At 42.9% G+C, this 108,661-nt stretch overlaps 4 protein-coding genes and 1 non-coding gene across 6 annotated transcripts; 1 reads left to right on the top strand and 4 right to left on the bottom strand.

Annotated features, from left to right (window-relative positions):
- Window positions 1-5,585: 5,585 nt before the first annotated feature.
- CNOT11 (CCR4-NOT transcription complex subunit 11) lies at window positions 5,586-18,788 on the top strand (the record flags this gene model as incomplete). Its single annotated transcript, XM_054190324.1, has 7 exons — window positions 5,586-6,012; window positions 6,727-6,891; window positions 10,740-10,892; window positions 11,455-11,657; window positions 12,436-12,638; window positions 15,590-15,686; window positions 18,423-18,788. Coding segments are annotated over 7 exons (1,446 nt in total), but the record flags the coding sequence as incomplete, so codon positions are not given.
- Window positions 18,789-26,099: 7,311 nt separating this feature from the next.
- LOC128904695 (small nucleolar RNA SNORD89) lies at window positions 26,100-26,215 on the bottom strand. Its single transcript, XR_008464611.1, has one exon. It is a non-coding gene; the product is annotated as a small nucleolar RNA SNORD89 (small nucleolar RNA).
- A 2,066-nt stretch (window positions 26,216-28,281) lies between these two features.
- Window positions 28,282-47,711, bottom strand: RNF149 (ring finger protein 149). 2 transcript variants are annotated; one of them, XM_054215453.1, is made up of 8 exons: window positions 47,075-47,710; window positions 39,088-39,338; window positions 35,490-35,558; window positions 32,514-32,596; window positions 31,938-32,034; window positions 31,371-31,400; window positions 28,987-29,182; window positions 28,282-28,612 (listed from the first exon to the last, which is right to left on the bottom strand). In XM_054215453.1, the coding sequence occupies exons 1-8, from the start codon at window positions 47,535-47,537 to the stop codon at window positions 28,554-28,556; spliced, it is 1,248 nt and encodes a 415-aa protein (XP_054071428.1). In that variant the 5' UTR covers window positions 47,538-47,710; the 3' UTR covers window positions 28,282-28,553. The 2 variants fall into 2 exon arrangements, with proteins under 2 accessions (XP_054071428.1, XP_054071436.1); XM_054215461.1 differs by lacking the exon at window positions 31,371-31,400 and having other exon boundaries at window positions 47,075-47,711.
- A 2,212-nt stretch (window positions 47,712-49,923) lies between these two features.
- On the bottom strand, window positions 49,924-70,003 carry CREG2 (cellular repressor of E1A stimulated genes 2). The gene is made up of 4 exons (XM_054188589.1): window positions 69,590-70,003; window positions 67,001-67,170; window positions 55,132-55,245; window positions 49,924-53,528 (listed from the first exon to the last, which is right to left on the bottom strand). The coding sequence occupies exons 1-4, from the start codon at window positions 70,001-70,003 to the stop codon at window positions 53,381-53,383; spliced, it is 846 nt and encodes a 281-aa protein (XP_054044564.1). The 3' UTR covers window positions 49,924-53,380.
- Window positions 70,004-77,123: 7,120 nt separating this feature from the next.
- On the bottom strand, window positions 77,124-106,750 carry RFX8 (regulatory factor X8). The gene is made up of 15 exons (XM_054187854.1): window positions 106,701-106,750; window positions 102,771-102,894; window positions 99,990-100,051; window positions 98,389-98,475; window positions 94,646-94,708; window positions 93,061-93,124; window positions 91,903-92,037; window positions 91,740-91,817; window positions 91,112-91,225; window positions 90,340-90,490; window positions 88,379-88,437; window positions 83,750-83,906; window positions 82,086-82,180; window positions 80,822-80,936; window positions 77,124-77,383 (listed from the first exon to the last, which is right to left on the bottom strand). Exons 1-15 carry the CDS (start codon window positions 106,748-106,750, stop codon window positions 77,124-77,126), a joined length of 1,614 nt encoding a protein of 537 aa, XP_054043829.1.
- Between the last annotated feature and the right edge of the window lie 1,911 nt (window positions 106,751-108,661).

Below are 108,661 nucleotides of genomic sequence, written 5' to 3'. Positions count from 1 at the left end.
CAAGGAGACTGAGTGTCAGTAATTTAAGTAAAGCCCCAATCCCTTTATCCTTCTTTCGGAACTCAAAGCATGATTTTTACTGAGGTTCCTACTCAAACCCAAACATAAAGGACGACGGGTGTATTTTATGCTTTTATTGACCATTTAATAGCTATTCTATAAGCCATCTAGAAGAAATGGAATATGCTCAGCCTGCTCCCAGAGGAGCTATTCTGCAAAGGCAGAAAACTGAACCCTTCCCTTTACACCACGAGACTGTGCTGCAGTGATGTATCTCCCGCGGAATCCAACCCCCCCAGACCCACTGAAGTAGCTGGGGCCCCAACCTTCCGCTTTGAGTGTAACGTGATCCATTTCAGAAATCAAATCTGGCTGAGAACTCATTTATTTGAGTCTGCACTAGTATCACATACTCTTGCTTCTTCATTACACAAGTTTTGAGCCCAAGAATATTCAGCGCACATGCCCACAAAATACAGCACCGTGTGCAGTTACAGGAACCCTCTTTTGCAGCACATTTGCTATACGTCCTGCCCCATGAGTATTTTATCCCCATCTTTTTCTTAGATTAAGATTTTTGCTATCCTGAAACGGCAATCTGTTCTAAAACCATTGTGACTTCAAAATTCCCTTTGTCAACTGATGCTTGTGCCCACCCCACTTCCCATAAAGCATTCCATCTTCTAAACTGTTAGCTTTCCTGCTCTGACCAGAAACCTTTTATTTGGCTGGAATAAATTCAGATGGCTGCATTAGCCACATATGAGTCACACGATTTTTTTGCTATCTCAGTCATTGGGGAAACTTTTTATTGCTCTGAAGTCCATTTCTGCAATTCTACATCCATTATTCCAGTAAGTACGCTGCCCAAGAGTGGCTTACATTTCTGAAATTTATACAAAAAGAAGAGACAGCTTTCTTTTTCTAAACAGGTTTCTTTTTTCTTTTTTTTCCCCAAAAAATTCTTTTCTCCAGTATCTTTAGCAGAGTTTGTTATCAGGAGCAGGCTGTACAGAAAAGACCACCTGGATAGAAGCACCACAGGTGTATTTGGCTGTGGATTAGCACCCAGCAAACCGTCCCTCAATTTATGGCACAATTTTAGGCATGATCATTTCTAACCTTAAACTTAATCCCAAAAATGAATAAATACAACTTTTGCCATCACAACAGAAATTAAAAATCTGCTGGTGAGTCTGAGGTCAACAGATAAGCACAATGTACAAAAGCATTGAGGGAAGAGGCTATAGAAAAGAAGCAAAATTAATTATTTGCATTTATACATGGGATCTTGGAGACATTCCCAGCAAAGAACCTTTACTAAAGGGGTACAAGTCAAGATAACTGTCTCACAGTGAAGTGTTAGTAAGAGATGGGAAATGAAATGCACAAAATGAGTCACTACCATCACCAGTATCAGATGGGATTCACCCAAGAGGTTTGTATCAGCTGAAGGATGAAGATGCTAACCAATGAACTGCCATGTGCAATCTGCTCATAGCAGTCTCAGTATCAAAGAAATAAGGGTGGTAAGTCTGATACCAATCTTTAAGAAGTCTGTGGAGATAATCCAACAAACTATAAACCACCAAGTCCAATTTCTGTACTAAGCAAATTGCATGAAACTACAGCAATGACCAAAACTTGTGTGCACAAAGGTGAGGCTGAGGAGTAACCTCCCTGTGTGTGCGTAAAGGGACGGATGAGGCACTCTTCCCAGGTACATGCTGAGTTTCCTGGTGAGAAAAAATCATTCAGGACTGTAAAAACAAAAACTGGCAGGAAGGTGCTGCAGGAGATTTTCATAATATTGCATGACTGAATTTAAATGGCAGTGACATCAAATATTTGATAAATGCAAAGTAAAATACCGCAATGAAGGTGGTATGGAAAGGCAAGCAATCCTTCCCTTTTGTAGTGGTAGCTGCTACCTATCTATTCCTGCTGAGAAAGTCATTGAGGACAGTTCTTTTATAGTGTAAGGTTCACAGCCCAAGGAGCAAACATGAAAAAGGAAAAGAGAAATAAACAGGATTGATACTACAGAGGTGTATAAATCTACGGGACACTCACAGCTTGGACACTGCATGCAAGTTTGGTGCCCCCTTCTCAAAAAGGATACAGCAGAAGTAGAAAAGACAGAGAGGGTCAACAAGGATGGCAGAACGAGGATGCCACAGAAGGGGACATGACCTTAGAAAGGAACAACCAAGGTAAGACACAGTAAGAGATGCACAGAATGATGAGCAATGAACAGAGTGGAGAAGGAAGTACTGGTGTGCACAGCACGGTTCTTAAACTGAACTAAACTGAAACATTGCCACAGAGTCTTATGCATGCCAAAAATAGAAACAAATTCACAGAGCACTTAAGAGGAGCTCAAGGAAAAAAATTTCCTTGGGGCTGGGAATCACAGTGATGAGGATTCAACCTTTGACTCAGGAAGCACCTAAACAGCAGACTGCCAGAAGCCAAGTGTATGCAGGTGAAAGCATCGCTCTGGGCTTTCTCTGACAGACACTTCTGCTAGCAGTCAGATGGACAAGATGCTGAGCTAGATGACATCATCCTATGTTTTTGTGTAGTGTTATGGACATTCATAGCCACAGTTACTCACACGAGTTTCTTTCATTTAGACCAGCAACTCCCATCAGGAAAACTTAGTTTCACTGCAATAAGCTACCGCTCTCCCAAGTCTTTTACACCCTTGTATCAAACTCTATCTCTTGGTCTCTGAGAGACCCAAAACCAGCCACTTGGGCCTCTTCCACTCTGCAGACCACTGACATGGTTTCAACTTCCCAATCTGATGCAACGGGTCTTCAACCCCACAGAATCAAAACTCATTTTGACAGGAACAGAGAACTAGTTTCTCTCCAGGTCAGCAAGACAAAGTTGGCCTGTTCTGTATATCCTCAGCTCCTCTGTAAGCTGAAATGTCTTCTCATAGACGGAGCATTCGAGTCAGCTGCCAAAGTTCATCTTTCTACCTATTTATACGGAAATCCATTTGAGTTATGAGGAACGTTTTTCTCCCACAGAGTCCTCCTCTCTCAACAACTGAGCTTTCACATTATTTGACTGACAATATTCAACCTCTTCTCTCTATGCATCGCAAGTGTGGGTGGAAAGCTCTTGTTCATGTCCACGCTGTCCCAAATGCTCCAGCTAGCACTGCTGCACACCTACACAGATTACTTCCTCAGCAATTCACAATCCTTTGATTTTCTTCCCAAATGTTAGCTAAAGTCCTTGCTGTGGTTGCTAGTAAATTCCAAATTGGCACAAACTCTCAAGGAACCCAGTGTTTCCTTGAATATGCTGGCCGTGGCAGGAAGCTCACTGGCATCCTCTTCCCTCTGCTTTACTATTCTGCCTGCGTATCTTGCAAGAAGACCTCTCACTGTGATCTAGTCAGCTAGTGAGTAGCTGCTCTAATCAACAAGGCTTTCAGACCACACCTCACATGGCTGCAGACCCCATTTTTTTCCCAAAGTCATCATTTTTTAATGTCTGTATATGTATGCGAAGGCTTTACACCTCTCAGATCTGGGTTTCTTTCCCATCACTAATGTGAATTAAAGAACACATCTATTACTTGCTTTATATTCAGAACATTAGCTTTCAATTTATATCAAATATTTTAGAAACTGAATCCCATCTTTTAGAAAAGCATGGATAACTAGAAAGCCAAGGTCTTCTGGGCTGGGTGACTTGGAAGGAGTACTGATACTAGAAGAATCAGACAACAGAGGCAGTGTCTGCTCCCAGGACTTCACAAGCCCTTCTCTCAGCATGTATCACAGAAAGCTCTTCCTCCAGGCCATGCCCTTGGCACTTCTTCAGGCTATGCCTGATGCATCTGTGAGTTGCTGTCCCTCAAGGTGCATTTCCACAAGGTAAGCTGGTGAAACAGATCGTTGCACTTAACAGGGATGTTCTTCTATCCCTGACTTCCAACCATACATAGAAGTGTGTGTCTCATGGAAGAGATGGATGAACACTGCCTCCAGGATGCCCTCTACACAGGGCAGAGGTAAGCAGTGAGAGGAGGCGAACACCACCTTTCCATTTTATCACCAGAGACAAGGCAAGGCAAGGCAAGGCTGCCACAGCTGCTGACTGAAGCACAGCCTTGGCATCTCTCTCTTTGCTGTCACGCTCCCAGGGACACACAACCCTGCACAGTTGCTGGCTGGTCCATGCATGCTTGGAACATGTCTTCATTCCCCTTCGGGGTGATGACAGGGGAAGATGTCTGGGGTGGAGGCTTCCCTTCTTCCAGATAGTGGGATGATCTCGTAGCGAGATGTAATCACAGAATTACAGAATTACAGCATGATAGGGGTTGGAAGAGACCTTTAGAGATCATCTAGTCCAACCCCCCTGCCAGAGCAGGGTCACCTAGAGCAGGTTGCACAGGAAGGCATCCAGGTGGGTTTGGAATGTCTCCAGAGACGGAGACTCCACCACCTCTCTGGGCAGCCCATTCCAGTGCTCTGTCACCCTCAAAGTAAAGAAGTTTTTCCTCATGTTGAGATGGAACTTCCTGTGTTCCAGCTTGTGCCTGTTGCCACTTGTCCTGTCGCTAGGCACCACTGAGAAGAGTCTGGCCTTATCCTCTTGACACCCGCCCTTTAGATATTTATAAGCATTGATGAGCTCCCCTCTCAGTCTTCTCTCCTCCAGGCTAAACAGACCCAGGTCTCAGCCTTTCCTCATGAGAGAGGTGCCCTAGTCCCCTGATCATCTTAGTAGCCCTCCGCTGGACTCTCTCCAGTAGTTCCTTGTCCTTCTTGAACCGGGGAGCCCAGAACTGGACATAATACCCAAGATGTGGCCTCACCAGGGCAGAGTAGAGGGGGAGGATGACCTCCCACGACCTGCTGTCCACACTCTTCTTGATGCACCCCAGGATGCCATTGGCCTTCTTGGCCACAAGGGCACATTGCTGGCCCATGGTCATCCTGTTGTCCACCAGGACTCCCAGGTCTCCTTCAGCTGAGCTGCTCTCCAGCAGGTCAGCCCCCAACCTGTGCTGGTGCATGGGGTTATTCCTCCCCAGGCGCAGCACCCTACACTTGCCCTTGTTAGACTTTATTAGGTTCCTCTCCCACCCAACCCTCTCATCAAACGTGTTGTGTTGTTCAAGGAGACGGCGGTGAGGCCTTCCCCGGCCAGAGGCAAACGGCCGTTCCCGCCGCCGGGGGGGAACCTGCGGCCATGGCGGGCCCTGGGGGCGGGGCTCCGCCTCAGCGTCGCTGGGCGCCCCCTGCCGGCCCCAGCCGCCGCCGCGCCCCCGCCCGGCCAATCCCCCGCGCCCGCCCCGCCCGCGTCGGGCGGACAGAGCCAATCCCGTTCCTCCAGGTGGGGGCGGGGCCGCGTCCCGCCCTTCCCCGCCGCCCGCCCAATCACCTTGCGCGCCTCCTCGTCGCCCCGGCGCCGAGCCGGAACACCCTGGGCGTCTTACGGCTGCTGCCGTAAAGCGAGGCCGGCGCGATAGCCGTTACGGCAGCGGGAAGCGGCGGGGCCGGGCCGGGCCGGGCCGGGCCGGGCCGGAGCGGGCGGCAGCGGGCGGGGGCGGATGCCCGGGGGCGGGGGGGAGCCCGGCGCCCGGCACGCAGGTGGGAGCGGAGGCGGGGGAGTCGGGCGGCGCGGCAGGCGGCGGGCCGGCGGGCGGCAGGATGAGCCTGTCGCCGAAGGAGCTGTCGAGCCTGCTGAGCATCGTGTCGGAGGAGGCGGGCGGCAGCACCTTCGAGGGCCTCTCCAGCGCCTTCCACCACTACTTCGGCAAGGCCGAGCACTTCCGCCTGGGCTCCGTCCTCGTCCTGCTGCTGCAGCAGCCCGACCTGCTGCCCAGCCCGGCCCAGCGCCTCACCGCCCTCTACCTCCTCTGGGAGATGTACCGCACCGAGCCCCTCGCCGCCAACCCCTTCGCCGCCGTCTTCGCCCACCTCCTCAACCCCGCGCCCGAGCGCGGCGGCGACGAGGCGGAGCGCACCCCGCTCTCAGGTGCGTCCCGGCGGGGGGACGAGGGACGGAGGGAGGAGCCCTCCCGGGGTGGTGGGGCAGGGCAGGCTATCGCTGCCCGGTCTCGGTTTCCCGCCGGCCGCTTTCGCTTTCCGCCTTTGGAAAAAGCGGTGGGGATTTCTCATGGCAAGCACGGCCACGCTCCGTGTTAGATAGGCCGCTTGGTTGGACCGTACCATGGAATTTTTTTGGGAGAAAGCCGTTAAAAAAACTGGAGGTTACAGGAGGCTTTTGACAGCTTTAAAGCTGTGAAACAAACCTCTCAAAGAAATACGTGAATGAAACACTTTTTCCCACTTCAGTAAATACAAGCATGACAGCGATGGGTAAATCAGTTTCTAAGAAAATTGCTTTTGTAACTGACAGTATGAATTGCGATGTCTGGTCATATTTCATAGCTCACTAGTTGCCTAAACGGGAAAGCATGTAAAGAAAACACTGTCACTGACTTAGCCTCAGGTGTTGTATGTCGAGATGCATGACGCTGACCAAGATAACAGTGTATTTTACATCACTTTAGGAGCTGAGTAGGTAGCAGTTTTGTATGTGCTCACAAAGACTCTTCAGCTGCACTGATATTGTCATAAATCATGCGTTAGTTTGCATTTTAGTTTTGCTTGTTCTATGTGAAGCATGTAGAAGCTATTAATGCTACTGCCTTAAAGTTCAGGGATTGTTTCCACTGTGTCTCCACAGGCTTCTTACCTCCCATAACTCCTCCAGAAAAATTCTTTCTATCTCAACTCATGTTGGCCCCCCCTAGAGAGCTGTTCAAGAAAACTCCTCGGCAGATTGCTTCAATGGACGTGGGGAACATGGCCCAGTCAGTGGATATAAGTGGACTTCAGCTGGCATTAGCAGGTAAGGAAGATTTGTGGCTGTGGTTCAATTATGAATGGAAATGCTAATTGTAATGTGGCTGTGAGTTACCTGAGAAACGCTCTTGTCTGTTCTAAATATGAAAACAATTGAACTGTGCTTTATGGCCTTCACGCTCATGTTCAAGGACAAAGAGAAACTTCAAGCAGAGACTACATCTTAGCTGTTTTATTCGACTTAACAAGCAGTTTTTTAAGCACTGCCTTAAACATGAGAACATTTTGCAAGTATAGGAAGATTTTTTTCATCTAAAGCTTTTCGTTCTTTTTCTGTGTGTGTATTTTTATCCCTTTTCACTCTTTGCAGTATTTCTATTATGAGAGAACAAGCATAATTGTCATGCTGTCATGTACTGGTATTTCAACTGCACCTGGCAAATTGGCTATTACAATTATATCTTCAGTTTTATACAATAAAGTCAGATCTTAACAGTGTTAGCTCAAGAGTGGGAAGATGGTCGTCTTTTACTAGGTTGAAAAGAAAAGCAATGTGATGCTTATCCTTTGACAGGAGAAAAGAAGCAGGAACATGATTGTTCTGATCACGTTGACTGATGAGTCACATCTGGAGCTAATCTGAAATAGAAAATATTGTTGGGAACAAGGAGCCAGTTTGAACACCAAAAAATAGTGTTTTTTTTCCTAGGTACGTGCAAATGAACCTACTCGCTTGAAAACTGACCATCCCACTTCTATATCTGTACAATGTGGTTTACTGCTGTGAGGTCAGGCACTAACTAGGCTTTCTCCATCCTGCAGTTATATCTTGATATCATAATTTTTTTCTGTTTTGTTTTGTTTTTTTCTGTAGAATCTATTACTGGCTTGTTATGGTGTGGTATACTGTCCCTTAGTCACAGTGTACAAATGTCCTCTGGTGTCCTCCTTAGCTACTATTTCTGAACTGCGATATCTTTTGAAAATGCAAATTGAATGCCTTAAGGCATCCTTCAAGGGGGAAACAAAGCCTTCTGGTTCTTGTTCCATTCATCCTGACTGTGTTTTCTAGAATACTCTTGTGAGTTCAGATTTTGTGAAACTTCAGGCAACTTGCGATTTTTAGCATAAGGCATATGAGATGCCTGGAGTTTTTTCACTCATCTGTTTTCCCCTTGGTACTGTGGCTGCCTTCTGAGTAGTTCTCATTAAAAATAAAACATGCAAAGAGCCTCAAAACTGTAGCCGTGTGGATGGGTACTCTAGGCTGTGCATTTTAATTTGTCCTTTTTTTAAAATGGAAGACACTGATGGTTTAAAGTACAGTACAAAGTTATTAATGGGGCTTTACAAAATTAAGACCTTGTAAGATGTGCTTCTATCATTATTTACACAATCCAGTAAACATGCATAATTAATTACTTAAGAGCAGTTGTAGGAATTACGTAACAAAACAAGCTGCATCTGAAGAAGGTTCATGCTGTCTTTCTCAGACTTCTTGCTCTACCTCCCTGGAATAAATGTTTGCTTTCTGTTCGCTTTCTTAGAAGATAAATCTTTTGCTCATCTTAATATTGTGATGCTTCTTGACTGTCTATTTGTCATGTTTCAGAAAGTCTGAAGGTCAGGTTTCAGAAGTTCTTGGTATATTTCTCCTAATGACTCAATATGCAGGATGAAGCTGTGCGGCTGTCAGTGCATAAACACTTGTACTGTGGTGCTTAGATATGATGTTTAAGGGGTTGCATTTACACCCTTTCCCCTCACATATCATGGAACATAATAGTTTAAGACTTGGTGACCCTTCAAAACTGTGGTTCCCGAGATGAATTCAGGGCCTTTTGGAGCCAGATGATATTTAATTACTTTAGAGTATACCTGCAAATTCAACTTAAATAATTTAGAAAGCATTCATTTTTTTCAGTCAGTGTATCTATAACAGTCTTTTTGTAGAGGGAGGAAAAAGTTCTTGGCATGTCTTCTGAACTTGAGCTGTTTGTGACAATTCACTTGCAACTGTATAGTGGTTTTTCTGGCTGTAGTTTTCTTTTTTGTTTGTTTGTTTTGGCTTTGGGTGTTTTGTTTTGTCCCCCCCCCCCCCCCCCCCCCCCCCCCAAAAAAGTAAAGTGTTGGAATAGAGCATCTTGGGAATGATTATTAAAATTTGCTTTGTTCTCTTCCCCTTTTGGTCTACAGAATGTTCATTCAAGCCTCTGTCTCTTCCTATAACTTGTTTTTGTTAATCTGGTGTGTTACTGTATCAAAAATGTCACTTTCTCCTAGTTGTGGAGATGGGTCTTCTGGCAAAGTGCTTGTAACTGTTTGTCACTAACCCATATTTGATCTAAGAGTAATTGACCTGTGTTAAGTTTGCAATGCATTGTAGAGCTTTCCTTTAGGAATCAAACTAAGTTTCTTTTTACCTGTAAAAAGAAAAAAGAAGTTAGCTCCATATTGATTGTTTTCAGAATATTTTTTTTTTAATTTAAATGTCTTGTTTCAAGATGCTGTGTTGTTTCCTGTTAAATCAGCATGTTCTGATTCTCATTTCTGCTCACCTGAAACTGTTGATCCAGCCCTAATTCCTGAAGCAGTGAGGGTGAGCTTTTGAGCTTCAGTGCATATAACTAAGGGCTTATATAAGCTTCTAAAATCGGTAAAGGACTGTATCTTAAACTTTTATATTTTTAATTAAGCATCATCAATCACTTGAGATTATGGGCATACAAACAAATTGGTGATTTACTTCTACCAACTGATAGATTTAAGTTCTAGATGATAAATAAAAAGATGCCTAATATTTATTTCTTTTTTACATAGCGCTTTATTTGTCAAATCAACCCCTCTGTGGCTAAATGAAAATACTCACAAGCTGGAGTTTGAAACAGTTTATGAAGTCAAAGACATGTTTTATAAAACAGCTCATTTGGACTTTGATTTTAAAAATTATTTATTTCCTTTTTAAACAACTGAGAAGTATGCTAGTTATTGCCTTTAACAAAAAAACATACCCTGCTGTAATGCTTCAGCAAGCATATATGCAAATGTTTGCATGATCTGAAATAATTGGATAAAGTAAGACAGAAAGCCAAAAAATAAATTAGCAATGAGTGGTACTTTGTTTTGATGATCCTGTTGTCATTCTCAGTTTCAGTCTCTCTCACGGATTTGGTGGGAGTCATGAAAACCCCCTAGTTTCTTTTTGGCCAGTTTCAAGTCTTCAGTTGTATATACTAAATTTACTATTATTTTTATGTAACTTGATTATGTTCTGTAATTTGGCCTTTAAAGGGACTTTCAGCTTTTCTTAGGTTTGCTTTAATGCTGATATATGTAGAATCATGTAACAACTAAACTGCATCTTCTTCCACACAAGTACTTGCTGGAGCTTGACAGCAAATGCAGAAGTAGCTTACACAATGCCACTGAAATGTGTTGGATAAATTTGAGTAGCTGACTTCAGGTCTAATATGGCCATTATCATTGCGGAGTCTGTAAATGTATTTCTGTAGATTTTTCACTTCCCCGCTCTGAGAAGAAGCGATTGCAAAACTAGATATAGCATGTGAACTCTTTCAGGAGTACCATGTGAATCTACTAATGGGCTTTTAGATGCAGATTGCATCAGTCAGATACTTTTTCTAAAGTCAAGGCTATGTTTCAGATTAATTTCTATTTCTTCTTTGTCCTCGCTGCATGCCTCTGTCCCTTGCCTGTCAACTGGCACTCCGAGTACTAGCTGCCTGACACAGTACTAAATTTCACCTTGATGATATCTGGGTTTTTTTTTAAGCTAGTTCTTCTCTAAAGCTGATTGTTTCTCACTACTTTTAGTATTCCAGGCATCTCTGTTTCAATTTTATGCTTTAATATTATGGACTGGCCTTCTTTCAGAACGTCAGTCCGAGCTGCCAACACAGAGCAAGGCCAGCTTCCCCAGCATTCTCAGCGATCCTGACCCAGATTCTTCCAACTCTGGTTTTGACAGCTCCGTTGCCTCCCAGATCACAGAAGCCTTAGTGAGTGGACCAAAACCTCCTATAGAAAGTATGTGCATTTTCACGTCTTTCTTCTCTGTAACTCATGCCATGCTACATTGTTATACTTCTTCAGATGAAATGTAATGTAATTCAGAAGTATTTTCAAGGTATGAAATAGGAGTTAAGAGGAATGAAACGGTACAAAACTGTGTCAGGCTGTCTCCAGATCAGACTCCGTAGTGTTCACATTTCCAGACTTTTAAAAATCTGGAGCCTGTCTTCAAGCTGTTACCTGTATCATCTGTCAGCTAAAACACTGGGTCTGATGCCCCTCAGATCTTAGTCCCCTACACCAAGCATTGACTGTTAACACCTTCCAAGGAAATAGTTACTGTAAAAGGAAAAAAGACCGTAGAATCAGTAACTTAGTGATCTGAATCAAGAGGAAAAACAGGCTGATATAACAGCATAACTAAAAATCAGAAATAAATGTTTTTCTGTGAGGCACATAAGATTGTCATGCCTGTTCTCAGTATTACATAGCTTGAAGAAATGGGGGCTTCCTTTTGCGCTGATGTAAAACTGAATACCTGAAACTTAAAAAACATTTCACATCATTGCCATTTCAGGTCACTTTCGACCAGAGTTTATTCGACCACCGCCTCCACTCCATATCTGCGAGGATGAACTGGCATGGTTAAATCCAATAGAGCCAGATCACACAATTCAGTGGGATAAGTCAATGTGTGTTAAGAACAGCACTGGAGTTGAGATAAAAAGAATCATGGCAAAAGCTTTTAAAAGTCCCTTGACTTCCCCACAGCAAACACAGGTAAGTATCACGCACTTACTGTCTAAAATGATTTTCTAGCAGCTATTAACTCATGTATTTTAAAAAAGTTATATCACTTTAATTGATCTGTGTTTAGATTCAGGAAACTCCAAGGACTTTAAATTGTGTAAAAAAAAAAAAAAAAAAAAAAAAAAAAAAAAGTTTTGACTTGGGTTTTCATGAATACAGAAGAAATCTTTAAATCTCATAACATTGACGGGACATAGTTACAGTCGATCAATAAGTGGCACCAATATTTTTCTGCATAGAAAAATTTTCTTAGAACAAAGTCGTTCATGCTTTTGTGGAAGCTTTTGATAAGTAATTACTTGAGAAATGCCAAGCCCAATTTTCCTCAATTTGATAGTATTACGCCTGATTTCAGTGGGCTTTTTGATAATCATTATGCTAGCAGTATAAAATATTCTTTATTTGCAGAACTTTTTCTGACAACAATGAAACTGAGGTTTCTTTCTGCTGGACAGGAAACAAGAAGGCTGAACCTTCTCATGCGTGTTGGGTTTTTTTTTTTTTTCCCACTCTTCCTTGCCACTCACTGATGAAAGACTAGGAAATGTCTCAGTAAAGGTCTTACGGGCACAGTTGCCTTTGCATAGAAATTTAAAAGTATACCTCCAGTGTCTTTCAATAGAGATGCCTAAATCTAAAGGAATATCATTCTCCTTAGCTTAGATGTATTACAGCAGTTTCTTCAAGCAATAATGTGAATAGTTAAGGAAAAAAAAAGGTAGTATCTTTTTTTTTTTTTTCTTTACAGCTCCTTGGAGAACTGGAAAAGGACCCCAAGCTTGTTTACCATATTGGTCTCACTCCTGCCAAATTGCCAGACCTGGTTGAAAACAATCCTTTAGTAGCTATAGAAATGTTGCTGAAACTGATGCAGTCTAGTCAGATAACAGAGTATTTTTCTGTCTTGGTCAACATGGACATGTCCTTACATTCAATGGAAGTTGTAAATCGGTGAGTACTATCTCAAATTTAAGGTGGTTTCCTTAAGTATGTAAAATAAATAAATGAACAGTTAAGTGATTGTGAGGCTGGCCGCAGGGCTGTCTTTGGATACATTCCAAAGACTACCAAAAGTAACAGGAACTGAAGAAATTACTAGTCACATTATAGTAAAGGAAAAGCCTATCAAACTGTCATTCCCGTCTCAATTTGTCTATGCTGTTTGTGTTTTGTATTTTTTAATACCCTTTTAATAATAAGACTTAGTGTGCTCTGATTAATCCTGCAGAGGAAGTACGTGCTGTGGATTCATTGCTTTCTACAACTCCCGGACCATCCGTTTCTTTCATAACAGCTTTACTTGCTTTTCCTGTAGTTCCTTATTGGTGATACCTGTAGTTAAAGGGAAAAAACCTCTTATTTTACTCCAGACTAAGTTTCTGAAGTTAGCTGTGGGTTGGCAATAAAGAATTGAACCTCTCAAACATCTTCAGTGTGAAGTTCAGAGAACACTGACAATAATTTTAAGTTCCGTTTTACAGTAGTGCTATTTTAAAATATTACTGTAATATTAGCAGCGTCCTATTAGCAGTAGCAAAACTGCAACTTAACAGGAAAAAACTCCACAATTTCCCAGCAGAAAGATGTGTTGGTGGAGGCATATATATACACTTCATTTTCTATTAATTACTTATATAATCAAATATTTTGTTTTAATTAAAATTATAGTAATTTTATATTAACTATTTATAACATACCATATTTTACCATATCAGGTACGGTAAAAAGCACATTTCTTGCACAGGTGCTATGTTAGTTAATCTTTCAGTCCCTGTTCCAAGAATGGAGAGGCTTATTCAAAGAAAACACTGTGTTACTCTTTAATACTAGAAAAGTGTTTCTACTTTGAAAAGAATTGTGTGGCGGATAACTTCAACTGGTGTTGATAATTACTAGAAAATCACTTTATCAATCTCTTTGGTACATTCAGTGCAAAACAAAACAGTATTTAAAATGGTTTTCACTTAAGGGAGTCTGTCACTGCAATCTATAATATACCTAAAGTTTTTTTCAGACATCATGTTCCTGGTTGATGTATAAATTTCACTAGCAAATATATGTCCTACGTCACAGGAAGCTGCAAGTTTAGTTACTGACTTGCCAAATGACCAGTTAGTGGATCTGTATGGTTTTGTCACTGTACTGACTGTCACCCCAATGGGTCACAATCCAATAATTCCTGATAAAGAATTCATGTTCTTTTCTCATATCTTAAAAATTAGCCTCATCTGTAGCTTCTGTCATCTCTTTCAACTGAGGTAGCAGTTGTGTTTCACTAGGACACCTGGAAACGTTAGTTTTGATCTTCTTGAGGTGTGCTTGTGTGGAAGATAGAGGACTACAGTGGGACAAAGGGCAGCTATTGTGAGAATCCTCAATAAAAAGTGAATGCCACACAGCTAATCTGCTTAAATGCAACTTGCATTCTTGATGTGGCTTAAGTGAACAAAAGGTGGTATTGTTAAGTAGCCATCCTGGTCTATGTTCACACCCTGTCCTCATTGGGAATATCTTCTGCATATAGGTACAGCCCATTTTCTTAAGAGAATGCTAGTCCCTTCAATGGGAAAACTTCTCGGACAGCTCATCTCCACAAACTACAAAAGTACGTCTCTCTCACTTACTTTCTTCCATTTCTTGGCAATTATTGAATACAAACTCACAAATCAGCCTTGTTCTGCAGTCCCTTTGCAGCGGAGTTGAACTCTACCTTAATAATCGTTTAAGGAAAGAAACATTTTATTTCTGAAATAAATTCCTCCCTACTGGTGCAGGCTGACAGCAGTTACTGCCCTGAAGTTGGGCTAATGATTACGACATGGGGAAACAGCTGTAAGAAAGGAGCTCTTACTCCTGTCCAGGATAGCCATGCTGCCAGTCGGGCGTGCTGGTTCTCCCACAGCATAACTACCATAGGAACAACTTTTCTTAAACAGCAAAATGGCTGTCAGTGCGCACAGGGAGACACCGAATTTTTAAGTGAAAGAAGACAAAAACTTGAAGCTGACATGTCTAAAACATGCACTGTTTTCCCTATTGCCCCCGCTTTTCACTACTTGAGATAGGACTGTGATTAGAGTTACTTAGGTCAAGTTCTGTTGTAACTTTGACAGTTGTACATTTAATGTACGTTGTTGCCTAAAGCTTGAGAGCTGTATTGCTTTTCCAGGTAAGAAACAGTGGCAGCTCGAATACTTCAGTAGCCAGTATTAAACCACAAATAGGCGTGCTTTGTTGTTAACCCTTAAAAATACACTAAAACCGTTCTTTGATGCAATAGTTCTCCAATTCTTCTGTAGTAAGAAGCTTTTGAGATTATCATGCATCATTAATCTCTAGTTAACACTTTCATCTAGTTGGCGTCTCCTGTATTTGAGCTCCAGGTATTCATGTCGTTTCAGTTCCTAGGAATAAAATTTCAATCTGAAGGAACTAAGGAAACTGATCTCTTGACGCAACAAAGGAGTTATTCTTGTTGTATGCTTAAGGAAGGAGTTCAGCATCTAGATTCAGTACCTGAACTGCAAATACGAATAAGCAAAATTGTATTGCAGTGCTTTTTGCAGAAGAATCCTGGTATTCAGCTTGGGGGCCTTCATTATAAATTGGAAACTACTATCATTGACTCATTTGTATATTATATAGCAAATGTTTGTAGGTATGTTATTGGTTTCTAGCCTATCTAACTCATCCTCTGTACTGTGTCAGAGTTTTAAAAAGTATTGGACTTCTAATGAAGATACCTAAAATGTTTAGAAGTGTATCTGTGGAAGCTGGCAGAAATCAGCTCTGTATTACATGACTGGAAGTAAACTAATATCACACGTCTAACTCATTTGTTTTGCAATGGAATCACTTGATTTATGGCTTCATAAACCACTGTGTATTTTTAATTTGAACAGGCTTACTACTGCAGTTGATCTCCCACCCGAATTTATTCATCTTTATATTTCCAACTGTATCTCCACTTGTGAACAGATTAAAGACAAATATATGCAGGTGAGTACATTAGGAAATTGCTTAGGAAAATGGATCCCATATACTGCTCTGTGTAATATGTGTTCAGATTTTATAAGACTGATAGCATTAAGTTACTCTGACTTACTGCTTCTTTATTTCAAAGGCACAATTTTTTTTCCTAACGCACTATGCAGTTCTTTATAGTGTTTAACAAATGTTTCTTTACCTCTTTACGTGACTTCACAGGTAACTACTGTTCCCTGTTTTTCTGTAGACATAGTACACTTCTCCCTAGCAAAACTGCAGTTTCTTGTGACACAGGTCCTTACCTACAAAAGGTTTATCTGTCACTGTGTGCCTTTTCTTCACCCTCAGTATTAGCTGTTTGCCTTCTACTTAGTTTTAAGCTTCAAGCTTCTTTCTGTACAAGTGTACTCCCCGCTTCCAAACCTTTGAGGTGATGTTACAAAACACGTGGAAGTCTTGCCCTTCAATCAGGACTACTGTCAACCTACAACAGTTTGCAGATCTCCTCGAAGACCTAAAAACCTTCTCTTTTCTTCCTAACACCATACTTTCCACTTCCCAAGCCTGTCATACTTCCTCAGTACCAGCCTGCAAGTTGTAGCTACTTCAAGGATCTTTATCCCCCGGGTGGTTTCCATACCTTTGACACGTAAGGTTGTCTACATGCTGTGCAAGGTACTTCCTTCTATCCTAAACCAACCTGTTTTTTTCACCAGCTGCCCAGTAGATCTTGTTTTCTTGGATACGCCATTGGTGAAAAACAGTTCGTGTTCAGTTTACCCAAGGCTTTGTGAATCTTCACCAAGTCCTGCCTCAGCTTTTTCCTCTCAATGCTGAAGGATTGCAACCTCTTTAATCTCTTGCAGCAAGGCAGCTGTTCCTTCCCCTTAAATTTTTTTGGTCTCCTTCTCTAGATCTACTATATCCTTAAGCTGCAGAGACAAAAACTGCGAGCAGTACACAGGATATGGGTGCAATGTGGTTTTCAGATAGCAGCAAAACGCCCTCTGTCTTGTTCTCAATACCCTTCCAGATGATGACTAACCCTTTGTTATCTTTTGGTGGCTGCTGCTGTTTCTTTGCTTTGAGACTCTGCCAGATATACATGGGTGGCTCGGTCTGTGACCTGCTGAATAGCTGTGCCTATTACACTTGGTAGCAGAACAGGGAAATAGCAGCAGGGCTGGGCTGCGGCTGAGGGTGTCCCCACAGAGGGGGACACTGTGCTCAGAGGGGCTGCTGAGAGCATACAGCAGCTGGGCTTCAGGCACACTCGGGAGAAAAAAAGAACAGAGCGTCAAGGAACACGCACTGATCACAAGTAGCGTGCAAAGCTTGTGAGATCTAACATTTGTTAATGCTGCACATGAGGCCTCACAGCAACTGAGACACAAGATCTTTTGTTTGAAAAGCACAGTACACAACCATTCCTATTGGAAGTAAAAGAGGCATGATCCTCAGAGACTGGGAGTCAGCCAGCATCTTGCATTTCTACTTTTGTTCTGAGTTTCATCTTCCTTAATTATTAAAGTTACTCTTGTTTTCTCTGCAACACAGATTTGTTACATGTGATGCCTTTTAATTGCAGTGAAGGAAATAACTTGTTCAGTTTCTGAATTCTCTTGGTATAAGTAGTAAGCTCAGTTCCTGTAAACATAGTTGATAGCTTATTTTCAGAGTTAAATAATCTAATATACTTTGGACACTTAATCTATCAAGTCCCCTCAGTTCTGTCTGATAATCATTCATGTATATAATTGCTGTTAGAGAAGGGCATCGGTTCAGCTCCTTCTCGCTATGAGACCACTCTAATGATAAAGATCTGCTTTTTGTCCTTGAGGAATAAAGTACTTTATACAGTACTATATAGTGTGTGTGTGTGTATATGTGTGTGTGTATATATACACACACACACACTATACTATGTAGTCTATACAGTATAGCATACTGCTTTATACAAAGCAGATGGTTAGTGACTGGATCTGTGCATCTAGGTCTCCGCTTCCAACTCCCAGTGTGCTCTTCAAGGTGTTACCTAAGCAGCCCTTAGGAAGGAGGAACACTTCCCACATCCCATCTCTTCACTGGAGCAGGCAGGAAACAACCCATGAACTCTGAGGCATGTTCTTGGATTAGATGTCCCTGGTACTGTCTGTCTTTCTAAGGTAGAGCGAGAGGGTCACATGCTAATTCAGCAACAGAGCACTTCCCATGAAGCAAATTTGGCATCAGGTCTGTTGCTGTCATTTCCCATCTGGAGTGCCTTAATCATGTGGTGACTGGGGAATTTTGAAACTTGAAGCTTGTTCATTTTTTCCTCTACGGTGTTATTGTAGAAAATGAGACTAAGCAAGACCCTGGTGATGGCATCATCTTAAGCTATGATCCTTTCTTTCTGACTTTATTCAGAGATTACACAATAAAGAAATCAAGTACAGTGCATAGGTAGGTCTGGTGCTTCACTTCTGCCATCCTGTGATTTACGTGTGGGATTAATCTTGAGAAAGCTCCTGTATCCAGAAGTGCAGTACTATAAAGCAGAGGAGTCAATTTTTTTAAATACGGTAGTAGTATGGGAGATGGAAGAGCAGGGGCAGCGCGTACAGAGCTTGGGAACAAGATTACTGCTGAAGCTAAAATGCTCCTGAACTGCCTCAGCTCTCTATAGTGCGGAGGGCCGACTGTCCTTCAACTGACTTGGTTGTAAACATTTGTTTGGATTATGAAACTGTATTTCTTCTGTTTCAGAACCGCCTGGTACGTCTTGTTTGTGTCTTTCTTCAGTCTTTAATCAGGAACAAAATTATTAATGTACAGGACTTGTTTATAGAAGTGCAAGCATTCTGTATCGAGTTCAGTCGGATACGAGAAGCAGCCGGCCTTTTCAGATTGCTGAAGACACTAGACACTGGGGAAAATCCATCAGAGACAAAAACATCAAAATAAAACCACTGCATCACTGGCAAAAAAAAAAAAACCAAACCACCACCAAAACCTGCCAGTGTTCTATACCAATTAATTGTATATTTTAAAATTAAATCACTGGATTAATGATGTAATACACTATAAATAGCATTTTATGCATTTAAGCAATAAATGTTTTTTTTTCTGATACACATGCTTGAGTTTATGAAAGGTGTTAGGCCTTACACTTATGCTGTTTTTTACTATGGGTTAAACTCTGATGGTCATATGCATATCCTGAACTACAGGCTCTAATTCCGCAGTGAATGTAAATGATACTTGCTATTTCACAGCAAAATTAAGTATTCATCTGGTACTCGCTGTCTCTGTGTCCAAAACTGTTTGTGAATAACTAAAGTCAACTTCTATCAAGGTAAGTTCTACTCTGCATGATATTTGAAAAATCATGACAGTCAGGTGAAGCCCCTGGCACCTGGAAAAAGGGACACATCGCGCCCATTTTTAAAAAGGATAGAAAGGAGGAACCCGGGAACTACCGCCCTGTCAGCCTCACCTCTGTGCCTGGGAGGATCATGGAAGAGATCCTCCTAGAAGCTATGCAAAGGCACATGGAAGACAGGGAGGTGATTCGAGACAGCCAGCATGGCTTCACCAGGGGCAAGTCCTGCCTGACCAACCTGGTGGCTTTCTACAATGGAGTGACTGCATCTGTGGACAGGGGGAGTGCTACGGCTATCATCAGTCTGGATTTCTGCAAGGCCTTTGACATGGTCCACCACAACATCCTTCTCTCTTAAGTTGGAGAGAGATGGATTTGATGGGTGCACTGTTTGGCAGATAAGGAACTGGGTGGATGGTTGCAGCCAGAGGGTGGTGGTCAACGGCTCGATGTCTGGATGGAGAGGGATGACAAGTGGTGTCCTTCAGGGATCCGTACTGGGACCAGTGCTGTTCAACATCTTCATCAATGACTTAGATGGCGGGATCAAGTGCACCCTCAGCAAGTTTGCTGACGACACCAAGCTGAGTGGTGCGGTCAATGTGACAGAGGGACCTGGATGAGCTAGAGAGGTGGGCCTGAGCAAACCTTGTGAAGTTCAACAAGGCCAAGTGCGAGGTCCTACACTTGGGCCAGGTCAACCCTTGTTATCAATACAGGCTGGGGGATGATGTGATAGAGAGCAGCCCTGTGGAAAAGGACTTGGGGGTACTGGTGGATGAAAAGCTGGACATGAGCCAACAATGTGTGCCTGCAGCCCAGGTGGCTAGTTTCATCCTGGGCTGCATCAAAAGAAGCATGGCCAGCAGATCCAGAGAGGTGATTCTCCCCCTCTACTCTGCTCTCATGAGACCCCACCTGGAGTATTGCGTCCAGCTCTGGGGTCCCTAGTACAAGAAGGACATGGACCTGTTGGAGTGGGTCCAGAGGAGGGCCATGAAGATGACCAGAGGGCTGGAGCACCTCGCCTATGAGGACAGGCTGAGAGAGTTGGGGTTGTTCAGCCTGGAGAAGAGAAGGCTCCGGGGAGACCTCATAGCGACCTTCCAGTACCTGAAGGGGGCCTACAAGAAATCTGGGGAGGGGCTGTCTGCAAGGGCATGTAGCAATAGGACAAGGGGCAAGGGCTTTAAACTAGAGCAGGGCAGGTTTAGATTAGATATTCGGAAGAAGGTCTTTACAGTGAGGGTGGTGAGACACTGGAACAGATTGCCCAGAGAGGTGGTGGAGGCCCCATCCCTGGAGACATTCAAGGCCAGGCTTGATGAGGCTCTGAGCAACCTGATCTAGTTGAGGATGTCCCTGCTTACTGCAAGGGGGTTGGACTAGATGAGCTTTAAAGGGCCCTTCCAACCCAACACATTCTATGATTTAAGTAACTTCAGTTCCTGTTTGTCCTTTCTTTACTATGTTAGACCTTCTAGAAGCTGGATACAACTTTGATGCATGCTGGTTTAGGTGAGGAAGGGAAAAGTCTAGAAAAACCTAAAGGCTTATTTTTACATGGCAGAAATGAAGTGTTGGGTGCTGCAGGCTCAGAGCGGTACTCTCTTTTCAGGATCATTAAATCTTTCCTGAAAACTGGCCTCATACCATCAGTAGGTCGAAGTACCACACCTACTTCATGCTTGTAAGAGTGTTTCACTGAGGAAAGAAGGTGCCATTTCTTCCATAAAAATCCAAGTCGTGAGCCTCTTCTCACTTCAGAATTTGCATAAGCAACTGCTCTGTGGCTACCAAAACTGAAATAGCCTTTTCCTTCTAAAGTGTAGAGACTGAGTACCATTCAGGTGTTGGGGGAACTGGGTAAGTCTGCTAAAGTATTATTTTAAGCTGATAGAATAGCTGCTGTTATTTAAGCCCTGAGGCTGAATAGGAAAATAACTCGAAAAGCCGGCTAGTTCTAATTTAATGCTGCTTCATAAAGGAAAGCTGTTTTAAATCTGCATCTGCTTCTCAAATTTTTATGAAGTACAAGATCAATAATGCAAGGTCAGGACTGTCTTTTGGCTCTCTCTTTCCAAGTAATTTAAGTTGCTAAATTGCTTGGATTGAAAAGCCCATTGATCTCACATTTCATGCAGCATAATCTTTTGGTAAGAAGTCCTGTGAGAAGTGTTCCCCAGTCATTAAGGGTTAGACTTGTCTGGCTTCCCAGAGTTAAGATAGATGAGGCCAACTAAAGTAGCATTTATTTAAGATCTGTTCCAATTCTAGACATTCCTTCTAAAACCCAAGACATTTGCAGTAAGTCACTGTTAGCAGCAACAGTTAACTGAGCTCGTGCTCTAAATTTGTACCTTCATGCTTTACATCTACTAAAGTTGAAGTTCAACTTGACTATCTTGAAAAACATGGTTTAAAAAACCCCACTTTCTATAGACGTTAGGCTTTTGTTTAGAACTTGGTACTACAGCTTAAGATGATGTAATGTCTCCATCAGAAAACTGATTACTACTGCTTCAAGGCATTGCAATCTACCTTATGATTTACAGAATTACTTTAAAAGAATTTAAGCCTTGCAAAAAAACCAAGAAGTGGATTGCTACTGTGATAGTACAGCAAAAGCATTTGCTTGAGTTGTACTGACATACATTAATCCCCAGTCCCTGGATTTGTCCTGTAAATAAAGAAATTATCAATTACCAAGAAACAGTCTTAAGATTTTTATCACAGGCACTTCTGTAACGTATTTCTTTACGAGGGAAATAGGCAGAGCCTAATGTACAGAGCCCTGTACATTAATGAAAACATTCAAACTTGTTACTGAATGTGCTGCATGCTTCTGCCGTGTTTGCTTGTTAGGAGGGAAGATTCCCACATTCCCTTGTACATTGGGTTTTCGTGGCAAGGCTGTGGTAGTGGGGGGCTGCAGGGTGGCCTCTGAGGCAAGGCTGGGGCTGCCCTGTGCCAGACCCAGCCCACGCAAGCTGTCACAGGTGAGCCCCTCAGCTGGGCTGGTGGCACCTCTGTGATAGCTCCATGTACCCCACGGAAAGGATCCCGACTGGAACAGTTCTTTAAGAACTGCAGCCCATGACAGGGACCCCCCCACTGGAGCAGGGGAACGGTGTGAGGAAGGAACAGCAGAGAGCAGATGTTCTGCACTGACCCCAGCCCTCCTTCCCCCGCCCCTGCCACCCATCCCAGGGAAGGGAGAGGTAGAAGAGGCAGGAGTAAAGGTGAGGCTAGGAAGACTAAGGGGAAAGAAAGGTGGGTTTAGTTTTGTCCTTGTTTCTCACTCTTCTACTCTGTTTTTGAATGATGGTAACTGTTGATCTTGACCCACGAGTTTTTCCTATCTTATTTTCCTCCCCTGTCCTATTGAGGAGAGGGAGTGAGGGCAGGTGGGTGAGCATCTAGGTACTGGCTATGTTGAGAAAACTCTACAACATGCAGGAAGTTAAGCTTGCTTTTTTTTTAAGCAGAAAGTTAAGCTTGTTTTGTGCTGGGCTACTTGAGTGTCTCAGATCCCTTTACGTAAGTATAGCAAAGGAAACAAACCCCTCAGGCTTCTCAGACATTGCTTTTTAAAAGGTCTGTATAATTTATTATTGAATTTGAGCTTTTAGCCATTAAGTTACAACAACAATGCATAACTTGACATTCTTACAGTTGTACATACACAATGGAAAAGACATAGCCCAGGGCTTAATCCAAACGATGGAACCAAGTTAGGAGAAAGTTACCATAGCAGACAGTCAATGGTGAGTAGTTGTTGACAGACTAGCAAGTTCAAATGGTTCTCTGCAGTTGTGTTTACAGTAATTGGCTTCAAAGTTTTGGACTTAAGCTTCAGACTAACAAAATGATGGAAACTCAAACTATTTTGCTCTTCTGAATTAAGTAGAATATGCTCATTTGAAAATGCAGTATCATTACCGTGTTTCAGATGGTGAAAAGTAGCTTCAGGTCCAATGGAAGTATAGCGGACATTTTCCAGGCAATGCATTCTTCACACAAACACATGCAATTATAGTGACATTCTACTTTTAAAACTTTCTCAAATCAAGTTTTGCAATACAGCAGGATATCCGAGGAGAGAGATCAGGACTCATACTGAACAAAAACAAAAGCCTTCAGCTTGATTTGTGCATGTTTAATCTACAATTCCAATTCCCAAATCTTCACGTATCACCTACGAGAGAAAAGAACACATCTAGTAAAGATCAGTCCCAAGGACTGAAGACATGTACAATTTTTACAGCCGTTCAGGTTAAAAATATATATATATAAAAAAAAGCTGATGCCATCTTCCATTTCAGTAATTGTAATTCACCCTATCATCTGCATCTCTTCAGTTTACCCAAGGGGAGAATCTTGCTCTTCCCTCTTCTACCCCAGCTCCTCAGTCCCTTCGCCCAGCTCTCAAACTCAGTTAATTGCACAGTAAGGATATTTAGTTTCCTGGCTTGTCAAAACACAGCTTTGATAAGACTTAATTTTCTGCCACTTACGCTAAATTAGTTCATCACATACTCTTAATCTGAATGTGAGACAGAGCAAAGTAAATAGAGCAGAAGAGGAAAACCAGAAAGGACCACTCTATCTCTTCTTGTAACAGCAAGCTATGAAATGGGTCCAAGCCATTGTGCGAAGTCTCACCCAGCCCGGTGGCTGAAGGGAGACATACAGAAGACAACCGTCTCTTGTCAAGCTGCCAACAACACAATTTGATTCACCCAGCAGCAAACAAGAACTCCATTCCCTCCAGGTTAACCCCACGAGATACTGCCAGCTGACTCCTCTACCAGATTTCAGTTCCACCTCTCCTTGTACAGCTGCAGGGACAGTACATCCTTATTGACCTCAGTATCTTCATCCAGCACAGAAACACTGCATTCAATGCCAAGTGCTGAAAATCAAACCAATGAAAACTACACATGCAACCTCTCCACTCAAGAAGAACACCAAAAAGACAAAAAAACCCAATAACAACAAAAAAACCCCCACCCCTCCCAAAAAGCAAACAAAACCCCCAAACACCCACCTAACCATCACCACATCCATCATCACAGGCTCAGTTCAGGGTGCTAAAGTCTCTGTTGAGCAGGAGTTCCCAGTTCTCCCAACACTTGGGATGTTGATGCGTAACAAAGACATGGTTTTATTACACGTTGTGGCAACAACTGAAGAAATATTCCACAAATTCAGAATGCCATTCTTAACCTGCTGGTGTATACTTCAAAGCACAGCTGGCATTGCTAACAGCAGCTGCGCGTCTAGGCTTGCCTAGACAGGAGAAATGTGCTTTCATGGGGCAGCTAAATAAATCAGCCTGGCCTGTTGTGTCCTATCCATTGCCATCATAATGCAAAACTAACACCTTTCACTGCTGATCAAGCTCATCACGACCTGCAAGCGTGGATACTGCCTCTGCCTCAGACACCCTCTGAGCCACAGGGCACAGGCAGCGGGGTGACCATCACTACGCACATGCCGAGCTCCCCCCTGCACAGCTACTACTGGCTAGCCTTAGAGAAAGCTTAGCAGGCAGGGCAGAAAACCAGGACAACCACTACTTTATCAAGTGATAAAAAAAAAGAAAGTCTCTGCATGTTCGACAAAGTGCTTGCGTGTTTGACAACGGTGTTTCTCCGTGCCAGTTACACCCTGGCACAGGACCGGAATTCCCAAAGTGTAACAGCCCAGCTTTGGCAAGAATATACCAGTGCCCAGTTTATGAAGTCGGCATGGATTAAAAGCATTCTCACTGTAGTTAAATTATCCTACTACTCCTCTGGCACACCTCCAGAATCCAGCACTGATTACTGGCAACAGGTTACCAGACTACATTCACATACGCGAGGGGCAGGGGGAAGGCGTTACAGCTATCTAATCAAACTTCCCTGGGACATGCAAAGGAGCTCCTCCAAGCATTGCTCAGAGCCAAAGAAGAATTCAGCCTAGGGGTAGTTAGTAAGAGAAAATCCAAACTTTCTAGTTAAATTGGTACTGCACATAATTAATAATAAGGTGCGTTTAGATCTGAAATGTCGTTGGTTCATTTTTGCTTGCTATCAAGTCTGAAAGCTGAAGCTAGTTTAAACAGTTATTTACTATCACATTTATTCTGTAATTTGGCATTTATAGACTATTATTAATAAACTGAGATTTCTGAATAAAGAGGGCTTCCAGTCTCACTTTAAACACTAGTGCATTTTGAAATGTTCATAGCTCCTTAGTTAAAAATAAAAAACCCACAAACCACTTGGACTTTACAAATTTTCTCCCTAACAGCAACACCAGAACTAAGGAAGCCATACCAACGGACATGATACTAACAAAACTCATTCTACAATAACATCATCCCCTGGTCCTGGCTAGGGATCTTCCCCAACTGATTTATTCAGCATCTCCATTGGGGGGGCTGTCTGCTTCGTCTGGGCACCATGCTCTAGCTTTGTATAATCATGCCACACGAATGCCTCTACTAAGAAGCCCTCTGCCTGATTTCAGCAAAATCTGACAAAGAGACAGAGGTCTCAGACAAGTTCCTGCATGTTTTATGAAAAATGTATAGCTAGGACCAGAAAAAGATTGGGGGGGGGGAGAGGTGCAGAAGGAACATCCAACACATCTATCATCAGCCCCCACGTTAGGCAGGCCATAGCCTAAGCAGAAGAGGCAGATTAGGGATTCTCCACAGGGTAGGGAAGGGAGTCGCAAGGGACCTATCCCGCAAAAACATTCATAGCAGGGAAAGACTCATTAGTTCTGACCTTCACGTAAACTTTCGGTAGTTAAAGTGCGAGAAACTTGAAATACCAGTTTGCTCCAATACCAGTTTGATCCAGATCAGCAAAATCTGAGAACCTGTATTTACCTAGGGCCACTTACAGCCATTTACTCAAAAAGTAATCTATTTGAGTTATAACAGTAGGTGACAAGCTTCACGTTTCTAATCCTCCCTTGCTACTGTTTTAAGCTCTGCAGATTGTCTCTTTCCCGTCCTGTACTTTCTAACCTACCCCTTTTTGCTAATGCGGGTCAGCTTTTTGACTGAGGTCAGACTAACGATTCGCTTCAGGAGATTTTTGTCATCGTGCTTCCAAGGAGAGCAAACTGCTTGCTGGAGGCACTGCAATTCGGCCTTTTATTGTCATCATTCCTCAGCAGCACAGCTGGCCTTACGAGACCTAACTATATCGAAGATGAACTACGTGCAAACCAATTTGACTCTAACTATGCTTGTGAAAGGCTGAAACGGAACTGGGATAGTGCCAACATGAGAAACATACTCCAGGAATCTTCATACTCTGATATTTTTCCAAGTCAGCAGTATTACTTACACTTCAGGTTTTATAAGCACACTTTTCAATTTGCAGGTTCTTTAGCTTTTCTTCCAGCTTTCTGCCAGATTTCAGCTTTGATTCTTAAGAGCAGCTTTTGGTTTTATAGGTATTACATAAAAGCTGAAGTACTTACCACATTTCTCCCCTCCAGCGTGAATATTGCGCTGCAGGTATCAGTAAGACACAATCCACAGACTGACAAGACTTCTCTCGATAACGCCTTTTGGTTCCTCCGTGAGCTAGAGTTTAAACCCTCTCAACATTTACTACATCAATGTTCAGTTTTGTGTTAAGGAAGAGGGAGAAGACTTAGATTTTAATATTGAAGAGATAGTTAAAAAGGCAGTTCTGGAAGTGTTGACAAGCTTCTTTTGGAGATATAAGCGTCCCTATGCATTGTTTGGTTTAGTTGTGGGTTGTTTCTTTATTTGTTCAGTTTTGGAGATGGTCGGTCAGTCATATTCCATTCTCATGTGCTTCTTGTAAGATAAAGGCATCACAAAAACTTGCACCTGCTGGTGACATCAGAACGACAACCTGACAATTTTCCAGTAAACCTAAAAGTTACACTCCTACAGGGAAGAGGCAGATTTATTTTTCTTTAAAGTAGGCATTAATAGGAATACTTTGAAGGAAATTTAGGGTGAAACATCTGCTCTGCAAAGTAGAAGTTCAGATTATATTTCCCCAGCTGAAACCTCTGTCATTTCTGGAACATTCATTCTAAAATTAAAAAGTTATTGCTTCTATTGAAGCTCAATATAAGTTAGAAAAAGAATTGCATATTTTCTTAAAAACATTCCAAATATACATTTTAAAAACAAAATGCACTCTAAAACAAATGTCTAGTAAAAGACACTGTTTTAAGCAACCTGTAATAACAGCTTTACAAAAGAAAATTGAGGAATGTAGCATATTATTTATAACATGACAACGCTAAAATCCTAAACAATTCACTTAACACTCTTAATAAGTAGTGTTTTAAATATACATATTTCTTTACAAAACAGTTTAGCAATTCCTTATACCACTTACAATATATAAATATTTGGATAAGAGGTCATAATGGGAGATGCCAGGGTTTATATTTACTCTCAGATGCTTCAGGTTTCTTAAGTGTTTTGCTATAAGGCACAATACTGCTAATCTAAAAGAAAGGAATAAAAGCTAACGGCAAACCCAGTCAAAACTCCTAGTGTGGAATATCCAAGAGAAGAATTCCAGCATCTCTACGCAAAGGAAAAGAAAAAAACAAAACAAAATCAAGTTTTGTAGATCCTAAGAAACAGTTTCAATTTGTACATAACGAAGTGGGACAGGATGGGAGCAGGAGTAAGAAGGAATTAAGTAAATTCTTATAAATAGACTAATAAATATATTTTAGCCATAATTAGCCCTTTACCTCTGTTCTACTGAGTTGAAGATTGAAAGAGGTTACCAGTGTGCATATACCTAAATAAGTCTACATGCTCAGCACGTGAAGACCACCCAGCACAACCTATTACTGCCAAATTCAGTATAAAAGCGCGCAAAATGGAGAAAGTCTCCGTTTCTCTCAGCATCCACTCCGAGTAGAACACATTACAAGATCAAATTAGTATTTGTTACATGTAAGGAAAGTTGCAACTAGCAATTTCTTTCCATCACAAGAAAGGATATGCAACATATCCATGAAGTCATTTGATTCCTTCAAGGTTAGATTACGTCTTTTCTAAGAATATCCACCTCCACTTACAACAGATCAGAACTTTCAGAACATTTTAATAGTTGTAGTCTTGTAAGTGTTCTCCATGTGTACATACTGAATGTAAATAGTGCACCCAAAATATTTATCCGTTAGACCTTCTACATTGTTTTCACTGCCTAGTCTTCATCTTTGTTACAGCCCTCTGGAACACAATGACATTGTAACAATGCTTACAGAAAAAGGGTTATTGCATCTTTTTTTTAGGATGAGACATCCAGAGGAGATTTTATAAAATCCTCCTGTATACAAAATTCTTAGTTATTAGCCCTTTTGGAACACCAGCTAGAAAAGTTTGAAAGGTAAAATAATTTACATTGTTATTTTTTTCCATTAACTAGACAAAAGTCCATACTAATTAAATAAAAAATAACAATTCTTCAACAGTCTATTCAAGGTATCTTCCATGAAGCAGTTCAGTGGGAATTTCCATTAGATAGATGTTCTCCATGACGGTTATTACTGACATCCACATCTAGAAGCCAGGAATTAGAAGAAGAATTGCTTGTTGATTTACCATTTTAATACATTTTATCCATTACATTAATCCAAACTCTGGCAACAAAATTAATATTTATATATACTTAGGGTTCTCAAGATTTTTCTGTGTAAATAATCCTCCTAAAATGCTGTTTATATCCTTTTTTTTTTCTCCCCCCTCAAGACCAATTTTCTCCAGCTCAACAGAATTCTCTCAAAATCTAACTGTTTGTATTTTCTGAATGTCAGAATTAAGTCACACCACTCAGTCTGCTCTGCAGTGCAATACTAACACTACAAAGAATGGCATTAGAAGAAGCCTCGAATGGCGTAAAGGATTGTCAAGTGACAAACTAAGTCATTACTCACCAAGTAATGCTGTGGTTTCACCTGCGTCCTCTTTTAAACTGGTACATTGCAATACAGATTCATTAGTGGAAGAAGCTGACAATTCGCTTACTTCATTTCTGTCATCATCCTGTAAAGCAATACTCAGACTTCCGACTGAAACACTGCCACTTATTGATTCAGGTATTGGAACTTCAAGTACATCTTCAGGGTCCCCCTTCAAAATTAAATATATTTAATTGACACTTTTGTCTACCATTAGGCATCAACATTCCTCCATGTTACCAGTTTGTAACCTCACCTTATTGGAAAGAAGACCTTTTTTTGCCTATTATATGTGTGCTCATGGGTACAGTGTTGAGCAGCGCCTGCTTTCAATGTTCTTGTCTGACTGCACAGAAACAGAGCCAAGCAAAAGAAAAGCCGCTTTTTCAAAGCCACCCCAAAGCCAAGAGCAGCAACAGGAGGAGTGAACCCAGCCAGCCTTTTGGATGGATGGAATATTTCAGCAGCAACAGTATTGTTGCAGGCTGATTAAGAGCAGGCTCAGCACATACAGAGCCTTCAACTGAGCAAATCTATTGATCCTTTATGAGTTTGTGGAAGCCTCTGTTTTTTCATGATAGTAGCTGGGCAAGCTTAGACTTTTTTTTTTTTAAACTTGGGTGAGCAAATATTTGACATGAGAACAAACTTCCCTCCTCCTCTATCTCCAGCCCAACTTTAAGTCTGTTCCAAAAACGCAAATATGCTGGCTTGTCACTTTGCAGGAACACACCACCTGCAGCACAGGCAAAGGAATTTATGTCACCTATTGTATAGCATGAGCTATTTCTGATCCATCCTGAAAGTTAATTTGAAGTCCTACATGCACAATTCTGTTCCTAAAATTAAACAGACTACCTTCACTAAGCCATTGCCATTGATATCCTGACATTATTTATACATAAGCAAGTATACTGTGGTACAAGTAGCTATTTTGTGGGCTTCATAATGAGTATTTTTCCCCTCCTCAAACAATTAGCAAAGGCCCATCTTAAGAAATTCTAAGCCAATTCTTTCTCTAGCACCAAAGCAGCGTATTTCAAAATGTACTGAATATTAATAAGCTATAGAACTGCTACAATTGAATGCAAGTTAAGACACATGTGATATTAATCTCTACATGTGTGGGCAGGGGGCATTAGTGATCTTGGTTTCCAAAACTTAGGCAGTTAAATAAGCACTGAAACTACAAGATTCAGCAATGCTCTACTGACAGTCAGACATGCTGAACTGCAGTTGTTTTTCCTGGAAGAAACAGCATAACGCAGAACTAGACCATCACTGAAAAACTCTTTACAAGACAAAAGCCAGGTAATAGGACTCCTTTCTACTTCAAGCCTTGAAAAATATTGATGCATCTGAAGCATTTGTTTTCCATAGAACTGAACTGAGCCTTCAGCCTCTTTGCAGAAGGTTTAGTAGATTTCTGTAATACAGCTGCACGTTCTTGTCTGCAGTTATGTCACTCAGCAAGCGCACTGCTCAAAGAAGCTGCCCTGCTCTTCGCGCTTTTTCTCCTCTTACATCAGTAAAAAATTCACACAATCACTCTACAAACTAAATTGTGCAACCTGGATCAGGCTGCAAACTAAGCCAGAAAAAAAAAAAAACCAAACACACACCACTGAATGATTTCCCACATTAGCAGCTTCAGTAGTACTTGAATGATTGATGCATGAGCAAGACACATTTCTCCCATTCCATCAGAAAAAAGAACTGGGCTTCTGTATTTAATATAATCCCATTCAACCTGCTTTCCAACATTCATTTTGCCTCACAAGCAGAGGAGGTATTACTCCTCCTGGTTACGCTTGGCATCAGTATCCTCTGCAACAGCATGAGCTCAGGGAATAGAAGTGTTTTGAAGGTTCTAGCATTTCAGTTTTCAGACCGTATACAAAAGGATATATCCTTTTGCACATAACACAAGTTACATCAACTCCAAAAAATTGGAAGTGCGCAAAAAATAAGCTGCTAGCATAACAATATTACAGTAATAATAGCTATTTCACATGATAAAAAGATTGCAATTCTTGGGTAATGTCTGACTTAATACACAGAAGCACCACAATCTGGTGTGTGTGTATATATATATATCACATAGCAAGAGTATTGTCACCTTTGACAAAACCAAAAAAATTCATAAAAATCTTCCATAGGTCTGGTAAGTCTCTGACATGAAATAAGAGGAAAGCTAGTTCAAAATGCAGACCTAGTCTATGAAAGGAAGGTCCCTGAAACCAAGGAGCACCCCTATTTTCCAAAGATCTCTGGTACATCGGTAGAAGAGAAGTACATTCATGCCTATGGCATTTTAGTGGAACTCAAGACTATTTATCAACAGTGACCAAGTAACCTACCGCATGTGTCTTCATCTCTCTTTTCTGGTGCTGTCAGAAAGAAATGAGAGCACATCATTTTCTCTACTTAACCAATCTCTGGTGAATGTCTTTAGGAAGATTCTAAGTACTGGCTTGCTTACAGGGATAAAACACTGAGAGCATATGTGGAAGTACACAAACACTCAAGATTAAAAAAAGACCTATAGTTTCTTCCTTTGAATCGCAGTTCTCAACAAGATCAAATATATGCTCTAAATCTACTGAATTAAGTTATGTTTTTGCAGCTTGGGCAAATTGCAAATTGCACCTCTGCTTCAATTTCCTTACTATCATCAGCTGGAAACAGAAAAAATTGGTTATCACAGAAGAGTACACAGAGGATTCATAAGCTGGTTGATACACTGTTTAAGCTCTTACCCATAAGATTCCCTTATTTTTCTGGTTCTCGCTCAACTACCCTTGCATCTTTGCCCAGCTTCTTCAGCCTCATCAAGTAACAACTGTTCTCATTCTGAACAGCTACATGAAGTCTTGCCTCCTGCACTGTATTTCTACCTGGAAGATTAAAGCAAGTGTGCAACATACCCAGTATCCCAAAGCTTTGATAACGTCTAGTTTACACATTGGACAAGTTCGGTGGTCCAAAAGCCAAGGGTCAATGCACGTTCTATGGAAGATGTGCCTAAGGAAAAGAAACGCCCTTTAGAACTTATCATGAAGGTCGCACACCTTTCCTTCAAACGATGTGCAAATTACTACAATAAAAAAAATAAACCCATTCCTTCATAACCTTGACAGTTAGGTACTGCTTGATTTACTAGGACAGACATAGCTCTGGAAGGATCTTCTTTCATGCTAGCTTTCTGAAATAAGATATGTCACTAACCACAAGGACACCACACAGCTACCAGTTCAACAGTATACAGTTCTAACTTAATATTAAGAAAGCTCTGCTTCACTCCTATACTTCTCCCCATTGCTCCTTTATCCCCACACAGATATGAAGTGCTACGTGATCTCCCAGTGCCCTCCAACATTTAACAGGGGATACAAACAAACTTCAGTTCTGCCAACAGAGTTTCAGAAGAGTTTCCAGAAAGGTCATCACACGTTTCTTAGGGAAAACACACTAAAGAAGAAAGAATATTTACAGCAACTTACTTGCATGGCAGAATTCGAACCGTGTCTTTCAGTTTATAGTTCTCAATGCACACAGCACAGTTTTCCACATCAACATCTAAACCCTAAAGATGACAACACATTTAAATGCATTACATCCATATTTCATTACAGAACAAGCTTTTTGTAATAGCTAGCTTCACAGTATGTAAAATGTACAAGAAGGTTTAGCAAATAAAAACCATCTTCCTCATTTAATTCAAGCTTCCACCAAGAGGTGATTCAAACAAGTAATACCAAACATTAAAAGCAGACAAACTCAGATTTTCTAATTTAAATAGTGATACATGGTACCTGAAGTAATTTTTTAAGTCTCAAACATTGGCTTTGTTCATGGGAGCAAATTAAAATTTCAATTTGAAGTAACTACAAAACAAAGAAATCTTAAAAGATGTCAGCTTAGATGAAAGCGCACGATCTCATTCTTAACTGATGGTCACAAGGACTTGCAAGTGCTTAAGCAGGACGAGATTCTGGGATTGAATACTGCAAGCTTCTTCCCAACTTTTTTTTCCTTTTTTTTCTACTATATCCTAGCAGATATCCCTTGGTAGCTAGAAAAGAACTGAAATATGCCATTTGAGTTTGTGTTTAAAACTTCTCTCCAAGCTCACACCAGGGAGACAGTCAAAACACAGTATTTCCCCACCTCAATTTATTTCTTTCCAAGGGTTAAAATATTTTTCCTAACAGATCTTACTGCCTTCTTGAAGCCATGCTTATAGTTGCAATGCAAATATGATGGATATCTCCAAATACAAGAGAAATAATTCAATGTTAATTGGGTTGTATAAAATGTAACTATTAGAAGAACAGACAGTGGGCCAGCTTCTTCCCTTTCATCCCCCACAAAATAAGTACTTTGTATTTTACTGCTTACTGAAGCACTTGAATTTCATTATCACAAACGCTCAAATGAATTAATATTGCAAGTAAACTTTCAAGTTAAAGGCAAGTTTTACCCTCCTTCGCATGCTATCAGTATGCATAATTGATGCCTTAAATTCCCAAGTAAATCAATTTAAGACTGTTTTTTCACGTAAGCAAAGTTAAGACAAGTATTTATTCTATAACAAATATTTTTTTGTTCTGTACAAGAGGTAAAGTCCAAGCATACCATATGTAGCACATACAAATGAGTGTCCATTTTACAATAATCCCATAAGCTTCTCAAGAAAGATCTACATGATAGGAAATACACTTTTAAAATATTGACCCATTTTTAGTTAAATACCTCAAACACAAGTAAAGTGATAACAAAAGAGCGTACTGTGTCACAATAAAAGAAATATACTGTTTTAGTCATAATGGCTGAAAGGAAATATTTAAAGAAAAAGATGCACATTTACAGAGTAGACGGGACTGTATTTCCAGATAAATTTACATTAGTTCATGAGAGTACCTCTGCATCATTAAGTTACATACATTAGAAGACATGATTTACCAAGTAGAAAACCTCTATTTTAATAGAGATATTTTAATCTAATCTCATTCTACTTTGATTAATTAACATGGCATTCACAGTTACAACCAGCATACTACGTAACAACTTAATTAACTTCCCCCATTTTATTTATTTTAGTCAAGGGTATATTATTGATAGGAAGCAAACCACTTGCTACGCTGCAAAAACTTATAATACAAATCCTCGTTAGAGGTTTACTCAACATCGACTTAAAAAGCAGTTAAGAGCTTCCTCGTGGTTCTCACCATAGGTTTCATCATGGCCCTTTTACATCCATTTCTTCCTATGCTGAGGTTACGCTTTGATACTGTTTTACACAAGTTTTGGTTCAATTCCATCTTTCTTGATCTCCGATCTCACCATTGTATGAACAGATGTATGAACATCCTTCCGTTCACAGCTTGAAACAGATTACTTTGATGAAATTTAGAATATAATTAAAAGTAGCAAATACTCCTAAAATGCTACTTAAACATGCTGAATGCATAAGAGGAAAAGAGGCAAGTTCAAAGACAGTTGAGGTTTTTTTTCATTTCAAAACTGATTTACTAAGTGAAGGACATATTCTCTGGAGCATGTGATCTAGCTGAAGAGCTCCTGTTGAACCACAGCTTTTAAAGTTCTTACTCAAAAATGTCCTATCACCTTAGTTTTAGTCAAGAATAAAAAAAAAAAATCCTTGTTTTTCATCTCTAAGCAAGTAAGTCCTTAAGTAAAAAGTAATCAAATAAGACAAATAAGGGTGAGAAAAACGTCTATGTAGTAGCAGAAGTCTAGCCATAAACTAATTCAGCATCTAGGATCAGAGCTGCCTGAAACTCCAACTAAAATAATATTTTCTTTCAAAACCTTGGCTTTTCCTACTTCAGTTATTCTAATACAGCTATGAGCTTAGGCCGTATGCTGTCAAAGCTAACTTTTTGAAAGCTGTTTAATTTTTAGAATAGATTTGTTTTAATACATAGAAATGTACTCCTAAAAAATTTATGCTTCAATTAAGTCTATACAGTTCCTTAATGTTTTGTATGTCAACAGATGAAACAAGTGTTTCATTTTTCAAAGCTTTTTAGATTTCTAAGGCCTTCTGATCAATAAAAAGATGAATGTTCTTTTAAGAAAACAAAACATTACATCAGCTGTAAGAACTGTGCAATCAATAGGTCCTAGGAAGTATTTTGCAATCTGCTTGTTGATGTTTTCAAGTGCTGATAAGGTTGTTAGTGTTTCCTCATCCTTACAATATCAGCCCTGTAGTCTCCTGCAACATTCTGTTCAACCAGGTATTACTTGCAACAAAACAGCCTCACATTTCATAAGTAGTTCAAATTTGACTCTTCAATTTTAAACTTGGCCTTCTAAGCAAAGCTGCTAAAACGAGCCTAAAACTGTAAGAGCCCCACTGCAATTACATTGTGAGAATTTTAGTTTAAATTCTATAAAGACATTATAACAGGTTTTAAATCATACAGCAATAACCAGAGCCACTGAATTACCTTTTCTCCACGTTTCACAGTATGCAGCTGAAGCTGGCTGATTGCTTTCTTGGTTTCTTTCCTATGTCCCTTGAATAAAGATTTTAAGTATTAGTGCACAAGTTAGTTTGAAGAGTTACAATTCAAAGCTTTTAAATACTTTCCGTGTGGATTAGTAAATCTTCTGAATGCATTTAAAGATTCATTTCTGGCTAGCTAATTCATTTACATGAATCCATCAGATGTTGAAGAACTGCAAGTCTGGTATTCTTCGGACGCAGTAGCAAGTATTAGCTATAGGTGTAGCGCTCTTACAACAAACTCAACTAGTACAGAACTACACGGCCCAAGCTGACATACGTAGCCTCGTACCATAACTGCTTGCATTAAGGGCCATCCTGCACAGGTAAATTGACACTAATTTTGGCTTTAGAGGCATCAGAGCTGAAACGACAGCCATATAACCAGACCTTCTAGTCAGGCAAGCCCATGAGCAAGTACACGGTAGGTTTTGCACAAGCTTGAGAGAAGGTGGAATCCTGCCGAGCAGCCTACAGCTGGCCACGAGGTCAAAAGGCTGCTTGTAGCTATTAATGCCTCCCCTCAGTTCGGCACTGTCTCGGCACATTATACAAAGCTTTGCACTGAAAGGACACATTATGCAAAGGAGATGACAAGAAAGGCTTAACAGACATGAGACACCATACTGGACTTCTATACAGTAACAGTCCTAATTATGCTTAGAGAGGGAAGCAAGAAAAGAAAGCAGTACTGTATTCCAAGACAAAGTGCTAGCTACTGCTGGAAACTGAGAAACTAAGCACTCCCAATTAACAGATGTTGATCTGCCTAGCAGCAGCCCTCACTGATAAAATACCATAAAGGAATCCAGAAAAAACGCAATGGCAGCTTTTCTCTGTAATGGTAATTACAGCGACTCACAGCATTTTACAAACTTATAGTATTGACAATGGGGGTTTTTTTTATTATTATTTTTTTATGGTGTTAGAAAGAATTAGTCTGAAAGTTCTCTCAGGAACAAACGGACAACCAGCAGCAGTCTATTCCACCCTCTGATCAGCTCAGGGTTGTCTGCACAGTCCTTTAATCTTCAATATCAAGGAGGTCTTCCAAAGATTTACCGCTAAACTGATGTTAGAATAAATCTTATCATACCCATCTTCACCTTCTATTACCAGCTGCGCACAGTAACTTGCTGTGAAGCACGGCATACTTAACTCCCGAGTTTTAATTATACTGGAGTCAATAAGCCAAGCAAAATAACATTTGGGCTAGAAAAGTGGCTTTTTGTTTCCAAAATTCTTTTAAGACACCTAATGATATTTCTTGACCAAGATATTCACAACATTTTCAAACTTTGAATAGTTTTATCATTTTTTGTTTTCATTGGCCATTTCAAAAGGAGAATTGAGAAAAGTGGTATAACCTTCTAATGCTACACAATTTCATTTAAGAAGCACTTAGACGACAAACCCAATCACAAAATCTGTTAAGAGTTTGTGGTGCATACTTCTGGGAAACATCACATTCAACCTAAAAAACCATCTTAAAACTACTTACAAAGAATTTGAATTTCTCTTAGCATTAACTATCCTAATGCCAACATAACAGGAAGAAGCAACTTTCTTCTCAACCGTTACAATACAGAAACACACCCCTTTTTCTATAAATCCTTCTCCAAAGTTCTGTTTTTTTGAAGTATTCTCGGAACGTAAGTTCTGAGACTTAAAGCTTAGTAAAAATAAGATTCTAGGGAACCAACATTTCAAGCAGACTGGCAAGTTTAACCGATACAAAAGTCCCATGTGTTATCCTGTTACTGAAAAGAGAAATTGTTTTCCTAGAAGAGTCCTTAAGTCCTAATCAGAGCTCAGACTCCTGAAGGCAAACAAAAATTCCCTTCCCTCCCCCCTCAAACGTAGAATCTACATGTTTAAACAGAAGGCAGGGGAAGTCCACGTGATAAGCAGTCATTTGAAACTTTTTTTTTTCCTGAATGAGCATAAAAAAAAAAAAATGAGAGAACTGCTTGCAAAGAAAAACAAGTGCAATTTTCTCTTTCACTGTTAGTAGAGAACTGTGGTAGAACTGCTCATGACCGTGTGTGCTAGTTTTGGCTGGGGTAGAATTAATTTTCTTGGTAGTAGCTAATATGGGGCTGTGTTTTGGATTTATGCTGGAAACAGCGTTGATAATACAGGGATGTTTTTGTTACTGCTGAGCAGTGCTTACACAGAGTCAAGGCCTTTTTTCCTCCTCGGCCCACCTCACCAGCAAGCAGGCTGGGGGTGCACAAGAAGTCGGAGGGAACACAGCCAGGACAGCTGATCCCAACCGAACAAAGGGATATTCCATGCCATCTGATGTCACACTCAATATATAAAGGTTGGGGAAGAAGAAAGAAGGGGGGGACATTTGGAGTGATGGCATTTGTCTTCCCAAGTAACTGTTATGCATGTATCTCTTTCCTGGGGATGGCTGAACACCTGCCTGCCCATGGGAAGCCGGGAATTAATTCCTTGGTTTGCTTTGCTTGCGTGCGCAGCTTTTGCTCTACCTATTAAACTGCCTTTACCTCAACCCACAATTTTTCTCACTTTTACTCTTCTGATTCTTTCCCCCATCCCACCAGGGGGCACTGAGTGAGCAAGCGGCTGCATGGTGGTTAGCTGCCAGCTGGGGCTAAACCACTATGCCATGAAAGAAACTTAACCTATTTTTAAGAGCTGAAAAGCACAGGGAAGCACCATCCTAAGATATTTTAAAAGCTCAGCTGGACTAGGTCCTCAACAACTCCATGTAAGCAGCTATCTTGAGTGCAGGGGTTTGAACTAGATAGCCTCCAGATGTCCCTTCCAACCTAAATTATTCTATGAAGTACTTCCCCTCAGGGGAAAAAAAAATAAAGCTGACTTTTTTTTAACATATCAAAGAAGAACAGGGATTTGGAAGGGGCAAATTAAGGAGCAAAGTTATTCCTTCCTGATCTTCCCAGTACTCCCACCACTCTCAGTACTTCAGGTAGTCCAAAACAGCTGAATCACACCACACATGCTCCTTCTAGTCTGCTGCCATTCAGTATTCTACAGTGGAGTAGTAGGATTACAAGTATCAAAAGCAGGTTTTTTAAAGCAAAATTTTAAAATGAAAGTTTTAGCCCTAATTACTTGTGGGTCTTGAGGAAAAAAGCATATTACCACAGTACCTCTCCATTAGAAAAAAAAGATCTGGTTAGGGAAATTAGTACTTTCAGAACAAAAATTACTGAAGGAAAATTATTTTTCATGTCAAAAGGAAGGAAGTTAAGTTAGGTGACAAATCACACAAGAAGCTGCCTTTACTCAGTTGTTGACAAGTGGCTATATATATTTCCTACTACTTCATATAAGTATCTAGTAATTACTACTAGCCAAACTTGCGATACCAATTAGCACACTGCTCATTAGCCTCACTAACCATTACTGAGTAACATTCACAGATAATAAAGTAGCAAGAAGGCACAGATCTTCAAGAGTGCTTCAATAAACAAGCAAAGTTAGGCAACCGATTTGACATGAGAAGATGGTAAAGACTCCAAAGCATCATCATCTCCAATTACCTGGCTTCCAAACTGTGACCCTGTATACAGGAAACGTTGTATATAGTAAAATATGAGCCAAGCAAGTGATATAATCATCATGGTGATGAAGGCGATGGCCACAAACACAACCGACTGACCACTAATATATTCCTGCACGTGTCGCGTGCCAACAACAATAGTCATTTTTACTGGAATCCCTCTTCGTACTGGCTCCAATATCTCTATTCCTTTTGGATAGCCAACCATTATCACCACTGTATTTCCTGTTCCTGTTAGAGGGGGAAAAAGAAAAAAAAGTCAGTCACCACAGTAAAAATTTAGGCATTCTGGCTTGAGTGTAATTGGGGCCTCTTCAGTTAAGATAAGTGAGCAAAGTTATAGGAAAACCTCAGAGTTTTTTTCAGGCATAGCAGACTTGATATGAAGTTTACTAGTAAAGAACCCTCTATTTACTTTACGAAACTCTCAAACACAAGACAAACTTCAGCAGATGCACCTTTATTGTTCAAGGGCCCATACTCCTCATTCCACAGAGTGAGGTGGGATGTGGACGCCGTGAAAAGGAAAAAAAAAAACCAAACCCACACAAAACAGGCAAGTTATACACATCTCATCTTGAAGTTGCGTGAGTTCTAACATGCAAGTCAGGCACAGCTGGTCTTTCATTTGTTAGTGTGGGTATTTTAGCTGCAGCTGGAAACAGTATGTGAGTACCACAAAGAGAGACACATTCAATTAAGTTTGAATCTGAATTCGTAGCACAATTACATTGGAGAAGTGAACAAAAAGGAAAAAGATTCAGATATTTAATATTGAATTATATTAAACATTGAAATACCTAAAGACTCCTCAATACTAAATATTCAAAATGTAATGAGACTTCACAACAAGGACTTGTCAAGAAATACTTTGTGACTCTTTTGGGAGCATGGAACCAAAGGATTTTTCTATTCTATTAGAACTCAAGAGCCCTCAATCCACATGAAAAAGCACCTAATTCCAAAAAAAACTTTAAGCACCGTACTGCACCAAAAATGATAAAATACTGTCAAGACCAACTAGCAGAAACCACAGATCCTCTGTGACTAGATTTTTACTCCATTTTGTCTAGAAGCATCTCCAGTATTGTCTCAGAAATATCTAACCTAAGTATTACAAAATAAATTACAAACAAATGTCACCTTTTCACTGGTCTATGCTATGTTTATTGGAATAGTTCTTACTTTGTGTGTACCAACACTGCTATACACCCTTGATAAGTCATGGCTTTATAGCTTGCTTTGCATTCCTACAAAAAAATGAGAGAAAGAAAAAAGTGAAAAAGACAAGAAGTGAAACTAAGCTTGAGTCAGAGAGAAAGTAGAAGAAAGAAGAGAGGGGTTTTCCTAGCTGGAAAGCTACAGCTGTAATGTCACAGCTACCTTTTTAGATTCACAAGATTACCTACCTGCAACAAGACCTCCCACTGAAGACCTAAAGCCTTTTTGCCTCCCAGCTGTGTTAGATTCACTACTGAGAAGCTATGTCAACAGAAACGGTTGCCTAATTTATAACATTACCTCAAGTGGGGATTTTCAAAACTCAAAGCAGCATTCTGGACTCACCCACCTCTCTGCCTACTAAGACAAAGAGTTATTTTGCATGAAATATTTAAAACAGACTCCTTTAGCTGAGAATGGTTCTGGCTGTGACATCTCATCAACCTGGTCACTCCACTACCATGGCAAGGGGAACATGCAGAAGCTTCATTTCTGTACATAGCAGCTCCTCCCTCCATAAGGTGCAGACAGTCAGCTGTGGATGAAACACTAAAGGTTCCAGTTACTAGTTGAATAACCTTCCTGTCTCAGTGCCAGTTACCCTTTTTCAGCTTCACCTTATGCAACCATCCCACTTCTGGTCACCTACCGTAAGAACCATTACACCCGCCTGCCAGATCCAGGCCCAGCAAGAGAGGAGATTTCACAAACAGGGCTACCTTTCTCCAAGTTTTGAGGATGGTGCAGAGAGACAAAGAAGATGCTACCGGGGAAAGGCTCAACTCTCGCCTCCCCTCAGACAGTCCACTCGGCTCGTCAGCAGCGCCCACCCAGCACGTATTGCCTTGCCTGGTGGGTGCATTAGGAGACACGAAGCAGCAAAGCTTAAGACCAACAGGACAAACCCACAAGCAACTTGGCTCCGCCAATTAGTCCTACTCACCAACAACGTGCCGATCCACATGATACCACAAGTCCAAGCACACTAAAAATTGGTTAATTAATATTATTGTCCTCTCTAAACCAGCATGAAAGCATTACCAGAGAGACTCAGGAATCTCGTAGAAAAGAGTGTGTGAAACACTCCTTGCTTTCTGACCCTGCACAACACCACCAGGAGTTAACAAGAAAAGAACGTAAGAAGGTAGGAATTTATCTCATATTGCTGAGAACTGTTATCAACATACCTGAATCATGAGATTAGGGCTTATGTCCTTAACCAACTGTAAGAGTTACAAAGGGGTGCCTACGGATGGCTAGTGAACACTATAGGAGTGCTGGAAAGATATATGTGGTTTCATTCAGGCTTGGGGAAGAAAAGAAAGTTTCAAGATTAGAGGCAGCTTGGATTTTACAATCAATAAAGGTTTCCTTCTCAATCCTGAAATCTGAGTCAGTTTAATCCTGCTCTCTAGTTCTCTGCATGATTTCTAACAAAGAAGTATTTAAAAACCCCACAACAATCAGTAATGCCTTTCTCGGTTTTATCACTAGCATGTCCAACTATCAGCCAGTTATTTCCTTGAAATGGCAGTCAGGATACTTTTGTGCAATGGCTGCTAGACACTGTGACACCTTCTCGTTTTAGAACTAACACAAGCACGCCATACATTTTTAAATAAGTGACCATTAAAAGCATTTTAACAGTTTTAAAGACTTGGTGATGAACCTGCCATTAAAAATACATGCAACCAAACACAACAGCCTTGAAGGTCATGAGACAGAAGAAGGGGAAGAAGAAAAAAAAAATTGCGATCCACTATTACAAAAGGAACAAGAGCAGTCTCAGAGAAGCAGTTGCCCTGAGCAGCCTGTAAGACTAAGGGCTTTAACTCATTCCTCACTAATTTTAGACTTCTGTTCTGAAACACATTATTCAGAGTCTGAAATGCTGTTGAGTCATTCCATCAGCTTCTTCAACTGCAACACAACTCGGAGACCTCAAATCACACTTACAAAAGAACTCCAAGTGTCACATACACATAACTACTGAGAGCATGTTTTGTCGGCTTTACCTTTCTGTAACTTCCTAATTTTGCAGTAAATAACCACATTTTTACTCTCCTAGCGTAAACTTGTTTTCTTTTCTAGGTTTGAGTGATGCTTCAGTGGAATCAGATAGATTTGAAATTTGGTATGTGCTTTTTTGTTTTAACATTATCATCCAAATAAAGCAGTGAGAGCTGGCAGATCCTTAGGATACCTGGAAAGGAGGACAAATTTGAAACTCTGAAGATGAAGGTATGTTTCCTGACAATGTGCCAAGATCAATTTTGCTGCTAGTATTGCTAGTCTTCTCTTGAAAAAGGAAACCAACACTCTCCCGATGAGGAAAAGAAAAAAAAAAGTAGCACAGATATAGATCTTGATTCCCAGCATCCCAAACTATCACTTTTATTCCCATTCATGTCTGCAGATAACAAAGATCATTTCCATCATTCGGAAACCAATTGCAGACACACTCTAGTTTTTGTCCTCATGAGAAACACCAGAAAGCTCCCAGAGTTTGAGTACCTTGGTACTCAAATGTTTGAGGTCAGTCCTTAGATCTGTTTAAGCATAGGCACCCTACTAACATTGTCACAATTAACACTGGGTGTTCTTTTTAGCTCCTTGTCCAAATAAATGTCTCTGATCTTCACCAAATGCTTAACAGTACACTAGCCATCTGACAATAAGCTTTGTCTCGACCATCTACTCCAACCTCATCTCACCGAATCCCTGGTGTGTGTTGTGTTTTCACCTGCCCCAGGAAGGAGGATGCATATCCAGAAGACTCAAGTAGTCAGGCAATCGACACTGGCATACATTCCTCTTTCCATATGGGTTTCTAACATGTATGCCCTCCTACGTATAAAATAGGTATAAGCATTTTGAAGTTACTCCTGCTTCTTTAGAACAACATAGCAGCTCAACATCACACAGTCACTGTCTGAGTTAAGCAAGCCACTGATGTCAGTTCTGTCCTTTCAGCAGTACCAGAACCTTTCAGTAGAAAGCATCAGTAATACAGAAGTTATGCACCACTTGAGAATCCTAAGCAGTGCTGAAAGGAATGTAGCAAAGAGTTGAACTACATGCCAAAATAACCCTAACTCTGCTGCTCTGGAGCTGGCATGAACTTACAGAATCATGAGTATAAAGTCGTTCACATCTGTTTTGTTCAATATACCTGCATAAAAAACACATGACAATGAATGAAAGAACTAGTTGGGTGTATTCTGGCAAAGCTGACCATTTTCTTTACACAAAGTCATACACTCAAGTCCCAAGCTTCCCTTAAACCCACAAGCCATACACAAAAGCTGCACTCCAGACCTATCTCAAACTATTGTAGCCAGTCCTCCTTCCTCCCTTCCCCCTGTGTGTCAAGCACAATCATATTTTATTCCATAGTCTTCAAGGTACCAAATTTATGTTCTTATCAGGATCACCAAACCCTAGGTTGAGAAGGGATTCAGAGATGGCTGGATGCCCAACATGAAGTATAACATAAAAAACCCCAGAACCAGAAGACCCTTTTTTCTTCCCACTACAGTATACCCCTGCCTCCCCCTAATTTCTCAACCAGCACTGAGCCTCTAACTCTCCTTAGTCTGCTCTCCACAATACTCCACACCTTGCCTCTCCAGATTCTTCAAACTCCTCTCCAACCCACTCCCAGCTAATATTTACATACAATACTTATTTTGGTTTTGGAAAAAATGTGAAGCCTCTGTATTATATTAAGTTCACCACCACTATCAAAAATGAACAGCGTTAAGACTACCTGCCATGCCTATATTCCTGTAAAACTAACGTTTGAGTTTATACTTTTCAGATTGAATAACTGATGTACAACTCCTTGAGTCATTTGGGTAAAATGAGTATCTTCCACTGGAAAAAACCTCCTCAGACACATGTGAAGTTGTTTTGCTATTTCTTCCCTCAAGAAGGGAAGTAAGTCATCCAGCATTTTGAACAACATAATTCGGGCAGAGAGCAAAGGCCTGAAAAACATGAGACACACAGCAGAGTCATATTTGAAGAACCTTTTTTGGAAGGAGGGACAGGACTGCAAGGCTACAGATTCGAACTCTCAGCTCTCCTATTCCTGTTCCCTACTCACTGTACACACGAAGCTCACAAGGTACCCATGAAAAATAACTAAACTGCAGAGCATTTGGAATATTTGTCCTTTATCAAATGATTTGACACCAGCTAACGCAAATCACTTCTTTGCCTAATCAAGAATCTCTCTTTTTACTTAAATTGGAGTATGTCTAAAAACACCAAAAAAACCCCACCACCACCACACATGCACCACACACACGCATCACATGCACATGTCAGAAAGTTCAAAGGCTAAGTTTTTCAGAAGGAGAATGAAAAGATGAAACTTTGAGATCAGAAAAGTTACCCACTTATCACCCTCGCGTAATTCAGGCTGCACCTCTATCAGCCATAACCATTGCTCCATCTCACACCATTTTCAGTGCCACTAATTGCAAATCCATTAAGTGGATGTTCCTTATGCATGTAACTCCACTCCTTAGTTACAGCTCTGAAGACTTCCCAGAGTATTTATTCTTCCTCACAAAAACAGGGTTTGTTTCCTCATGTGTCAGTTCACAAATCCCTTCCCAGGAATGGCAAACGGATCCTATAAAATACAGCTTTACCTTCCACGTTCTTCCTTGCCTGTCTTCCACGGACACCCACACACACACACTTCAAAAAAAACAAGATTTAAAACTCTAATTCTTCCCTATATTACCAAAGTACACTGATAAATTTAAGTATTTACATGCCTAAAAGTTCTATCCATGAAACAAAGATTTGTGACCCCAGCAGAGCTAGTGATTATGTTGTGACATATTATTATATTCCTACCCCTTCCAAATCACCCTGAGGTTGCCCCTACATTTACAAAGTTAATATAAATAAGTACAAATGTATTCTTGTATATATACTATACTAAATCACACCCTTTACATAGGCAGAGCTTTTATCAGCAACATTCTGTCAGTTAAAGAAGAAAAAAGCCAACGAGCAGTCAGGGAGCACTTTTCTTTATACCACTCATAGATGTAACTATACAAGCAAGTCCAAACCTGAGCATAAGCCCAAGAAGGTCTTCTGCAGCACAGAGATGACAGCAGAAAAGAGAAAATCATAAAAATTTCATAAAACAAGCAAGATGATAAAAGGAGGAAGAGATTCCACAAAGAAGCAAACAATGTTTATGAGAGGCTATGAGGGGACATGGAAAGGACCATGGGAAAATTTCCACAAGGAAGAAAAAAATTTCGTACTGTTTGACCAATACAGAGTGACTGAAAGAAAAAAAAAATCTGTCAGCTGGTATGGAGAGAAGAATTATTACCCAAAGTACCTTAATTGCCACATGGGATCAAAATCAAAGGTACATCTTACCTAGCATCCCACCTCCGCTTTCACAGTGCATTATGAATGCAAGAGATGGGTCAGGCTCATCTACCCAAGCAGGCAACAGACTAAGAGGAACGGTAATCACACTTCCAACCTCCAGGTTGGTGCCACTTGGTATTACAAGAAGAGAGACTTGTTTTCCGCCCGATATATCATACGTGCTATGAAGCAACAGCTCCCTAACTGAGATTTTCAGCTCACTATATTAAAGAAAGTAAGTTTGTTTTCTTTAGAAATGCATTACAGTTCTACTTCACCCGAGTCCCTGGTCTTACCCTTCCTCATGATCAAGAGCAACAGCCTGGGCATTAACAAACTCATTGTACCAGGAACACGCGAAACATATTTGCACCATTTTTTACTTAAGTTTGCTTCAGAGGAGTATCCTCCTCTGAAGACCTTCCAGTTCCTCGAAGTCTACAAACAGATTTTATAGCAGAGTTTTGAAGGTTCCCCCTGCCCCCCCCCCGTCTTTGATTTAAGCAGTAGATGTTGTCATGCTCATAAAAACCCAGCAAGACTTCAGTGTCACAGCCCAAGCAGGAACTGCAGCGGCAGAACATCTCGGTTCTTATCTCGGTAAAAAATCACAGGTCCCTTCTGCAGGCTACAGACCATCGGCACGCTCAGACAAGCCAAGCCGACATCCTCTCCAGGCTTCGGTTCTCCTCCTGCATTCACAAGCCTTTAAGAATTACCTGATGCTTACACCTCTTCTCCCAGCCTTTACAGACCTGCGCAGGAGAGGGCGATGAAGCTATTACAACAAAACCTGTACCGAAAGCTGCCTTCAAACAGCTACGGCCATGCTTCACAAGCACCAGAAGGCATCTTCGGGATACCTGGCACATTTCCCCACAGCCTGCGGAAAACGGCCTACCTGTCACCGCTGTAGCTGTTCTGCCGGGGGGGGTAGAAAGGGAAAAGGTAGTTCTAAATGAAACCATAAACCCCGTGTCGTTGTCCTCCCCCCACCAACCCCCCCGCCCAAAGCTTCCGACCGCAGCCTGTCACACGGCCGCCCGTCCCCGTGCCTTCACCGCATCTCCTCCCCGACACCCGGGCTGCGACTCGGAAGGCAGAAACCGGTCCCTGCGTTCACCAAGTGGGGTTTAAAAGGAAGAGGAAACAAAAACCCGGCTCTTTGCACCATTTTTACGGGGATTTCTGCCTCCCCCCCTCTCCCGCTCCCGCCATCCCCATCCCTCGCCGCGCTCCCGCCCCACCGAGGGGGACCGGCGCCAGACAAAGCCACCCCCCGCCCCCCCCCGCCTTCGGGTCCCCACACCTCCCAAGCCCCTTCCCCGCTCACCCACCGAGGTGGGACATGGAGACGGTGCTGTTGCCGAAGCGAGCTTCGTTGTAGATGACCACGGCGGCCGCCCGCTTCCGCGCCGCGTTGGTGACCTTGTCCTTGAAGGTGCAGCCGCCGCGGGCCACCAGGGCGATCCAGGGCGGCGGGTCGCCCTCGGGCGAGGGCCCGCGGCCGCCGGGCGGCAGCGGCACGTCGTAGTCGGTGTCGGCGGCGCAGCCTTCCATGTGGCGGGGGGAGGCGCCGCGGGGGATGCCCACCAGGCCCTGGGCGCTCTCCTTGGGCGAGCTGTCGCCGTAGCGGCCGCTCTCCGTGTTGCCGCGCACCGTGCGGTTGCTGAGGGGCTCCACGTAGGCCGTGCTCACCCACGCCGTGTACCACTCCAGGGCCCGCGCCCCCTCGCCCACCGGCCACCCCAGCGCCACCAGCGCCGCCGCCACCAGCGCCAGCCGGGCGCGACGCACCATGGCCCCGCCGCCGCCGCCACGCGGCCCGCCGACAACGGGAGCGGGAGGAGGAGGAAGAGGCCGCGCCGCCGCGCCTCAGCTCTGCCCCGCGCCGCGCAGGTAAACCCCCCCCTCCGCCACCGCGGCCGCCCCGCTGCCCGCCCCAGGCGGAGCCGGCCCGCCGCCGCGGCTAATGGCGAGGGGGAGGCCGGGCCGCCCCGCCCCGCCCGCGCGCGCAGGCGCGGCCCCGCCCCAGCGGAAGGGAAAGGGGGCGGGGCTCTAATTCTCCCCGCCCCCTCTCGCCGGCGGCCCCGCCCCGCGGGGAGCTGGGTTGGAAGGGGTGGGAAATGGTAAAAGGGTCAGGAACGCGTCCGAAAACAAACAAAAAAAAAATATGGAGAGAAATGTGTTGATGCGATTGGTAAAGGTACTGAATAAACACGATAATTTTATGGATTTGTTTTCCGTTAATTAGAATTTTTTTTACATACCTCTTCTTAAATCATAGAATCACAGAATGGTTTGGGTTGGAAGGGACATTAAAGATCATCCAGTTCCAACCCCCCTGCCCTGGGCAGGGACACCTCCCACTAGACCAGGCTGCTCAAAGCCCCATCCAGCCTGGCCTCGAACACTTCCAGGCATGGGGCAGCCACAGCTTCCCTGGGCAACCTGTTTAAAACCTTACCTGTTTTTTCATACAAGACTTCTGTACCTTCTTCCAGCTTCTGGAATGGATCGCTGGTTTTCCCTGGCTGCCAGCCTTTTTGGAATGGTCTCAACACCCGTTTTCCCTTCAGAAGTCGTAAAGAGTCGTGTGATCACACCTCATTAACCTATGCCGTCAAACAACCTCATCAAACTTGGGTAATGGCCTTTCCTTCCTAATCATGATTATGTGTTGCAGCTGCTGACACAAACGGGCTCTAGTAGAGCCTGGAATGGTTTGTGCATCACAAGGTGGCATCAGACAAAAGTCACGAGCTCGGAGAACTGCCCTACCCTGTGCTGGCACCAAGGCAAACACGTTCCCATTTCTGTTCAAATAGATAAATAGAAAAATAGTTAAATAAATAAATAAATACATTTCAAATCCAAAGTATTCTTTAAAGTAACTCTTTAGCATTCTCCCAAAGCACCCAGCAGTGTTAGGACTCTCTCCAAAGGCACCGAGCATTGTGAGAACAAGATTAAAGCAGCAAAATCAAGGAGACAGCCAAGACTGTGCAGACAAAGTAATGTGGAAGGGGCTGTGGAGAAGGAACGGGAAGCTGAGGGAAGAACACAGAAAAACTAGAGTTAATGAAGAAAAAAAAAATAGGAAAAAGAGGATAAAGCAACAGAGGAGCAGGAGAATGTTGGATGGGAGACAGCACATGGAAGTGTGGGCCGAGTGGAGGCAGGTAAAGGGTGAGCCGTGTTGAAGGATGGCAAGTGACAGGCAATTCGGAAGGAGCACGGATACAGTGTTTGGCAAAAAGCAGATCAAGAAAAGTGACAGTACTTTAGTGAGTCCAAAACTGCTGTTCAAATGAGAATTTTTTTGGTAAAAAAAAGTGAAAGACACTTAGTGTAATCAGAACAGACATCACTCCGGAAACAGTATAAAAGTAAAAAGAGTCAGTACAAAGGAAAAGAACAGCTGCAGGAAATGTTCTTTAAAGAATATGGAGTCACTGGAAATAGGAAACCAATGCTGACTGTGATTTGTACAGGTTAGGAAACTGTTGTCACGGTCCTCACAGCCAATGCAGTCCAACCAGTGGCAAGACAAAGACCGTAAGGCGTAAATAGGAAACGCAAGCTGTTTCCTATAACCTTTATCGGATATGGAGCGGGAATTTTAGTGGGAGAACTTGAATTTTGTTGAAAGGAGACTGTGCGGGAAAGCAAGATGAGAAGGTAAATTGTCAGCCTTGGCTTAAGAAAACGTGCCAGAGGAAAGCAGACAGCGGCCAACAAGCTGTAACAAGAACTTGTAAGAGCAAGGCTAGCAAGGGAAGAAATAACACTGAGGAAACTTCCGAAACACCATTAACGCACACCGGAGAGGTGAGTGCTCAGTCCCCATGTGCAGAAAAGAAGAGCAAACGTTGTTAAGAGTGACATTTCACCACCACGGTGAAAGAAAATCTGACAGTAATGAGAAGACGAAGGAAAGATAAAAAGGTGCTTGGCTAGACTTTTCTCCCCAGAGAAAAGCCAGGCTGTACCACGGCAGATCTGAGTCTCAATTCCCAGGAGGATTTTGAGACAAATTAGCGTGGTTCAGGCAAGTGGGGGGAAAAAAAAAGCAAAAAGCAGATATTCAGATCAGACAGAAATTCTAATGGCTGTCAGGAAAAGGTCACTCACTTTGGCTAATGCTGTACCGCACACTCAAGAATATTCTAACTGCAGTTTCCACTTTGAAATTTGTTTTATTTGCATTTCTTCTCGATAGGCATTTTGTTAACAATATTCAGTATCTTTAGAAATCAAAATACATTGCAATTTGCAATACACATCCAGAAACAAGACAGGTTGCATTTCATCCACCAAAGTGATGAAAATTTCATCAGAAACGGAGCATTCTTTGGTTAAATAACAGCAGTTCAAACTAGCTGTGCTTAAATCCTGTACATGCATTACTCTTGCACAAATCAGAAAACCCAAGTTTAGAACTTTGTCTTCCTTTTTTTCAGCAAGTATACAGACTTGACTAAATGTGTCTCTTAAATATTGCAAAACCACAGTTAAAAGTTTTAAATGATACACGTTGCACAACAAGCTTTTTCGGGGAAGCTGCAGAAATAACTAAAATGCAGAACACATGGAAATAAATTGCACCTCAGCTAGTGGAAATGCTTAATAAATTCATAAGGGCTTATTAAGTCCTTTTACAAAAACACTTATTTGTTTTAATAATTCAAGCACAACAAATAAATAGGATTTTTGCTATTGACTTGAACTGAAGCAAGATCGGACCCTTTACAGTCTCAAGGAACTATGATTTTATTATATCTCAATAACACTCTTTGGGTAAAAAGCTTTAACAAACATCACTTACCACATGATGAACAATATCACTTGAGCCATTTGTCAGTTTCAAGAAAAATCAGAAGTAGTACATAATTAATAGTGTAAAGCCCAATTAAGCAAACTACCACCTCCTCCCCTTTTTTTTCTCCAGAAAATTCCATTCAAAACCCGCGGGTCATATTTTTGATGAATTTCTACAGACTTTCATGGACATTTATTGTAGCTATTCCTTGGGAGAAGGAAGCATGAAATAAGAACAGGTGATTTAAGACCGCGTTTCTTCATGAAGCCCCTTTTGTCACTTTACGTGCCCTCGCCATTTCATGTTTTGAGGTTCTGTCAAGAGCCTCCCGGCAGGTCCCTATAGAAAAGCTTCTTGATGAATGTGTCAATTTACAATACAGAAGCTACTCCAATTAATCTAGGTGCGCAGGGAGACAGCCGGTAGCAAGCAGGGTATTGTAAATTCCAAACCTTTCTTAGTGCACACTAACTTCTTAAAGAGTTCAAGCTCTACTGAGCGTTGTTGATACAATCCCTTACTGCTTTAAGGCAAGGGTGTTCATAACTTAAGCGCTAGGACATAGGACCATGTCACTGTTACCAGGCTGTCTGAGGATGTGAGTGAAATTGAGACCATAGTAACAGCAGCGTTTCTAAATTTCTTCTTCTCTTCCTCAGCTTGTTTAAACATTAAGCTTGTACGCTGGATTTGCTTAATCTGTGTGTGTGTGTGTTGTGGGGTGGGGGAGAGAATAGGCAGTTCAGGTTTCTCCGGGAATAGTAGTGAACTGGGATAATGGAGCATGTAATTAAACTTGCAGAGAAACGTTAGACCTGTGGAGATTCCCTTACAGGGTCTAGTGCTCTGCCTGTTGAACTCAGTTTTAAAAGTCCCATTAATCCTAATGGGCAAACTATCAAATCCATAGCGGACAAAGATCTCCACGGCAAAATTATATGAATCGAGGAGGATTTCACTTAATGGTATTCTACAAATCTGTACAGGATGGGCCGTTTTGCTTCAGTACTACACAGGGCGAGATTTGGGTGCAAACTCAAATGGGAAAATGCTGCTCATTTGCCAAGGGGAAAAAGAAAAGGAAATGGATTCAGGCAGGACGCTCCCTCCTTTTGCGTAATTACCTCTGCAAAAGATCTGCACTGCTAACAGAGTCTCTGTCAATGAGACAAGAAAAAAAAAATACTTGTAAGTGTCTAAACTAAGTTTTTCCCCCGCGTTTATTATCGTTTCTTACGGAATATCAGGAATGGTAGTGATGCCCGGAGACTTGAAGGGCTAAGCGGCCCCTGGTAGTTAAACCAGCATGGTGCCCAGCTCCGCTGCAGGAATGACTCCCTCTCTCCATGCCTGAACCAAAATAAGCTCGGCTGCACTTAATTGGCTTCCAGCTGTCAGAGCTGAGGCAGCTGCCTTTGAGCTCTGCCCGGGGATTAACCTGTATAAGCTCAGGTCGCTCGCCCGGGACCCAGGCTCGGGCCGGTTTCCAGAGCTCGGGTGCTCTCCCAGGGATGCTGGAGGCACCTGTGCCCCACAGGCACAGAAACCCCATCTCAACCTGTCTCTTTCTTAGTGCAACAGGGAGAACAGCTGTATAATTTGAAAACTGTGTACTGACTTGGCAGGTTAGCCATGGGACCTGTCTTACTCCGATACCCCTAGGAACTGCAAAATAACTTTAGCAGTACACCTAGAGAAAGGGCTGAAGGGGAATAAAATACCTTTGAACTCTTTCGGTATTATCACATGAGATGCCATAATCTGTCTGCAACAAAGTTTGCACTTTCCACGCTAGGAAAAGGAGTTTTTCACGGCCTGAAATATCTACCTATCTTTAGGCTTCTTTAAAAAATAAATGCATGAACAGGCCCTTTAAAACTTGATGAGGAAACAGAGTTAAGGGACTGGCTCCACCCCAGATGAGTTAGTGGCGGTTTACAAAAATCAGTTGCACAAACGAGTTAAAAATAAAGCAGTGGCTGGAGAAAGGACGCAAAAAAATAGGGACTACAGGCTATTAAAAATACTTTTCCTGTCCCATAACAAGAATAAGCTAGCCAAGAACATTTACTCAAATTCTTCTTATGAGAATGTTTATACTTGCATTGGGATAATCCTTGTGGGGCTGATTTGGTTTGGGCCCTTAACGCGTTTAACCAGCTTTGTGTTAGTAAGAGACAAGTTGTTCTGGAGGCGTGTTGTTTGAGCTGCTTGCATTTTTTTCTACTAAAAGGGATAATTTCTGCTCAATTCCCAAGTGAAATATCAAATTAGATAATTAGGGAAAAACACACATAGAAAATATAATTTAGCAAATGAGGACAGCTTTAGCAAAATATTTTTTTTAAAACTTAAATATCTAAAGTTGCAGCTATTAAGTTTATCTTAGAGTACTTACAAACCAAGAGAGACTAAGCAGCAGTAGTATCTCCACAATACATACAGGGTTCTGAATAGGCAATTTGCTTTTTCTGTAAATCAGAACATTATGTTTAGCACATACTGTAGTTTCCCTGTGGGTGCACAGCAATAAAAGTCAAAACAAACAGATACAAAGCATTTTTAAGCAGCGTTCAAAATGATGCATTGCTTGTTTGAAATGACACGTTTGTACATTGCAGGGTAGGGCTCGTATCCACCTCTCCTTTATAATTTGAAAGTCTGCGTTGGTTTATTTTCACTCCGCTCCCTGTAAGACAGGGCTATTTTGAAGCCTTTTGGGGGAAAAAACCCAACCCACTGTAAAGTAACCATCCAGCATGAAATTTTAAAAGCGTTTGGAAAGGAAACTCAGAAAATCTCTATCTCAAAGCCCATTCAATCATCCTTTGCTTGGAACTGCTTTTAAATACTCTTCTACTGCAATGGCAGAAACTTCTCCGTACCAGCTTTGAAGCCAGATGTGCTCAATGTTCATTTTCATGAAGAACCACTCATAGCTGCGAGGCCACTTTCTTACCACCGGGTGCCTGGAAGGACAAAGAAAAGAAAAAAAAATAAATTTAACAGATGTGCCAAAGCATATGCGTAGTCTGCTTTTTTTTTCCTCAGCCAAGCGTGCTCAGCCAGGGTGAAAACCTGAGATCTAAGAAACACCACCATTCATCTTTTTTGCCCTCCCTTGCAGTAAGTTTTGTGATCTTCCATGCCCCAGTCTGGTGAGAGCTCCAATGAAGGCAGCCAGCGAACACCGCCTTCCCCCGTTGCAGAACCCCATCTCTACAGGCAGACGTTGTTTGGTCTCCAAGTGAAAAAAATCCAGAGGAGATTCTCTGGACGGGTGTCAGGGAGCAGCCAGCAATACCGGGTGCAGACCTCTGGTCCCCAAGCCCCAGCGAGCGCATCTGCAGAGGATGCCATGGGATGCTCGGCAGCGGTGCAGGGAGCGCAGGGACACAGCAGCTCGAGCTGCAGACTTCACGGGAGCGCGGGGGGAAGCGGAGCAAGTCGGGGCAGACCCTGCAGAAGAGGTGGTGGGTTTGGCAACCTCTAGGTTGAGCTGGAGTTTCCCATCGTTTTCTGAGTTGTCCCTTTGAGCACCCACGACTGTGGCATTGGGAAGTGGCTCCAGCTGCTGCCGGCGTTGGATGGGTTGAGCCCCGGCAGCCCTCACTGTGTCCTCACAAAAAAATCTGGCTTTTGCTCCCTGACAGTGGAGCATCCGCTGCCGAGGCGCTGGTAGACTCTGGCTCGTGTAGGAGTCTGATTTCTGCAAAGTCTGTAAAAAAGGCTTGTGTGCCCCCGTCTATCCCTGGTCTCATTTTTGCTACTGATGGGACACCCGCTGACAGAGTCCCACCCTAACCCCTTCCAGCAGGCCAGAGAGAATACTGCCTCCAGGCTGGTCTGGATCCCAGTTCATCCCAGTTTCCCAGTAGTATTTGATTTACCAGGCAGGGTGCGCCTGGAGGACCGTCCCTGGCAGCCTGCGTGGGAGGTGCCTGACCCAGCTAAGTGATGTTTGGGCTTTTCACGCCTGTGATTCTGAAGACCCACTGGAGGGCATGGGGGCACACCCTGGGTGTATGCGGGTGTGTGTGTGTCAGGGTTGTGCTCACCTATGTTCAAAGGAGACTGTCCTGTAAGGATTACGGCGTTGGAAACAGTTGTCCTGGTAACGTCAGGAGAGGTAATAAAACCCGTAAGCTCCACCCTGCAGACAGGTGTAAACCCAAAGGCAGCAGAGCTCTGCTCTGAGTGGGGGGCTGTGGCTGAGGAGCACTACCTGTCCTAAGGGGGGTGGGGGGAAGAATCATTAAAGGTAACAAATACACCCTGGATTTATGGACTCTCTCCTCGGAGCCAGGTGAAATATTTTCATAACCCTCACATTATAAGCCACGTGCCTTACCAGAGTCCAACACTGACTAATTGCACTTCCATTATTTCATTACCTCAAGAGTTAAAAAGGAGGTCGCACCGCTCTGCCTGTTGTTCCGCACCACACAGGAGCTCCGTGGCTCCAAAGTAAAGATCAGGCTTGTTACTTCTCAGATTTTCCATACCAAACGGCCACATATTTGTCTCAAACCTGCGGGGTTGCACCCTACGACGTGCCTGTTACATACGGACCTGGAAAACATTGCTTGCTTGGCAAATTCCACTTCCTCCGGAGGCACCGTGACCATCTGTCCCGTGAGAGTCAGCCTGGCGCACCTCAGATCCTCCGGATCAATTACATTTTTTCTGTGCACAGAGAAAAATGCTCATGTGTAATAGCTTGCTTTCTTTGTTAAGAGCTTTGGAGAAATATGAATTCCTGCTTGCATATAAAAAGTTGGAATGTTTTGTCAAGGCTTGCAGGTCTTTTCTACACCCAGCAATAACATTTGGGCTCTTGAAGGAATACTCACCTGAAACGGATCTCTGCTGTAGAGATTTGCCTAATCTTAATTTATGCTCTTAAATTATGTTTTTATATAATATATATAAATATTATATATATAAAAATATATAATATATATAAAATATATAGATATATTTTAGACTGTAAAAAATGTGAAAATGGCAGTTTTCCCAAACATATATACAGACCTTAATTCAGGATTTTGAAGAGAAATAGTGAGATGGTTAGTCTGTGCCTATACCTACAAAATAAGTACGCGTACGTGTATTTGTGTGTAAAACGTAAGGTCTTTACCTTGTGCCTATCCTAGAAACTCAATCCTTGTTCATTTTTACCCATTTTTCAACTGCTTTACACCAAAGACTCAAGTAAGGTCTATTAAAAAGTATTCTCCCACTGCCTTCATCCTTCAGACCCAGACAGGGAAAGTACTTGTTGCGTTTTGGCTCTTTCTATACGGTAATAATAAATAACTCCCATTAGTAGCTGCGGGGCAATTGCCGACTCTGACATATACAATACAAGGATATAAATCATAAGTAAATTGACCAGTCGCAAAAAAAGTTGTATGAAATGATTGCAAAGGCCTGATCCTGGCAAGCGCTGAGCAGCCCCAAGTCCCATTGCCAGCAGCTTGAAACTGCTCAGCATCTCACAGGACTGTCTCCCTACATAAGAACATAAGCTCAAAAAACTACATTAGGAAATGAGGACCGCATTTCCTCTTCTCTGTGTTTTAATCTGAAGCAGCAAATCACAGCAAATGACATCTCATCTGTGTGCGATTTTACTTAAAGAACTTGGCTTGAGCCCTTTAGCCTTAACTGCATGCAATCTGCAGTGGCTTTTTTTTTTTTCTTTGGTAATAATTCTCAATATGTGTCTGTTGCATGCAGGAAACATATGGGCATCCTCCTGCAGCTAATTTAACACCTGCAGATTCCCCGCAGATGGTTATGAAAGACTGTGTAGCTCACTGGGTGAAGTATCTGCTTTTATAGATAGGGCCGGGAACAGAGATAGGCGAGGAAGGACGGGGGGCTGATTGATACGCAGCTCTGCCCGGTAAGCACTTGGCACCGTCTGTAGCCTGAGCTCCAAAGAGCCATTTGCAGTCACATCATCTCTGGGATGTTTTTTTCAGCATCCTGTTCAGTCTGGCGCTGCAGTTGTCCGAAGGGGGTGTTCAGTTTAACCTTAATCTGGACAAACTCCACTCGTCCTCTTTTTCTTCTAATGCGCCTTCTGCATGGGAGGAATGGCAGCTGCCAAGGATCAAGCTCAGACTTTCTGTTCACATCAATAAATAATGCTCTGATTTTCTCTAGTACGTTTTATTTTTTATTATGAAGTAATAAATGAATGGTGTTCTGAGTAACTGAAAATCCGCATTCCCTACCCTGGCACTGGGTTTATTTCTATCGGTGTGTATTCAGAGTACAAACTTGTCTACACGGTCACCTTGGCACGCTGTAGATCCTCAATGCTACCTCCTACGGCATGCTGGACTTTCCCAGCTGGCTTATAGTGGCCTGAGAGCATCCTGTCCCTAAACGGCTTCATGTCCTGGGAGACACCCATAGCTCCTGGCATTTCTTTCACATAGGCTTTGGGTGTTGCGTGGCCATTCAGCGTCTGTGGTCCAGCAAGAGGCTCACCCACCAAAACATGAATAAATATAGGCGAATAGAGCGTATGCAGCTGTAGAGAGAGGAGCTGGATCCCACTGACAAAGGGTGTCAGCCGAGGATCTTCATGTCCAGCAGCCAGGGCTGTGCAGATTCACACTCTTGCAGCTGTTGGCCCTGGACAGCCGAGTCCCAAAGTCCATTTGAAGTGATCTCCTCATCTATTGCTACCTTTTGTGCTCAATCTTAATACTGAATCAACACCCTCTACATATGTTTATATATTTAACTTGACAATTCTTAAAAATACAAAAGGGAAGGGACTTCTCAGTAGCAAAATTTTGGTTCAGAAGATGGCTTTAAACTAGTAACTGTGTGTATGAAACCATTTCCTCCGCAGCCTAACAGTACCGTAAAACAACCGAAGAGCCGGGAAAAGCAGGAGTATTTGCAAGTGCCTTTCTCGGGCACAGCTCCTTGGTAAGATGCTGTTAATTACTTTCAGAGGGGAATTAGAAAGGGATTGTTATTAAAGGATGTCTGCATCTCACAAAGCGGATCAAAGTGATAGATTTGGGCGTGATCAGGAGCAGTGGGAGATTTTGGTCTGACACCTTCTCAAATTACAATTATTTGATCTTTTTGTGCAAGTACGTATTTATTCTAAAAGCGTGCTCATTGATTTGGAGTAGGCAAGAGACCTGACGTTCCTGTAGTTAAGCAATGAATTCTGCTTGCCTTTGCTGAGACATTTTTGCCTGACAGGACTAGTGTCGGATGTGACTCTTCCCCGATTTACAGGAAAAACTGCTCTCCACATATTTGGCTGACAACAAAACCCACACACTGTACATCCATATCTGGAATGGTTTTATTTCTGTTTTTTCCCCTGGCTCCTTCTTCTGTTTGCATTTTTCTTTACGTACGTGTGAGTCAGGGTGTTAGACTGATTGTCACACATAATACTAGCTTCCCAGTAAAAGTTATTCAATCTGAATTTTGCATATTGGAATAATGTTCTGGAGGGCCAGTTTGTTTTTCTGGGTAATGAGGCGAACAAATTATTTGTTGAGATTATGTTAGATGAAGTTTTGGAAGAGCTGAACAGGACAAGGATACATTTGAGTTCAGTACGCTGTGTTATTACTTTGTTGGCTTTGCTTTTAGCGCTGCCTCTTGCCATAGGTTTTCTATTTCAGAATAGAAGCTTTGTACTCTAATCTTACATGAGCAATAGTATTTTCTTTATCAAAGGAGCCCTTCATAATGTGAAGTAAATCTGTTTCTGCATCATTTTTGGCATAGTATTTCCCTGATGACGTATGATTACTTTTACACTTTTTAAACCATCAAAAATCACTAAACTTACAGCTACGACTTCTAACTCCATTGTGAACAGGTCTTGATTTTCAGTGGTGTTACCAGTGCAACTAATGTAAATGCAGGCTTTGCTTCCTAGGAGTAAAGGGATATAGCCAGGGATATATCTCATATTTTTACTAAAGATAATAAAGGGATACTAGGGATAAATAGGTATATTTACTATATACCTCCTCCCTCACATCTGTAGAGGTCTAATCATGCCTTCACTAGTCATTTCTTGCCTTTTGTATAAATAAACGCATACTCAGCTCTCAGTCCTTGGGTTCCTTTTATCTTCGTTGGCACAAGAACAAGTAGGTGCGGAGGAGTGGCTTTATATAATATTTGTGCGCTGCTGACTGGGGGCTAGGGGGAGGCAGAGCCAGGGGGAGAGACAGTGACACACTGTCCAGGAAACCCGAGGTGGCTTCTCAAACCCTGTCTTCACCAGAATCAGGTCCTCTGTCTCCCTGGAGAGGGTTTCCTGAAGGCTATGACAAAAGACGAACTGAGGGGATGGGAAAGCAGGGAACTGTGGAAGGAGACCAAGCAATAGCAAACACATTTATTTTTTTATCTTATGTAGAATACATACACCTTGTTGCAGAAATTGAGGGATGCCAGATTAAAATGGAAGTAGATTCAGTTTATGCATTTTATAAGAACACAGTGCATCAAGAGAGGTTATCTTAATTATTCATCTGATTTGTGAAGAGGGAAGAATTGATTATCTCTGTTCCTCTGCTTACGGTGAGCAAACCAGGTATGCAGAGTTTGTCCAGGCAGTTGGCACTTCCAAGCGTGGGAGCTGAGCGCATGAGCCATGTTCACTTGCAGAGGTGCCAGCTTTACTGAGCTTAAGGAGAAGTCTGTGTCCACGTGAAGCACGTTTCCCAACAACGATGCAATGCCACGAAGCTCACCGCTGATGAACACGTCCCACTTCTTTTACTGCGTACCACTTCCGCACTTTCTGGGTCACGGTTCAAGAGCGGTTCAGAGTTAAGAGTGCCACCTACTCATTAAATTGTTTACTACACTAGCCATCTCTTGGATTTTAATTAGAAGGTTCCTATACAACAACTAGCCAAGTCCAGATCTGATGAACCCATAGTTGAGGCTAACGCAGTTATACTGGCACACGAGGTGATGATGTTGGGACTTTGGTAGGATTCCCTTTTGCAGTTGAGATCTCTGCTTTGAGTGACGATGCTCTGTCTCCTGGTTCCTGGGTTCCAAAACTATCCCTGGCGTATCATCTTAATTCTCAGCCTCAGCAACCCATTAGTGAGGTGAAACAGATTTGGCACAGATCAGCAGTAAAGGCAAAATCAGAGTTTGGGAGGCACTTGGGAAGGAGAGCCAGGTGTCCCCGCAAAGGAATCGGTAGGAGGAAGGTGGGAGGGTTCCAGTAATGCTCCAGGGACTAGGGAAGGAAGCAGGCATCTGTGGAGGGGAATTTCTCTTCTTTCTTCTTCCCCAGCCTCCTTTTCCCACAGAGAAGCTGCCGTCCTTCTCCTCCACTCCCCTGAGGTGAGAGGACCTTCCATCCTCCTTGTCAGGATCCATAAATCCTCCCCATGTCCCCTGAACGCAGTTTTCCCTGCCCTGATAGAAAGCACTGCTTTTACACACAGAATCACAGCATGGCAGGGGTTGGAAGGGAGCTCTGGAGATCATCTAGTCCAACCCCCTGCCAGAGCAGGGTCACCTAGAGCAGACCTAATTCTTGAGCAGAATGAAAGAGAAAAGAAGTTGGGAAAGAGCTTTCTCCTGTTGCAGAAAAGGAGAGCCAGAGAGCTGAGAAGAAAGACCCAGAGAACAGTTTTCCTACATTTCTGTCTGCTCTAGAGTATGCAGCTCGTGTGTGGCGTAAGGGCAATAATGACTGTCTCTACACATCCTCACCTTCCTGTGGTGGCAGCAGCAGCCGTGCAAAGCCATACAATTAGGAGGTGGTGTCTGGCTGCCGGAACAGCTCATCCCTGCTACCTCCCACGGACGATGCGAGGTAGGCACCCTGTCACCCTGTGCAGGGCTCCTCTTCGCCTAGCCCCAAATTGGGCATGAGGTGAAGACTCAAGAGTTATTCTCTAGTATAGATAATACATCATAGAACTTTTTGTCCCCTAAAATCCACAGAAAGGAAGAGAGGAAATGCTGTGTCCTCGGAGAATTATTGTAAAGTGCTTGCAATTTTGATTCATAAATGTGATTAATTTTGAAAAGCAAGTTATCCTCCTCGTACATTTCATTTGCTTGCCACTAACTACCGGAGCCTCTGAAGCAGAAAGAATGTATCGCTGCTGCTGATCTGCATGGCATAAACGTCAAACAAAATCTCTGCTGAAAGCAATTTCATAATCTGAAAAGCTGTTGCTGGCCTTCAGCTGGATACGGCTGGGCAGTTTTGCCCTACCCTGCTCTGATTTTGACAAGAATTTCTTTATCAGCCGTGTCTGAGAGGCAGCAAAGATCGCTAAAAGACACCTTTGCTTTTGCTTTTGGAAGAGCAGTCTTCTGTTCTGAATCTGAAGTCAGGCTTGAGAGCTGAGGAGTATTGGTACAATGGCGCTTCGGCATCCAAGTGAGCCTGTATTCATAGTATACCTGTTTTCATGTCTCAAATAATTTCACTCTTCCTAGAAGATAATCCTTCCTAAAATGTTTTAATTAGAATTTGTTAAGGGAAGTCAGTCTGTTTGTCTGTTTTCATTGACAATAACAACTCACTTCTTTAGCTGAATTCTATGATTCAGACAGGAAACTTTTATATAGTTTAACCATAGACAATTCAAAGGGGAAAAAAAAGAATCACAGCATCAACTATTTCTGTAAACAGAGTCAGAGAAATATATACTACTTCACTAGAAAGGGATTTTGGGAAGTTAGTTATTTAAGAATACAGGAAAAAAAATAGTAATTTAGAGCTATATTGTGTGCATTGGGTCATGATGATAGTAGGTTTCATATTTGACTTTCTAATTTGGTATCATCCTGATTTTTTAAATACAGATTTTTCAGGAACAGCAACTGACATAATTATTTGCATATGACTAAAAAGGGCCATATAAATACCAGAACTAGAAATGTGTCTGTGCCACAGAACCAGGAGGTGGATCTCAGAAATTGAGGGATGTCTGGATTGAGCCTTTGTCTTCTGTGTGCGTCATTTCTCTGTGTGTGAAGATGCAGTGCCGAATTTCTTTGTTCTATTCATCCTCATATTAACACACAGTGACTCTATACAAACCCAGGGGTAGCTATGGCCTCAAGTTGGGCCAGGGGAGGTTTAGATTAGATATTAGGAAAAATTTCTTCACTGAAAGGGTTATCAAACATTGGAACGGGCTGCCCAGGGAAGTGGTGGAATCATCATCCCTGGAGGTATTTAAAAGATGTGTAGATGTGGTGCTTAGGGTCATGGTTTAGTGGTGGGTTTGGCAGTGTTAGGTTGATGGCTGGACTCAATGATCTTAAAGGTCCCTTCCAACCTAGACAACTCTACCATTCTGTGATTCTATATATTGGATGGCCAACTGACATCTCAAAGGTTGTGCCTGCCACCCATGGCAAGCTTATCGTCTCTCAGGATTGACTGGGAATGGATGAAGTCAGCAGTTTATGCATGCTGCCAATCACCCACGCAGCAGGGACCCTAGCCCACCAAATTACTCTCCTATTCCTATGGCCTGCTGGTATTCAGGACTGCTGGAGAGGAGATGCTCAGTCCTTCCCATCAGCCTTTTCAATTAAGAGTTTAGGAAACCTATGGAGTCAGCTTATCTCCACTGAAGATGTCTGCCATCTTGTGCCGATCTGCTACCTCAAACCACAGATGAGCATGGTGGGTAAAATGGCTCTGATGGAGCCACCCCTGATGCAGGTCATAAACCAGGAGAGGAACCTGGGTCCCTCAAAAATCATTCACTGTCTGCAGCATGGATTTGAAACACCATCCTCCAAACTAATAGCACAGGAAAACAAACACATGGACTGACCCCACCGCTGCTTTTCTTTCCTTTTCCCTTGTGTGAAAAGCAGCTGTCGGCAGCCAAGTAACTGCTCCTTCTCCAAGAAAGCTGCAGTTGGTCCCTACGAATGTGCTGAACCTGATGTCAAGGAGGCGACACACATTTAAAATTAATTGCCTGTTTTCCAGACTGCAGCTGTAATGAGGCAGGCCCAGGAGCTTGCTTGGAAAGGCAGATCCTCTGAGCAGCCTGTGTGTTGGGCAATGCGTTTAGAACAATAGCTGCTCTATTCTTTAATGTCGGGCTCCGTCTTGCTCCCTCTGAAAGCTATAAGAATGGGACTCAATCTTTTCAGCCTGTCTGTGGCATAGATGTGCCCCCTTCGTCTATTTATAGCCCTGAACCATTTAATTTTTCTTGCTTCTATTATCCATTTATCAGCCTTCAGACAGGACGCAGTGTAGTTACTAACGAATGCTTTCTGCAGCCTGGCCATCAGAGAGCCTCCTCAGAGAAGTGCTGCCCGTCTCCCTCTGGGAAATGGCAGTCTCTAGGTCAGAGATGAGGAATCCAGACTGTAGCTGCAACACTATAATGTCTTGCAATTAGCGCCTATTCAGATGCCTTGCAGCTCTCTTTCTTTCATTATTTAATCTTATTTCTCTTATTAGTTTAGGCTTTTCAATTTTTCTCTCCAGCTGATTAAATATTAAGGCTGGAGCACCAAAAAGGCCACTCTGTTTTCCTCACATCCCCAGATGTGAAAATATGTATTGTCAGGGCTTGAAACTCGAGTCTGTTCTGAAACAAAACAAATGAAATTTGCTACTAAATAAATTTAATATCACACTGATGTACATGCACACAAGTCACTTGATACTCATTAGATACAAGAAGACTATTGAAATGTCAGCTATGTTTTCTTTCTAAAGGCCAGAGATTTCTTTTGCGTGCAATAGGTCAGAAGCATTTTTCAGGACAGTGCCAAATACTCCCAGGAGCATTGACTACAAGCATCGACCAGCTTTCACATTTATTTTAATTCTTACAATTCAGAGCAGGTTAATAATGAAATTCTAATAAAATTCCACATGAAAACGAGCTACAAAGGCATTGCTGGCGTACAAGGACATGAACTTTCTCACGTAGAGCATTATTCACTTAGCTATTTTGTATAATTATTTTGAAACCAAAACAATGATGCCCTTGGCTGAGAGAACTTTTGGTATTAAAACCATCTATAAACGACACTTTGCAAAGGAAACCCCACAGAAACTGTCTTAATACCGGCAGTGTAAAAGGTCTTGCCTCTGATACAGTGTGAGTAAAGAAGGGGAAGGAACCTGCTATACAAAAACCTGAGCCACCACGTAAAGCTCTGCACGAAGGATGCTACGCGCTGCTTGCATGGCACAGCCTGGCTACCTCAGCAGGTAGAGCTCACCCCGGAGGGATGCTCGGGCTACCCTTGGGCGGGCAGAGGTGGCCAGCTGGCCGTGACTAGTGCTGTGGGCAGTGCTGGGGACAGGCGACCCCGCGCACTGGCAGCGGGACCCCGACACCCGTGTTGTTTTCTTTGTCGTCGCCCTGTCCTCAGAAGCCCTCCCTCTCTGTGGGGTAACGGTGGGATGCTGTGCAGGGCTGCCGTTTAAAACGTTGCTAGTTTAAAATGTGAACTTCACCCGCAGCTTAAAATGGAAATTCATTTCTGACCCTGGTTACAGGGGGAAGGGAAAGAAGAAAGTTAAAGTCGCAGTGCCCACACGCGTCCTGGCTGTGAGACAGCCCCAAAGCTTGCTCACGTTCTCCTAACTACGGTCAAAAACACAAACTGCAGCTCAACAAATGCCCCAGCTTCTCATTCCCCGTATCGCTTGTTCTTTGCACTAATGCCAACAAACGTCTGTTCCAGATGAGAACTCCAGAAATAATGAAAAACAAACTGAATGCAAGAACAAAATAAATAATGAAAGGAGCACTGATCAGACTCCGAATCTGTGTACTCAATTCAGTAGTAAGCTCAATATTTAGAGTACGGTTACATGCCAAAGTGGGGATGTCCTATTTTCCTCCTCCTTCTCCTTTCCCCTCTCCTTTGCACTCCTGTGGCTCTCAGGGAGACGATTCAAGTTACTAACCCAGTAGAAATCTAATTTTAAAAAAAGGGGAAGAGGTTTCTGCTGGGTTACTGAGCTAAAATAGTCCCACCATATGGTCAGCTGAAGGGAGGGGGTGGGATTGCATGGCCAGGAGCAGCAGCGGCCATGGGAAGAAAGGAAGAAGGACCAGGAGAAAACCTTATTCTCATCGTTGGCATAATTTTCTTCAGATTTATGTTGCAACTCAAGGTCAGGCAAAGTCCAGAGCTGATGCAGGAGGGGGAGGACATGGCACACCATGCAACTGGTGGTGGGGAGCGAGAGTAGGGATGTGGCAACTGGTAATTAGTTTGGCCTAAGCTGTCTTGGAAAACCAGGTTTAGCTCCTTGGCGGTGCCCAGAGAGCTCTTCTCACCAGAGAGCATGCTCTCAGGCTGCGGAGGGGACCATAGAGTTGGGTGGCAGAATCCAGGTTGCCCTGGCTGCAAAACAAACAGCAGCACATTCTGGCACAGGAAAAAAAAGGGTAGTGGTTTGGTTTGGAAATTAATAGTTACTTAATAGAAAGAGAGCAAATAAATATTCTCGAAGGGCTGTGATGTATATGAATTTCATATTTCTATAAATCATGCAGCATTTCTCTTTTGTTGGTGAATTGGCACTTTCCAAACAGGTAAATCAGGCGGTGACGTTGCTAAAACATAAAAGGCAAAGCCTTTCAAGAGTGGATGTTTAAAGCCAGGGATGAAAGGCCACACTTAAGTGCCTAAACACGTGTGTAGTTTTCAGAAGTGCTCAACACCAGAAGTTCTCATCAATGGAAGCTGCTCTGAGTCTTGAGCCTCTGAAAATAGGGCATTGGGTAGGTTCGGGGACATTGGGCTTAACACACATTTTTAAGCACTTGGTCTAGATATTCAGCTCACTATTTGATTGCGTGAAAATGCTTAGAAAGCAGCAATAAGTTCCATTAGCCCATGAAGAAATAACAGATACACTTACTTAAATTTGAAATTATTAATTCAAAATATTTAATGAAATAATTTTAAGAAACAAGCAGAACCATTCTGGTCTTAACTTCACCGCTCTGTTGACCTTCTCAAGCCTTCAAAGCTGAATTACCTTAACAAATGTTGCGATAGAAGGTTCCTATCAGGTGTTTGACATTGCAAGAGGAAGCTGTGATTTCCATTCCTTGGGAACAGGATGCCAGCCTGAAATCACTTGTACTGCTTAGGCCTAAGAAACATTTCATTTTGACACCGTAGAACTCTTAAGAAAACAGACAGTAGGCTCCGGAGGCGAATACAGACAAGTGCAACAGTAACGTGCTTCATATTTGCCATTTTGCTGCTTTTTCCCGTGCTGTTCTCAGCTAGTGGGCTTGAGAGGAGGGATGATGCCCAAAGCAATCCCCAGCTGTGGAAATCTGGGATCCAGTTCTTACAATAAACCTCTCCTCCCTCAAAAAGGACCTTAAGGTGGGGTACAAACTTCCAGTCCTGTTTCTTTCTGAAGCAGCCTGCAATTACCAGTTCTTCTCTCTCTCTCCTTGGAATATCAGCTAAGATCTGCTTTGGTAAGAGAGTCCTGTCTGACACAATTTCGGTGTCGTGTACCTCGTCACGTAAAGAGGCCTTTGGAAATAACACTTCACACAAGGGTGACCCAGCCAAGTTTGCCACATGTTTGACTGTAAACAAACATATGGCAGAGATAATGTCTTTTTCAAGGAGACAAGCATGGAGGGGGAAACTGAATCATCTTTGAATTTCCATACATACATTTTACACACGTAGGGCTTCAGCGATCTGGGGTTATTCATTGTACATAAGATTAGGAAGAAAGAAGTCAAATCCCTGCTATCTCTAGAGAGACAAACCTAGGGCTGGCTGTAGATCAGAAAATCTCAGAGCCGGCTTCCTTTATGTGGGGGATCGTTTACCGACTGTTTATGGTATACAAGGTGACAAAAGTTTGTGACGATATCATATTCAATCGTACCCTCTGAAGAGGTGGAAATTAGGCTGGGTGGCACGGTCCTGAGGATATAACTTGTGAACTGAGAGCCTGAGATGCTCTTACAGACCCTGGAGAACTACAGCCCTGTCAAAGCAATCAGCAGGGCCTCCAGAGCTGGCCAGCAGAGCAAGGGTGTCTACTTTATCATGACCTGGGTAGCCCTTGAAACAATATAGACTGTATTGACTAGATCTTCATGGCCTAAAATGGGATCTTGAACACCTAAGATTTTATCTGGCACCTCCAAGAGGACATTAAAATTTAGGTACATTAATGTGCAAGCTGAAAGCCACTGCAGCTGTTGATGCTACAATATACATCAATGACACTTCTGCTTCTCTTTACCATTCTTTACTGGGGCAACTTACTGCAAAACAAAGCTAAGGAGGATCTTGTAGCTGATGGTGAGAGACAAAAATAAATGGAGGACATTGAAGGTGGGACCCAGAATTTTGTTCTGAGGACTCTGTTCTCACTGAAGGTGGTAGAAGACAGATAAAACTCTGTTACCTGCAGAAATTTCCGTCTGCCTCTGGCAGGGTCAGAGAAGCCACAGGATTCTTCAGGAGATCTGCCACAGTGTTATCCTTTGGTGTCACGTAAAAGAAAGGGATTCCAGTGCTGTTATTGACAGGACCGTCGCTAAGAAGTAAACAGTTCCCATAGGGCATACCTTGGATCTGCAAAATCCAAATAAGCAACTGGTTATATCTTTGCACATAGACGGTTTACAATGTTTGAAATTCCCTCAAGGGCTCTTGCAGAGAGGACAGCAAGCCCCTGCTGCTCAGTCTACCACTTTCTGTTGTCACGAGACAGACTTTCTTCTACATTAGATCTATCATGCTTCTATGAAAACAGATGTCTCCTCCATTTCTTCTTTCCCGTCCTGCCCATGATTTCTCTTCCACCAAATTAAAAACGTTTAAGTGCATTAAAATCAGTGCCATCAGTGTCAAGCAATGTTGACTCCACAATAGCGCTGATAAACTTTTCTCAAACCCAAAAGGATACAGAGCCTAATTTAGCCTTGATTCAGCCTGCTTTTTACACTAATTTTGCCTCCCCTTTTGTCCTTGATTTGCAATGTGATGGCATTGGTTTGCCAAGAGAGAGGAGAAGGCGTTTGAGCCAGAGTTGTGTTTAAAGTCAAGCTGGATGTCAGCTCAGCTGCCTGGGCAGGAACCTCAGCTATGGGACAGGTGGGACTCAGCCACCAAGCCAGCCGGAGCAAACCTTCCTCCCATGCCAGAGGAGGAGCACCAGGGAGCCAAGTTTTCTCCCATACACTGACCGGCGTACACACGGTGGATATAACGCATACAAAAATGTCCTTGCCCTGCAGTGACACACTTTAATGTTCTCCATAATGATTTATACTCCTACCATGCTTTTCATCCCCTTATAAATCGCAATGACAGATACTTAATGAATTACTGTTTTTTTCAGGTCTTCAGATATTTCCTTCCTTGTGGTCAATTAGATGTTAAATAGTAAAATCATCAGTCAATATATTAATTCAATGCAACTGGTAAATCCTTTACAGCAAAATCAAATTAAATATGAATAGTTAATAAGAAAAGTCTGGATGATGTTATTATCTGGATTGCATGCTGATTCTTAATGTTTATATGCCTTTAAAATGTTAATGCTTATAAACGGTCCTTGTTAGCATTCCTTAGAAGGAATGCTTTAATGAAGCTACGTAACTTAGAAACTAAAAATACTTGTTTATTATTAAGAGTTACAATGAAAGAAAAATAGGAGCTGTTATTAATATTGCAGGCCGCGTTTCCATTGCCTAAAATGTTCAGTCTGTCATGCCTGGTTAATGTTACAGTGGATTCTCAAAAAGAATTGCGATCACAGGCAGCGCAACTCAGCATTCAGAGCAGCAACACCCCCCTCATCAATTCCAAATTTTATTACAAATCCAATTTTTCTGTATTACCTCTGTGTTGTAACTAGAGACAGCTAACTGCAAGCTATATTACAGCCATAATTCCACCAAGGGTTTCTGGTGAGAGCATAAACCAGAAGAGTTAAGATCATATGATTTAATAGGATTTCCGACAATCTGATGTAGAATTACGGGCCTCGTGTGTGCACACAGATATTTATTTAATGGTATCTTTTTTTAAGCTGTTACTTTGTTTTTCACAATAACATAAACTGCCACTAACTCAGCTAAGCTTTATGAAGATTAACGTGCTTCCGTCTATTTTTTAAAATGCAAGTTAATTAATCTGTGAATACTTTCAAGAGAAGGTTAAAACTATCTTTTTTCTCTTGTTTTTGTTTGTTTGTTTGTTTGGTTTTGTTTTCTTTTCTTTTTCTTCTTTTGTCTGGGTGGTATCGGATGCTGTGTCTAATTCCAACCTTTCATTTTAAAAAGGGAAAAATGTTAAAGCCGGGAAAATTAATGACCCCGATTATCCAGCGCAGCCCAGCTATTTTTGCTTAATGCTTCTGACGGTGAAATCGTCCTTTAAGCCGGTGTAACTGGACCGCTGCGGGAGGGACAGATCTCGTGGTGGCCCAGCTGACTCTCCTCTTCACCCTCCTCCTCCTCCCGCCTCTCCCCCGCCGGCCGGTGACAGCCAGAGCCCGGGGAAGTCGGGGGGGGCTCGCACCCCGCTCAACCCCCGGGGCAGGGACAGGGACAGTGGCCGGGAGCGGGCTCGGCGATGCTGCGAGGGGTGGAAAAGCCTGTCTCCAAAAAAAAAAAAAACCCAACGCTGTCGCTCTGCTTCTGCCTTAAAGATTTTGCTTTTTCTGTGCCTCTCCGGTGTGTTTGTGGGTTTGTGTTTTGTTTGGTTTGGTTTTGTTTGGTTTTGTTTTTTTTTTTTTTTTTTTAGCGTGGCTCCCTTGCAGTACTCCGAACAGGATTCCTCTCCCCAGGAAAGAGTTTTTTACTCGTTTCCCCGCGCATTTGGTGCCCGCTGACACCGGCGGGACGGACCACGACGCCGCTCCCGGCGACAGCGCGGGGCGGGGGGAAGGGGGTTCGGTGCTCGTTAGCGCCTCACGCGTGACCGCGGCAGGCCCGTGGGCACCGAGGAGGGGGGTCGGGGGCGGGGGGGGGGGGGCACACCGTACCTTTCCTTGCGCGGCCCGCGTAGCCACGAAGCCCCAGGTGTTGTAGCGGGCGAGGAAGCGGGCGGTGCCGGCGCGTCCCACCGCCCCGCCGCCCTCCCGTCGGTAGGAGAACATCCTGGAGGGGGCGGCCCCCTGCCCCGGCCGCCTCCCCGCCGGCCCGGAGCCCAGGGCCGCATCTTCCCGGTAAGCCGAGGCCGGGTAGCTCTGCTTCCAGAGGCCGCCCGCCTCCTCCAGCAAGGAGGGGAGGGTGTCCTCGGTGGAGGAGCTGTGCAGTTCGTCCGCCGCCGCCCCCGCCTCGGGCAGCGGCCAGGACACCGAGCTGACCACCACGTACCCCCCCGCGCCGCCCCACAGCAGACACCACCACCAGGCCGGCAGCCACCGCCGCCCCGCCAGCCGCCGCCCCGCCGACATCTTCTGCGGCACCGCACCGCGCCCGCAGCACCCTCCTGCGGCCGCCGCCCGCCCCGCAACGCCCCGTCCCGTCCCCCCCCCCCCCCCCAACACCCCTCCGCCGGTTGTCCCAAATATTTGCAGCAGCCCCCCTCCGCCTTGGGCCGGGCGTCACGCGTTCATGTGGCGACACCACCACCACCACCCCCCCGGTGCGGCTCGGGCAACACGGTGTTGGGTCTGCCCGCGCCCGCCGGTGACACCCGTGGGGCAGCCGCCCGCGGCGTGGGCGCATCTCGGGGGGGATGGCGGCCTCCCTCGGCTCGCCGGCTACGCGGGGCTGAGGGGCTGGCTGCGGGTTTGCCCTGGGTTTGGGTGTCCTTGGCAGGGGAGGGGGCTCGGGGCAGGGAGGTGGGTGGGTGGGTGGCCTCGGGCAGGTATCGCATGAGATAATTCTCTGCGTGTGCCGCAAAAGCGAAAGGCACGTGAACCCACGGAAGCGGAGGCGGTGCGGTCTCTTCCATTTATTGGAGAAGAGAGAATCCAGGAGGGAGCGCGTCCACTTCAACGCTCCCGTTGCAGGGAAAGCTTCATTTGGACACCAGGGTCGAGCAACAGCAAGACCCGCAAGTCCTAGGAAGGCAGACCTCATTAGTTCCAGTGCTCGTGGGGTTTGTTTTGACATGGAAGTACGTGGAGCTGCTATTAAATGATATGTTTCCCAGGCAAGGTTTTAATTAGGCAAAGATTTGAATGCATCTTTGGGTTTATATCAATGGCTCTATTTAGTAAAGGCGCTTTTGCATCCTGCTCCTTTTCTGTTCTTGGCAGTAGACCCCCTCAGCATGGCAATGCAAATTTACAATTCTTTATAATTTCTGCTTGCAAACTTTCATTGTATTCACGCAGATTATTTCAGGAATACAGGTTCAATACGAGACAGGGAGGAATGCGTCTCAAAGGAGTCTTTGCCTTTCACCAGGTTGTCAGATACATCTAATAGACCTTACCTTTCCATAGCTGTGAAGAACAGATCACAAGGTCGTTCCACTCTTACAACTTCTGCTACATTGCTTCATGAGAATATGCTGCATATCTAATCTAGGGTATAAACTTTTTAAGATAAAAGCGGACTGAAATACTGAGCATTTTTAGCTTATGTTTTTCCTAGACCCTCTGTTTTTGTTTTTTATCTTCACCACAAAAACCTGAAGGAAAGGTGAAAATGGGTATAATGGGCCTTAAGGCTCAAATTCATTTTTCAGATTGTGAAGATACTTCCCTACAGTATGTAATTTCGCCACCAAACTCTTTATCTTATCAGCAAAACTGAATACGTGACTACCTATTCCTTTAGCACATGGCCTGGTCTACATCTGCGGTGATGCCACCCTTCTGAATTGATTCCCACTTCAGTGCTTGAGCTGAGACAGAAAAACGTAGATGCAAGTGGAAAATAAATGTAGATTTCCAAAAACAAAAAGAGTGAAAGCTTGATAAGCTCCTGACAAGTGCTTTTCTCTAGTTCAGGAAATGTCCTTTCTTGAAACAACGAAACAGTTGTCCCCTCTTGAAATAACAGACCCTGTAGACGCGCTCTTCGAAATTATTTAAAAACCCAGTTTTCCTGGTGTTTCAGGGAATTTCCTCATGCAATCTCATGCATGCAGGATAGAAATTTCGTACCCTGTATTTGCTATTTCGTACAAATTTATTCCGGGGTTTCTCTTTATAGTGTCTTATCTTGTACTTTGCTTATAGAAAAAGTTCAAACAACCTAGTGTCTGACATAAACAAATAACATTATATGCAACTTATTTTTTTCAGTTAATACTATTATATGTGACATATTGACTCTTGTATCCTGCAGAAATGGGAAACAAAGCAGGATTTTTTTCAAGACATAGAAATTAGTGCTAAATTCTATATGCTGGGATGGAGTTGACTTTCTTAGTAGCAGCTGATGTAGCGTTATGGTTTGGGTTTGGGATGGCCGCAGTGATGATAGTACACTAATGGTTTTGGTTGTTGCTAGGCAGTCAAGGCCTTTTCTGCTCCTCAAACCACCCCACCAGCGAGCAGGCTGGGGGTGCAGAGGGAGTTGGGAGGGGACACAGCTGGGGCAGCTGACCCCAACCGACCAAAGGGATATTATGCACCATGTGATGTCATGCTCTGTATATAAAGCTGGGGGAAGATGGAAGAAGGGGGGTATGTTCAGAGTGATGGCGTTTGTCTTCCCAAGTAACGGTTACGCGTGACGGAGTCCTGCTTTCCTGGAGATGTCTGAACACCTGCCTGCCCATGGGAAGCAGGGAATCATAGAATCATAGAATATGTTGGGTTGGAAGGACCTTTAAAGGTCATCTAGTCCAACCCCCCTGTAGTAAGCAGGGACTTCTTCAACTAGATCAGGTTGCTCAGAGCCTCATCAAGCCTGGCATTGAATGTCTCCAGGGATGGGGCCTCCACCACCTCTCTGGGCAACCTGTTCCAGTGTCTCACCACCCTCATTTTAAAGAACTTCTTCCAAATGTCTAATCTAAACCTGCCCTGCTCTAGTTTAAAACCATTGCCCCTCGTCCTATTGCTACATGCCCTTGCAAACAGCCCCTCCCCGGCTTTCTTGTAGGCCCCCTTCAGGTACTGGAAGGCCGCTATGAGGTCTCCCCGGAGCCTTCTCTTCTCCAGGCTGAACAACCCCAATGAATTCCTTGTTTTGCTTTGCTTGTGTGCATGGCTTTTGCTTTGCTTATTAAACTGTCTTTATTTCAACCCATGAGGTTTTTTCCTTTCCCTTTCCCCTCCTTTTCTCCCTCTTCTCCCTGCCCTTCTGGGTGAAGGGGTAGAACTGCATGAGCATCTGCGTGGTCCTAGCTGCTGGCTGGGGTTAAACTGCGACAGCACTGTAGACACAAAGCAGCATTGACACAGAGTCATTCATTTATTCTGTAGCATCCAGATAAATTTAGTGCATCAGGTAGGCCTTCAGCCTTACTGACAAGAAAAAATATAAGAAATAGATAAAAACAAACCACAAATATTTTCCATTTTTCTTCCGAAGATTTATTCAACTAAAAAACAATTGAATCGTGTGACAACATAAAATAACTGTATCGCTGGCAGTTTTGCGTTTAGTATTTCTCAAAAAAGATCTTAAATTTAAGAGAATGAGAACAGTATTTCTTAAAGTTGGTTCGAAAAGTAAGAATGGTCTAGCATAAAGAATTTTCAAGTCAGGCTGGTTTTCTCTGAAGATTTGCTGTTTGTCAGAAGCAAAAATAAAGCATGTCGGTCCATCTTTTTGAGGAAGAAGTGCTTCCCTTCTGACTGGAAGATCTAACTTAGAATTCTCTCTTCCGAAATAACCTGGATGAGCTAAAAATTAGAAAAGAAACACGGCAACCTTTTGACTGTAGGGACTGCAAATCATTCTTTCTCCCTTTATTGAATAAAAAAAGTAATCTCTGTTCTTTCCTGCTGAACCCGAGGTATTTTGCAGATACCCGACCTTATTTTACATCAATTAACCCAACAAGAGGAGCTACACATTGGGTTTCCTCATAGGGTGGCAGAGGTCCGATAGGAGGCCACATCCACTTTTTAACGCATCATTCACACTTTATATGTCTGCTATAAGCCCTTCTGGTATTTTTCAAAACAAATAGTCTCAGCCCGTCTCTCCCTCTGATGGGGACTGCTTTTTCATGCTGAAATCATGGCTTTCTTAAAATCAGTGGAAGTTTCGCCACTCAATTTAAGCAGGGTCAAGATTTTACTCTCATTTTTTGATCATTTTAGTTAATGATTTCACTTGATCTCTGTACCCTGGATTATACAGACCACTCAGATGAACACTCATCATTCCTTTAAGTGAAGTAGTTAACTATGTCGTTATTTTTTCTCCCTTTTTAACAAATCAAGGTGTTTGATTTGCTCTCTGCCAGCAGAGCTATGAACAGTGTAACCTCCGTCTCTCCGTGCCCTGATTTGCAGTATATTTTATGTTACGGAGGTGTAGAATTGGATTAAAAGCTACAGCACGGTGCTCTGCAGATAAACCCACTGCAGGTGTGCAGTTTAATAGGATTTTAATTTGGTAACAAGTGAACAAAGAGAGGAAGCCTAGAATTGGATTTTCTAGATGAAAAAATGCTATTCGTGCTGAGAGAAAGCAACTGCAAGCTCTGTGATAAGGAATAAAGATCGGGCCAATGCTCTCTGAGCTGCACTTTTATAGATTATGGCTCACTCAGAGCATCTTCGTTGCTGCCACCGGTTTCAACAATTTTTAGTTCATACGATGTGCGTTTGGCTATAGAGCATTTAATCTGCCAGACTCCCCGTTAAGCCAGTGTGTATAAATCTTGTATTGTCTCACTCCCCGCCCTCTACATTTTGTCATATAAAAATAATGTTTTCCTCAGGAGATGTCACCAACTTGGAATGTATTCCATCTTCAAGATTATTAAGAATTATTTTCATGCTTCAAATTACCAAAAAAAAAAGATTCAGAAATGTGCTGTGCTGTTCAAAATAAATGGAAAAACATGGTCTCTCTGCCGAGGAGTGTGATTTATATTCAGCATGAACTAGGAATGGAGGACCAAAAACAGATGGGGATGGAAAAGGAAGAATGAAGGTGACAACTGAAAGATCATGAAGGGATCTGCTAAGGCCCAGACACATATTGATGCTGCTGATATCAGGGCAAGGTTGGGAGATTCTTTTCTGATTTCTGTTACCAGTCCTCCTTCTCATTTTTACAGGGTTTCACAGCAAAACTGAGTTTTTAGCACTAATTTCAATGAGATGAGGGTGGAGGTGCGATGAACAGATTTTTTTCCCAAGCATAACAGGCTGTAGAGAAGGCATAGAAATGCCTTGTGGGACAAGATGAAAAAGATACGGAGGTTGGTGTTGTTGGCAGAGGATGGAGTGGAGGATGGGAACTGACGAAAGACACTGGGTCGCAGAGAGCTGCAGAGGCTGCGTGAGGTAAAGGAATTAAAAGGAAAAATTATGAAATATACCCGTGATGCACAGAGCAATATGTCAGAAACACGGTCCAGGAAACAGCAGCGTGGCTGGTGGATGCTGCTGAGGCTGCTGAGGGTTTCGATACCCCGCAGAACAGGTTGTGGCCGAAGGGGGATTAGTCAGGAGCAGGGACAGATGGTTGCTTGGGAGCATGATGATGATTTTTGGTGATCAAAAAGTCGCAGAACACAAATCCTCATGCAGTGGGAATCTATTCAGGGAATCTACAGAGATGGCAATACGAACCAAGCAGTGGGTGATGTTTTGGCAGCTGTGTTTTTCAGCAGCCCGTGGAATTAGTACTGACACCCAGAGAAGGAGCCTGCAATGGTTGAGGTAGGAGCTACCACCCATTTGAAGGACACGAGTAGGCAGAAGTGCACATTCACTCCGTCACAGCTCCAGTTTCAAGTTTTTCATCTACCTCACAGACTGCAAACACTTGAATCACAGCATGAGCAGGCTCTTACTAGACTCTCTTTTTTATATCGCCATTATCAGCATCTTGCATGTGGACTGTTTGAGTCCATCGGGATCTTTCATCTCTAAGTTCTTTCTACACTCTCCCAATCCTAGACTTTCTCCTTCCCTCATCCATACCTTTTCTCAAATCGTCCTACTCCCCATTTCATGTTTTATACCCATCCTCTCTTACTCTGACACTCTCATCAGCCTTGCTTTATTCCTGAGATCATGTACAAAATAGGGAAAACCGTTACACATGGGTAAACAAAACTTGGGTCAAACCCTTGTCTGCTGACACCCGCATAAAAACATTGGTCATAGTGGGCCATGTAAAAGCGCATGTGGGCGGCACGCTGAAAGCGCAGGAAGCAGGGCAGATACTAAGTAAGCTTTCTACTGTTTTGTCTCCTAATTTCTAACCATTGGTGGTTTAGAGATTCCTTGCTCATAGCCTGCACTCATCTCAGTTTGGTTTTTGAGGTTAAGGTGGTATGGCAGGATGGGTCATTATAATACATTTGAAAAATAACAACTGTCAAACATGCCTATCGTGTATAATTCTTGATTTGTCCCCTTCGTGCCTTTTTTCTCCCCTCCAATTTTTATTGTTGAGCTAGTTTTAGCGTTTAAAAACAAGGATCCTCCAAGGGTCTTTCTAACTAATAAAGATGTTTTTAAAACAGTCTATTTCCAGTCCTGGTCCTAGTTTATGGAAGCTGAATATGTCTTGGGAGGTGCAGGATAAACAGTAAAATAACTCTAGCAGGATGACTCTCAAAATGTAATTTTCTTTGTGAGTCTTGGTGCCATTAACATTTGTCCAGCACTGTTTTCTGGAAAAACACAATGTTCTCTAAGATTTAAGACAAGGGCTGTTATTGCATGGAAGAGAAATATGAAAACAGCTGAATGTCTAATTTGTCACTTGTGTTAAGCACAGAGCCTTGATCTGTGTTCCCATATGTCCTGATATAAGGACAGCCTTGCATCCTAGGAAGACTTAGAGTCTATCTTGTTTTCTACCTGTATGTCATCCCCCACGCTAGTAAGTTTGAATCAGGCGACTGACTGCAGAAAGGTCTCAAGGATTTCATGCTTCTGCTTGTTTTGATAAAACTAACAGGCAGGTGGAAGAAAGAGAGACTCTCGGTGCTTCCAACAGTGAGAAAAGACCACGCCATGCGCTCTCTCTTCCGATCAATAAATGTATGCAGTCCGTTTGGTCAGCAAGTCCACAAGCTGCTCCCAACCCACCAGAACAGCGCTGCACTTGCCTAGACAATGCTTGGGCAACCTAAAGGAGAACCAAGGTCTGCTGGAAACCTAAGGAAAGAATCAGGGAACTGCGGTGATGGGGAGGTGGCTGGTGTGGAGATCACAATCCCTTGATAGGATCGTGGGGTGGCTGGGGGCTGCTGCAGATGCTCTGTGGCTTGAGGTTTAGGTGACACTGGACACAGATCCACGCAAACCTAGATTTCATTAGTTCTACTTTACACACATAAAACCCCCCAAACAACCACACCCCTCCTAATCCCTCCCAATTTACCCAATATATAACCTCTTTTTTTTGTCATTTTCTTTAAAGTTAGTGTTTATTTCACCTTGCGGCCTGTGGCTGTGTCCAGCGAACAACTCAGAACTCTGGAAAAATGTTGCTTAATCCGAAGTTATTCTGGTTCTGCACCAAAGTTACAAGAGCTGTCTGTGGAGCATTGTCTTGAGGTTGCTCCTCTGCGAAATAGCCCCAGAGATAGTTGGGCTCATAAATCCACACAACAGGGGACTCATTTTGCTTTGTGACCAGGAAACTTTCATCTCCCTCCTCCTCTATATAGGACAGGAAAATGTGAGCCACAAAATCCATGAGGAGCAAATTAAACAAATGCCAGGATCCTAGGTTTAAAGAAAAGCAAAAATGATTTTAACATCCTCTTCATTTGCTTATCTTTATGATGTGTTCTTTTTTGAAAGGCTTCATTATAGTAGTGGACTAGACAAAGTAGCAGACTAGCACTCATCAAACAGCACTTACAGAATTAGGTACTTCCAAATATCACAGCAAAATAGGTACCAACTGCAGACTTTAAACATAGGTAAATTCCTATGTTTCCCCTTATTTTAGCTGGAAAGTGTACTTGTGTTTAGTCGCTTCTCCCCAATTCACTGCTACTACAAAGCTTATCAACAACCACGTATCATCCCCATTCCACCTCTTCCCAAGCAAACTCTCCTGCAGACGTTTGTATGTCTTGTATCTATGACGTTAAACGGCTGACTTGGGAGCTTGGGGCATAACTGCTAAAAGCCAACAGAGACTCACTGAGGCCATTGACTTTTGAATCATACCTTGGTTGAAAGCCCCTACAGTAAAGAGCAGGTCTTCTTCCATGTCATAAATCTGCATAGCGATTCATCAAGCAATTAATGCATTCCACAAACATGTTTACATGGACATCAACAAAGAGATACCACAATTTGTATGGGTGACCAAGCTTTACAGAGCTTTAAAAAATGAGAAATACTGCCTGCTTTGATGTTATTTGTGTCTGAGAAGCTGCTGCTTCTGCTCTTTGCCCTTTTGTACATCTTTGAATTATAGCAAAGTAAGTGGAAGTACTTGTTTATGTATGGGGCAAGGAAAAGGACTTTTATACTTGGAGTTCAAACTATACAGACCTGACATAAGTAGTCCACGAGTGTTACTAACAGTCTTAGAGGTGTTTTCAATGTACTCAGTAAGCATGAAACAAAAGCTGCCACTCCAGTTGCCCCGTGGGATTATGCAGAGGGACACGGTTTTGAAGAGGTAGTATGTTGAAGCAGCTCGCTTTCCAAAGAGGAATGCACAGGTCACTGCCCAGCCAGTGTTGCTCAGTGATACATCCCTGAATGCCTCCGAAGGGAGACCAGCAAAGGAAATGGAGGTGGGCCAGCTGACATGAGGCTCTGTGATGGAGGTATGTAGGGGCACATTTGCTGGAGAGGGGGTGGAGCTGAAAGAGCTGTAGAGGTCCCATTAACCCTGACTGCTGTAGCACACCGGCTCCTTGCTGCCTTACAAGGGGAGGTAACTGCACGGTTCCTCCCATCACACTTGGGCATCACCGATGTGGAGGCTGGGCTGGAAAAGGGTAAAAGTCAATCCTAAATCCAGAGGTGTGAGTACGTCAGCATATTATGTGTGCCAGATGTGCCAAGCTCCAAGGCAAGAGCCCTAGACAGAAGTAAGTTTGGGTTTGGTTACTGGTATGTGGTTTATTTTGGGGGAAGGCACACTGCATTTAATTTGACATTCACACATTTCCCTAAGTAATTGTGTGGATGCTACATATTTCCACTTGCAGACTGCCCACCATTCATGCAAGAAATGCTGAGATTTAAGAAATTTCTGAAAAGCAATGACCCTGAGTACAGAATTTTTACACCAGATGGCTTGTTAACAACGGCTTCAGCCTTGTCCACTAAAACTCAAAACCCTACCAGAATAGAAACATGGGAAAGAAGGGACATTGTTAGGTCATATAGCCCAACATCTTAAAGAACCAAAGGCATTAAGAGAGAAGATAATAATGATCAAATTAATTGGAGCATCACAGGGAAAGATTAAAAGACATTTTTTTAATTCACTCATATGTGAGAATAAATTCAGTATTAGTGCTACCAAAGTATACGAGGAAGACTGTCATAAATGGGATGAAAATATCATGTGTAACTCATTTAAGGAAGCCTCAGCAGAGGAACGGATGCTCTCCATCAGTTGTGTCCCCGGCCACCAACAACTGCAGAACAGGGAGGCAATTCATTAAACTCTTCTTGCAGTGGAAAGAGGGAAGAGGATTTCATCATCATGGGGAATTTCGATAAACATTATGCTTCCAGTGCTGTTCTTGGAATTCATTCCTAATCTCCTCATTGCTCAAAATATTGCATGTACCATTGGAGAGTTTTGTGCAGAACTCCTCTGGAGAAAGGAATGATTATTTTTTTATTACCGTAATGCAGCAGCTGATGGACAAGGAACCCTACTGTGCTCCCTGCAGAGACAGAATAAAACTCTGATCCCACTCCAGAGAGTTTGCAATCTAAATGTAAGGCAAAAGGTAGCAGCTAGATGCAGAAAAAGTGGACACACATACACGCACAAACACTGACATTAGCAGGGGAAGAATACCAAATAATACAAAAGGCGACAACCTTAACATACCCCTTTGTTATGTCTTTGTAGGAAATACATGAAAGTACAGTTTTGAAGGGGAGTTTCAAAGAAGATAATGAGGTTTTCTTTGGCTGTTTGTGTGAAGCCCCATCCGTCAGAAGAGGAAAAAATATGAAGGTGCGCCTTTGAAAACCTAAAAAGCAGTTCATGTGGTTTGGGATCAGATGCTGCTCACAGGAGACGGTGCATTTCTGCAGAATGAATAATAGAGAGCGAGCCTCTGAAAGGTTTTACAGATGAAGAGAAAGGCAGGTCGGGTTGATGAAATATAGCAATGGAAGGGGACTGAACTGATTCAAGACGTGGTTGTACCACTTCAAGTACCACTTCGAGTGACTGTGACTGCACGGTCCCTTCGCTTCTCTTGCCTTGCACTGGTGTGGGTTGGATTTGATGCTTGACAGCTCAGACCCCTAAAACAGAGAGGAAACTAACCCAGCTAAAGGAGTGACTATTTTTCGGTCAGTTCAACAGCTTAAACAGGCTTGCTGCTGGCTAGCCAAGCACTTATGTCAGTGTAAGGCACAAGGAGAAGGAGTATATAGCTGTTGTCAGAAGAACTAACCGCCTTTTTGGCAAGTAGTTATCTCAGTGGGTCTGCTCTGTCTGTATTATACAGAAAGAACCTGAAGGGCTGGGAGCTATCACTTGAGAGATCTGGAATTTTTATGGTTTGAGATATTAGTGTCCCCAGCTTTCCATCACACCCTTCTGCTGGGGGGTGCAGGTCTTGTAAGGAGGGAGAGCAGAGGCTCACACCTTACTCAGGCTGCTGTTCCCGGTGTGTCCACAGACAAATGATGGCTTCTGCCGAAAGAGGGAGTCCTGCCCTTCCCACCATCTCCAGCTGCACGCTCCTACTTCCCTCCCTTCTGAACATCCTAGAGTTGGGATCAGGAAACAAATCTGGTTGAAGATGAATCGTTTAATTTCCCTGACCTGGCTAGCCACATCTCCAGGTGAATGGCGTTGCCTGATGCAAGGAAGGGAGTAGGAAGAAGTGATGCCTCTACCGACTATGGTGTAAATTTGTGTCAGTCAAAATTATCTGGTGCCTCTGCCATCTCAGGACACAGAGGGGCATGTCAGATGAGAGTCACTAAGATCCTACTTACCAAAACTGTCTGCGTAGGTGAGGGTCAAAGCCTTGCTTACTGCTGTCAGCAGGAAGTTCCACCTCAACTGGAAATCTGATGCCACTTTTCTAAACTCCTCCTTACTCCTGCTTGGCTGCAGATAGAGAAAAAAATTGCTTTGTGATAAAGTTGGTTAAAAGAACTCCTTGCACTGTTGCGGAGTATTTCCCTGTAAAAACTGCATACAAAGGTGGAACAAGCAGGGTTGCTTTTTTTTTATTAGAATCCTAAAATAACTTATGTTGAAAGGGATCTTTGGACATCATCTAATCCAACTACTTGCTCAAAGCATTGCCAGCTTAGTTCAAGCCTTGTCCAGCCAAGTTCTGAATACCTCCAGGATGGAGATTCCACAGATGGAGATACCTCCCTGGGTAACTTCTTCTCATGTTTAACAACTCTCATGGTATTTTTTTTTTTCTTTTTATCTATTGGAAATGTTCTTTGCTGCAACTTGTGTCTATCGTCTTGTGCCCTACAACTCTCGGCCCCCAGGAAAATTCCCAGTCCATCTTCCCTATACCATCCCACGAGGTAACTGAGGGTTCTATGAGATGAAGGCACCACAGAACTGCAAAGTACTATTCTTAATTTTTAAAAAAAAGGAAATAAACAAGCTGAAGAAGTACAATTTACCCTGCTTCTTCAGAAAGGGGAAAAAAAAATTAACCCCTTCCCACACCCAAATTAATTGGTCTGTCAAACAACCAAATGCAGTGGTGCCATCAAGCTACTGCTAATTCTGAATCACTGGTGGAACAGGGGTGGTAGAGTTGGTAACCTATGGGAAGGTGCATGTGCGAGGTTGATCATACATGAATCTTTCACAAGAGTTACAGACATTTCACTAGAAATGATCACTCTCTTACCACCTCCTAAAAGTCAACACTTTCATGAATCACCGATTTCAGGAATCATAAAGTGTTCTCTTCATTTTACTAACATTTTTCTACTGAATTTTCGTTTATTAGGGCCTATTAAAGTATGTGGCTACAAAATGAGAGCAGATACTGAAACCGCCTGAGTGGATAGATGCATAGAAATGTGCTTGTGGTTGTTTGCACAGATGGAATTTTTGTATGCCAATTAATTCTCCCTTTTTCTGCAGCATGCATAAATTGTATTTATGCAAATTTGCAGTCTGGTCAGGTTGCTAGTGTACAATGTAGTGACAGTCAGCATGTAGCAGGATAAATGATGTGATCAGTCTTTCTTTTCTGAAATTATTAAATTCATTTTATACCTGAATGACAAAAGCCTGAAGATTTGAAGACACACAGTTCAGGAGAACCCGAATATCTGTGGAAGGTGCCAGCAAAGACATTAAGTCATTCAAACCTGTGAAATATGGGAAAGAGATCATTACTTGAAGTGATTGGCTTGCTTTTTGGTTTGTTTATTCAGTTTTTAGCACTTTTTTTCTTTTATCTTTAGCTTAAAATATATTAAGACATCTGTTTATAGCATTTTAATTAATATAATTATACTATTGCTTTAGTGAGGAATAGAACCCTACTTTGAAATCAGTCGGAATTCATGTTTATGTCCATTTCCACCATATCTGCACTGACCTAGTCGTCATGGCAAAGGTGGCAAGAATAAACACTTCCAATGTGAAAGCTGGAATTTGGCTATATTCAATACCAACTTACTTATCTGAGATTTTATGTGGTTGAGGAAAAAAGTCTTGGTTTGGGAGGGGGGAGAAAACAGTTTTAAAACAATAACAAAAAACGCAGAATATTCTGTAGACCAAGAGAAATATATATAATATTGCCGCATGTCAGTACAGCTTGTTCGCCCAAAAGATTGGAACCTACCACCCAGTGCCAAAAGCTACATCACCATGGCACCTCTCTGAATTTATATCCTGCTAACTGAGACATCTTCCTTCAAGAAGGCATATGGATAGGGTCTGCGAAACCTTGCTTATTACAAGTAGCAGGTTGGAAAAGCAGTGAAAACAGAGAATATAATCAGAGAATGCGTCTTGGAAAGAATAAGATCATCGTTAATATAATGAGCAAATGTAATAAAAGCATTCTGTGCAGTGGTTTTGATTTTTAAGCCACATATAGATGTTATTTAAATGGTTCTCCTGATCATTCTGTGAAAAAGGCAAATTATTATTCCTGCTGAAATCCATCACGGAAAGGCTGTGGTGCATCCCTTCTGAGCGAGCGAGTCGGTGGCCGGCCAGGAACAAAGAGCTGAGGTTTCCCCCCTGTCAGCTCCGTGCACATCCTCGTCCAACTTGCCCGTCTCTTGCTAATAATTTAAATAGCAGCCCATTAATCTAAAAATTACCTTGCCATTACGTTCCCATCCCTTTTCATTAAGCTGGCAAATGCATTATGTCATGGCTGCATACAAACTGCGTATTTTATTGTTTACAGCAGCACACTGATTCCACAGGCTGCAATACAGCGAAAGGACACGAAAGCTGAAAGGCAAATAGTCCTCATCCAGTTCAGCATAAAATATTTTAAAATCTGGCCACAAGAAATGATTTTCTGTACTTGGATTAATAACAGAGGAAAATGCGAAATGAAACTCTTGGAAACTTTTTCTTTGTCAAAGAAAAAGGTAAATCCCTGTTTGTCAACCTTCTTCTAGAAGATACAGCATTTAGTAACACAAACCCCACTCCTGCTGCCATAGAAAGCTGTAAGAGAGAGTCAGAACGGAAAGCCTTTAATTCTTAACCTTTAAAGTTAAAAGGATAATATTACATGCTCCATTCTCAATTTTATTGGCTCTTTTCCAGTACTTCGGGTTATGGTATGACTGTAATTCCCATTAGGGCAGATGCCATGAATAAACAAGAGGAAATGCTGGAGCTTTAACAATGGCAAGCAAGGGCTTAAGCGGATAGACAAAATATAGCAAAAAAAATATAAAAATTACATTTGAGTTCTATGTCATTCTGGAGCTCCTCCGGATTCCTACACTTCATTTGAAAGAGGTTTCCAGGCACATCCAGGAATCCCTGATCGATGACAGCATGCAAGTCTGATCGCAGAACAGTGACTTTGCTGTTGCTGTTCAAGACTGTTCTCATTGTCTATAGAGAATAAGAAAACAGTTAATGCCTTTCATTTTCTCAAGCCCTTAACTATGTCAAAAAGCTTCCCTCATTCAATACCAGACTTTATATAACCAGTCTCCAAATTGGGAGGGAAAAAAATAAAAAAATCAAAGGAGATGAATCTCAAGTTGTCTTCAAGAGTTTTTTGTTCTGGGAGATATTCTTTTCAATGACACTCTCTGTTGCTGTCTGTGATGGAGCAGACAAGGCTAACATGCTTGAAGTATCTGGGCAATTGCCTGGGCAATTGGTTTTGCTTAGAGTTATTACAGTTATGCCAAAAAATGGTATTTTGTCTAAAACATGGAATGGTGTATCAGGGCCGACTTTCCCTCCGTGTTACCTGTCCTTAGTAACGTGTTTCAATTAAATTCAAAGGCAAGTTTTCTCAAGTTGCCCAAACCTTTGAGAAGGTAAAAATAAGATAAGAAATATGGTATTAGTTATGATAATATTAGTTGTGATTTTATCCCTTTTATCTGCTTATGAGTCATTTGTGAATGAGTATGGCTTCGTATTTATCCCCCAAAGTATTACTCACATAGATATTGCAAATAATTTTCAGCCTAACATTTGATCCTCATCTCTTCACTTTTTTTTAATTGCTAATATCAAACAGTATTGCTTCAGATTCTTGATTAAATAATTAAAACCATGAAGGCAATTTAACATGAATCCATTAAAATTTGTTAATCCATACATTTAGTCTCTCACTTCCATAGTGAAAAGAGTAAGCTCCTAAAGCCTTTGTTGAATTTTGGGCTTTTATATTGATAATCCATGTCCAGTTTGGCCTTCCAGAGGAAAAATAATTTTTGTAAAAAAACCTTCAGGATTCATAAGCACTTTAACGAATCCCATTCACCAGGTGCTTACCATGACCCCACAAACAGCAGCGAATGCAGCTGCCCATTTGTTTGCAAACGTAGCTCCCAATCCGGCCGTTTTTCTTTTTCATCATTCTGCTAGCTTTGCTGAAATACCAAAAGCACTCTGATTCTCGCTCGCCCGTCCCCTTCAGCTGAGTTAAAGGCAAAGTCTTTTTTTCTTACTTTACTTGGAGTTTCCAGTGTCAGAAGAAGAGCCGCTGCTGCTTGCAGCAAGAGCACACAAGCCGAAGCGCGCGCACCAGCAATACGCTGCTGGCACCCGACTCCACGAGTTTCAGATTAGTCCCTTTAGATATTGCTCTTCGCTGTACTAAAAAATAATTCTCTAAATGACTGAGAGCCAGCTCTGACGACACTTTAACACAGCTTACCAGAGGCAGGAATCAGCCCCAAGAAATGACGAGCGGCATATTCACATTCCTTTGTCGCAGGGAATTTGCACGTTTTTATGCTCTAATTACTTCTGCGTGCCCAGGTAGTAGCAGCTGTCAGCCTGCTTTAGCTACATACGATGGGAAGGTTACTTTTTTTTTTTTTCTTCTTTTGAATGCTGACCCTGACAAAACGGTTCCTATTTTCCCACCAGGTGGTTAAATTATTGCAAAGCACTCTACAAGGGTCGGTATGGTTACACCGTTCAGAGGCTGCAGCTGCACAGCTCCTCTGTAGTACTTCTCATTAGGAGCTCTCTCACCTGCTTTGACCATCAGTTGTCTCTAGTTAAAATTCCAGGTGCGTTTTAGACAGAGAAAACTGAGAAGGCTGATTAGAAATATCAAACGACTCCTACGTGAGAAGATGAGATAAGCTTCAGCTTTGGATAGAAATGACTGAGGAAGGATGCCATGGGGATTTGCAGGGAGAATTGCATGAAGAAGGGTAGGAACTTTAAAATAATAGAAGAAAGGTTTTTTTCATACAACAAATAATCAAACCCTGGAACTCACTACCCCAAGATGTTGTGCATGTGAAAAATCAAGGTATTAAATACCAAGATGTGGATATAACATTCATCTTATGTTGCTGGAAGCCAGGAGAGTACAATGGAGGAATGGAGGAGGAATGAGGTATCGCTTGCTCTACTCATATCCACTTCACATGAGCGTCTGATGAGGGCCACCAGGGGAAATGGGATAGGAGTCCACAAAAGCCTAGGATCAGGTCTGACTAAAACACTCGTCCATCCTTTCTGAGGGATGTCCGCCTTCCCATGAAGCATCTGCATGTTTCACAGAATCACAGAGCCACAGCATGGTAGGGGTTGGAAGGGACCTCTGGAGATCATCTAGTCCAACCCCCCTGCCAGAGCAGGGTCACCCAGAGCAGGTCGCACAGGAACGCGTCCAGGCGGGTTTTGAATGTCTCCAGAGACGGAGACTCCACCACCTCTCTGGGCAGCCTGTGCCAGTGCTCGCCACCCTCAAAGTAAAGACGACCCTCAAAGTAAAGAAGAACAGTTTCTCACAAGCTGAAAATTTTAAACACCTGTGGTGTTCAGCTAACCATTTTCTGGTGTGTGTTGGACAGGGGGATGCATTTACATGAGAATTTTGTAGCTGGTATTTGTTTCCTACCCTGCGTTGCTGGAGCCCAGTATCCATGGCTTTGGCAAGATCTCTAACAGAAGTTGTAATAGAGGCTATGTGACCCCTGAAAGACTACGGGGATGCTCATTTACAAGACTTACATAATTTCACTTATTGAAACTATTGTTTTTAAAGTGCCGATGGGACTAATCATCAGGTACGCTGGAACTCCTTTGCCTTTCCCCATGTATTTTAAAGAGGCTCTAGAGAAGGGGCAAACATCATTTACTTGTGAGAACAGTGCCAAGAGCTCATTAGCATGAACAAGAACCAAGCTCAGAATGTGCTCAGCTGTAAGCGTAGATTTGAACCTGATTCTCAGGTCTATGAGGTTCACTTTGTGCCAGTTAAATGGTGTAAAGGGGGTGTAGAGCAGCCAGAGGCTGCTGCTAGGGAATTCTCCCTGACTAGGCTTAAATTCTCTTGCCCTAAATTTTGAGGGTGTAAATTCAGTGTTGACTCTCTGCAGCTTTACTGCACATTAGGAACAGGCAGTGAAGAAGCAAAAAGCTGCAGCCAGCCCCCTGACATCATGGCTCGAGCACAAGAAAGATGATGTAAAGTCTGAGTACACAAATCAAATGCAAACGACTGGGAATAGCTGGCACTTGCAGTTTTGCTGGATCGTGTCCTTCAGTGCATAAGAAGCACTATCTCGAAGCACACGAAGCTGAACTTTTCGAGTATTTAGGATCTCCAAGGGCTGCTGCGTAAATAGGAACTGCGAGTGCTCGGCACCTCCCACAGAGGTCCACCTTTTGCCTGTTAGTGCACCTATGCATGTTTGTGCATTCTTATGTGTTTTTAAAACCTTTTTAAAGTGAGGTGTGTCTTTGTGAGTTGCTGGCGATGAGTTTTCCCGTAAAGAGAAGCTAAGTGTATTAAGGACACTGCCGTGCAGTTCATGAAGCCACAGTTCCCTTCCTTCCTCCTCTTTATTGTGGGGACACAGTGCAGTGATTTAATCCAGGCGGCGTGTTGGGAAAATCTCGTACTTGCTCTTTGAAGAAGAGGAGACAATCTATCACCTTTTGTCTTCTTCCTTCCCCATTTGTGACCTATATGTTTTGTTTTGGCCCGGACGGCCTCAAAAGCCAAGGTTTTGGAAGTATCAAAGGACACCAATGGAAGGAAGGCTGCAAGGAGGGTACAGCCCCTCGTAATAATGCAGCACTGAATAAGTACAGGCTAATGAAACAATTTACTTTGCAGTGCTCAAAGGGTTAAAAATGCAGCTCCTGTATGTATCTCCTGATGCTGAGAAGAATGATACTGCAGAACAAAAAGCAGGCAGAGATATTAATTGCTTGAGAGATTTTTGTCTCTTTCTTTCCAAGGAGAAAAGCCAGTCTGAGTGATGACTCCGAGGAGGAAAGTTCAGAGGATGCTTCCCTGCAGCACTCCTTCCAACACTGTCCGGTGAGAGGATGGAGAAGATTTTGTCAGCTGATCCCTGGGGTCCCTGAGAAAGGTGAGGGTCTTGTGCCCTTACAGACCCTACGGCCTGCTCCCTGACCACAGAGCTTCTCTGCAGCCAGCTATTGGTGGTTTCTCTTGTGCAGGCTGCTGTAGCACTCGTCAGAGAGAGTGGTCAGGATGCTACATAGAACCAATTTTAGAATAACTCCAGCATGTGCTATCAGAGCAGCTTTTGCAAGGCTGGGCAAAAATACTGGAAACTGTCATCTGACCCTTCCAGCTCCTATGTTCTCTCCATGGGGAACCATTGACCATATCTCAGAGGCTTTCAGAGAATCCAGAGGGAGGAAAAGGCCTCCTCAGCATACTTACAGTGTGGGAAGAGATGGGTCGGAGAGTAATGATTATTTGGACCATGGTCAGAATACAGATAAGAATGTCTGTGCTGCTGCTGTTGCCCTACAATGGAGCATCTCATAAATAGTCCAAACTGCTTGAGTGAATGAGATGCCCAGCTTTTCAGCTTTTTTGTTTCATGGATTCTGGAACATACCTTGGCCATGTTAGAAAGGTCTGTCTTTCTCCTGAGTCTTTTTATAAACACTGTAACTTCTGTTAAAGAAGAAGAGGCATATGTTTCGTATCATTAATATTTTACAGTCCAAAAGATGTTAATGAAAGCAGATCTTTTAAGTTAGAAAGCGGATCCCTAGGGGAGAAACAGTCTAATGACGGGCATGGCAGGGACACTGAGCCAACAGTACGGGCTGAGGAGCCTCGCAGTTTAAAGCTGGCAAGCAGAAGCTGCCCAGGTCACCACTCTTCCTTCACTGCAAATCTCTTAACCCATGACACACAGGAAAAATACTTCCAATATTTTTTTACATTAAATACTTCTCAATCAAGACTAATAGTCTTTTACACGTATGGTTTAAGGTGAGTGAAAGCAATGTTAATTCTAAACCTCCTATGTTTTGTTTAGAGGGTTTACATTTCCACCTTTATGCATCTGTAATTCTGCAGCACTATTAGTCGGAGTTGGTTTCTTTGGTTCTGTTTTCTCCTGTTTATAATATGTTGCAATTATGACAAGAATGTCCCAATGACATCCTTTTAAGAATAAAATATAAAATAACTGATTCCTGGTTGCAGGAAAATCAAGTATAAAGCAACTTGCAAAGCTCTGTATACAGGCAATGGTTTTCAAGTGAAAATTTCTTTTTCCCTGAAGTTTGTAAAAACCAGAAAGACCAGGATGTATATACAGAGGGTCACGGCTGATTAATTACATATACTTCCATGCACACACGTGTTGAAAACACATTACTAAATTTGCTCTATCAAGCATTCAAATGTAGAAAACTTAAATGCCTCTATGCAAACACATGTAGCATGGGGAATAAACAAAAGGTGTTAGAGACGTGCGCATGCCTGCAGGGCTAAGATCTTATTGGCATCACAGAGACGTGGTAGGATGGCTCCTGTGACCGGAGCGTAGGAATTGAAGGACACAGGCTCTTCAGGAAGGAGAGGCAAGGGAGATGAGGAGGGGGTGTCGCCCTCTGTGTCAGTGACCAGCTGGAGTTCCTGGAGCTCCGCCTGGGGATGGATGAGGAGCCGACTGAGAGCTCATGGGTCAGGATTAAAGGGAAGTCAGGGACAGGTGATGTTACAGTGGGGGTCTGCTACAGGCCACCTGACCAGGAAAACCAAGAGGATGAGGCCCTCCATAGACAAATAGGAGCAGCCTCACATTCACAAATGTTGGTCCTCATGGGGGACTTCAGCCACTCCAAAATCTGTTGGGAGGGACAATGCAGCAGGGCCTAAGCAATCCAGACTTGTCTGGAAGTCTTACTTGAGCATATGAATGCTAATACAATCCATTGTCTACACAGGAGCCCTGCTTTGTCACTGAGGAGCTGGTCTTCACTCGATGAGCAACTGAGCAACATGATATTTTAGCCAGAACCTTCAGGATCATATGTAGCTATATGTACATATTTACGAGCACACATATATACACACACCTTTGTATAGTACAGATTTTTTCAAATTGTCCTCTAATGACAGAGTCGTAGTTTCCTTATGGGACTATGGCTTTTTTCCCCTTTATATTGAACTACACTATAGCCATTAATTAACTTACCCGCACAAAACCATTTGCAAGGTGAAGAAGCAGAATGATACCTAAATTTCAGAGGGCAGACTGCATATTATTCAGCCATCTACGCAGCTAAAGCGATCATGGCAAGAGACAGATCTTTAAAAAGATTCAAGTACACTTTAATTTACCATGAATTGGGAATAAATTTGGCTTAAATTTGTTCTCACACATTATCTGAGACTGTTTCTTTTTAACTGTATCCCAACTAACTCTAGTCCTCCCTATATCAAAGTCACATCAGCTAAAAAAGTTTTTATAATAATTTCTCTACGAGTCTCGTAACACAATCTTCTCTGCAGTTTAAGCAAAGATTCTTTTATGAAAATCTCTCTGTTACTCAAACATACCTGTAGATTTGGATGTTTGAAGTGTTAATGGAAACTCTTTCAAAGCATTAAGCAGCCAAAGTTCAACATTTTTACTGAACGATCTGATTGACTGCATGTGTTGCACAGGCACCTCCTCCAGGAAATCGTGAAATAGGATGTTCTCCATTACCTAGAATACAAATTCATGGAGCTGCACATGATTGGTGTACCACAGATGCATGAAATAAATTGCATTGATAGTTTAAATGGAAATGTAAAGAAGCTCGGGGTTTTTTTCTTCCAATTAAGCCATAGTTAAGCTACATTTATCAGCAGAAGGAAAAAGATAGTAACAATAAACATCGTTTCCTGAATTAATTACCAGACACTACTTAATGACCTGCTTTAAATAAGAAGCAAATTATTTTGATCAGAAAACTGCATATTTCTATGTGGAATGTCACCAAGAAATGCAGTAGTGTTCTCAAAGGGAAAATAACTCTCCTAATTTGGAACACAATTACCAGTCGAAATTTCAGTCACATAACCCCATGCCAGAACCACAGACCACATTTTTAACAGCACGCTCCATTGATATTAGGAACTTTCAAAGGAATATATAGCAGCAAAATGGAAGTTATCTCAAATTCCACTGGCTCCTTAAAAAATCCCAAAGAAGCCAAAGAACAGACTTGAGGTACAAACGAAAATCCCACAAAAGAAGCAGCTGGCCCTTCTCCTCAGGAAGAGCTACCAAAAAGAGACAAACACGTGATAACATAATGGCAACAAACATGTGTGTCTACAGTACCTTGAATAGCTGCTTATCGTAGCTTTTGAACAGCTGGCATACATCTGGCATGGACATCAGTGCTATTCTTTCAGGCTGCAGAGACCTCCAGAATGAGATGATACAGGCTTCCACCTGTCGCACAAAGTCCTGTATGAATTTTCACTGGTTTCGCACTTGTGAAATGTGAAGTGTAATTCAGTAAAACAACACACATAAGCACAGAAGCAGAAGAATGACCGTGGAGCTGGGCTTTTTGCCTGGCCCCATCCTGGCTGGGCTCCAGCGTAAATGGAAGCGTCCTGGGGCAACAAGCTGAACTTCAGGCAGCGTAAGAAGGAGGAGAGAAAGAATTAATCCGTGGATATGAGGATATAATGAAAGACATGTCTCCATGGCCTTGTGTTTTGTACTGGGCTCAGACCTGTTGGTGTGCCAGGAGTGCTCCGGGTATGCCTACAAACTCAGATTCTCTGAGCATCTTGCGTTAATTAAGAATTCCCAAATAATTTGACTGAATGCTCCTTTTGTCTATAAATTAACATCAACCTTAGATCAAACCATCAAGTAAATAAACTACGCGGAAACAATTTTATCCTTGGAGTTGTTTGCTGTTGTCAGAATGAGTGTTATTAAAGCAAAGGCATACCTTGTCAAGCTCTTTCTCTCTCACCATACGTAAAATATCTTGACAATAGCTGTAGTACTCATTGGCAAGCAGTCCAACCTGAAGAAGGTGACCAGAAAGAGGGTACAGAAAGATCACACAGGCAAAGAGCTAACTAGCTTGATAACCGAATACTTGAACGTACCATTTCATAGGAATATTTCTTCCCTAACTCTTGCTCCCAAGAATAGAATCTGCAGAATTCAGGCCAAGGGTACTGAAATCTCTCTTGTTCCGTCTTCAGATAAATGACAGATGGAGAACAGTGCAAATCCTTGCTCTCAATGCATGGGAATTTATTTTGAACAATAAAAAAAAAAAGGAAGATCACAATTATCTTGTCAGTTCTGTTAAATGTATTAAGTACCTTCTTGAAATTGTATAACATAATTTTTTAATAAGATGTATTTCTTCAGAGGAATGCTTGTCCTTTTTTTCAGAAAGTAGGGGTGGATGAAAGAAACAAGCATGGTTGACTAAATGTTTAGATCCCAAATAGTACATGAATTTCTTTTCAAAACCGGTGAATATTTAATGCTATGCATATCTCCCACATATGTGTTCTATAGCACTCATGTCACAGTTGTAACCTTCTAAATAAGGCTGCAGATAGTTGGCTCTGCTGCTGGGGTGACAGCGCTTTTCTCATCAGCTGTCGTTACATCCACTTCAGAGCACTCATTACCGCACCCGAGTGCTCTGTGAAAATAAGACAGGCATCCAGATTCTCCTTTTATCCTCACTTTGGTCCACGTAAGTTTGCTGCTCGTGCTCTGCTGACTTCCAGCAACCCTGGTGTGAAGCCACCCCATGACAGCACGCTTATGGGAGAAGTCCCACAGGTTAGCCTCGCGTCTGCCCTTTTCGGTGAGCAGGGGTTGCGCTCTTTTTTCTTAATCATTTCCTAATATTTAAACACTTATTGTGCCGACAAATTCTGAGCGCATTGAAAAGACATCGGCTCAGCAGCGCGAGGGTCTGTTACTGTGGGCCTCAGGCAAGGAAGGTTGTGCCCCACTAACTCCCCTAATATTCAAAACCTGGGCTGTCAGCCACAATTTCCAGTCTCAGCAGAGATAAAATTATTTGAGGTGACGTTAAGAAAAGAAAAATATTTAGCTACCAGGTGAAACAGGAGTGGGGCGAGTAAGCATTTAGTGAGATTACGCAGACAAAGATTATTTTGAAGAAGGTGATGGGTTAGCTGCATTTCACCAGAGCATATTATATAGCAGTACAAATTAAACACACAGATAGACATTTTGTTGTAAGTCTAATGTATCTTAATGTATCTGAAACTCACTGTTCTTTTTTTTTGGCTATTGCCCTTGTAACCAACTGCATCTCCATAACGGCAGGCGTTTCCACTGTGGTAGAATATACAACAGAAAAGAAAAAAAGAAAAAAACCCAAACTTTAAAAAGCTCACCAACTTATTCTGTATTTAGTAAGACAATGAGCTCAAACTGGATAGAGTGCACTAGTTTGGAGCATTGTGTTTGGGAAAGAAACCCCGCTCACTTTCCTGCCATTCAGCAGCCTATGATTTTCTAACAAGTCTGAAAACCAATTTCTTAATTTTAAGGTAAAACTGAACCATTCATTATAAAGATGGCAAGGTATTAGCCATTTAATAGTGCAATGTCTTCCAACTTCCTGCAAAATCATGGGTTTGTGTCTGTAGTCGCAGTTTGTTTGGAATGATAATAATTATAAACACAAATAACGAAAGCGTAATCATCCTTGTGCTTTGATTTCACAGTAACTCCATTTTCTACACCCTGTGTCAGTTTAGATGGCTTTTTTTCCAGTTGTCCCCCATTTACTTTGCAAGCCTGCCATGATGTTCCACATGGTCAGAATTCACCCGGACCTGCAAAGGCTTGACCACTGGATTTTGGCCGAAAAGCCAGGGATGCGGGCACAACAGGCTGCTTTCTTGCTTTACCATCTCCTACCTCTCTCCCTGCCTGTTTTGCTGAGGCTAATCCTACAGGAGGGAGAGGAATTTTGCTAGTAAAAGGGACGTGCTGTGAGATTTGGATTCCTCCAGTCAAGCCCCCATCTGCTGCTGACACCTGCTCGCTGTCTGTGAAGGCATTTCAAACTCCAGGGTCCTTTTAGACTCGGCTGGTTTGAAGGGTGTCAGGCAGGAACTTTGCCCAAAATGTGCTTCCACTGGTGACTGCTAGCACTCGAGCTATCTAATCAGATCCTGGTTTCGCTGCTGTGATGTATTGTAAACCAGGGTACCACTATACGTCCTGAAGGGATGGGGGACAAAATGTAACACCTTATCTGTTTGGAAACTCAGCCCACTCAAAATGCGTCCTCTCGCTGCCCACAGAACAGACCCTCGCCACCTGAAAAATTACCTTTCCCTCTGCCACTACTCTCTGCCATGAAGGCGGTGCTCCAGTGAAACAGCCAAACTGGCCGCCCAAGACAGGGCACAGCATTCATGTTGGGTATGTTTGGTAACGCTATCAACTCTCCCAGACGTTTTGGAGTTGGTGGCTGGACAAGGGGAAGAATGTGTAAGTAGAAATGTTTCATAACGCTTCTTTCAACTGGGTCCTTCCTGCAGATTTCTAAAGCCTGTGAAACAAAATTAATGAATATTTTCCAGCTCCTGCTCTCCCCGAGAAGGCGGCCAGCTGTATCTTCTGCTGCTGCTGCTATGGCAACACATATCAGCATCGCTCTTCTCCAGTGGGCTGGCTCCTTAGCCAGGCTGGCTCCCCGCTCCCCCCCGATGCGGGGACGGCGAGGTGCGAGAAGGGCTGCCGCGTGGGTCCTCCCACACCCCGGCAGCTCAGTGACCATTAAGTGCTAAGAAAGCTAACATCTATGTCCTCCCACTGTTCGCAAAGGTGGTTGGGACTCACCCGGTGCCCGCAGGGGTGCTCGGCTGCCAGGCAGAGCTGCTCGCTTCTCCGGGAGAGCGGTGCCTGGGAAAAGACGGAACACATAAAAGAAGAGGTGGGTGGGAGAAGGGGAAAACGGGTGACAGCAAAATCACGAGGATATTCACCATGTGTCTTGCAGAGTTTGGATGATGCTACAGGGTGGGAACTAGAGCTAAAATGGGAAACACAATGGTGGGGATGATGAAAAGACTTAAAAGAGGAGGTGAATGCAAAGGACAAAGGAAAAATGAAACAAGGAGAGTGGCGAATGTGTGTGCTGTTGACTGTCAGATTACACTGAGATTAGAAAAGCTAATTTGCTAGAATGATATCAGGGGTTTTTTTTATTAAAAAATCGTGGGTTTGCTTTACTAGAAATCAGAAGCCCAAACTTTCCCTATTACTAGAATCATAAAGTAACTCTTATGAAGCCAAAATTTCCTGGCATTTTTTATCACCGCCATACTCCAAGCCTCCTTGATTTGCCAGAACAAGTACCATTTTAGGGAGAGCTCATCCTCAAAGCTCTCATTCCTAGAGGGCATCCTATTGTAATGCAAATCAGAAAATACCATATTCCCTTAAATCTCTGCAATCCATTTGGAGACCTCATTGGGTACAGTTGGTTTTATTTACACTTCTTTCACCACATCATCATCAGCGCCGTGGTACACATATCTTCAAAAAATTCAAGGTTTCTAAACAAGCCAACTCACAGGTGCTGTATAAGAGCATCCAACTCTCATCACTCCAACTCAGTCAACTGACATGTATGAGGCCCCACTGACTATCAAAAGGCAAATGCCTTTTTTGTAGTTAAAGGCAAACCATTATAATCATACGGCCATTTCTATTACACCAACAAGCAAAGCTCCCAACCTGCCAGATCCTTCACAGACCTAGTTCCTCATTACCAGCACCATGACAATTGCCAACTATCTCAATATCGTCAAGAAATATTATTTTCAGGAGTTAGAGACAGCGGATCATAGTTTTGAAACCAGCCCTTTCTTCACCAACCAGTAGGTTAGGTGGATGCCTTAGTCTTGCAAATGGGCTCCCAGCTCCACCTTCCCCTCAGGTAGATTCAACAGAAAAAGCATCATCATTTTGGCCTCTATTCAGGCATGGGAGGGAGCAATAGTTATTGCAGGTAGAAAAGTCTTCATTACTCTTTTTCTAAATTTCAATTTTCTAATTAAAAAAAAGAAAAAGTCCAGAATTTGCCATTGCTGGTTTTATCAACTTCATTGGATCATGAAAAATTAATTCTGATTTCAAAAAGTACTGAACTCTATTGAGAGGACAGTAAAGATGAGGTATTTCCTTGATGCATTCCTATTTATTTGCAAAGTATGTGCAAAATCCTAAATCCAGATGGAAACAAACTCAATTATTTGATTGAAGCTGCTGTTTATTTTGTATGTGACCTAATTTTGTTTGTTTTTTTTTTTAATTGTGCTATTCATACATCTCTGGTTGCATTTTTTTGTGCTTTTTTACTACTTTCTCTCTTTCTTATTCCTGCTGCCCTTTAACAGACACAAGAAGTAATTGTGACCCCTGGCTGCCCAGGTGTTGTGGGTGTGCACGTGTGCTCAGGACAGGGACGTGTGCCAGCATTTACAGTGGAAGCTGTTCTGATTTCAGCTGTCTGGTGTCACACATCAGCTTAGTGGCTCCTTACAACTGTCTTCAATGAAGGAAGTGTCAGACAAGATAATTTTGTAGTCAAGAGACTTTTCTATTGCAACTCAAAAGATGATCTTTGTCTGAATACAATCTTTATATTTTGACTTTTTTAAATCTGAAAAGTTATCCCAAGAAACTATATCAAGATCACTAGATGGCTGGTGATGTCAGCTCTTTCCCTGGAATACACCTCCTTTTCCTTGGATTGACCAAATGAAACATAAGTTTTTCAGGCGTAGGTGTCCAGGCAGGCACCTCTGGCAGCTGGTGGAGAAGGAGAGGGAGGCCTGCAGCCGGCGCAGCAGCTCATCTATGGTTGAGCATGGGCTGTAGTGTGTTCCCTACCTCGTCAGGGAACACGGCTCATTTCTGTGAGGGGACCAAGGACTGAAGCTGTGCTGGCCTACGTGGTGCTTCTGGCTGCCAGCAGTGGCTAAAGGCCTTGTTTTGCACCTGGCCTGGACTTAGCCAACATTACATCTTTGGTTCCTCCTACTTTCTGTAATTTTTCTGCATGTTTCTAAGCTGTGAAGAAAAAGAGCGACAATTCAAATTGTTCTGTTCTCTCTCTCATCTCTTCTACGACCAGAACTAGCAGCTCTCCTACTGCACTCGGCAAGCTTGCTGTCTCCAAGTGAAACTTCAGGGAAACACCCTTCTTTCTCTGAAGACGAAAGACCAGCAGAGAGCCAGTCATAGACCTGCAAAGTTCCTTGAACAGTGGCCAAGACCTTTCCCTGCTACAGACGTCAAATCTTAGGCCTGTTCTGGTTATCCTGGGTGCACGAGTAGCGGAGGGATATCACTTCGGTTAGGGTCTCATGGGAAAGGAGCCACAAGTTGCCTATAAATAATTTGTTTGGTCTCACAACAACCGATTGCCACTTGATCATCTGCAGAACCTGATCCTCTGCCCTGTTGCATTCTTCACTGTTGTCACTCTCTGCACTTCTGCAACATTACTCTGCTATAAAACCGATGGAGGAAGGCAACAGACCTCTGGGTATAGTTTTTCCATTCTCTCACAGAGCATGCATTCAATTAAGTAACTATCATATAAAATATCAAAGACTCTGAAACAGCTTTCATCACCACCAGAATATCAAGGTGCTTAATAGGCTCACTTGTATCCCTCTAACATTCGTGCTACAGAAAAATGCTGTATCTCCGTGTTAATGAATGGAAACCAAAGTACAGAATTTATCCACATACACACGTACAAGTCTGTAAGAGAGTGAGGATATGAGTCTGGTCTCTAAAGTCCAAGCCATCAGCTGCACCTATTTTTCTTCTGTGCATTTAAAAGGAATGTAAAACCACTAAGCAGTGGCAGCATTTCCCTTCCTTCTTTCTGGCGAGAAAGTCAAGCCTGTGGTTTGTTTATCTCAACCATGAGCTTAACCATGAGAACGAATGTGCTCACGTCTACAGTTTAGTCTGCCAAAGCATCTTACATTCATCAGTTATTTTCAGGCTTTTAATTTTTGCAATAAATTTCTACTTGTGTTATACATTTTCTCATTGGTGTTCCCTTACAAGAGGTGATTTTCAAACCTGAAATTTTAAAACAAAGTGAAGGAAGTATTGTCAAAGTAATATACCTCATTGTTTCAAGTAGTAAAAAAACCCTGATAACATGATTGAGTGTAGCACTCTTCAAAACAGTGCAGTCATTTATATTTCTCTTCAGCCTACTGTTGAATAAGGAAGGTCGTGAAGCAACTGTCAACATGTTTATTTGAGTTCCCATTTACAGTCTGACTACATTAAGCTCCTCTTCTAGGTTTGGCACAAGTTCCTGCTCTTAAGATCTACATGGCTAAAATGTCCAGTTCAAGGAAGTCCCATTACGCAGGACATGTTTTCAAAATGGAGCTTCTCTACTAGGGCACAGCACTTCTATAGTGTGTATAATAATAAGAAAAATATAATATTGTCAGTGTTCAACAGATGATTTACAGACTTTTACATACAGATAATACATAGACTGTCATGAGACGGTTTATGATTAAAACATTTAAAAAACAAACCTTTGATAATTTTTTTCAGACAGAAGAGAGCAATAACGTGCATAAAAGGAAGAGTCCTTCTTGATGGCTATTCCATCATAATGATACCTAGAAAATAAAAAAAATGGTGAACTGACAAGCATATGATTTTCAACAAGTCAGCAAATAATTTACATTCCTCCTTTGAAACCAGATGATCATCCAATATAAGCCAGAAAATACCAAGTTAAAAAAGCTACATTGGGTTTTTTAAATTCTGTTGAATTTTTTTTCCCCCAACAGAAAGCAATTGCACAAACTCTTCACTAACTCTTTTAAACAGTTTTTGCCCTGGAATGTTACCTTCTTCTAAACAAAAAAACTTAAGCCAGTGAATGGGGGGTGCAACAAATTTGTACAAGGCAGCTAGAGAAGTCAGGAACCAGAGGCTCAGCTGACAGAGGTCCCCACATCCCCATGGAAGCTGAAGGATTTAGTGCAGTTGTTCCGCAGGCGTTCACAGTAGCTTAGGAACTGGATGGCCCATCGGTGATCATGGCAAGCTAAAACCCAAGAAACCCACCAGACCTTGTCTAAGATTTCTCCTGACTTCGGTGAGCAGCGGAGTCACCATCCCTGCTATCCAGGTGCTACCAGCTGGCTTTTCCCTGGCTGGGTCACTGGGAAGCCAGGGGAGCAGTGCTGTGGTTTCAGGCCCCAGCAGCCAGCAGAGGGTAACCTTCTGCTGATGGGAAGAGAGAGCATGGAGGCTGGGGGCTATCACGCACCTTCCCAAATCCTGCCAGCTAGGAGGAGAAGCCTGGGAGTGTCTGCGGTGAGGCACTCCCAAAATAAAGGATCTCTCTGGATCAAGCTGATAGCAAGTCCAGACTAGTGGAGAAAAGTCGCAGATCAAGTAAGGGCATGTTTGTCTCCAAGCCAGTACTTGAGAGCTACTCAGAATGCCTGTAAAATTGCTGTGTCTCGATGCCCTTAAAACATCCCTTTTTCCAGTCTGGATGTTCCGAGTGTGGTTATAAGTTAGGACATTGAATCAATGAAAGAATATCAAACTCTCCGTGCTCTAGAAGAAGAGAGGGGAGGGAAAAGAGAGGAATGTAGGAAGAGGACCTGAGGTGGTCTGATTTAAATGGTTTTAAACTGTTTACACCATTTCCAGTGACCACCAGTACATGCTGGGTCATTCCACAGATATGTGCAAGGATGAAAAGCACAACACAGACATTAATCATGGCTGCCGCCCCTGTGCATCCTGGAGCCAGGCTTTCCCGATCTCGTGTCTCAAGAGCTCTGAGTAAGGTTGTGGTGTCTGGCAGATGCCTCGTGCAAACCATGTTGTAAAAGCTATTACAACTCAAAGTGCTAATTTTTTAAAAACCGGTCTGGTTTGGAATTCATGCCCTACCAAAGCAGCTCTCATGTGGTGATTTTCAGGGAATTAACTCTATTTTAATGTACTTGGTGATGTCACAAATCGCTCTGGATCTTGCAATGTATTACAGACTTGCAACCAACTATTCAGCTGCCGTATTACAGTGCTGGAGCTGAAAATTCAGCCATTTTTAGATTTTATTAGACCAGCTATAAATAGCATTTTCAAACAACGGTAGCAGAATCATTACCTGGTATTCCTTCTCGTGCCCAGCCTTCTTGTCCCCAGACCAGGGAAAACTAACCGAATAAGCTAAAAAAAAAATCAAACAGAAAGTTAGAGGTACTTGGTAAATTAATTCTAAAACACAAAAACATATCTGCTGCATTTTTTTCTCCTTGCTCACTTCTTTTGCTTTCCATCATCTGCAGGATAATACCTCTTCTTAGCTCTCAAATGTAACTGTTGAACGCGGTCAGGCTTTTGTGGATCAAAATCCAAGGAATTTAAGGGATTACCTCCCTCGGGTAGGAAATTTTAGACTGGTCTGGTTTACCTTGCACTGAAACACACCGGGAGACCACCCGCGATCAGGTGGGGTATACCAGTGAGGGGAACTCGAAGGTGCCGTGATTCTCCAGTACTCTGCCAGACCTGCAAGCCTTACTCATTCGAGTAGGACTTACTCACACGAGGGACTTCACCTACTCAACTCACTCTTGCGAGGAGTACTTGCAGGATAGGGCCTGGCTTAAAAGATCTGTTTTAAAAGGACCTGAATCATCAAGCTGCAAAGCAACCCTTTGACCACCGTGGTGGTAAATGTGAACAGAGGTCACGCAGCATCTGTCAAGGTTAGGCACTACGAAGTAATAAGACACTGTCAGGGTTATAATCCACTTCACTACGATTATTCTGCATGAGCTGTTCCGTGAAGACAGAGACTAACCTAGGACACCTGGAGCTAACATTCCCCATATAGCAGGAACAGAGGATCAAGTATTCAACGTTAGTGGGGAGTGAGGGGAGCCTTGATTTAGCAGTGCAAAGCTTGGACTTTGTGCAAAGTGCGCTTTGCTGGTCCAAAAGCCTGCTAAAAGACAAATTTCCCCAACTCAGACTGGCGTGCACCTCCAGTTGTAACAGTGTTGGAGTGGTCCTATTCTTTGCGCGTTTCTGTGTGCACACCCCCCAGCTGATCCCTTTCACAAACTGGTATTTTAGCATAATCCCATTTTCCTACAAGGACAGACTGTTAAACTGGGGGTTCTATGGCATAAGCCACATACTTCTTCCCACTGCCCCTTCTACAGAGACAGTGGCGTATCTGGGCAGAGGGATAGGGCAGGAGAGATTAGTGGTGTCTTAAATCATCACAGTTTGTTTCACACAGGACCTGACTGCAGAAGTCCTGACAGTCCACACGCGTGTAATGCAGTCAGGTTGCTACAGCCTGGTGGATTATTAACAGCTATTAGCTATGCTGTGGTGACCGTCGACGTGCGCACCTTTAGTTTAAACCAGCGTTGCTGCAGTTCCTGCCCTCCTCAGCTTCTTGCTGCAGAAGGCCAGACCATTTCCAGCCACTGGGGAGCTGCACCCCAGTTTGCTCACTTGGGGCGTGTTAATTTGCACCCCGATGCACTGGGGTCGGTTAAGGCCGTGAGCAAACGGTTGCAAGCACCAACCTATAGCAGCTATGGCTCATCAGCTAAGCTCTCCTGCGTGACCAGACTCATGCTTCACCCATGCCTGTCCCAACTTAAGAGTAAAATGCACTAACAAACCACAAGAAGGCTTAGCTTACAGGTGGTAACTCCATCATGCTGGAGCACCTGAAAGTGTACAGTCAGGGTGGGATTAACCTACGTGGTTACAAGGTAGAGATGTCTAAGCTAGTCGCTGCGGAGTCTCTAGAGAATGGAGAAAAACAGGCAGTTCCGAGGCACGTTTCATCTGAGCCGCCTGAGGTGACTCATTTAGGGTGAGAGGAATCATATGTAACTACTTATTTCTCTCCATTGACCACCAAGAAGTTTTAAGGTGATTAGCTTCACAACAGACACCTACCTTGAGCCAGGCAAATTCTACCCATGGGCTTGGCTGATGGGCGATGATCCATTAAGCTATGGTAATAAATCACGCTGGATCACTCACTCAAATCTTAATTTTAAGTAAGAGCGATTTAACTTACCCAGTAAAAAAAAAAAATTAGATTCAACTGAATCGAGATAAATGATTCATAAAATGAAGTTATCTGCACAAATTAGGTTGATCTCAGGTACAACTCCTGCTTAAATTATTTTGGTTTTGTGTTAAAAAAATGTTTAGTAGCTTCTACCGTGGGCACTAATAGAATAATATTAGTGGTAAAAACAGAAAATTCTGAACAAAAAGTCTTGAGCAACAAATAGTCTTTCTTAATTTGTTAAATAAAGTTGAATAGCTATGAGTGTTTGTTGCAATCCGGATTTCTAAGTGATAATTGCTCTGTGGATTGTATCAACCTCCACGTATTAGAAAAGTGGAACTGTTTGAAGGAGAATGGGGTTTTACATCTGCATTTGTTTTGCTTGGATGACTCTACAGCAACTTTTTTAGTTTGCGTTTGGAGCAAAATCTCTGTAAGTATATTTAGAAAGGAAAGTATAACATTATGTAACAATCAAAGGAATCTTTTAAGGACAGAAGAATCAGCTCCTCAGGACAAGTTTATTAACCTTGTGCTGTTTACCTTGGTAAAACTTTCTAAAATATATTGGCAAAATAAATCTTTGCTAGTACAATATACACCAGTTCCCCAAAGAAAACAAACTCCACCACAAAGAATACTCTTTTCTTTAGTATGACAGTGTCTACACGAGGGCTTACCAGAAATACATTAGAAAAGGCACAACCATAATATGTTACATATTCATTCTTCTCCGTAATTTAATCTCTCTTGTTATGCAGCCTGTATACTTGATCATCAGATTTTCTGTTTAGGTATCTATCTCTGCTTCTTATCTCCTATATCCTGTCTACTCTGTACCTTTCCAAAGGTGGCTGAATTTACTTGATACTTGGAATTTGGACTGCAGCCTTCCATATACAATTCGTATAGTAGCCAGCGGGGTACAGTGCATCCTTCACACAAATAGAAATTATCAGCTATCCTTTAAAACAAAAACATCAATTGGTTTATGTTAGAATTGCAAGAAAGGATTGTTAGCTTGTGATTGTAATAGCTCACCAGGTTTACAGTGAACTCTGTAATAGTTACTCTGATTTTATAGAAACATAGAATCAAAAAAAAATGAGCCACTACTTCTATGTTAATCTGTATTCTGGGGGAAAAAAAATACAACTTATATACATAAATATATATATACACACGTATTTTTTTTTTCTATGTTTGTTTTTAACTTTAAAATTCTACTTTCCTGGTTTCCAGAGCATAAGAGAGGTCATGGGTGACTCTGCTAATAAATGAACTACATCTCGTAGTTTTTAATAAAAAAATACAGCTTAGTAATACCATTACAACATTAACACCAATACACAAAATATTAGCATCTCTCTAACAGGATGTAACTTTGATCTTCTAATTATGGAGGTCTCCACTATACCAAAGATAATATGGTGAGCATTTTTCCATCTAAAATGTCTGATATGATGGTTTAGGACAGAGAGTCCACAAACTATGAAAGACCAAGTTCTGTTCTCACACAACCTCACTGATTTTAGCACAAGTTTAATAAGAGAACAGAATTTTAATTTACGGTGACTATGTAACAGAACTGCCAGGACTGAAACTGGTTTAGGTGTTTAAATACTCATCCTTTGGCCGAATCCCTTACTCACCGTACTTATCACAATGGTCATAGTCAAGTCAATGCAACTACTTGCGTGAATAAGGTGAGGAAGACGTAAACCTAGTTACTTATTAGCCTAAGGTATTACCTTCAACAGAAAAAAAAAGACCTTTAATTATGAGATAATGCCAATGGTTTCGATGTCAGAAGATAATAGCCTCCTGCAGTACAAATACAGGAGCAAAGCTGGAGCAAAGAAGCAGAGAGATTAATTTTCAAAGCATGAAACACTGATTGTATGACAGTGTTTTCTTACTGTGACTCTGCTTCCGTTATACCAAGTGATTTGTGCATATTTAATTAATTTATCAGATGAATGCTAGTGCAGCACAGTGCCAGTTACTCGCTGTGTCTTTACTGATAATCGAGCTGGTTGGGAAAGCAGACTTTTCATAATCACCAGGTGAGATAAGCCTGTTGGATTTTAAATCAGCATCCTCTCCTTTATTAGCAGCCTGATTTCAGGCGACCCAGTGTTTATTTTTCTGTATTACCTGTATTGGCAGGAGATAGCGGATAAGGTCTTCAGCAAACTGGCTCGCTAGAACAGAGCGAGCAAGACCGTCATCGCTGTGCAGTCTGATGGTGTCTACCTCACTTTTTATTCACGCCTCCTCCTCCTCCTTCTCACGGGAAGAAGGCTGACTGCCTCTTCCAGGTTTCCCTCTCCCTAGCAAAAGGCCCCAAAATACCTCGCTTTTACCTCCTCGGAGCCCATCTTCTCACCCACCAAGCCAAGAGGCTGGTGCTGCCAAGCGCCGGGGCTGAGCTTGTGCCGGCTCCTCACCACCTCCAGCCCCACCACCCAACAGCAAAGGCTTCATGGCTAGACACGAGCAGGAACCTGCACCAAAGATCGGGGATCTGCTGCACTAATGGGGTATTTCCCATCATGGGGCTGAAAGGTAAATGAAATTTATTCTAGATAAGAGTCCTGACTGAGCTCTGCCTCCCAGCAGGCAGAAATGCTCGTTTCTTCTAGAGCAACCATCTCAAAACCCTTCGTAATTGAGCAGTCCCGGAGGAGATTAAACTGAAGTCCAAATCCGTCCTTAATATAACACCACAAGAGTCACTGGAATTGCTGCAGAAATTAATTCATGCTTCAGTAGCTGGTTTCTGCCAATAGTTTTGCCTCAGCATTTAACTATTTAGTGACAAAATATTTGGGAATTTCATTTCATGAATTTATCGTCTATTAAACTGCCAGCCTTTTTCAAATAACAAGTCAAACACATTCTTAGTGCTGACACATAATACAAAAGTACTGTCTGTCAGGAAAAAAAAATCCACACAGGAAAGAGCAGAGTGCTCATCTTCTTGCCTGTCAGCCTTGAGGTTCTCAAAACCTGTGTGTTTATGGCATGCATCAAAACAAAACTGTTAATAAAGACAACAAAAGCAAAAGGACAGAGTGGTAAGGGAGAAAGATGGAGGCTGAGGAGCACACAGGGAAAGACCTCCTCCATTTACCTACTCCTTTCCATCCACAATTTCCTTTGGGATTGTTATCTGATCAGTTCTAGGACCTCAAATGGACTCCAGGTTTTTGGGGTTTGCCACCCGTTGTATGTGAGCCTTTGGCAGACAGGCCATTATACAAATTCACAAGTCTGCTGTTAAACCATTTCTGGACCAAAATCTGGTTTGCTATTGTTAACACACCAACCGTAAAATGAAGCTAAATATTTAAAAAATTTCAAAACATGAAAAAGTGATTCAGAAAGTTGTTGTGATGAGAAAATCATCGGTTCATCCTTTCAGGGCTTTTTTGCAATTCAGTGTTATGCAGTGTCTCAAACTTGTTGGATAACCTTGGATGAATCTCTTCCTTTAATCCTTTTAAAATGGGAGTAGTGGTATCTATATCACAGGGGAAGCACAGAATAACTCCTGCTGCTCAGGTGTTACTGAGAGGGGGAACAAAAAGACGGAAGATTACTTGCTGTCAAGGTAAAAGTTCGCTTGTACGTGTTGTTGCTGTTTCACACAAAGCTTCAACACTGCTTTCTAGCTGCACTCAGCTGTGCTTGGTGAAAGTAGGAAAGTAACCCTGGTTTCTCTTTGGCTGTCACACGGCAGATGACGCTCTTCTCAAAGCACAAGAAAATGATGGTGACCACCTTACTCCACCACAGAAAGTATTTTTCTCACTGGGGAGTTCGACCATTACCTTCGCCTCGAGGAAACATAACCTTGGAGAACATCAGTCACTCAGCACGTCACTGCCCACTGTAAAAGCACATGAGCCACAAGTGGTCCAGCCAGGGATGGTCCTTGCCATCTGCACTGCAGCGTCACGTCAAGTAGATGGCAGCCCAGGGGCCAGATCCCTATGAGTGGGTAGGCTGAGACAAAAACCTCTTTCCCCCACATCAAACCACCTCCACATCAGTAAGACTTGTGGGAGGAGATGGACTTTCAGGGAAACGTCCCCGCTTCCATGGTATCGTTTATGGCAGTCATGGTGATTAGAGGGGTGGATCACCTCTCCTATGAAGACAGGCTGAGAGAGTTGGGGTTGTTCAGCCTGGAGAAGAGACGGCTCCAGGGAGACCTTATACTGGCCTTCCAGTACCTAAAGGGGGCTGACAGGAAGGATGGGGAGGGGCTGTTTGCAAGGGCATGTAGTGATAGGACGAGGGGTATGGTTTTAAATTGAAAGAGGGTAGATTTAGATTGGATATCAGGAAGAAATTCTTTACTGTGAAAGTGGTGAGACCCTGGAACAGGTTGCCCAGGGAAGTTGTGGCTGCCCCATCCCTGGAGGTGTTCAAGGCCAGGCTGGATGGGGCTTTGAGCAGCCTGGTCTAGTGGGAGGTGTCCCTGCCCAGGGCAGGGGGTTGGAACTAGATGATCTTTAAGGTTCCTTCCAACCCGAATCATTCTGTGATTCTATCACTCTGTGATGGGGCCTTTACAACAAACCAGACCCTTGTCCTACCAGACAAGTGTTTAAAAGCCCTCCCTGTAGTAAGCCCACCCGGTAGGTCCTGCCAGCCCCCCGGCAAGGCGCGGGGGGTGAGAGCAGACCAGCCGCACCACCTCCCCCTGCTGCCCCCTCTCCAGCCGGGGTCTCCGCAGCCACCCCGGACCCCGGCACCCACCAGCGGACGATGGAGAGATGCAGGAGGGAGGTGGGGCTGCCCTCGGCCATCCCGGGCGAGGCCGTTCGGGGCCGTTCGGGGCCGTTGGCTACCGGCCGGCGGGGTGGCGAGTGGCCGCGCGCCGCTGCCGGAGCCGGTTCCCGGTGGCGGGTCCCCTGTCCCCGTGTCCCCCCACCCCGCCACCCGCCGCACATCCCTGCCCCGGGGACCGGGGACCTGGGGCGGGTGGGGGGCGTAGATCCTGCCCACAGGCAGGGGAGGGCTCAGGGCGACCTGCGGCCCCGGGGCGAACGCCAGCCGGGACGCGGGATTCCCTGGCGCCGAGCCCTCTGCGGCCAAAAGTGAATTTCAGAGGAACTGCAGGTGAGAAAATGCATTATGTGTAAATCAGGAGGCACAAAGACGCCGGAAAGAGGCGTAAATGAACAATTGTGCGGCAGTGGATGTGAATAGCAGAAGTGCTGCCTTAATGGGTTTTGCACGCCTTTAAAACATTATTTTCAGAGTTTTCTACAAGAATGCAGTAAACTCCCATAATTGTTTAATTTCTCTTTGATATAGATAGATGAAAGGGCTGTCTGCCCCACTGAAACCCTGTAAGCGCTTTTCCATTGCAAGTATCCATTATGCAAAATGAGCTTTACTGCCATGTGACTGGCGAAAATAAATTATGTATGGCTGGAGCGTCTAAAAGCTTCCTAGTGGATGGCATTGGGTTACATCAGAGCTCAGCTTCTCAGAAAACTCCCATGGCTGCCTCATGTTAATTAGCTGCTGAAAGCCCACGTATGACACAGACAGGCTGGCTTGCTTTGTTATGGCGAGGCGACCAAAGCCATCATGTCAGAGGACAGCAATATTAAAGACGGGGGGGGGGCAGGGGATGAGGAAAGGGGAATTTTTGGTGGAAGGTTGCTGGTTTTCTAGTCCCTCAATGTAGCTCGCTTCTGAGGAGCAGTGCACACAGATGTCATGTATAATACATGTTGCTTTTAATCTGCAAAGCCTCGCGCACTATTGAGAACCCCATGGGAAGATGCTACTCACTCACAGGGCCCCCGGAACCAAGCCTTGAAAATGATGTCTGCTCAAAACATTGGTTAGTATACACATTGTAACCAGTACAATATGTCATCAATAAGTGGACTTAATAGCCTATTGTGGAAGTTACAGCTCTTGGTTGTCTGTTCTTGTGTCTCCATGGTCTACTGACCTTCTCTGTGGGACATTCAGCTTACACAGCAAATACTCCTGCAAATACCGCAGAGTGAAAGCCTATTTAAATTCCTTTAAACCAGCTGTCGTTAAGAACCAGCAGCAGTCATATTGCAGCAACCATAAGATCTGTGTGGTTTTGTCACGTAAGTACTTATGGAGCTTCTGAGGTGGGTTTTCCAGCAGATGCTGAAGGCTGTGCCGCCTGTACGAGACTGCAGCCGTGCCTGCGCCTGGCACGCTCACTGCTGATTCAGGTGTGCTCACTACTGATTCGCAGCAGTGCCTTCCACTCCGTGTACCTGGGGGAGAGGAAACCTCATCTCCAGTTTCCAACAGCTGGCTTGCTTACGTGTTTGCATGTGCCTCTCAGACTTGGTCGTAGTTCTCAAGGTTCATGGCCAACAACTGGCTTTCTGCACCTGTCTGAAACTCCACAAAGTCCGTGGAGCTCCCTAGGCCCAAAGATGCCTTAGCAGGAAAAAAATATTTACAACTAAAAAAATAAAAATTAAAAAACTCAAAAATATTTACATCTGAAACTGAAATGTGATAAATGGACTATTACTGTGGTGACAGACCGAAAGCAAGGGGAGTCACACAGACCAGAAAGTCCCCAGGCAACACCTACTACTCAGGAAAGTTTTGATGAGAGGAAGCAAACGCCGCACAAAAAAACTGTCCAGTTACTGGCAGTGGCTTGAGAGATACGAAGTAGGTCACAGAATTTCTCTTGCCCAATTTCC

Source organism: Rissa tridactyla, chromosome 1 (genome assembly GCF_028500815.1).
Source record: "Rissa tridactyla isolate bRisTri1 chromosome 1, bRisTri1.patW.cur.20221130, whole genome shotgun sequence".
NCBI classification, from domain to species: Eukaryota; Metazoa; Chordata; class Aves; order Charadriiformes; family Laridae; genus Rissa; species Rissa tridactyla.
The sequence above is the reverse complement of the archived record's forward strand: the minus strand, read 5'-3'. Positions and strand labels throughout refer to the sequence as shown.

Coding starts and splice junctions, on each gene's coding strand:
- CREG2 (XM_054188589.1), bottom strand. CDS start 70,003: ATGTCGGCGGGGCGGCGGCTGGCGGGGCGGCGGTGGCTGCCGGCCTGG. Junction 67,171..69,589: donor CGCGGGCCGCGCAAGGAAAG/GTACGGTGTGCC, acceptor TGGATTTTGCAG/ATCCAAGGTATGCCCTATGG. Junction 55,246..67,000: donor GCAGACGGAAATTTCTGCAG/GTAACAGAGTTT, acceptor CTCTGTGCACAG/AAAAAATGTAATTGATCCGG.
- RFX8 (XM_054187854.1), bottom strand. CDS start 106,750: ATGGCCGAGGGCAGCCCCACCTCCCTCCTGCATCTCTCCATCGTCCGC. Junction 102,895..106,700: donor CATCTCTCCATCGTCCGCTG/GTGGGTGCCGGG, acceptor TTTGTTTTAAAG/GATAGCTGATAATTTCTATT. Junction 91,226..91,739: donor GAGAGAAAGAGCTTGACAAG/GTATGCCTTTGC, acceptor TTTGTGCGACAG/GTGGAAGCCTGTATCATCTC.
- RNF149 (XM_054215453.1), bottom strand. CDS start 47,537: ATGGTGCGTCGCGCCCGGCTGGCGCTGGTGGCGGCGGCGCTGGTGGCG. Junction 39,339..47,074: donor CGTCTCCATGTCCCACCTCG/GTGGGTGAGCGG, acceptor CCCCTCTAACAG/GAACAGGAAATACAGTGGTG. Junction 28,613..28,986: donor TGAAACCACAGCATTACTTG/GTGAGTAATGAC, acceptor CCTGGCTTCTAG/ATGTGGATGTCAGTAATAAC.